The sequence below is a fragment of the Perognathus longimembris genome, chromosome 16 (assembly GCF_023159225.1).
Source record: "Perognathus longimembris pacificus isolate PPM17 chromosome 16, ASM2315922v1, whole genome shotgun sequence".
In the NCBI taxonomy this organism is placed as follows: Eukaryota; Metazoa; Chordata; class Mammalia; order Rodentia; family Heteromyidae; genus Perognathus; species Perognathus longimembris.
The window spans coordinates 18,627-140,522 of NC_063176.1; the positions used below are offsets into that span (position 1 = coordinate 18,627).

The 121,896-nt window shown below is 44.8% G+C and overlaps 1 protein-coding gene and 3 long non-coding RNA genes across 4 annotated transcripts in view; 1 reads left to right on the forward strand and 3 right to left on the reverse strand.

Annotated features, from left to right (window-relative positions):
• LOC125364647 overlaps positions 1–10,258 on the reverse strand; it is a 12,745-nt gene extending 2,487 nt beyond the window's left edge. The window contains exon 1 of the long non-coding RNA XR_007213549.1: positions 10,245–10,258. This is a non-coding gene — a long non-coding RNA (uncharacterized LOC125364647). The remainder of the gene's footprint in view (positions 1–10,244) is intronic.
• LOC125364648 overlaps positions 1–10,258 on the forward strand; it is a 12,404-nt gene extending 2,146 nt beyond the window's left edge. Inside the window, exon 3 of the long non-coding RNA XR_007213550.1 lies at positions 10,247–10,258. This is a non-coding gene — a long non-coding RNA (uncharacterized LOC125364648). The remainder of the gene's footprint in view (positions 1–10,246) is intronic.
• A 35,656-nt stretch (positions 10,259–45,914) lies between these two features.
• On the reverse strand, positions 45,915–75,807 carry LOC125364630. Its single transcript, XR_007213544.1, has 3 exons — positions 75,582–75,807; positions 61,841–61,843; positions 45,915–46,132 (listed from the first exon to the last, which is right to left on the reverse strand). It is a non-coding gene; the product is annotated as an uncharacterized LOC125364630 (long non-coding RNA).
• A 32,973-nt stretch (positions 75,808–108,780) lies between these two features.
• Ccng2 (cyclin G2) lies at positions 108,781–119,326 on the reverse strand. Its single transcript, XM_048364418.1, has 8 exons — positions 119,114–119,326; positions 118,097–118,234; positions 117,350–117,487; positions 115,641–115,891; positions 115,380–115,458; positions 115,199–115,297; positions 111,852–112,057; positions 108,781–110,204 (listed from the first exon to the last, which is right to left on the reverse strand). Exons 2-8 carry the CDS (start codon positions 118,232–118,234, stop codon positions 110,081–110,083), a joined length of 1,035 nt encoding a protein of 344 aa, XP_048220375.1. The 5' UTR covers positions 119,114–119,326; the 3' UTR covers positions 108,781–110,080.
• Between the last annotated feature and the right edge of the window lie 2,570 nt (positions 119,327–121,896).

Below are 121,896 nucleotides of genomic sequence, written 5' to 3' on the forward strand. Positions count from 1 at the left end.
TAAGTTTTTAGAAAGTTCAGATTAGGACTACATTGGTATTTGCATCTATTAATGTTTAGGGAAATGGGTGTTAACAAAGTGCTAATCTCCTAAGGGGGGAAGAATAAATATTATTTCTGTGTATGCATTAGAGTACTATTTTAGTATAAAATTTTTTCATGTCCTCGAGCATTAATATGTCAATGGCTTGATAATTATGGGGTTGGAGAATGTTAGTTAATAAATCCAGCTACAGATCAATTGACTGCGTCCATGCCTTGACGGCTTAGCTGAGTCACAGCATGCAGAAAATTAAAAAATACCAGGGGTATGACAGTTATGTTGGTCATGGGCTGATTAGTCACTAATCCATCAAGATGTCTTAAGGGGAACGTGTGGGTGATCTTAATTTTATGGCCCTGAGGTACAAACCAGATGTCAGGTATAGTTTCACAATAGCTACCCCCAAGTTTTATGGGCCCGGAGCAAGAAGGGTAGGCTGAGTAGGTGGGTTGATGGTTTCACGGAGGATGGTAGATTAAGAGACAAGTAGTAGGGGATATCCACGTGTTCAAGGACTAACGAAATTTAATGGACTAATGTGGGTATGGTATTATTGTTTACAAGCATTAACTGATTATACTGTACAATATTCATATTGTGGAGCATTTAATGTGGATAGAACAGGATGTAAATGTACTTTATGGGGGTTATTACTTGCTTATAGCATGTATGCATTAATTTAATGTGGCATAAGCATTTTACAGTTTATGAACAATTAATCATAATATGCACGGTAATTTTTTTTGGGGGGGAGAGTTTAAGATTAAGCCTGATGAAACAGTTTAAATTTATTAAGTCTCCCAAGTACAGGGAATACTTTAATTAAGAATTCCAGCTTTGGGGGTTGGAAGCAGGATTGTATTCTTTCCCTGAATGCTTTAAGAAGATAAAATCTTCATCTTACGTTTACAAGACCTATATAATCCTTATACTATTAAAGCAGTCTTCATTTAAGTATTTTATTATCAATTAATCCGACAATTGAGAGAAAGAGAAGGATAATAGAAAAATAGACAATGGATGCGATTTGTCCAATAATGATAAAGGGGGGTTCTACTGGTTGTCCTCCCATTCAGGTTAGAATAAATAAATCTGAGACTAAAATTCAAAATAGGATTTGGCTAATAGGTAGGAATATTAATCCACGTCGGTTAGATGTATGGAGGAGTGGGAATAGGGCAAGGACTAGGATTGATAGGATCAGGGCAATTACTCCTCCTAGATTATTTGGAATTGAGCATAGAATAGCATAGGCGAATAGTAAATATCATTCTGGTTTAATATGAGCTGTTGTATTGAGTGGGTTATCTGGTATATAATTATCTGGGTCTCCTAAGGCATCTGTGAAGAATAAAACGATCATAAAGAAGAAGGCTAGCAATGCTACACCTCCTAATAGATCTTTGAACGAGTAGTAAGGATGGAATGGAATTTTATCAAAATCAGACAGGATGCCTAGTGTATTATTAGATCCTGTTTCATGAAGAAATAAAAGATGAACTATGGACATTGCTGCAATAATAAATGGTAGAATGAAATGGAACGCGAAGAAACGAGTTAAAGTAGCTTTATCAACTGAAAAACCCCCTCAAATTCACTCTTACTAGGTCTGAGCCAATATAAGGGAATGCTGATAATACATTGGTAATTACAGTGGCTCCTCAAAATGACATCTGTCCTCATGGAAGTACATATCCTATACCTATAAAGGCTGTAGCAATTACTAGAAATAGAAGAATAATTCCGATATGTCAGGTTTCTTTGTAGAGGTATGAGCCGTAATAAATACCTCGTCCAATGTGCAGATAAAGACAAATGAAGAATAATGATGGTCCGTTGAGTGTATACATCGGATTAATCAACTATAGTTAACATCTCGGCAAATATGCGCGACTGAAGAAAATGCTGTGAGTGTATCAAATGTGTAGTGCATAGATAAGAATAGGCCAGTAGAAATTTGGGTAATTAAGCATACTCCAAAAAGGGATCCAAAGTTTCATCATCCTGAGAAGTTAGAGGGAGTTGGAAGGTCAATGAAAGCATGGTTTACTATTTTTATGAGAGGATGAGACTTTGATATGATTGTCATTATAAAGTGTTTTTATAGTTCAATTAACGATTTTTCATGTCATTGGTCATGGTTTAAGTAAATGTGAAAATCATGACAAATTTATTTAACTTTAATCTTAACAGTTTTAGGTTTTGTTGGGGTGGCTATTAAAGCTTCACCTATTTTCGCGGGTGTAGGATTGATTGCTAGTGGGGCTGTTGGGTGTGGTCTTAATAATTCCAAATGATAGCTCTTATATTGGTATGATTGTATTTTTTATTTATTTACGAGGGATGTTAGTAGTATTTGGTTATACAAGTGCTATATCAACTGATGAATATCCTGAAACTTGAGGCTCAAATTTATGACTCTGATTTTTACTATTATTAGGAATCTTACTAGAAGTCATTTTAGTAATTACTGTTCTGCATTTTGAGGGGTTAGAAGGTGTAGGTGGATTATATAATTGAGATAATATTTTAGCATTTGGTGAAGACGATGTATTACTAGTTCGGGAAGATTCACTTGGGGTGGCGGCTACTTACAGTTATGGGAGTTGAATTATAGTAGTTGGTGGTTGAACTCTATAGCTGTTTATCTTATTATTGAAATTACTCATGGCGTTTAGCTAATAATAACTAGTAGAAGTAGGGTTGCTAAGATGAATGATGAATACATTTTTAATAGGCCTTTATGATATGACACGGAGCTAGAAGCAGATGTATTAATGGTAGCTAGGGTTTTAGGTATAATTTTTTCATTTCATGTATAGTCTATAGCTGATGTTGCTAATTTTTGACTAAATCTGAGACCTGTATTAGGAAGGAGTCTATGTGTGATGGTTGGAAAAAATCCTAGCAGGTTAGGGAAGTTGAATGAATATGATTTTGGATTTAATTTTAAATAAGATGATACAATGTTTAGTTCTATTGCAGTAATAAACCCTATGATAGTTACTGTTAGAGCTGATAATTTGATTATAATAGGCATAGTTATAGTTTAGGTGTTGGTAGGATTAATAAGGTTGGAAAATAGGAAACCAGCGAAGATGCTTCCTATTAGAAGGCGTTTGATCCGATTAATTAGCTTGGATTATTTTAATTGATGGAATTAACTGGCAAAAATTGTGGATGTCCTTTTAAAACGAAGAAAATAATTTGTGAGCTGTAGATAGCTGTAAAAGATGTTGCAATTAGGGTGATGATTAGGGCCCAAGAATTAGTATATGACAGATTTATTGCTTCATTGATTAGGTCTTTTGAGTAAAATCCTGTAAGGAAGGGTGTGCCAGTTAAAGCTAGGCTACCTACAATTAGAGCAGATGTTGTAAATGGTAGACATGGGGCGATTCCTCCTATTTTTCGAATGCCTTGTTCATCATTTAAGTTGTGGATAATTGAGCCAGAACATATAAGTAACATAGCTTTGAAGAATGCATGTGTACAGATGTGAAGAAATGATAAATAAGGCTGATTAATGCCTAGAGTTACTATTATCAAACCGAGTTGGCCTAAGATAGAGAATGCAATAATTTTTCTAATATCGTTTTGGGTCAGGGCACAGATTGCTGTGAATAAGGTTGTAATGGCCCCAATACATAGAATTAGTGATGTAATATTTGGGAGATTAGCTATAAAGGGATAAAAATGAATTAGCAGAAAGATTCCTGCTACAACTATAGTACTAGAGTATAGTAGACCAGATACAGGTGTAGGACCTTCTATGGCAGATGGAAGCCATGGGTGTAAGCCAAATTGAGCGGATTTACCAGTAGCTGCTAGAATTAAACCCAGTAAGGGTAAGGCAGTTTCATTACTTATTAAAAAAAATTTGCTGAAGTTCTCATGAATTACAGGTATTATAAAATCATGCTATAGATAAAATAAAGCAAATGTGTCCAATGTGGTTATAGACAATAGTGTGTAGAGCTGCAGTGTTAGCATCTGCTCGACAATACCATCATCCGGTTAATAGAAAGGATATAATTCCTACACCCTCCCATCAATAAAGAGTTGGAACATATTATTAGCTGTGACTAGGATGATCATAGTGATGAGAAATATAAGGAGGTAAGCTGGGGATATAGCCTAGTGGCAAGAGTGCCTGCCTCGGATACACGAGGCCCTAGGTTCGATTCCCCAGCACCACATATACAGAAAACGGCCAGAAGCAGTGCTGTGGCTCAAGTGGCAGAGTGCTAGCCTTGAGCGGGAAGAAGCCAGGGACAGTGCTCAGGCCCTGAGTCCAAGGCCCAGGATTGGCAAAAAAAATAAATAAATAAAAATAAAAAAATAAAAAAATAAATAGAAATATAAGGAGGTAGGTCATAAATCGGTTTAGGTTTGGATCTGAATGTACATATCATGTAGAAAATTCTATGATGGACCAAGTAAGGAATAGGGCTATAGATTAAAAAAAAAATAACAGGGCTGGGGATATGGCCTAGTGGCAAGAGCGCTTGCCTCGTATACTTGAAGCCCTGGGTTCGATTCCCCAGCACCACATATACAGAAAATGGCCAGAAGTGGCGCTGTGACTCAAGTGGCAGAGTGCTAGCCTTGAGCAAAAAGAAGCCAGGGACAGTGCTCAGGCCCTGAGTCCAAGCCCCAGGACTGGCCAAAATAAAAAAATAAAAAAATAACAGCATAAAGATCTAACTTAAAGCTTATGTATAATTCTGTGGAGTGGATAGTTATTCAGTGATAATTAGAGATGACTGTCTCTTTTTTTATATTGATGAATAGGAATAGTGGAATCAGACTAATAATGAAGGCTCATTTTATAGATTTAGTCATTTGACCAGGATATGTTACTGTTGGTTGACCCATTAAAACTTTTGTTAGGGGTTTTAGAAGAATAGCTAATATGAATATAAATGATAGGGTAAGCATTATAGGTTACTTTATCTTGGATTTGCACCAAATTTTTGGCTCCGAAGGCCACTGGATTACCATTATCCTTAAAAAGATAATTAAAAAGCCATACTTTTATGTATGGGTGGAGGAGTTAGGAGCTCCTCTTTACTTTTTCGGGTAATTAAAAGAACTATAATTCTTTGTTTCTAGATTCACAGTCAATTGTTTTGTTTAAACTATAATGTAAACTAGAGTTTAAACTATAATTGTAGGGCCAAGAATAAGGCTTGGTGGAATTGTAAGAAGAATGATTGGCATTAATTGAAGAAAAATTAAGGTATGTTCTCATGTTATCAATGGAGAAGAGGAGAGGAGAAGGCGGAGGAGGAAAAGAAGGAGGCAGGGACACAGAGGAGATAAGGAGAAGAGAAGAGGGAGAATAATGTTTTCAAATGAAAAGGGGAACGAAAACCCATTCTATTTTATTCTACAGGTAAGTCTGTTATTAAAACAGAACTAAAGCAGTTCCGAGGGGGGCAGTCTTGGGGCTTGGACTCAGGGCCAGAGCACTGTCTCTGGGTTCTTTTTGCTCAAGGCTAACCCTATGCCACTTAAGCCACAGCACCACCTCTGACCCTTTCTATATATGTCGTGCTGAGGAATTGAACCCAGGGATTCATGTATAAGAGGCAATCACTCTTGCCACTAGGCCATATTCCCTGCCCCTAGAAGAGTCCTTTTTCAGGAAATTTTAGATCATAAAATTGAGCCAGGTAGGGTAGCAAAATCAGGTAAGCCCCACAGTTGGTAGGATGAGGAAGGAAGATTGAGAGTTCAAAATAAGCTTGGTCTAATGTAGAAATACAACATCTAGGGGACAAAGAAAAGACAGAAAAGAGGAGGGGAAGAAGAGGAGAGAGGATGGAGGGGGAGGAGGAAGGGAGGAGGGGGGGAAGGATAATATTGAGACTGGTAGGGTGGTAAATGCAGGTAACCACAATAGTTGGGAGGCTGAGGCAAGAAGAAAAATTTGAGACCCCCCTGGTCTAATGCAGCAATACAATGTCTGGAGAAAGAAAAAAGAGGAGGGGAGGGGAGGAGAAAAGAAAGGGAAACAGGAGAGGAGAGAGCCACTTAAAGGAGACACTAGGTGGCACAAGTGCAGTTTTCTTCAGTGTACTAATTCGTAAAAGCTGCTGGTCTAAAAGAATCCAACATCAACTGTATTTTGCATGTTAACAATCCAACACTTAGTCAAATAAAGCCAATCCTAGAAATAATGAAACACCAAAAATGTCCCTAAGAATCACCATCAACACAGGGGATTTGCACATATGAATCTGAAAAAGAATTAAGTCATTTGTGCCACTGTTGAACAATGACATACAATTTATGGAGATTCAACAGTTAGTTGCATCTCCTTCCCTGTTCACATGTCTGAACCATGTGTCTCTCAGGTTATTCAGTGGTCTGTTCTTTTGCTGTTGTCCGTCGGGGGGTGTACTTGAGCCAGTGCCACTTCTGGTTTTCTGGCATTTAATTGGAGATAAGGGTCTCAAGCACGTTCCTGCCTGGGCTGGCTTTGAGCCATGATCCTCAGATCTCAGCCTCCTGAGTAGCGAGGATCATTGGTGTGAGCCACTGGTGCCTGGCTCTCTTCTTGATTTATTGACACTCTGGACTTAGGAATTAATGGGTGCTTTGTCTGACGAGTTTTGCAGCTTACGTTTGGAATCTTAGGAGGTTTGTACTGATTTCCTTTAAAGGATTTCAACTTATCGAACTTTTCTTTTAATGGCTTGTAGATTTTCTGTCACCCATGATAGCACCTACTAATCTCCGGGCTTCAGCTTTATCCAGCCCAAGCATCATGGTGGCCTTTCCAGCCTGAGTCTACAATGCTCAGTGCATGCCTGGGACACCCCACTCTCTACCATCAAACAACCCTAGTGTTGATCAAGTGAGGCCCATGCTTCTGTTGCTTCAACGGCGACAATGTGTGTTCCTCAGATGTGCCTAAAGTGTCATCTCAAAACCCAAGACTGGGGCTGAGAATGTGGCTTAGTGGTAGAGTGCTTGCCTAGCATGCATAAAGCCTTGAGTTCGACTCCTCAGTACCACATAAACAGAAAAGGCCGGAAATGGTGCTGTCGTTAAAGTGGTAGAGTGCTAGTATTAAGCAAAAAGAAGCTCAGGGACAGCTCCCAGGCCCAGAGTTCAAGTACCAGGAGTAAACAGCCAGTCCTCATGGCATGCTTTATGGCTAAAATGTGTGTTTTGCCAAGTCTCATTCTGCATCCTGCCTCATAGCAGCAATTGAGGCCCCAAGTATCTGTGTGGCTACTTAGATGGAGTCCCTGTCTGGAACTGCGCACTAATGAGCATAAGGAATAGCTGTCAGGGTCTGAGAGGCCATTTGCCTGGTGACACCATGGCACTTTCAAGTCCCTCCATCGCCCAGTATTACCTTGGAGCAGGGCCAGCCAGGGTCTGGTTGCTTCAGTCCCAGCCACACTGGTTGCTCAGCTCCTAAACTAAACCCAGTGGCCATGTTTTCATACCAGATCCTTGTCACCTTCTCCCTGATGCCTCCTCATATGATTGTGATTCAATGATTAGAGGGTCTTAGAACTTTGACGGACAGTGATGCCAACTTCAGAATGTTTTTGAATGGGTGTCACTTCTTCAGGGGAGGGAGTGTCATTCAAGCCACTTTTCTACATTGGGCCATACTTCCAGATACTACACTCAAAATTCCAAGTGTATGTACTCCATGTTTTCTGCTGATACTAGACACATTTTGCCATCAAAGTACTTACAGGCAGAAGAAGTCAACAGGCAACAAAGGATGGGCATGCTGGAACTACTCCCCAGGGAAGCAGGATCCTATATAGGTGACAGGGGAAGAACAAAACAGAAAGTCACACAGGAGGTCCTTACTAGAAAACTTGAATAAAACCAGTCTAAAGGAACTGACTGGGTTATATTAAAGGGGTGAGGTTCAGTGGTGAGTTGATTGCCTAGGTTATGGGAGGCCCTGAAACAATAAATTTTACATTCACCAAAAAGAAACTTATATGCTTTCTATGCTGAACAAAATGTGTGTAAGACCTATGTAATAAAAATAAAATATTTTCCACACAGCCCCTCAGCCCCTAACTCACAATCACAGAGCAGGACATGACCAAAAGCAGAAATGAATACATAGCAAAGAGTCAGAAGCTTGGGCAGGGGCCTAGGGTCACTGAAATTGTTCTGAACAGCACCAACATATGAAGCAGTAAAAGATAAGCTGCCCTTCCTCACACATGCCTTCACCTCCTTCTCCAGGCCCCAGGATGGATATGAAAGTATAAATGAAAACTTGATGCAGACTTGAACATAGGCCAGGGGCCTGGGCAAGGCATGATTTTTCCAGAGCAGGTTCTAATGGGGTGCATCCACACTGTTCTACCTTGGCCTATAGAGCCAGAACCTCTATTCAGGATTCCAAGCTTCCAGGCTCTACACATTTTATTCTGACACCCTGTGCATTTTCTCTCCGAAATGCCTACAAAGGCAGCATAAAAAGAACCAGGGCTAAGAGCTGAGGTACTTGCCTAGCTTGTGCAAGGCCCTGGAACACAATACCACTGGAATCACTAAAAAGAAAGTGAAATAGTTTTGTATGCCTAATAAAATGTGGCTCATTCCTGTCATCCTAGCTACTCAGGAGGCTGAGACAAGAGGATCCAGGTTCAAAGCCAGCTCAGGCAGAAAAGTTCATAAGACTGTTATCTCCAACAACCCACTAGAAAACCACAAGTGGTGCTGTGGCTCAGGTGGTAGAGCACTACAACTGAAGACCTCAAGGACAGAACCCAGGCACAGAATTCATACCCCACATTCGGCAAAGAAAAAAATTTTAAATAAATTAAAGTTTAAAAATAAATGTGTAGGCGCCAGCGACCACACAGGAAGATAGCGGAACAGAGTCCAAAATCCGTAATATTTGTGTGTCTAGGTAACATTTGCCAGTCACCTATCGTAGAAGCAGTTTTCAGAAAACTTGTAGCAGACCAAAATGTTTCAGATAATTGGGCCATTGACAGCGGTGCTGTTTCCGACTGGAACGTGGGTCGTGCCCCAGATCCAAGAGCTATGAGCTGCCTAACAAATCATGACATTAGCACAGCCCATAAGGCAAGACAGGTCACCAAAGACAAAGTAATCAAGTTAAAAACTGCAAAGCTAAAACTGAACTACTTGGGAGCTATAATCCACAAAAACAACTCATGATTGAAGATCCCTATTATGGAAACGACTCCGACTTCGAGCCGGTCTATCAGCAGGGCCTCCAGTATTGCAAGGCCTTCCTAGAGAAGGCCCACTAGGTTAGCAATGCCCACAGCCAAGCCAACAACTCACCGACTAGTCCTGTGCCTAAGTGTAGAAGCTTTCCTTAGCCCCAGCCCCTGTTGTTTCTTCAGCTGACTTACTCTTAAACATAATTGTAGGTGACAAATTGGTTTTATTTACCCAAGAAGTTAATTGACTTCTCATTTTCTCCTGATTACCAAACAGTGGAACAAGGAAATAGGGAAGAACAAAATACAACCCTGTGAAGTAATAATGACCTGAGCTCAGGAAGACCTGGACAGTATGGCCTACCTGTCATGTTGAATGCCTAGCACTGCCCAGTGCTACTGCTTACCTTATACCTTGCTGACCTGGGCTCTTACAGAGTCACAATAGCTCTACTGATAGCAGCTCCTCTGCTCTCAGAAACGTTTTAACTCAGTTTACTCATGGAGCACACTTGTATGTTTGAGATAGAAGCAAGGAATGGTGGTGCCTGTAAATCCAGCACTAGGGAGGCTGAAGCAGAAGGCCAGCCTGGGCTATAACATGCCTCAAAATACAAAACAAAAACACAAAATAAGAGGAAGACGGGTGGACTAAATCTTTAGTATTCTTACTACTTGTTGCTCTGTATTTAGTTTATTTCATAGGAGTCAGCTTATTTGCTCCAATTTAAGCCACTTTACCTTTAAGAATAGAATTCTAGGGGCTGGATGAAAATGGCCATATTGCCCAAATTGTTATACAAATTCAATGCAATACCTATCAAAATCCCAGCCACATTCTTCACTGAAATAGAGAAACCAATCCATAAATTCATATGGAACAGCAAAAAACCTAGAATAGCCAAAGCAATTCTAGGCAAAAAACATAGTGCAGGAGGTATCACCATACCAGACTTCAAGCTCTACTACAAGGCCATCATAACAAAAACAGCATGGTATTGGTATAAAAACAGATCGGAAGACCAGTGGATTAGAATTGAAGACCCAGAAATAAAACCGCACTCTTACAGCCAACTGATATTCGACAAAGGAGCTAAAGACGTACAATGGAATAAAAATAGCCTCTTCAACTACTGGTGCTGGGAGAACTGGGCAGCCATATGCAGAAAACTCAAAGTAGACCCAAGCCTATCACCATGCACCAAGATCAACTCAAAATGGATCAAGGACCTCAATATCAGACCTGAATCCTTGAAACTACTGAAGGACAGAGTAGGAAAGACACTAGAACTTATAGGCACAGGAAGGAACTTCCTGAATAGAGTCCCAGGGGCACAACAAATAGGGGAAAGACTCAACAAATGGGACTACTACAAATTAAAAAGTTTCTGCACAGCTAAGGTCATAGCCACCAAAATAGAAAGACAGCCAACGATATGGGAAAGGATATTTACCAGCACAGCAACAGACAAAGGCCTGATATGTGTCATCTACAGAGAACTCAAAAAACTAAGCCCCTCCAAGCCCAATAAACCTATTAGGAAATGGGCAAAAGAGCTAAAGAGAGACTTCACAAGAGAAGATATAAAAATGGCAAAGAAACATATGAAGAAATGCTCAACATCCCTGCTAGTAAAGGAAATGCAAATAAAAACAACCCTGAGATACCACCTCACCCCAGTTAGAATGGCCTATACTCTGAACTCAGGAAACAACAAATGCTGGAGGGGCTGTGGGGAAAGAGGAACCCTTCTCCATTGTTGGTGGGACTGCAAATTAGTACAACCACTTTGGAGAACAGTATGGAGGTTTCTCAAAAAGCTCAATATAGTCCTACCCTATGACCCAGCCATACCACTCCTAGGCATCTATCCTAAACAGCAAAACCCAAGATATCAAAAGGACATATGTACTTCCATGTTTATCGCGGCACAATTCACAATAGCCAAAATTTGGAAACAACCCAGATGCCCCTCCACAGACGAATGGATCCAAAAAATATGGTACTTATACACAATGGAATACTACATAGCGATTAGGAATGGTGAAATATTGTTATTTGCAGGGAAATGGTCAGAACTCGAACAAATAATGTTGAGTGAGACAAGCCTAGAACACAGAAAACAAAGGGGCATGATCTCCCTGATATATGACTGTTAACAAAGGGAGATGGCGAGACAGTAGAGACCAAGTCTGTGAACACTGTATATGTGCTGGATACATTGTATATTGCATATGGGTCTACCTGACCTAGACAAGAGATGGAAAAACAGGTTGTAAGATATCACAAGAAATGTACACACCGCCCTACTATGTAACTACACCCTCTTTGCACAACACCTTGTAAAAAAAATTTTTTGTTCAATTAATAATAAAAAAAATAATAAAAAAATAAAAAAAAGAATTCTAGGGGCTGGGGATATAGCCTAGTGGCAAGAGAGCTTGCCTTGTATACATGAGGCCCGGGGTTCGATTCCCCAGCACCACATATACAGAAAACGGCCAGAAGTGGCGCTGTGGCTCAAGTGGCAGAGTGCTAGCCTTGAGCAAAAGGAAGCCAGGACAGTGCTCAGGCCCTGAGTCCAAGACCCAGGACTGGCCAAAAAAAAATTTTTAAAGAATTGAATTCTATATTGCAAGTACACTTGTATGCAGGTTACCTTCCATCAGTGGAGAGAATGTTTTCCATACACATCAACTCAATTGTCCAACCAAAATTGACCAGTCATGAATTTTTTAAAATTGCAGGGTGCAGTCACCAACCTCTGCCCCAGATTCAGGGAGCCTCTTCTAGCCCCTGGCTCTCTCAGCAGTCCCGCTTCCCTCTCCTACTAAACCTTCCCACTGTGCAGCACAACCTGCCCATGCAAGCACAGAGATCTTCTGCTGAAACCAGAGAGCTGAGGGAGGCCCTGCTAAAGATCTTCCCTGACTCCAGGCAGAGGCGGAAAATCGACCAGATCTTGGTGGCCTATCCATACATGAAAGATCTGAATGTCATCAATGACATGATGTTGGACTGAAGGCTGTGCTGAGAAGCTTGAGCTCAGGGCCCACTGATAACACTCGAGCTGACTGCCACCTGTGATGGGAAAAATAATGTGAAGAAACCTTTTCTCCGGTGTAAACATTGTTATATTGTACAGGGAAAAGAAAAAAAATGTTTTGTGTATACAAAAATCTGGGTTTTCAAAGACAGCTTTTATATAAAATGCTGCTATTACAGATTTAACATTTTCTATAAAAGGAAAGTATACATTTTCTGCCTGTTCAGAACTGTTTAATAGCAGTTACTCTTCAGCGTACTTACATTTTTATGTTTTTTAAACTATTTACCTTAAAGTTGAAGATATATTAGTAAATGGATATGGTAGCCTTTCTAAAATAATAATGAGTCATTTTCTTAAAAAAAAATTACAGGGTGCCATTAGGTCGGTGTGCTATAATAATATGTTAGTAACTATTCTTTCATCAGCATTTAGAAACTTCCAGACAAACAGGTAATTCTGGTGTACCATCAATCAGCTCACCTCAAATTATAAGGATATTTCAGAAAATACTATTTTCAAAATAAACAACTATGGAGTTATATAAGATAAAAAATAAATAAACGTGTGTAAGACCTATATGATAAAAATGAAAATCTTTTTTTTGCAAATCCTACAGCTTGAAATAAGGGTCTAGGCACTGTCCCTGAGCTTCTTTTGCTCAAGGGTAGTACTCTACCACTTAATCCACAGCACCACTTCCTGCTTTTTCTGTGTATGTAGTACTGAGGAATCAAACATAGGGTTTCATGAATGATAGGCGAGCACCCTACCACTAAGCCACATTCCCACCCCCAAAAATCTTTTTGCGCTGGTCCTGGGGCTTAAACTCAGGCATGAGCACTCTACCACTTGAGACACAGCTCTGCTTCTACTAGAGGTTTGTTGTTGTTGTTGTATCACCAATCAACAGATCTTGGCCTCCTGAGTACATAGGATTACAGGGATCTGGAAAAAACATTTTCCACACACCCCCTCCACCCTAACCTCTGTGCCCTATGCAAGACCTAGATTGAGGTATATATTCTCCTAACCAAGATTTGTTGGGGTCCACTGAGCCCATCCTACATTGGACTGGACACCTAGATCCAACACCTACCATTCCAATCCTCAACACTTAGGCCTCTCCTCTGTTCAGGGGGATTAGAGCATGGCTGATGGAAAGAAAAACAGGAAAAGGCCATTTAGACCACACTTTCTGCTCCTGTCTTCTACTACCTCCCTCCAGCTCCTAATGGGACAAGTCTCAGGCCAGGCCTGGGGGCAGTGATGGGACACGACTCAGTATAAAGGTGGTTGCCTGGCTGGTGAGGCATGCTCCAAAAACTAGACAAAATACCTTGGTATGCCAAGTAAAATGTGGAATAAACAAGAGAGGCAGGCTGACCTTCTCCACACACTTTCACAAATACCCCCACAACCATGTCCTGAGCCTGCCCAGACTTAAAACACCATCTAAAGTCTCTGCAGTGACTGGGAGCTGGATCTAGAAACCTGGTGTGGGCCTGTTATAATATAAATGATCAGAGAAACCACATTTTGAAGGATCCAATCTTGCAGTCTATTAAAATGCTAGCAGTCTATAGGCAGCCAATTGTTACAAAGGCCTGCTGCCCCCAAATATATTAATCACTGTTAGGAAACAGGCCAGAGAAGAAAGAAAAAACAAAAACTATACTAACAAACCAACTGAGCTCCAAGCGCTGATTTGGGACACCATATTGACCAGAGATAAGCCAGGAGACAACACAGGATGCAAACACGGAGATGTGTGGTATGGTGTAATGGCACCTGTGCTTGTCTGGGCCTAAATAAGGTAAAGTCAGGGGACAGGGTAATAGGAAGCTCCTATTCCCAAGCCCTGGACTGACAGGTTCAGTCACCTATAAGGGAAGTGCTCACCCGTCTCCAGGAATTCAGGCACAACCATCACCTGGAGGTTAGAAATCCCTCCCTCTACCATGAAGACAAGATGCCAGACTCTACAATTCAACATGTGTGTGACCAAGATGGCGCCGGCCAGACCTGACTTCCCTCCTGCAGGGCTTGGGCACCCTGAAGCCACCACAAGAAGAGTACAAGCAAGCAAGCAGGGAGACGGGCCATGCTCCTCCACACAGACTGTCACACCCACCCCATGCCCACGCCCCGGGCTGCACCTGACAGGATGCTCCGCTTAGTTGGCTGTGCTTGGATAGTCTCCCAGAGTCGCCTCAAGGTCGGCAGGAGGTGCTCCAGGCCGCTCTCCATGGGCCTTGGCTCTGCTGACTTCGGCTCTCCTCCCACCCACAGTTCGGCTGCCCGGCCTCCATTGTCCACAGGCCTGGAGCTCTGGCCTCCTCTGTACACAGGCCCCTGCTCTCCTCTTGTCCTCTGTCCTCAAGCCCGGCCCTGCTCTCCTCTAGGCCACAGGCCTGCGAGTCCAGCATGCAGCACTAGGATCTCGAGGCTGCAGCGTTCCCGAGCCTCAGGTCCCTTTCCCGGAAGTCCCGCTGTAGCAGGGTAGAGGCGGAGGTTCAGGTCCCCTCCACATGGGGCGGGGCCTCTCCCAAGCTCTGCATTGGGGCGGGGCGGAGCTGTGTGGGCACTGTGGGGCGGGGCACAGACACTGTCAGGGGTGAGGATCTCCACATTTGGGGCTAGGACTGTCGACCCTCGACCTGTGCAAATGCACTTGTCCTCACCATCCCCAAAACCACTGCCCTCAGGGCCGCGTGTTCAGGCCGGGCGCTTACCCCGCGGGGCCTTGCTACATTGGACTGGACACCTAGATCCAACACCTACCATTCCAATCCTCAGCACTTAGGCCTCTCCTCTGTTCAGTGGGATCAGAGCCATGGCTGATATAAGGAAAAACAGGAAAAGGCCATTTAGAGCACACTTTCTGCTCCTGTCTTCTACTACCTCCATCCAGCTTCTAATGGGACATCTCAGGCCAGGCCTGGGGGCAGTGATGGTCCACTGAGACCACCAGGGGACACGACTCAATATAAAGGTGGTTGCCTGGCTGGCAAGGCATGCTCCAAAAACTAGACAAAATACCTTGGTATGCCAAGTAAAATGTGGAATAAACAAGAGAGGCAGGCTGAACTTCTCCACACACTTTCACAAATACCCCCACAACCATGCCCTGTGCCTGCCAAGACTGAAAGCACCATCCAAAGTCTCTACAGTGACTGGGAGCTGGAGCCAGAAGCCTGGTTTGGGCCTGACAGGAGGCTCCTCTTCTTTGGCTGTGCTCAGATGGTCTCCCGGAGTCGCCGCAAGGTCGGCAGGCACAGTGCTCCCAGGCTGCTCTCCGCGGGCCTGGGCTCCGCAGACCTCGGCTCTCCTTCCGCCAACAGCTAGGCCGCCTGGCCTCCATTCTCCACAGGCCAGGGGCTCAGGCCTCCTCCGTCCGCAGGCCCCTACTCACTTCCTGTCCTCCTTCCTCAGGCCCGGGGCACCGCTCTCCTCCTGCCCTCGGGCCTGTGAATCGCGCCTGTGGCAGCTCACCTGCAGGAGTCACTCCTGGCTGCGGCTTTCCGGCACCTTGGCTCCCTTTCCAGGAAGTCCCGCCCTCCCAGGGTGGAGGCAGTGGTTCTGGTCCTCTCAACATGGGGCGGGGCCGTGTGGAAGGCATAGGGCGGGGCTGTGACGCCACCAGGGGCGGGGCCGTGGCAATGGCATGGGAAGGGGCCACAAAGCCACCAGGGGCAAGCTGTGTGGGCACTGTGGGGTGGGGCCCAGACACTGACAGGGGTGAGGATCTCCACATTTGAGGCTAGGACTGTCGACCCTTGACCGAGCAAATGCCATAGCCAAAGCCATTGCCCTCAGGGCCACCTGTTCGGGCCGAGCCCTCACCCCGTGGGACCTTGCCCTCACACCAGGCCTGGCGTTCAGACCAGGCCTTCACTGTCCCCACCCCGCCGCTGAGCTGCAGCTCTTCTCTGGCCTTACAGTGTGCATGCTTGTATGGGGACAGGAGGACGCGACTCAGGGCTCCAGCATGCAAGGCCCCAATCCACCTGGAGACAGTGCTCGCGCGTGATGGAAGGGGATGGTGACGCCATGGGTGGCATGTGCGGGGAGGCCTGTATATCAGCGACTTGCTAGCAGTGCCCTGACCCCTAACACAACCCCGCCACCCTCACCACAACCCAATCCAACCCTGACCCAGGTCCCAGGATGGCCATGAAACGAACAGAGGCCAGGGGCCTGGGTAAGGCATGAGTTCTCCAGAGAAGGTTCTAATGGGGTCCATCCACACTGTTCTACCTTGAGCTATAGAGCCGGAACCTCTATTCATGATTCCAAGCTTCCAGGCTCTACACATTTTACCAAGAAACTCTGTGCATTTTCTCTCCAAAATGCCTACAAAGGTTAGAAATCATGAAAACCAAAAGCAGCATAAAAACAACCAGGGCTAAGAGCTGTGGTACTTCCCTAGCTTGTGCAAGGCCCTGGAACACAATACCACTGGAAATCACTAAAAAGAAAGTGAAATAGTTTTGTATGCCTAATAAAATGTGGCTCATTCCCGTCATCCTAGCTACTCAGGAGGCTGAGACAAGAGGATCCAGGTTCAAAGCCAGCTCAGGCAGGAAAGTTCATAAGGCCGTTATCTCCAATGCCACACTAGAAAACCAGAATTGGCCCTGTGGCTCAGGTGGTAGAGCACTAGTCTTCAACTGAAGACCTCAAGGACAGAACCCAGGCACAAATTTCAGGCCCCACATCAGGCAAAGAAAAAAAATTTTAAATAAATAAAAGTTTAAAAATAAATGTGTCTAAGACCTATATGATAAAAATGAAAATCTTTTTCTTGCCAATCCTGGAGCTTGAAGTCAGGGTCTAGGCACTGTCCCAGAGCTTCTTTTGCTCAAGGGTAGTACTCTACCACTTGAGCCACAACACCACTTCCTGCTTTTTATGTGTATGTGGTGCTGAGGAATCAAACACAGGGTTTCATGAATGCTAGGGTAGCACCCTGCCACTAAACCACATTCCCACCCCCAAAAATCTTTTTGCGCTGGTCCTGGGGCTTGAACTCAGGCATGAGCACTCTACCACTTGAGAGACAGCTCTGCTTCTACTAGAGGTTTGTTGTTGTTATTGGTGATAAAGAACCTCATGGACTTTCCTACCAGGGCTGGTTTCGAACTGCAATCAACAGAGCTTGGCCTCCTGAGTACATAGGATTACAGGCATCTGGAAAAAACATTTTCCACACATCCCCTCCACCCTAACCTCCGTGCCCTATGCAAGACCTGGGGGTCTTGGGGTTGATTTTCTAATAACCAAGATTTGTTGGGGTCCACTGAGCCCATCCAACATTGGACTGGACACCTAGATCCAACACCTACCATTCCAATCCTCAGCACTTAGGCCTCTCCTCTGTTCAGTGGGATCAGAGCCATGGCTGATGGAAGGTAAAACAGGAAAAGGCCATTTAGACCACACTTTCTGCTCCTGCCTTCTGCTACCTCCATCCAGCTCCTAATGAGACAGATCTCACGCCAGGCCTGGGGGCAGTGATGGTCCACTGAGACCACCAGGGGACACGACTCAATATAAATGTGCTTGCCTGGCTGGCGAGGCATGCTCCAAAAACTAGACAAAATACCTTGGTATGCCAAGTAAAATGTGGAATAAACAAGAGAGGCAGGCTGACCTTCTCCACACACTTTCACAAATACTCCCACAACCATGCCCTGAGCCTGCTCAGACGGAAAGCACCATCTAAAGTCTCTGCAGTGACTGGGAGTTGGATCCAGAAGCCTGGTTTGGGCATGTTATAATGTAAATTATCAGAGAAACCACATTTTGAAGGATCCAATCTTGGAGTCTTTATAAGAATGCTAGCAGTCTATGGGCAGCCAATTGTTACAAAGGCCTGCTGCCCCCAAATATATTTATCACTGTTAGGAAACAGGCCAGAGAAGAAAGAAAAAACAAAAACTATACTAACAAACCAACTGAGCTCCAAGCGCTGATTTGGGACACCATATTGACCAGAGATAAGCCAGGAGACAACACAGGATGCAAACACGGAGATGTGTGGTATGGTGTAATGGCACCTGTGCTTGTCTGGGCCTAAATAAGGTAAAGTCAGGGGACAGGGTAATAGGAAGCTCCTATTCCCAAGCCCTGGACTGACAGGTTCAGTCACCTATAAGGGAAGTGCTCACCCCTGTCTCCAGGAATTCAGGCACAACCATCACCTGGGGGTCAGAATTCCCTCCCTCTAACATGAAGAAGAGATGCCAGACCCTACAATTCAACATGTGTGTGGCCAAGATGGCACCAGCCAGACCTGACCTCCTTAATTGAGGGCTTAGCCACCCTGAAGCCACTGTAGGAAGGGCACAAATGAACAAACAAGAGAGGAAGGCCACCCTTCTCCACACACAATCACACCACACACCCATGTTCTGGGCCTGAAAGTGCAAGCTAAAAGCTTGACAATGACTAGAGCCAGCTTCAGAGGCCTGATTTGGGGACTGGCCTCACCCAAACCACTTTAGGAGAAGCAAACTATATTTCTCCACACTGTCCCTCACCTGTATCCATGCCCTGGGCCTGCCTAGACTGAAAGTGCCAGCTAAAAGCCAGCTCCAGAAGCCTGGTTTGGGGACTGGCCTCACCAAAGCCACTTCAGGAAGGACACAAACCAACACAGAGAGGCAGGCAGGCAGGCAGGCAATAAAAATCAACACCCACGCCATGGGCCTGCCAGGACTGAAAGCACTGGCTAAAAGCTCTGCACTGACTGGGAGCAATATCCAGAAGACTGGTTTGAGGCATAGCCTCACCGAAGCCAACAGGGAGGCAGGCCGCGCTCCTCCACACACTTTCACAAGCACCCCACAACCATAGCCTGGGCCTGCCAAGACTGAAAGTCAGCTAAATGCTCGGCACTGACTGGAATCGGCTCTGGAGGCCTGGTTTGAGGCATAGCCTTACCAAAGCCATTTGAGGAAGGGCCCAAAGGAGCAAACAGGAGAGGCAGGCCATGCTTCTCCACACACATTCACAAGCACCCCATACCCATGCCGTGGGCCCCACCTGCCAGGAAGCTCAGCTTACTTAGCTCTGCTTGTCTTCTGGAGTTGCCTTGGTGGACCCGGGTCCAGCCTTTTCCACACACAAGCGGCATCTGCACACGCAGTCCTCCAGGCTTCCCCACACAGAAAAGCGGCTGATGCCTGATAGGACAGGTGTACGAAGGCCAACCCACCAGCAAACCACAGTGAGCCTGACCAGCTTTGTAGGCCTGACCCAACTAGAGGACCCTCAGAGAAAGGAGCTCTTCCTAGCCTCCTGGCATGTCTGTTTGTTCCAGGCAGAAGGGACCTAAACCAGTCCAGCGCCCAAGCCACACCCCTTGACCTCTCACTTCCTCCCCTTGCCCTTCCCCTCTCCTTCTGTGATGCCCCATAAGACCTGCCCCTTCACCTTTCACTTCCTGTCTCTTGCTCCACCTCTTCTCCACCTCTTTCATGCTGATGCCGCATAAGCCCTGCCTCTGCAGCTCTCACTCCCACCCCCTTGCCCCTCCCCTCTCATGCTGTGATGCTGCAAAAGCCCCACCCCTGCATCTCAGGCCCCACTCCTCCACACACTTTCACAGCCACCCTACAACTGTGGCCCAGCCCTGCCAAGACTAAAAGCACCAGATAAAAGCTCTGCACTGACTGGAAGCAAGCTCTGGAGGCCTGGTTTGAGACCTAGCCTCACCAAAGCCACTTCAGGAAGGTACAAATGAGCAAACAGGGGAGGCAGGCTGCGCTTCTCCACACACTTTCACAAGCACCCCACACCCATGGCCGTGGACCCTACCTGCCAGGAAGCTGGGCTTAGCTCTGCTGGTCTTCCGGAGTTGCTTCAAGGTAAGCTTGGTGCACCTGGGTCCGGCCTCCTCCACAAACAAGCTGCATCTGCGCATGATCCTCCAGGCTTCCCCACACAGAAAAGCGGCTGGTGTATGGAAGTACAGGCCCACCACCAAACCACAATGAATCTGACCAACTTTGCAGGCCCGAACAGAACTAGAGGACCATCAGAGAAAGAGCTCTTCCTAGCTACCTGACAGATCTACTTGTTCAAGGCAGAACTGACCTAAACCAGTCCAGCGCCCAAGCCACGCCCCTTGACCTCTCATTTCCCCTCCACTCTTGTTCTGTGTCACCCCACAAACCCCGCCCCTTCACCTCTCACATCCTAGACCTTGGCCCTCCCCTCTCATGTTGTGATGCCCCATAAGCCCTTCCCCTGCACCTCTAGCTTCCAGGCTCTTGCTCCACCTCTCCCCCCAACCCCCCCACCCCCCACTGCCCCCACACTCCGCTCTGATGCTCCATCCACCCCTGCACCTCTCACTTCCTCACCCTTACCCCTCCCCTCTCCGGCTTTGATGCCCCACAAGCCCCACCCCTGCACCTCAGGCCCCACTCCTCCACACACTTTCACAGCCAACCACAACCATTGCCTGGCTTTGCCAAGGCTGAAAGCACCAGCTAAAGGCTCCAAAGGCCTGGTTTGAGGCCCAGCCTCACCAAAGCCACTTCAGGAAGAGCACAAACAAGCAAACACAAGAGGCAGGCCGCGCTCCTCCACACATTCACACCCACCCCACAACCATGGCCTGGGCCTGCCAAGACTAAAAGCAGCAGCTAAAAGCTCTGCACTGACTTGAAGCCAGCTCCAGAGGCCTGGTTTGAGGCCTAGCCTCACCAAAGCCACATCAAGAGCACAAACAAGCAAACAAGAGAGGCAGGCCACACTCCTCCACACACTTTCAGCCACCCCACACCCAAGCCCTGGGCCCCACCTGCCAGGAAGCTCGGCTTAGCTCTGCTTGTCTTCCAGAGTTGCCTCAAAGTCAGCTTGGTGCACCTGGGTCCAGCCTTCTCCACACACAAGCCGCATCTGCGCATGGTCAGCATTCCTCCAGGCTTCCCCACACAGAAAAGGGGATGGTGCCTGATGGGATGGGTGTACGGGACCCCACACACACCACCAAACCACACTAAGCCTAACCAGCATTGTAGGCCCAAACCCAAAGATGGGGGCTACTGGCAGGACTGCCAGTCCCAGGAAGAACCTACCTAAACCAGTCCAGTGCCAGGGCCAGGCCCCTTGACTTCTCACTTCCTCCAGCTTTCCAAACCCCTATCCTGCTGTGATGCCCAATAGCCCCGCCCCTGCACACTAGCTTCCAGCCTCTTGGCCTTCCTGTCCTGGGCCACCCCATAAGCCCCACCCCTGAACCTCTCACTTCCTGGACCTTGCCTCCGCCCACTCCTGCAGTGAAGCCCAATGAGCAGCGCACCTTCACCTCTACTTTCCTTGCTTTTGCCCCACCTATCTCCTGCTGTGACGCCCCATTAGCTCAACACCATAAGCCACCCCAAAACCATGGCCTGGACCTGCCAAGACCTAACCTAACAGCTCTACACTGACTGGAAGCCGGCTTTGGAGGCGTGGTTTGAGGCCTAGCATCACCTAAGCCACTTCAGGAAGGACACAAACAAGCAAACAGGAGGGGCAGGCCCTGCTCTCCACACACTCTCACACCCACCCAACAACTGCGGCCTGGGCATGCCAAGACTAAAAGCACCAGCTAAAAGCTCTGCACTGACTCGAAGCCAGCTCCAGAGGCCTGGTTAGAGGCCTAGACTCACCAAAGCCACATCAGGAAGGGCACAAACAAGCAAACAAGAGAGGCAGGCCACACTCCTCCACACACTTTCACAAACATCCCACACCCATGCCCAGGGCCCCACCTGCCAGGAAGCTCCGCTTAGCTCTGCTTGTCTTCCAGAGTTGCCTCAAAGTCAGCTTGGTGCACCTGGGTCAGTCCTTCTCCACACACAAGCCGCATCTGTGCAGGGTCAGCATTCCTCCAGGTTTCGCCACACAAACAAGTGGATGGTGCTTCATGGGACGGGTGTACGGAAGCCCAGACCCACCACGAAACCACAGTGAGCCTGACCAGCTTTGTAGGCCAAACCCAAAGATGGGGGCTACTGGCAGGACTGCCAGTCCCAGGCAGAACCGACCTAAACCAGTCCAGTGCCAGGGCCACGCCCCTTGACTTCTCACTTCCTCCCACTCTCTCTGCCACTCTTGTGCTGTAAGACCCCATAAGTCCCGCACCTGCACCTCTAGATTCCTGGCCCTTGTCCCTCCTCTCTACAGCTGTGATACCCCATAAGCAGCGCCCCTGCACCTCTACCTTCCTGAAGCCCCACCTGCGGACCTGCCTGCCTAGCAGAAGGCCTTTGCTCCAACCCAGGGCCTGGTGCAGGACAGTCCACAAGCCTTCAGGGTCTCTCCTGCCCCTAGAACTATCGACCCTATGGCACAAGCAGGCTTAAGGGGACACCTGCTAGGGACAGCGGCTACAGACAAAACATGGCCACTTGCACACATCCCAGATTACTGACACAATCAGACTTGGCAGATTGAGGGGGCGAGGGGAGGAAGAACAGAGAGGAGGACAGACCAGACCAGAGTGCAAAACTAAACAAGAATAAGCAGGCTGGGTGTTTATTGATGTTTATTCATTACTCCATTTTCCAGGTAGAAGGGGGAAATAAATACCTTCGTTATCACATGGGTCTCTATTAGACCTTTACAGCAATCTACTTGGTGAAGGATAAATTTAAATTAAAACATTCAATCTTCTCCTGACTTCATCAACCAGTATTTCTTTCAAAGATTTAAAACAGGGAGAGAGGCAAACAGCCATGGAAAACAATGGCCAGGAATTCATAGGCAACAAGTGCTATCTTCACAAAAAGCTTCCATCCAAGGTTAGTTTATTTGGAGCTTTGTACTCCCTAATAAACTACAAAAACGAATGAAAAACCTGTACTCTCCCTCTCCCTCCCTGCCCTGTTTCCCTCACTCTGACCTCATCCCTGCTTGCCCAAATAATACTCTAGAAACAGAGTAAGGAGATCTTTAAAGATGAAATTCATGCTGGGAAACACGGAGACAAAATAAACATAAACACACACACACACACACACACACACACACACACACACACACACACACACACTTAGACAAAATGAAGCCAGAAGATGGGCTGTGGCTCAAGCACTGCAGCACAATCATAAGTAGAAAAGCTAAAGAACAGCACCCAAGTCCTAAATCCAAACCCTATTAACAGCACACACACACACAGAATTAAGGGGGGGGGGGGGGGGAAACCGCTGTTTCACACATTTACATGTCACACCTGTCATTTCCCAAGTAAGCAGCAGAGGGCACAGTGGCATACAGCCCCACTCTGACTCTGTATGGACAATTTCCACAGGTTCCTACTGATATTCTCTTGGGCTCCTTCTCATTGAAGCACTGAGGGAGTCACTGAGCACAGGGCAGAGTCCAACTATTGGGGAAATACCTAAAGGTAGAACAAATGGATCACAGCATATCTGTTTTAATTCTACAATGGCTTCCCAAATTTTAGACTGAGAATGTGGAAAGGAACTAAATGTAAAAGTCATTCAAGAAGACTTGGCTAGCACATGTGAGTGGCCAGGATTCAATAGCCAACCCTAAAATGTACTTTAGCATGTAGAAATGGTAGATGTAACTCAGAACTACTGTGCACTTTCCTTACTAATACCTAAAATACACTACGGAGATGCAACATTCAGTTACATTTCTTTCCTTGTTCACATCTTTAGATTCTGTGTCTCTCAGGTCATTCAGTGGTTTATTATAAATTTATTGAATCTCCATTCTTAGGATTTAAAGGTGCTTTGTCTCTGGAGAGTTTGGTAGCCTATCTTGGATGCTTTGGAAAATTTGGCAGCTTGTCTTGGAAATCTTAGGAGGTTTGTACTGATTTCCTTTGAAGCAGTTCAACTTATCGGACTTTTCTTTGATGGCTAGTGGATTTTCTGTCACCCACCATAGCACCTACTCATCTCCAGGCTTAAGCTTTGTCCAGCCCAAACATCACAGTGGCCTTTCCTGACCTCTTCTGTTTAGCCTCTGAAGCTTCAGTGCTCAGTGGGTACCGGTAGAGGCTAGACATGCATGGATGCCCTTGTGCAGGTGTGCTCCACATGGACAACACCTCCTTACAGCCAGATACTGTGAGCCTGCACCTACGTTGGACATGGCAAGCCTCTCTGCACAGATTCAGTCACCCTCCAACACCAGTGGCTTCACACATGCCTTCATGTACCCTAGCAACCCCAAAGGTGAGCAGGACTCCACAATCAAGTTGCCCTATGCTCTGTTGGTTGATTGCAGCTATCTGGTGTGCCTTGAAGATCATGAGTTCAAGGCCACACAGGGAAAACCTACCCCCCAAAAACCAAAAGAAAAAAACTTGTTCAACATCATTACCCATCAGGGAAATAAGACTCAAAACCACAAGACATCACTTCAGAAACAGAAAAAACATGTAAAAATGATCAAGGATTGGTGACAAAAAAATAAAGAAGTAGATATTGATCATAGAAATGTGAAATTGTGCAGCAGCTGCGTTAAACAGTTTGGCACATGTGAAACAAAAGCTAACACTTGAATTTCCATAGGATCCAAAATTTCTATTCCTACATATACTGACACAAGTGAAAACATTCACAGAGAAATGTGTGAATAGATAAATGTTTAGCAGCATTATGGACAACAGTAATTCGATGGAAACAAGCCAAGTACCTAGGACAAATAGACACACAACATGGGCAGTGTGCACCACTAAAGTGTTCAAGTCCTTCTGTATCATGTGAACTAATGGAGAGTTTATACTTCAGCCAGAAAATAAGGAAAATCTGTGGGAAAAACAGAGCCCCATTTCTCATCTAAGAGATGGAGTCCTTTTAAGATTAAGGTAAAAAGAGACATTTTAACTGAGTAGGATCATTCATAACCTTTTTTCAGGGAATGAGTAAACGGCCAGTCCACATGGCATCCTTTATGGCTAGAATGGGTGTTGACACATCTCCTTCTGCATCCTGCCTCATGGGAGCAAAGGAGGCCACAGGTGTTTGTGTGGCTGCTTAGGTGGGGATCTTGTCTGAAACAGAGCACTGGCTAACACATGATAACTCCTGGAAGTTAAGAAGTCATTTGCCTGGTGACACCGTGGTTCCTCCTCAGCATAGCTTAAAAGTCCCTCCACAGCCCAGTGCTACCTGGAACATGGCAAGCCAGAGTCTGCATTTTTGTGTCCCAGACACCTTGTTTACTCAACTCCTAACAAACCCAGTGACCATCTTTTCATACCCGGTCCTTGTCACCTTATCCCTGATGCCTCTTCAGATGACTGTGATTAGGGCTCAGTATCCCTGACCTACAGTGATGCCAACTTCAGAATGGTTTCTGATGGTTGTAATCTCTCAACAAATAGAAATCAGTGTTCTGTCAGCACAAACCATGGGCAAGTATCCTGCTCAAAAAAATAAAAACCTCACAACAACCTGCTATGTGTGTTTAATCCCACGTGTAGAAGGGAAGATGAAGTCCAAGTGAACTGACCCCTTGATCCTGCAATTGCACAGCCTCTTAAAAGGTGGAAACTGGGGCTAGGAGTATGGTCTAGTGGCAAGAGTGCTTGCCTCCTATACATGAAGCCCTGGGTTCGATTCCCCAGCAACACATATACAGAAAATGGCCAGAAGGTACACTGTGGCTCAAGTGGCAGAGTGCTGGCCTTGAGCAAAAAAAAAAAAGCCAGGGACAGTGCTCAGGCCCTCAGTCTAAGGCCCAGGACTGGCAAAAAAGGAAAGAAAAAAAAAAGGTGGAAACTGGGGCTGGTAGTATGGCCTAGTGGCAAGAAGGCTTGCCCTCATATACATGAAGCCCTGAGTTTGATTCCTCACCACCATATATATAGAAAACAGCTAAAAGTGGTGCTGTGGTTCAAGTGGCAGCATGCTAGCCTTGAGCAAAAAGAAGCCAGGGACAGTGCTCAGGCTCTGAGCTCAAGGCATAAAACTGGAAAAAAACAGGGGGAAACTCAGTCACATAAATACACACAGAGGAATTACTCTAGAAACTACACTATTCTCTCACAGGTTTAGAAACCAGGATAAGACCTGGAACACACCATGACCTTGCACCTATCAAGGGATTGTGGCCTATAATACAACCATGCTTCCACACTGGTGGACTTCAGAGCCGTGAAAGATCTCCCAGAGCTTCAGAGCTCCCAGTGTGCAGTGCCTTGTCATAGCAGCCTTAGGGAAATAACACAGAAATGTCCTGTTCTTTCTATACTCTCTCCAGACCATGGGTGCCTCCCTCTAGATCACCCAATATGGTTTTGTGGGAAGCAGGGCCCTTCACAGGCCATGGCTACCACCAGAGGGTCGTTTCAGTCTGTCTGCCATCCCTGGTCACAGCTCTCAATCTCAGAGGCAGTGGGAAAATTAAGACAAGTAAGAGGTATAACTTTCTGAATTTGGTGAGCCTCTACCCTGATGATGCTGCGTCAGCAGGACCCAGAGCTTGATAACCTATGGTTTGGAAGAGCCAAGACATCCCTTGTAAATTCAGTTGGGAATGTGACTCAGGAAGATGTATGACAAGGCTGTTCCACCTGGTCATGGCATCTCACCTGTTTTCACAGAGCCTGGGCTGGGCCTTTAAAGGGGGGAACATAAAACAGGATGTGTATCCACAGTCTTCTCAGAGAGGCCTGGGGTAAAATCAGAAGGGAGAAAGGGAGGAAAGAGGCTGGGTGTCAGGATGTTAGGAGTAGGGACCCGTCCCCACAGAACTGAGGATTGATGAGGGGCTCCTACTCCATCAACAAAAGGGCTTCTGTGCAGTGTGCAAGTGATCCTTCTCAGAAGGCCCAGGCCCACCAACACCTCAATGTGGACATGAAGCAGCTGGCCAGGTCAAAGTACTGGAACTTGCAGGAGAACCTGCTGCCTGCCCAGAATGGGAGAGAGAAAATGCCCTTTGAGTCCTCAAGCAGTCTGCACTTCTGACTGTGGCCAGCTTCCTCACAGTCGCCCTTTGATGGGTGTCTGGGCTATGCTGGATATAGGAAAGACCACAGGCCTGGAATGGGCCTGGAGTTCTCTATGTGGAACACAGCCAGATAGAACTCACTGCAGCAATCTAAAATGCAGTAGTCACTGCTGCATCCCTGACTCTGGAGCCAGCCTGGTGGGAAAAAGGGATCTAGTCCTACTGGGGCAGGCAGACAGAGATCTTCCCACCTCCCCTGCACCGCCCCCTCCACCCATACCTGCCCTCTGCTGCCAACACATCATCCTCGGAGCTCAGGAACCCCTGGGTGGGCAGGCCCAGTGCCTTCCTCCTCATCCAGGACCGAGGACTGCCAGGGGTGCAATGGATATAGGTAAGCAGTGTGATGGCTTCCCAGGTTCCTGGCCAGGTGTGCCTGGAAGGCTGTAGAGAGGCTCTATTAGCCGCTGCCTAGGCCTGAAGCAGATGACAGGGTGCAGGTAAGGATATGGGCAGCATGCTGGGACCCATTCTGACAACAGCAGCTTCTCTAGGAAGCTCTTTCATTGTCCAATTCCACTACTCAAGTGTCACCAATACCCACAAGACTCTCTATCCCTCACAAGATGTCAGCCTGGTCTCAGTCCAGGAACTGGAGTCCCTTCAAGTCCCTCTCTGCTACTCAGCCCTAGCTCAGTAGTCTATACCTGGGTGCAGACGTTTATAGGTGCCAAAGACAAGGAAGACACCAGATGGAGAGCTGCCCACAGCCTTGTAAAAGCAGCAACAGACAGTGGATACCTATGCCAGTATACACACAGGACAGGAAACAAAGTCGGGATCCTTCTGTGGGGGCACATAAGGCCCTGCCACAAAAAGGAAACTGGTCGCTCGGGGTACCAGCAACTCCACCAAATATTCTACACAGACCTAACCCTCCATCACTGTACTGCTCCTGAGAGGTGAACCATAGAGAACAAGACCACCCAAGGGTCTGGGTCACCCTAGCAGGTGCCATATTACCATAGGGAAGAGTACAGGGCCTTTAAACAGGATGACACAGTCCAGGGGAAACCACAACCTATCCTCACAGCTTCATCCACACTATCTAGGTTCTTCAAAGGTATTTATGAGAGTACAGATTGGCTTTACTCAAAGCTAGGACCCTTGTCTTAAACTTTAAATTGTATGTTTACACAAAAGTCCTCAAAAGTAGGCCTTACAGTGAGAGGAAATGGACTTTTTGCATAGTACGTGGGAGACACAAGATGAAGACAAATACAGGGGGGAGACAAACCCTGGGAAACCAGAAAGGAGTGCATGGGAAAGAGCAGGGCTAGTAAACCAAGACCCTGGGGAGGATCTTGAGGCCACTCACAGACTCTAACCCCTACCCTATCTCCTGCCCCATACCAAAACACATGTCCTAACCATAACCCTACACTTACATGTACCCTAACTGTAATACAGCTTCAACCCAACCATAATCCTACCCCTACCCCATACCCTAACATGGATCCCCATCATGCACACTAACTCTAGCCAGTACTCACACCCAAACCTTAAGCTACTCACTAACCCTATGCCTCACCCTAAGCCATTCACTAACCAAAATCCATACAATTGTGTACCTAACACATTCATACTGAACACATTGCCTAACTCTTCCCCTATCCCCTTCCTTAACACGTTCTTAATCATTACCTGTTCCATAACTTGTTTTGTAAACCACTCCATAACACATCTCATAACTCAAACTCATTCCACAAAGTTAATTCTCACCCACTCCCTAACCCTCAACCCTTCCTAAACCCTGATCCTAAAATCTTCCCTAACAGGCTCCCCAACCCCATCCTTTGTCTACCACATTCCCTACCCCCTTCCCTAACCCACTCCCTAAGCATGACCCATTCCTCAACTATCATTTACTATCTTTCTGTAATAGTGAGCCTAACCCTTAGTCCATAACACTAACCTGCTTTGTAAAGTTAATGGAAAACCCAACACCTGCCTAATCTATTTCCAAGCCATAACTACATCTTAATGCTAACCCCCACTCTGAGTAGCCCTACAACCACCAGTCCTTAGTGACATCAACAACCGACCCCTAACCCCAGTCATCCTGTTAGATATGTGTAAATTATCTGAGAAGCCACATATTGAAGGATCGATTCTTGGAGTGTTTATCAGAACATTAGCAGTTTGCAGGCAGCCATCTAGCTGTTACAAAGGCCTGCAGCCCACACAGACCCTCAACACTGTCCGGAAACAGGCCAGAGAGGGAGGAAAGAACAAAAAACATACCAGCAAACCAATTTTCTCTCCCAGCTTTGAGGACTGGGTTAGGGTTGCTGTGTTAGGCACAGTTACTGTGTGGGTTTAGTTATTGAAAAGTCTCAAGTAAGGCATAGGATTCCTGAGTGGCTTAGGGTACGTATTAGGGTTTGCTTACCCTAATCAAATTTTAATCCTACCATTAACACCGAGCCCTACGCCTGAAGCGTACCCCAAATATCGCCTATCTTGCCAAAGTTCATTTTCAACAGCATGTGGTTCTAGGCAGCGTGTTGACTCACACCAAAAGCAGACGTCCAGTTCGCCCCCTTTCCGTCTCATTCTCCGACTTCCGAGCACACTGAGGGCCGGGAGTCCTCCGGGCGCCTCTGCTCCTCCCCAGCGTGGGGCGTGGTTCAGCGGCACTGCCTTCCGGCCCCCCACCACCCCCACCCCCCCACACGCCTGGGCCACCTGCTATGCGGGCTGAAGGGAGAAGAGCTGGAGGCGGAGGAGCGGGGCTCGGCTCCGGGAGAGCCGGGCCCGGTGCCCAGAGGCCTCCAGTCCAGGGTCGGTGCGCCCTCGCTCCAGCGCGCCAGTCCCTGAGCGGCCGTTTCGGGTGGGCAGGGCCAGCACCCCGAGCCTGCGCCCCGGAACCGGGAGGACCCGGACTGGGTGCGGCGCGCGCCGTCCCACAGGTCCTGCTGGCGGCTCGGGGCCACGGGGCCGCTGGGAATGGGGGCTGGAAGGACAGCGAGGGGAGGGCAGATCTCCCCAGGTCGGGGTGGCGATGGGGGCGGGGGTCGCCCCTTCCAGACCCGGGTCCCCGCGCCCAGCCCGGCGGCGCCCGCAATGCAAATGCGGGTCATAAAGAAGAAACCAAGCCGGTGAGGCGGGGCGGGGGGGTAAACACCCGTGGACAACGCGGGAGAAGCCACGGCAGCTCCGTGTGGACTTCCCACCTGGAGTTCAGAGCCTCGGTTAAACTAAGTTCACTCCACCTCCCCCAGACACTATCCACCGAAAGTTCAAGAACCCTCTAAGGAGGATGAGAACCTCCACCTTCCATCCCGGCACATTCATTACCTGATGGCTGCTGGGTGTGAAGAGCAGGGAGCCGGGAAAGGAGGACGCCACGCGGTCTCAGGCAGGGGAGGAGAGCTCCTTCCGCTGGCCGGCGCCCACGCTCACGGCGCACCCAAGCGTCGGGACAGAGAGCAAGCCTCGCCCCTCGCAAGGCCTTCTGTAGGAGGGGGGAATGGAGAGGTGGGACCCGGATGTGACCTCGGGGGCGGGGAGGCAACCGTCCCCAGGTGTGCAGGTCACCTAGGTAACTGGGCAGAGACAGTCAGAAGGGGCTTCAATCAGCTCCTGGCCCTCAGGGAGAAGACCTTACAGCTGTGAACTGTGTATTGATTACCCCACAGTACCTTTGTCCTACCTTTTATGCAAAATAGGTGAAAACAAATATTAATACACGAGGTAAAGAAGATGAGTTTCTAACAGAGAAAGAAATAAGAATCCCCATGGAGAGCAAAGTCTCTTTCAATTTTCAGTGCGAGTGGAGAAAGCGTGCGAGTGGAGAAAGCAAAGTGTCAGGAAGGCATTGCTCTTCCAACTATAGGAAGGATTGGCCTTCAAACGACATTTCTAGTTCACAAACATATCCACAGCACCTCTCCATACTGTTCAGTATATTTGTGGTGGGAAATCTTAGGGGGAAGTGTGTTAGTTCACGAATCTGTTAATGGTTTCAAATGATCTTTTCGAGTCGTTCCCCAAAACCATCTGAGCTGTAGAAGTCCTTTTCATTGGTAATGTGTATAAAAAGGAAAGACAATTAGGTCACCTCTGTTTAAGAGCTGTCAGCTGAACCTTGCAATTTTCTAGTTTTTGTTTTGTTTTACAGTTGTTCACCAAACTACATACCCTTCAAGACAGCCGCTACCACATAAAATAACATATCACTAGGCACACAACTACATTCCCAAGGACAATCCCCTGCACTGAGAGATTCTGTTTCAGGAAATTTCCAAGAAGCAGTACTAGAAATTCATTCACAGAACAACTGTGGTAAAGCTGGGGAGACCCTGCTGCAACAATTTATTCATATTTTTCATGTTTTACCTGTCCAATGCCAAAAAAATTACAAGTTGATTAGCAATACAAAGTTTCAGAACCAAAACACAAGCCTATCTGAATAAACCAGAGTAAAAGAATGCTTACACTGAGAGGATATTTAGTATTACAATGAAAAGCTACAAATAACTGCTCCTGTATACTATACACACCAATGGAAACTATTTTTATTGTTATTATAAAAGTGATGTGTACAGGGGTTACATTTGCATAAGTCAGGTAAAGAGTACATTAACTGATTTCTTTTTAACAGTACACACAAATCTTTTTGTTTGGGCATTGCATTGTTTTGTGTTACTAACTGTATTGTTTAATATTTTCACAAACACTTCTTTAAAACTTGACTCGGCTATTAGGAGACTCTTATCTCCAATTAACTACTAGAAAACCAGAAGTAGTAATGTGGCTTTTGTAGTAGAACACTAGCATTGAGTGAAAAAGTTCAGGGACAGTGCCCAGGCCCTGAGTTCAAGACCCATGACCACCAACAACAATAAAAAGTGATGTTTGTCTCTCTGAACCTGACTTACTTCACTTACCATCATTTTTCTAGGTTTATATGTGTCACTGCAAATGATATAACATTTTTCTTTCTAGCAGATGAGTAAAATTTGTATCTATCTATCTGTATACTAATATCTTATTTTCTTGACTCATAGATCCATTGTAGGGCAGCTGGTCTAGTGTCATGCCTTGGCTTTCATGAATAGTGCCATAAGGAGTATGCTTGTTCAAGTGTCTTACTATATCCTGACTTGCAATGTTCTAGGTAGATGCCATAAAGTGCTAACCATAAGGTCATAGGGAAGTTTAGTGTTTTGAGGAATCTTCAAAGTGCCTTCCAGTGTGGTTGCACTAGTTTATGTCCCTTCCAACAATGTAACAGGGTTCCTTTTCCCCCCAGAATCCACACCAAGATTTTTTAGTGCTCGTTTTCTCTATGCTGCCCAATCTAAGTGGGGTAAGATGAACTCTAAATATTTTTTATTTAATTAAATTTTATTATAAAGGTGATGTACAGGGGCTGGGAATATGGCCTACTGGCAAGAGTGCTTGCCTCATGTACATGAAGCCCTGGGTTCAATTCCTCAGCACCACATATATAGAAAATGGCCAGAAGAGGCACTGTGGCACAAGTGGCAGAGTGCTAGCCTTGAGCAAAAAGAAGCCAGGGACAGTGCTCAGGTCCTAAGTCCAAGTCCCAGGACTGGCACCAATAAATAAATAAAAATTTTAAAAAACATGATGTACAGAGGGGTTACAGTTACATAAGGTAATGATTACATTTCTTTTCATACAGTGTTATTCCCTCTTCATTTTTTCCCAATAGATAGTTTTGATTTGCATTTTCTTTATGGATAGGGATGTTGAACATTTTCTTATGTATTTATTAAGAGGCCATTCTTACTTTTCCTTCTGATAAGTCTCTATTTAGCCCTTTTTCCCATTATTCTTGGGCAATTAATGGGGGGGCTAACTCCTTGTATATTCTCGATATTAGGCTCTTATCAAAAGGTAAAGACCTCCCATGCTGTAGGCTGCCTTTTTAGCTTAGTAACTATGTCTTTTGCTGCACAGAAACTTTTTAGTTTGATGCAATCTCATTTTCATGTTCCATTGCCAATTTGTTGGGCCCCAAAACTCTGCCAAGAAAGTTCCTGTCGTGTGTGTGTTGTGTGCCAGTCCTGAGGCTTATACTCAGGTCCTAGGCACTGTCTCTGAGCTTCTCTGCTCAAGGCTAGCACTCTACCACTTGAGCCACAGCTCCCTCCCCACCTTTTTGGTGATGAATTGGAGCTAAGATTCTCACTGGCTTTCCGGCTGTGGCTGGCTTTGAACCACAATCCTCAGATCCCAGTCTCCTGAGTAGCTAGGATTAAAGGCCCCTCCTCAGGGCACCAGCTCTGTCATGGCTTACCTTTAAAATTATTTTTCCAACACTTTCATGCTTTCCTGGTAAAACATGCCTTGTAAGTTATCCATAAATTTTTAGCAATTGCATTAAAGAGACCGATGGCCTTGGACTATAGAAAATTAACATTAAAAAATGAGAATTCTATTTTGTTTTGACGTTTTTAAAGGGTAACTTTTCTGGATATCCATTCTTAATTACTTATATATTCTTTGTTGCAAATATGTTTTTTAACTTTGTAAAGCATTAAATTTCTGTACTTTTGAAAGAGATCATTCAGTCAAATGAAGTTGATGTACAGTTACAAATATTTCTGTACACACATTTTAACTTTAAAATGTTAATACTAAAATGAAACTTTATCAGCAAAGGCAAAAAATAGACAAAAATTTGCTGAGGTCTCTTTCAGTCCATAATTTCCATATTGTACATCTAAGTTACTTGTTCTTAAAAATAAGTCCAGGTGAAGTGACCCCCTGATCCTATAATTGCATAACCTCTTAGTGTTTAACACTCAGATTCCCACCCAGGGTAAGAACCCCAAGAACTACTCAGGGCATCTAACAGTCCAGTGAACATAAGCCCAGGCCACATGGGGTGGGTGGGGGCACTCCAGAACTTGGGGGGGGGGGCGGGGTCACAGGTGTCTGGCACTGAAGTGGCACAGATTCTATGTGAAGCATCGGGAGCATCACTAGCCAGAGGCTACCAGAGGCTGAGCCCAGGAAGTGGATCCACACTGGTGTTTTACACTTGGTTACACATGAGGATGCCTGCTCCTCTCTTCTGCCCTTACCTCTCCCACTCCAGATGCTAAAGACGTATTCATACCTTGCTCCCACTGACCAGGATCTGGCCACCAAGGTTCACCAGGAAACTCTGTCATCTCTGCAGATCACAAGAGCAATGCATACCTTATCTAGGAAAGGCTTTGGCCTTAGGGAGCCTGTAGCTGCAACTACTTTCTGCCCAGGTCACAGGTAAATTTCAAGCCCCAAGGAAATATCCCAATGTCTCAGTGCCCAGAGACAGACTAGGCTCTGTCTGATCCTGCTCCAAACCTTAGTGCCCCTTAAAAAGTGGAAACTGGGGCTGGGAGTATTTCCTAGTGGCAAGAGTGCTTGCCTCACATACATGAAACCCTGAGTTCGATTCCTCAGCAATACATATATAGAAAACGGCCAGAAGTGACACTGTGGATCAAGTGGCAGAGTGCTAGCCTTGAGCAAAAAGAAGCCAAGGACAGTGCTCAGGCTCTGAGTTCAAGGCAGAAGACTGGAAAAAAACAAAAACGGTGGAAACTCAGTCACAGAAATGCACAAAGGGGTGTTACTCTACAAACTACGCTATTCCCTCACAGGTTTAGAAACCAGGACAAGACCTGGAACACACCATGCCCTTGCACCTATCAAGGGAATGTGGCCTATAATACACCTTGCTTTCACTGTTGGACCTTGTTCCACCTGTTGGACTTCAGAGCTGTGAAAGAAGATCTCCATAGCTCCCAGTGTGCAGTGCCTTGTCATAGCAACCCTAGGGAAATAACACAAAAATCTTCTGTTCTGTCTACACTCTCTCCAGACCATGGGTGCCTCCCTCAAGGTCACCCAATATGGTATTATAGGAGGCAGGCCCTTCACAGGCCATGGCTACTGCCAGGGGGTCGTTTCAGTCTGTCTGCCATGCCTGGCCTCAGCTCTCAATCTCAGGGGCAGTGGGAAAATTAAGACAAGTAAGAGGTATAACTTTCTGAATTTGGTGGGCCTCTATCCTGATGATGCTGCATCAGCAGGACCCAGAGCTTGGTCATCTACACTTTGGAAGAGACAAGACATCCCTTGTAAACTCAGTTGGGAATGTGACTCAGGAAGATGCATGAAGAGGCTGTTCCACCTGGTCATAGCATCTCACCTGTGTCCACAGAGCCCGGGATGGGCCTTTAAAGGGGGGAGCATAGAACAGGATGTGTATCCACAGTCTTCTCAGAGTGGTCTGGGGCAAAACCAGAAAGGGAAAAGGGAGGAAAGAGGCTGGGTGTCAGGATATTAAGGGTAGGGACCTTTCCCCACAGAACTGAGGATTGATGAAAGGCTTCTATACAGTGTGCAAGTGACCTTCTCAGGAGGCCAAGGCACACCAACACTCAGCAACAGGGACATTAATTCACTTTCCTCAATGTGGACATGAAGCAGCTGCCTGCCCAGAATGGGAGAGAGCAAAATGTGCTTTGAGTCCTCAAGCAGTCTGCACCTTGACTGTGGCCAGCTTCCTCACAAGTAGTCCTTTTCTGGGTATCTGGGCTCTGCTGTATATAGGAAAGGCCACAGGCCTGGAATGGGCCTGGGGTTCTCCATGTGTAACACAGACAGATGAAACTCACCACAGCAGCCTAAAATGCAGTAGTCACTGCTGCCTCCCCCTGACTCTGGATGAGCCACCCTGGTGGGAGAAAGGATCCAGTCCTCCTGGGGCAAGCAGACAGAGAGCTTCCCACTTCCCCTGCCCCCCCCCCATACCTGCCCTCCACTGCCAACACATCATCCTCGGAGCTCAGGAACCCCTGGGTGGGCAGGCCCAGTGCCTTCCTCCTCATCCAGGCTGGAGGACTGTCAGGGGTGCACTGGCTATAGGTAAGCAGTGTGATGGCCTCCCAAGTTCCTGGCCAGGAGTTCCTGGCAGGCTGTAGAGGCTCTATCAGCCCCTTCTCAGGCTTGAAGCAGATGACAGGGTGCAGGTAAGGATTCAGGCAGCATGCTGGGACCCACTCTGACAACAGCAGCCTGCTCTTCTCTAGGAAGCTCTTTTCATGTCCAAATCCACTGCTCAAGTGTCACCAATACCCACAAGACTCTATATCCCTCAGAAGATGTCAGCCTGGTCTCAGTCAAAGAATTGGAGTCCCTTCAAGTCCCTCTCTGCTCCCCCAGCTCTAGCTCAGTAGTCTGTACCTGGGTGCAAACGCTTACAGGTACCAAAGACAAGGAAGACCTCGGATGAAGAACTGCCCTGGGCCTTCTAGAAGCAGCAACAGAAAGTGGATACCTATCCCAATATACACACAGGACAGGAAACAAAGTCAGGATACTTCTGTGGAGGCACATGAGGTCCTGCCACTGTAAGGGCTAATCTGAGAACCTGAATGACCAAATATAAGTTTTAGTGTTAAAATTATAACAGCTTCTAAACCCTGGTGATGACTCCATGCTAGAGGGCTGGACCCCCACCCGTGAGACTAGTTTTTTGTAGTTGACATTTAAAAATATAGGGAGCCCTTGTTCCCCTCTGTACCTAGGTAGCAACCATGGTAAAAGACAGTAAAAAATGATCATAGGGTATGTATTAGGATTTGGTTACCATAATCAAATTTTAATCCTACCGTTAACACCGAGCCCTAAATATCGCCTATCTTTACAAAGGTCATTTTCAACAGTATGTGGTTTAGACAGCGTGTTGACTCACCAAAAGCAGACGTCCAGTTCACCCCCTTTCCGTCTCATTCTCCGTCTTCCGAGCACACTGAGGGGCCGGGAGTCCTTCGGGCGCCTCCGCTCCTCCCCGGCGCGGCGTGAGGTTCAGCGGTGCTCTCCTGGGGGGAGGGGGGGGCCGCCGGGACCCCCGCGCCAGGCCAGGGCCGCCGGCTGTGCGGGAAGAAGGGAGAAGAGCTACAGCCGGAGCTCAAGACGGAGAAGCGCGGCTCCGGGCTGCGCCGACCCGGGACTCGGCTCTGGGAGAGCCGGGCGGATAGAAGAGGCGCGCGCTGCCCCTGCGGGGCCCAGGGCGGGGAGGGGCGGCGCCCGGCGCCCAGAGGCCTCCAGTCCCGGGGCGGTGCGCCCTCGCCCGGCGCCGCCCGTCCCCGAGCGGGGTCCGCACCGTCCGCTCCCGCGTCTGCCCGACTCTCAGGCGGGCGTTTCGGGTGGGCAGGGCCAGCACCCCCGAGCCTGCGCCCCGGAACCGGGAGGACCCGGACTCGGTGTGGCTCCCGCCGTCCCACAGGTCCGTTCCGGCGGCCGGGAGCGGGGCTGGAAGCTCGGCGAGGGGAGGGCAGATCTCCCCAGGTCGGGGTGGCGATGGGGGCGGGGGTCGCCCCCTCCAGACCCGGGTCCCCCCCGCCCCGCCCAGCAGCACCCGCAGTGCAAATGCGGGTCATAAAGAAGACACCGGGCCGGGGAGGCGGCGGGTAAACACCTGTGGACGCTGCCGGGAGAAGCCGCGGCGACTCCGTGTGGACTTCCCACCTGGAGTTCAGAGCCTCGGTGAAACTAAGTTCACTCCACTCCAGCGCCCCAGACACCAACCGCCCGAAAGTTCCAGAACCTTCTAAGGAGGATGAGGCCCTTCCATCCCGGCGCATTCGTTACCTGATGGCTGCTGGGTGTGTGGAGCAGGAGCGGAAAAGGAGGACGCCACGCGGTCTCAGGCGAGCTCGTTCTGCTGACCGGCGCCCAAGGTCACGGGGCGCACGCGGCGGGACTGAGAGCGAGCGAGCCGCCCCCGGGCGAGGCCTCCTGTAGGGCCCGGATGGGGAGGTGGGGCCCGGATGTGACCTCGGGGGCGGGGAGGCCACCGCCCCCAGGTGTGTGGGTCACCTAGGTAACCGGGCGGAGACAGTCAGGAGGGGCTTCTATCAACATGTAGCCCTCCTGGGGAGGACCTTACAGCTGTGAACTGTGTATTGATTACCCCATAGTACTTTGTCCTACCTTTTATGCAAAACAGGTGAAAACAAATATTCATACCCGTGGTAAAGAAGATGGGTTTGTAACCAAGAAAGAAATAAGAATCCCCATGGAGAGCAAAGTCTCTTTCCATGTTCAGTGCGAGCTGAGAAAGTGTGGGGCAGGCATTGCTCTTCCAACTACAGGAAGGCTTGGCCTTCAAACGACATTTCTAGTTCACGAACATATCCACAGCTTCTCTCCATACTGTTCAGTACATTTGTGGTGGAAAATCTTAGGGGGAGGTGTGCGTGTTCTCAAACCGTTAATGTTTTCAAATGATCTTTTCAAGTCTTTCCACAAAACCATCTGAGTTGTAGAAATCCTTTTTCATTGGTACAGTTGTTTTTGTTTTGTTTTGCTTTGTTTTACAGTTGTTTACCCAACTCCAGACCCTTCAAGACAGCTGCTACCACATAAAATAACATACAACCAGGCACACAACTACATTCCCAAGGACAATCCCCTGCACTGAGAGATTCTGTTTCAGGAAAATTCCAAGAAACAGTACTAGAAATTCATTCACAGATCAACAGTGGTAAAGCTGGGAAGGATCTTTCCTTTAAATTATCAAGACCCTGCTGAAACAATTTATTCATATTTTTCATGTTTTAAATGTCTAATGTCAAAAATATTCCAACTTGGGCTAGGGATATGGCCTAGTGGCAAGAGTGCTTGCCTCGTATACACGAGGCCCTGGGTTCGATTCCCCAGCACCACATATACAGAAAACGGCCAGAAGTGGCACTGTGGCTCAAGTAGTAGAGTGCTAGCCTTGAGCAAAAAGAAGCCAGGGACAGTGCTCAGGCCCTGAGTCCAAGCCCAGGACTGGCCTAAAAAAAAAAAAAAATATTCCAACTTGATGAGCAGTACAAGGTTTCGAAACCAAAACACAAACCTATCTGAATAAACCAGAACAAAGGAAAGCTTACACCGAGAGGATACTTAGTATTACAATGAAAAACTACAAATAACTGCTCCTGTATGGGCACCAGTGGAAACTGTATATTTATTGTTATTATAAAAGTGATGTGTAGGGCTGGGGATATGGCCTAGTGGCAAGAGCGCTTGCCTCTTATACTTGAAGCCCGGGATTCGATTCCCCAGCACCACATATATAGAAAATGGCCAGAACTGGCGCTGTGACTCAAGTGGCAGAGTGCCAGCCTTGAGCAAAGAGAAGCCAGGGACAGTGCTCAGGCCCTGAGTCCAAGGCCCAGGACTGGCAAAAAAAAATAAAAAGTGATGTATAGAGGGGTTCCATTTGCATAAGTCAGGTAAAGAGTACATTAACTGATTTCTTTTTAACAGTACACAAGTCTTTTTGTTTAGGCATTGCATAGTTTTGCATTACTGACTTAATTGTTTAATATTTTCACAAACGCTTCTTTAAAACTTGACTGGACTTTTATGAGACTCTTATCTCCAATTAACTACTAGAAAACAGGAAGTAGTGATGTGGCTCATGTGGTAGAACACTAGCCTTGAGTGAAAAAGCTCAGGGACAGTGCCCAGGCCCTGAGTTCAAGACCCATGACCACCAACAACAACAATAAAAAGTGATATTTATCTCTCTGAACCTGACTTACTTCACTTACCATAATTTTTCTAGGTCTATCTGTTTCCCTGGAAATTATATAACATTTTTCTTTCTAGCAGGTGTGTAAAATTTGTATCTATGTATCTATCTATATCCAAATATCTTATTTTCTTGACTCATTGATCCATTGTAGGGCATCTGGTCTAGTTTCATGCCTTGGCTGTCATGATTAGTGCCATAAGGAGTATGCATGTTCAAGTGTCTTTAACATACCCTGACTCTAATGTTCTAGATAGATACCCCAAAGTGCTATCATTAGGTCATAGGGAAGTTCTATATTTAGTGTTTTGAGGAATCTTCAAAGTGCCTTCCAGTGTGATTTCACTAGTTTATATCCTCTCCAACAGTGCAACAGGGTTCCTTTTCCCCCCAGAAACCCCACCAGGATTTTTTAGTGATTGCTTTCTCTATGCTGCCCAAACTAAGTGGGATGAGATGAAATCTAAACATAGTTTGTTTATTTAATTAAATTTTATTGTAAAGCCAATGTACAGAGGGGTTACAGTTACTTAAGGTATTGGTTACATTTCTTGTCGAACAGTGTTACTCCCTCTTCATTTGTTCCCACTAAATACAGTTTTGATTTGCATTTTCTTTATGGATAGGGATGTTGAACATTTTCTCATGTGTTAACAGGCCATTCTTACTTTTTCTTCTAATAAGTCTCTATTTAGCACTTTTTCCCATTATTCTTGGGTAATTAATGGGGAGGCTACCTCCTTGTATATTCTGGATATTAGGCTCTTATCAAAATGTAAAGATCTCCCATGGTGTAGGCTGCCTTTTTAGCTTTGTAACTATGTCTTTTGCTGCACAGAAACTTTTTAGTTTGATGCAATCTCATTTTCATGTTTCACTGCCAATTGGTTGAGTGCCAAAACTCTGCCCAGAAAGTTCCTGTCGTGTGTGTGTGTATGTGTGTGTGTGTGTGTGTGTGTGTGTGTGTTGTGTGCCAGTCCTGAGGCTTAGACTCAGGTCCTAGGCACTGTCTCTGAGCTTCTCTGCTCAAGGCTAGCACTCTACCACTTGAGCCACAGCTCTCTCCCCACCTTTTAGGTGATTAATTGGAGCTAAGATTCTCTTTGGTTTTCCTGCTGGTGCTGGCTTTGAACCACAATCCTCAGATCCCAGTCTCCTGAGTAGCTAGGATTAAAGGCCCCTCCTCAGGGCACCAGCTCTGTCCCGGCTTACTTTTAAAATTATTTTCCAAAACTTTCATGCTTTCCTTGTAAAACATGCTTTGTAAGTTATCCACAAATTTTTGGCAATTGCATTAAAGAGACCAGTAACCTTGGACTATAGGAAATTAATAGAAAAAATGAGAATTCTATTTTATTTTTATGTTTTTAAAGGGTAACTTTTCTGGATAATCATTCTTAATTATTTATATATATTCTTTGTTGCAAATATGTTTTTAACTTGCACAGCATTAAATTTCTGTACCTTTGAAAGAGATCATTCAGTCAAAATGAAGTTAATGTACAGTTAGAAATATTTCTGTACATACATTTTAACTTTAAAATGTTAATACTAAAATGACACTTTATCAGCAAAAGCAAAAAATGGGCAAAGATTTGCTGAGGTCTGTTTCAGGCCAAAATTTCCATATTGCATTTCTAATTTACTTTTTCTTGAATAAATTAATACTTCTGTGTCATTTTAATTATAAAAAGTAATCATTATAGCAAAACTATCTTAAAACCTGATGCACACAGTTACTGCAATGTCACCCTTCCCTCTGAATCTTGTAGTACATGACTCTTATGACTCAGAAACATTTTTAACTTCTGTACATTTTCCTGTTCTTTTTTTATATGATAATACATATCTCATATAGTAGGAGTTCCAGAAGTGTTTTTATAAGACTACAATTTTGGGGGATGGGAATATGGCCTAGTGGCAAGAGTGCTTGCCTCATATACAAGAAGCCCTGGGTTCAATTCCTCAGCACCACACATATAGAAAATGGCCAGAAGCGGCGCTGTGGCTCAAGTGGCAGAGTGCTAGCCTTTTGCAAAAAGAAGCCAGAGACAGTGCTCAGGCCCTGAGTTCAAGCCCCAGGACTGGCAAAAAAAAAAAAAAAAAACTGCAATTTTGCTAACTACAAGTGATTATGTTAACTATCCTGTACTAAAACTACATACACTCTGATAGTGAGCCCAGTTGAGTGACTTTGTTGAAGGCCTGCTGGCTAATAAAAAGCCCTGGTCTGAGACAAAGTGGTAATTATTTTTTGACACCTACATTTATTTCCAGTTTGTTAGAAGTAATTCCCTGAAAATTTTTGAGGATATAAATTTCATACTCTTCACCACAGTAAAATTTAACATATTCCAGTACTTCAAGATTATCTAGAACTTTCAGTAGCAAAAGTAGACCTGATTAAGTAACAATATGATTAATGAAAGTATAAAATAGCTCTTTAAACTCTAAAAGTAAAAATAAATAACAACAAAACAAAAACATTTTGATAATATAGCATGAAGTGTACACTGGTCTGCCTCGCCCCCCACCTGCATCCAGGTCCTTGGGCTTTGTTTTTTGTTGGTTGTGGGGATCAAACTCAGGGCCTGAGCCTCTTTGTGCTCAAAGCTAGCCTTCTACACTTGAGCCACAGCACCAATTCTGGAATTTTCCGAGTAGTTTATCAGAGATAAGAATATCAGGGGGCTGGGGATATGGCCTAGTGGCAAGAGTGCCTGCCTCGGATACATGAGGCCCTAGGTTCGATTCCCCAGCACCACATATACAGAAAACGGCCAGAAGTGGCGCTGTGGCTCAAGTGGCAGAGTGCTAGCCTTGAGCAAAAGGAAGCCAGGGACAGTGCTCAGGCCCTGAGTCCAAGGCCCAGGACTGGCCAAAAAAAAAAAAAAAAGAAGAATATCAGGGGCTGGGCTGGGGATATGGCCTAGTGGCAAGAGAGCTTGCCTTGTATACATGAGGCCCTGGGTTCAATTCCTAGCACCACATATACAGAAAACGGCCAGAAGTGGCGCTGTGGCTCAAGTGGCAGAGTGCTAGCCTTGAGCAAAAGGAAGCCAGGGACAGTGCTCAGGCCCTGAGTTCAAGGCCCAGGACTGGCCAAAAAAAAAAAAAGAATATCAGGGGCTATTCTTCACCAAGCTGGCTTTTAACCAGATCCTCAGATCTCAGCCTATTGAGTAACTAAGATTACAGGCGTGAGCCACCAGAACTAAACTTACAATGTAAGTGCAGTGTAAGGCACTACATACAAGAGTAATTGCATTTGAATTTTAGCAACCCTGTACAGTGAGCGGAGAGATTATTTCTGTTTACAGCTGAGGAAACTAGCTCAATGTTTAATTTGACATTAGTCACTCTGATCCTCTTTCTGGGGAATTCATTGCTCTTATGTATTATCAAGGACTGTGACTATTATTTGATTTGACACTGATTCCAATTTTTCTTTTTCTTGGTCATTGGCACTTAAACTCTGGCCTTGGGTGCTGTCCCTAAACTCTTCAGCTCAAGGCTAGTGTTCTACCACTTATGCCACAGTGACACTTCCGGCTTTCTGGTGGTTAATTGGAGATGAGGGTCTTCAGGACTTTCCAGCCAGAGCTGGCTTTGAACTGTGGTCTTCAGATCTCAGTTTCCTGATTAGCTAGGATTATGGGCAGGACTCAGCAGGACAACTCCAGTTTTTCTTAATTCTTGTGTTTGCACTTTGTTCCCCACTCTTCCTCCTCCTCCTCCTCCAAGCCTGTCCTTTGGCTTAAACTCAAGGCTTGAGTTCTGTCGCTGAGCTTCTTATGCTCAAGGCTAGCAACCACTTGAGAGTCTCATGGGCTTTCCTGCCCTGGCTGGCTTCAAACCACAATCCTCAGATCTCATTTTCCTGAGTAGCTAGGATTGCAGATGAGTCACCAGCCCCCCAACTGCGACTTGCCTCTTTATCAGCAGAGTATGAGCCATCAACAACAGTCTGAGGTTGTGATTGTTATGGGGTTGGAGGGAGGAGATTCCACGTCTCTCCAAGAGTTTCCCTAACCAAGATGGAGTCAGCTGCTCCCTACAACAGTTATCTCTTGCTTTAAGGGAATATCTTTCCTCCTAACAACTAATGTCAGTAGAAGGAGTCATTGAATTTGTTATAATATGAAAATGAAGGACTACAATGAAAACTTTGGGCAATCTACTTTACGTACTTGTGTACCCATTTCTGGATCTTCATCTGAAGTTCACTACTATTCAAATGTAGATTTCATGGTGTTATAATAGTTAAGTCCCCTACATTTTAACAAGCAATTCAATATTTGTACACAAAAATTAGAATTTTAGGGCACAATTTAGCTATATAAATTTATGACTATCTTAAATTACAAAAACATCTACATTATAAAGTTGTAGGTTTTTGGCCTAGGAATATAGCCTACTGGAAAGAGTGCTTGCCTCCTATACATGAAGCCCTGAGCTCGATTCCTCAGCACCATATATATAGAAAACCACCAGAAGTGGTGCTGTGGATCAAGAGGCAGAGAGCTAGCCTTGAGCAAAAAGAAGCGGGGACAGTGCTCAGGCCCTGAGTCCACGGCCCAGGACTGGCAATAAATAAATAAAGTGCACGTTGTGTGTGTGTGTGTGTGTGTGTGTGTGTGTGTGTGTGTGTGTGTTACCAGTTATGGGACTTGATCCCAGGCCCTGATCACCTATCCTTGACCTTTTGTGCTCAAGGCTAGCACTCTATCACCTGAATCACAGCTCTATATCCAGCTTTTTGGTAGTTTATTGGAGATAAGTCTCACAGACTTTCCTGTTCTGGCTGACTTTGAACCAGGATACTCAGATCTCAGCATCCTAGGAAACTAGGATCACAGGCATGAGGCACTGGCACCTGGTCCAAAATTGTAGTTTTAAAATGATACTTTGCTGTTTTACAAAGTCATTTATTCACAATTAAAAAAAAATTGTCATACTACATCGTTCATAAAGAACTAGTTCTGTGCTTATAGTTTTTTTTTTAATCTACTTATCTGTGCTTATAAAGGACTATTACGTAGAATCTAATGGAACTGCATTTTATGAATTTTTTGCCATGTGGTTTAAGCTTTAAATGAATGCAACCTCCTGTGGCACAGTTTATTGCTCATCCCAGGCTTCTGTTGCTACTAAAGAGCTCTTGAATCTGCTGCAGATGGTTAATATTTATGTCTTATCTATGATATATTTTATTTCTGAATTCTATTGTTTCCCTGAGATTATATTATAATCTATGGAAATGAGGACCTTATGTCTCTTTTAAGCTAAGTGAAACATATGGACTTCAAAACATGGTGGCTTGTTTGTGTAGTGAAAAATAGAAAATAAGACTATATCCCAGTGTAAACATTTAAGTCTTATTGTAATTACCAGTTAAGAAATGAAGTATTTTATGCAGGCTCTAAGGGTCTCTGCTGCCCCAAGAACTGTGGAACCCACTGGCACAGCAGGCCTGGAGCTTTGGCAGACACCTGTTAGGGACAGGGGCTAGGGGCATCACATGGCCACTTCCATGCATCCTGGATTACTGTCACCCTCAGGCTTGGCAGATGAGGGGGCGAGGGGAGGGAAAACAGGGAGGAGGAAAGTCCAGAACAGGGAGCAAATCAAAACAAGGATAAACACGATGGGTTTTTATTAATGTTTATTGAATATTCCGTTTCCCAGGTAGAAGAGGGAAATACCTTTTTTTATCACATGGGTCTATGTTAGACCTTTACAGCAATGTACTTGGTGAAGGATGAATTTAAATTAAAACAATCTTCTCCTAACTTCATCAACCAATATTTCTTTCAAAAATTTAAAACAGGTAAGCAGCCAAACAGCCATGGAATACAACAGCCATGAATTCATAGAAAACAAGCGTTATCATCACAAAAAGTTTCCATCAAAGATTAGTTGATTTGGAGCTTCATACTCCCTCATAAACTGCAAAAAAGAATGAAAAATTTGAACTCTCCCTCTACCTCCCTGCCTTCTTCCTTCCCTCACTCTGACCTCATCCCTGCTTGTCCAAATAATACTCCAGAAACAGAGTAAGTAGATCTTAAAAGATGAAATTCGTGCTGGAAAACACAAAGACAAAATACACACACACACACACACACACACACACACACACACACACACACACACACACACAAAATGAAGCCAGAAGACGGGTAGTAGCTCACGCAGTGCAGCACAATCGTAAGTAGAAAAGCTAAAAAATAGCACCCAAGTCCCAAATTCAATACCTATCAACAGCACCCACACACAGAATTAAGAGAAAAACAAACCTCACGGTTGCACACATGTTCACATGTCACACCTGTCATTTCCCAAGTAAACAGCAGAGGGTGACCTAGCACTAGGGACAGCGCCATAGAGCCCCACTAGGACTGTATGGACAATTTCCACAGGTTCCTACTGATATTTTCTTGGGTGCCTTCTCATTGAAGTAATGAGGGAGTCACTGAGCATAGGGCAGAGTCGAACTACTGGGGAAATACCAAAACATAGAATGAATGGGTCACAGCATAAGACAGGTTTTAATTCTACAATAGTTTCCCAAAGTTTGGACTGAGAGTGTGGAAAGGAACTAAATGTAAAAGTCATTCAAGAAGACTTGACTAGCACATGAGAGTGGCCAGGATTCAATAGCCAACCCTAAAATGTAGTTTAGAAGGTAGAAATGGTAGATGAACTCAGAACTACTTTGCACTTTCCTTACTAAAACCTAAAATACACTATGAACTCAGAACTACTGTACAGTTTCCATAGTAATGCCTAAAATACACTATGGAGATTCAACAATCAGTTACATTTCTTTCCTTGTTCACATCTTTGGATTCTGTGTCTCTGAGGTCATTCAGCGGTTTATAATAAATTTATTGAATATCCGTTCTTAGGAATTAACGGGTGCTTTGTCTTTGGAGAGTTTGGCAGCCTATCTTGGGTGCTTTGGAGATTTTGGCAGCTTGTCTTGGAAATCTTAGGACGTTTGTACTGATTTCCTTTGACACAGATCAACTTACTGGACTTATCTTTGATGGCTAGTGGATTTTCTGTCACCCACCATAGCACCTACTAATCTCCAGGCTTCAGCTTTGTCCAGCCCAAACAACAGTGGCCTTTCCTGACCTCTTCTGTTTAGCCTCTGAAGCTTTAGTACTCAGTGGGTACCAGTAGAGGCTACACGCTTATGGACGCCCTAGTGCAGCTGTGCTCCAGATGGACAGCATCTCCTTAGAGCCAGATAATGTGAGCCTGCACCTCCATGTCTCCTGCGATGGACACGGCAAGCCTCTCGGCACAGATTCAGTCGCCCTTCAACACCAGTGGCTTCACACATAACTTCATATACCCTAGCATCCCCCACAGGTGAGCAGGACTCTACAATCAAGTTGCCCAATGCTCTGTTGGTTGATTGCAGCCATCTGGTGTGCCTTGAAGATCATGAGTTCAAGGCCACACAGGGAAACCCTCCCCCGAAAAACCAGAAGAAAAAACTTGTTCAACATCATTACCCATGAGGGAAATAAGAATCAACACCACAAGACATCACTTCAGAAACAGAGAAAACATATAAAAAGATGGAGTTCCCAGAATACTCTTAGGATTAATTCACCTCCCATTGTTACTCATATCTGACACAAGTGAAATACTTTCTTCGCTCTACAAATTATGGAACCAATACCAAAACCAAGAGCTGGTTATGCAGTGATGGAGAGTTTATACTTCAGCCAGAAAACAAGGAATGGGCTTGGGGTTCTCCATGTGGAACAAAGACAGATGGAACTCACCACAGCAGCCTGAAATGCAGGAGTCACTGCAGCCTCCCTCTGACTCTGGAAGAGTTGGCCTGATGGGAGAAATGATCCAATCCTCATGTGGAAGGCAAAAAGCGAGCTTCCCACCTAACCCACTCTCACACATACCTGACCTCTGATGACAACACATCATACTGTCCTCGGAAAGCGCTGGAAGGGAAAACTTAGTGCCTTCCTCTTCATCCAGGACCGAGGACCGCCAAGAGTGCAATGGCTATAGGCAAGCCATGTGGTGGCCTCCCAGGATCCTGGCCAGGTGTTCCTGGCAGGCTGTAGAGGCTCTATTGGCCCCTGCCCAGGCCTGAAGCAGATGACAGCGTGCAAGTAAGGATTCGGGCAGCATTCTAAGACCACAACCCTAGCCCTAAGAGCCCCAACCCTAAACCCTAACCCTAAGACACACAATCTTAACCCTAACACCCCCAACCCTACCTAATTGCAACCCTAAACCATAAGAACCCAATAGCAAACCCTAAGACCCACAACCCTAACCCTAAGAGCCCCAACCCTAACCATAAGACACCTTAACTCTGTGACCCCAAACCAAAAACCCAACCTGAACTCCAATCCAAACCCAAAACCAAACCCCCTTATGGGTTGGAGTTGGGGTTATTGTTCGGGTTCAAGTTGGGGTTGGGGTTTAGGGATGGGGTTTAGCTTTAGGGCTTAGGGTTGGGTTTGAGGTTAGGGTCACATCAGGATGTGCCATGATGTGGTGATGTGATGTTTTTCTGCATCATAACAAAAAAACTTAATTGTAATTCACACCCTGAGTATCCTTAACAACACCCAACATTAAGCCTATCCTTAACATCGACAACCCTATACCAGGACCTAATCTCAATCATACCAACCTGAAAACAGTAGCCCTAAGACCTGAAAACCCTATCACTGACCTCAGACACCTAACAACCCAAATCCTTATAGCCAAACTCAACCCACTCCATGAATTACCAGACATTGCTCTGCATCCTTGGAGGTAGGTGGCCTTCTTTGGACAAGCATGCTTAAGGAGTATCCACATTTACACAGAGATATCCAGCCCTCCGTCTCCACCCCCCACTCATACCCTCACATGTGTATGTAGAGCAGGTGCATGAAAAGTGAAAGCACAGCTGACCATTTACTCAAGTCTCCATTGTCACCCAGTTAGGCACAGTGGGAGTACACCATCAAACATGGTAGGGCAAGGACTCTGATCAAGCAACCCCACAACAGCTGAAGGCCATCGGAGTGGCCTGACACACATTCTAAACCACACAGGTTTGAATCATGAATACTAACATGTGTCTCAAACATAAAATGTCTGGAGAAAACAGAAGAGAAAAACAGAGGAGAGAAGGAGAGGAGAGGCAGATAGGAGGGGAGGGGAGAAGACAAAAGACCAGGAGGGAAGGACAAGAAGACAGAATCAAGTTTACAAATGAAAAGGGGAATGAAATGCCATTGTAGTTTATTCTTCAGGTTAAGTATCTTGCTACTAAAACAGAACTAGAAAAGTATCTTTTCAAGAACTTCTCTATCATATAATCCATCCAGGTAGGGTGCCATATTCAGGTAACATTGGCCTGATGTGATGTGATCCTGTGTCATGAAGTGATGTGACGCAATGAGGATGTGATGTGGTTTGAGGATGTGCCATGATGTGGTGATGTGATGATGTGATCTGTTTTTCTGCAGCATAACTACAAACTTAATTGTAATTCACACAGAGTATCCTTAACAATACTGAACCTTAACCCTATCCTTAACATCGACAACCCTATACCTCAACCCTAATCTCAATCATACCAACCCTGAAAACTGTAGCCCTAAGAACTCTAACCCTTACCTCTAACCCCAGACACCGAAGAACAACCCCAATTCTTAAACTAAAACCCAACCCACTCCATTGCTTACCAGTGTTCTGCATCCTTGGAGGTAGGTAGCCTTGTTTTGTCAAACATGCTTAAGGAGTGCCCAAGTTTACACACAGAAATACATAGAACTCGATCCCCCACCCATACCTTCATATGTGTGTGCAGAGCAGGTGCATGAACACAGCAAAAGCACAGCTGTTTATTCAAGTCTCCATTATCACCCAAAGTTAGGCACTGGGGGAGCACACAATCAAGCATGGCAGAGCAAGGACTCTGATCAAACAACCCCACAACAGCTGAAGGCCATTGGAGGGGCCTGACACACACTCTAAACCACATGGGTTTGGAATCATGAATAGTAACATGTACTGCAAACATAAAATGTCTGGATAAAAGAGAGAAGAGAGAAAAAAGAGAAGGACAGGAGGAGGGGAGAAGGCAGAGGCGGCGGGGACACAGAGGAGATAAGAAGGCTAGCACTCTACCACTTGAGTCACAGCACCACCTGACCCTTTCTATATATGTGGTGATGAGGAATCAAACACAGGGCTTCATGTATAAGAGGCAAGCACTCTTGCCACTAGGCCATATTCCCAGCCCCTAAAAAAGTCCCTTTTCAGGAATTTTTAGATCATAAATTTGAGCCAGGTAGGCCCCGCCAGTTTGTGTGGCTATTATGCAGGAACCCATAAAGGTGTTTCTAGCTGGCCCGGCCTCCCAGCCTTGGGACTACGTGTGGCCAAGATGGCGCCTGGTGATGAACCTGGAGGAGGGCCTGTGGGCTGTGACATAAAACTAGGCCGCCTCTTAGGATTGGTCCCTCGCCCTCCACCCTTGATGGACAGCTCAGGCCTCCTCAGTCCCTAGATAGGTGCACGTATACCCCTCCCCTTCCTACCGAACTCTGACCTAATTGGCTCCTGTGCCAATAGAAGGATCTACCTCAATAAATGAGACTTTACAATGTCTGGAGAAAGAAAAAAGAGGAGAGGAGGGGAGGAGAGATGGAGAGAAGATAGGGAAATGGTATAGGGGTCTTTAGCCCTAGTGCTCTCCTGACATGCGGGAGAGATGGGGAAGCACACACTGACCAGGGAGGGCCAAGAAAGGAGAAGGGCCAACGGACCACCCACACCCAGCCCCCACCTCACCAGTGGACAATCAAGAGTCCGGGAGAGGGGCTGGGGATATAGCCTAGTGGCAAGAGTGCCTGCCTCGGATACACGAGGCCCTAGGTTCGATTCCCCAGCACCACATATACAGAAAACGGCCAGAAGCGGCGCTGTGGCTCAAGTGGCAGAGTGCTAGCCTTGAGCGGGAAGAAGCCAGGGACAGTGCTCAGGCCCTGAGTCCAAGGCCCAGGACTGGCCAAAAAAAAAAGAGTCCGGGAGAAATGTCTTGAGCACGTCTTGCTTTATTGAAATAAGCTCCACTCTTAAATAGGTCTGAGAATGGCAGGAAGGGGAGAGGTGTAATTGCACTCATCTAGGGACTGTGAAGGGAGGCCTGAGCTGTCCGTCAAGGGTGGAGGGCCAAGGGATCAATCCTAAGAGGTGGCCTAATTCTACGTCACAGCCCACAAGACCGCCTCCAGGTTGCGTGTAATAGCCACATGTGACCCAGGGGCGGGAAGACAGGCGGGGCCAACTAGGACTGCCTTTCCAGGTTGGGGAGTAACAGCCACACGGCCCGAGGGCTGGGAAACAGGCAGGGACAGCTAATTGCCTCTTTCTGATATGACATGCCCAAGCATGTCCCACATCTCCCCTTTTTTTGTTTTATCAGCAGGTAGCCACCCTACTCGAGAGTGTGCCTGTCTTAGGTTGTCCCCCTCTGAGGATCTTACCCGTCATTGACTACCACTCTAGCTCTTCAGGCAATCCTACCTGCAGGGCCTGCCAGCCCAGTAGAAAGACTGGGGGGGGGGGGGGGAGAGGAACTGACATTTAAGAGGAGGCCCTGTTATTTTTGCCTCACGCCTGTACACCCTGGTATGGGTCATGGCCAACCTCCTAGGGTTCCCAATTGGCTAAAGGCAGCATATTGCTGTCGGACCACCATTAATTGGACAGCTCTGGCTCACTGCTTAAGAAATAGGGGAAGCCTATTAACCACGCAAGGGTCAAGTGTAAACACAGAGGCAAATGTAAACACAAGGATCATGTGGGATCTCTCCCACAAGGGGGAGAAGGTATGGGAGCCACCCATTTAGCTCAGTCTAGGGAAAATTGTAGTTCAGTCCATTTCGGTGCTGCTCAGGATAAAGCAGGCAGAGTACCCCTTCTCTGGCAGTGAGGTAGAAGCAAGAAGAGTCCCCCTTCTCTGGCGGTGAGCAGGTCCAAGCCCTGGAGATTCTGGAGGTCCACGGCAGCCAAGATGCTAGCAGCTTAATGCATATCATTAATAGAAAGTTTATCATAAACATGAAGCAAGGTGCCAAGACCATCAACGCCTATTCCACCTCCCCCCAATGGGAACACCTAAGCTCAGAAAGGCAAAAGGGAAACAGTACAAAGTCCATTCCAGTTCTTTGGCAAAGCTGTAGGCAGTATCGCCACAGAGAAACATTGTGCCATAAAGGACGGCAAGGTAGTGTCCAACAAGGAAAGTGGTGCTGGGTAACTGGAAGGAAGGGAGGCTGGCTGCCTCCATTGTTGTCCACAGTTGCTGATACACACAGGCAGGTTTCCATATTTCCAGGAAGGAGCCGGAAGAAATCCACCATGGTCTTTTTCATTCCTAGAGAGAATAAACAAGGAAGCATACCTCAAGAGGGGATGCTCTTGGGTAATTATTCTGGTGAACAGTATTTTAGATCTCTAGCAGATATCCAAATTGGGCTTGATTCCCCAATCGGGAAAACTCATCCAAAGCCCCTTCCAACGCTAGTAAGCCGGTCAGGACCTCGCCATGATCCAGTAAGGGAGTCCTTCCATCGGACTTCTACCTTTAAATAAGGTGTCTGATTTGACCAATGCCTCTGAAAAGCTGTCAGAGGTTGGTCTTTGGAGAAATTTAAAATATTTAATGTAAGCACAGCTGTCCTTAACTGGTCATGGGGGTTGCCTCCCCCTTTGTTGTTTTATTAATTGGTCCTTTAGGGTCTTATTATGCCTCTCAATTATGGCTTGACCCCTTGGAGTGTATGGTATTTCAGTGGTGTGTTTAATATTCCATATTTGAAAAAAATCTTTGCAATGGTTTGCTTATAAAGCAAGGCCCATTGTCTGTCTTTACCTGTAGGGGCAGCCCCAGGATGGCAAAACATTGTGGGAAATGGCTTTCAGCATGCCAGGCCCTTTCACCTCAATGGGCAGTTGCCCAACAAGCATGTGAGTGGATGTCTATGGACATAAATATTTTAATTTTCCAAAGGGAGCATAGTGGGTCACATCAATTTGCCAGATAACATTAGGCTTAAGGCCTCTGGGGTTAACTCCAGGAGACTGCAGAGGCAGGACCTGCAAAAATGGCATACATAAATTGCATGTCCTTATGATCTTTTTTAAGTCCTTTATAGGAACCAGGGGGAATCTTTGATGTAACCCTCTCCAATTTAAATGCATAAGCTCATGAAGTCCCTGAGCCATTTGAAATTTTTGAGGCTGTGCAGTGGCTATGGCTATAATAGTCCCATTAGTAGCCAATTGATCAGCCATTTGGTTTCCTTGTGCCAAATTTCCAGGCAGCTCCTGGTGTCCCCTGAGATGCTGTAAAAAGATGGGCTCAGCCCGTTCATTCCTTTAGCAAAGACCGGACGTGGATCATTAAGGGAGCAATTGGATTTTTATCTAGTTTAATGTATGAGGAGACTAGGGTTGTTAACAAATTAACTACATACAAACTATCAGAAAACAGGTTCATCTGCTGCTGGACATGGGTTAGTGCCAGGGCAACTGCATACAGCTCCTTAAACTGTGCAGACCCTGTAACTGGCTCAAAGTAGCGGGTGCCCTCTTCTCTATTGGCAGGGGAGGAGGTGGAATGTATCACTGCAGCAGATCCCACTTTTCCTCCATCAGTAAAAAACATTTACAGCTTTAATAAGAGGTTTGGTAGAGAGAAGTATGGGGGGAGTCCACTGTAACCTTGAAAATGAGGTTACCCATCTCGAAGTGCCATAATGGCAGTCCAACTTCCCCATGAAACCCTCTAAGGCACTAGACACCCGGTTATGGTTTCTTTTAACCCATTCAAATCTGACAGCAGGTAGGGAATAACTAGCACATCAGGATCCTGCCCATGTCTCAGGGAAATATCCCTGCCCTTAATTACCAGGTCAGCTAACTGGTCTAGCTGGGAGTAAACCCTGGGAGCCCCTCCTACTGATGCATGTACCCATTGGAGAGGCTCGCCCGCCTGAGTAATGGCAGCTGAGGAAAGCTGAGCTGGGAAGGATACAAAGACAAAGGGGGCATTCGGGCCTATTACGAGCAAATTGTGCCATATTGAGGGCTGTCTGAATTTTTTGAAATATTACTTGATGTGATGGAGTTATTGAAATAACATCAGTGGGGGCTTTATCCTTTAAAGAGTCAAGAAGTGGAAGCAGATCTTCTGTAGGCAGGTGAAGCCAAGGCCTTAACCAGTTAATCTCATCGAACAGTTTTTATAACTCCACCAATGTATAGGATGACTGGAAGGATAATTGAGGCTTATGGGGGCAAACAGTCTAGCCTAAGCTCAGCCCCCAAAATCTTAAAGGGAGGTAAGGTCTGAACCTAGTCATTGGATGTGTGCAATCCTCCCCTTTCTTGGAGTGTCTGAAGCTTCCTATAGGTGGCGCCCAACACTTGGGCGTCCACCGCCCCAATAATGTCATCCATATAGACATATAAAATAATATCTGATTGGCTCTGAAGAGGTTGTAGGACCTGTGTCACATAATGTTGACAGAAGGCTGGACTGTTAGCCATGCCCTGAGGTAATACTACCCACTCATATCATTGGTCTGGCCCCTGGTAGTTAACCAAGGGGACGGAGAATGCAAACTTACCACAGTCCTGTGGGTCAAGAGGAATGGAAAAGAAGCAGTCCTTGATGTCTATTACAATAAGAATCAAGTCCCAAGGAATGGAGGGGATCCACGGCAGCCCTCGTAAAGGGGTGACTATGGGAATCATCCACTCATTAATTTTTTTTAGGTCCTGTAACATTCTCCATTTACCCGAAGCCTTTTGTATAATGAATACAGGACTGTTCCAAGGACCTAACGAGGACCTAATATGTCCTAGGGCTAGTTGTTCTGACATTATTTCCTTTAATCTTTCTAGTTTGTTTAGGGAGAGTGGACACTGTTCCACCCATAGGGTGGGGTGGGGGGGCACCCCGGGAGCCACTGAATGGCAGGGAGGGTAGGAAGTGGCCCCTAGGGTGAGGCCCCGAAGGAGGAACGGGAGCCCCCTGCCCTGAGGCCTCAGAAGGAGGCACTCCCTGATGGTTACTAGGGTTACCTGACAGGCCATGACCTGTAGTGATTAAGGCCTCAGTTTACCTCCAAATATCCTGTCCTAGCAGATTAGTTGTTAGGCAAGATGCCACCAGGGGGCGTACTTCCCCTGGCTACCATCTACATCCCTCCAGGCAAGCCAGTCCCTGGTTTCTTCAGACCTAGCATCACCCGCCACCCCCAACACGGAGGCCCAGGGATCAGCTTCCATTGTGGGGGAACCTCCTCGTTTCTTAGTATAGTGTGGTCTGCTCCGGTGTCAATTAAACATCAGAACCTTTCTCTGCTATAACGATGTCCATTTTTGGCCTAACTCCCGGGACTATTGGGGCTGTCCAGTGGGCCCTAGGCTGGTCACTAGACTGGTCACCTCCTTTGGGTGACAGGGCTGGAGGGCGCCCCACTACCAGTTTAAAGGCTTTCCCTCAACATCAAATCTGGACTTACAATCCCTTCCCCAGTGAAATCCCTTACTGCATCGGGGGCAGGGTGTCCTAGGTAGCCCCTTAGCCTGGCCTGAGGGTTGTCCTTGTGAGTCAACAGGCCTTACGTGGCCTGTAGGACACTCCCTCTTAAAGTGGCTCTGGTGGCCACACCCATAAGAGACCCCTTCGTTTGCCCCACTGGTAGAGGCAAGGGCGGACGCCTCAGTAAGCAAAGCTGTCCGGCGGACCTCAGCATGGGCATCCATGCTGGCAATTATCCAACTTTCCATAGACCTATCCTTCATTCCTGCACAGGCTAGTTTGTAGTCTGTGGTCATTCCCTCCCACACTAGGATCTTAACAAGCTGCTCCCGCAGGGGCCCAGGAGGGATCTTCACCTGGAGGCTCCTTTCCACCCTGACCATAAAGGTGCTAAGGTGCTCCGTAGCCCTTTGAGTAATTCCTAATACCGGGGGCTCCGAGCAGTCCTCCCCTAACCTTTCCCATGCCGCCAATCCCAGGACCCGCACCTGCTCTTGATAGGGGGCAGGAAGAGCAGCCTGTTGGAGGCTTGTAGAGTACTGATTACTGGACCCTGACAACATTTCAAAAGTTATGGGAACTGGGGGATCGGCAGCTTGATTTCTGTCAGCCTGAGCATAGCACCCGTCGCTAAAAAAAGCACACCACTGTAGGAGCAGTGGCGTAGGAAGTACGGTCTCAACTAAACTCCTCCAATATTCGGTGGTGCGAAGTCGATAAGACAGGCGACGGAGAAGGATCTCAGCCGAGGGAGAATGAGGTCCATCCTTGAAAACTACCTTTCTAAGTTCTGAAAGATCCTCGGCTTCCCAGGGGTGCCACTGGACCCGCCTAATGCATCCCAGGATAACATCTACTGGGGAGCACGTGCATGGTGAGTGTGAGCTGCGGCTATGAACGGGCTGTTCGGAGGGCTTTCTCAGGTCCACACAAGATGGAGGGGAGCATCTACTGGGGGAGGGTTGATGAGACCGTGGAGGCCGCCCCCCACCTTGCTGGTCCGCCACGTGTCTTGGGGCCGAGGCGCTTGGCTCAATACCTGGGGGATCAGGCCAAGGCTCGTCTGTGGGCTCATGGGAGTGAGGCCTTGAGCCCCTCTCCTCCTGGGCGGCGGGAGGGCTGTCTCCCTCCCATCCAAGACGTTTCCCTGCAGACCCTTCCCAGGCCCAGATGCTGTCCGTTACTGGGCCTGGGGAAAAGCAGGCCTTAAGGGCCCGGAGGATTGGGAAGACTACGAGAGGGAGCTCCTCTCCCAAGTCGAATTCCATCCTCTTCACCTCCTGCTCTACGCGGTCCCAAGTAACCCAGCTAAAGAGATTAGTGTACACCAGCCAAGGCGCGGCGCGCGTCAAGGTCTCCCAGACCCTTTTGGCCTGGGAGTCTGAAATGTCTAAACCTATGCCTTGAAGCATGAACCTCAGTAACCTAAGCGCCGGATCATCATGCTGCGTTTGAGATTGCCCCATCTTTTCCGGGGATACCCTTACCTCTCGTAACTCACTTGACTTGGCTTGCCGATAGCTCTAACCCTATGCTTCCTTGGACTCCACGTTGGCCCCCAGTGCTCTTCCGACCTGCGGGAAAGATGGGGAAGGACGCCCTGACCAGGGCGGGCCAAGAAAGGAGAAGGGTCAACGGACCGCCGGCACCCAGCGCCCCCCTCACCGGAGGACAATCAGAGTGCAGGAGAATGTCTGGGCAGGTCTTGCTTTATTGAAGTAAGCTCCACTCTTAAATAGGTCAGAGAGCGGCAGGAAGGGGAGGGGTGTACATGCACCCATCTAGGACTGTGAAGGGAGGCCTGAGCTGTCCGTCAAGGGTGGAGGGCCGAGGAGCAATCCTAAGAGGCAGCCTAATTCTACATCACAGCCCACAAGAACGCCTCCAGGTTCTGTGTAATAGCCACACGTGACCCCGGGGGCGGAAGGCAGGCGGGCCAACTAGGACTGCCTTTCTGGGTTAGGGAGTAACAGCCACGGGGCCCCAGGGCTGGGAAAGTGGCAGGGCCAGCTAATTGCGTGTTTCTGATGTAACATGCCCAGGCATGTCCCACAAAATGGGAGAGGAGAGAGCCACTTAAATGAACCACTAGGTGGAACAAGTGCAGCTTTCTTCAGTGTACTAATTGGTAACACCTGCTGGTGTAGAAGAATCCACATCAACTGTATATTGCATGTTAACAATCCAACACTTACTCAAATAAAGCCAATCCTGGAAATAATAAACCACCAAAAATGTCCCTAAGAATCACCATCAACACAAGGGATTTGCACATAGGAATCACAAAAAGAATGAACAGTCACGTGTGACACTGTTGAAAAATCAATGATAGAGCTGGGGATATGGCCTAGTGGCAAGAGAGCTGGCCTCGTATACATGAGGCCCTGGGTTCGATTACCCAGCACCACATATACAGAAAACGGCCAGAAGTGACGCTGTGGCTCAAGTGGCAGAGTGATATCCTTGAGCAAAAAGGAAGCCAGGGACAGTGCTGAGGCCCTGAGTCCAAGGCCCAGACTGGCCAAAAAAAAAAAAAGAAAAATCAATGATATACAATTTATGGAGATTCAAGATTTACTTGCATCTCCTTCCATGTTCACATGTTTGGACCATGTGTCTCTCAGGTCATTCAGTAGTCTGTTCTTTTGTTGTTGTCAGCCATGGGCTGTGCTTAAGCCAGTGCCACTTCTGGTTTTCTGGCATTTAATTGGAGATCGGGGTGTCAAGCACGTTCCTGCCTGGGCGGGCTTTGAGACATGATCCTCAGATCTCAGCCTCCTGAGTAGCGAGGATTACTGGTGTGAGCCACTGGTGCCTGGCTCTGTTCTTGATTTATTGACACTCTGTACTTAGGAAGCACTGTCCCTGGCTTCTTTTTGCTCAAGGCTAGCACTCTGCCACTTGAGCCATAGTGCCACTTCTGGCCGTTTTCTATATATGTGGTGCTGGGGAATCGAACCCTGGGCTTCATGTACATGAGGCAAGCACTCTTGCCACTAGGCCATATTCCCAGCCCCTGATTTCCTTTAAACGATTTCAATTTATCAGACTTTCTTTTAAAGGCTTGTGGATTTTCTGTCACCCCTGATAACAGCTACTAATCTCCAGGGTTCAGTCTTATCCAGCCCAAACATCATGGTGGCCTTTCCAGCCTGAGTCTACATTGCTCAGTGCATGCCTGGGACATCCCACTCTACCACCAGACAACCTCATGTCGATCAAGTGAGGCCCCTGCTTCTGTTGCTTCAAAGGCAACAGTGTCTGATCCTCAGATGTGCCTAAAGTGACATCTCAAAACATCGGACTCGGGCTGAGAATGTGGCTTAGTGGTAGAGTGCTTGCTTAGCATGCATGAAGCCCTGAGTTTGACACCTCAGTACCACATAAACAGAAAAGGCCGGAAATGGTGCTATGGTTAAAGTGGTAGAATGCTAGCATTAACCAAAAAGAAGCTCAGGGACAGCTCCCAGGCCAAGTTCAAGAACCAGGAGTAAACAGCCAGTCCACATGGCACCCTTTATGGCTGAAATGTTGTGTTTTGCCAAGTCTCATTATGCATCCTGCCTCATAGCAGAAAATGAGGCCCCAAGTATCTGTGTGGCTACTTGGGTGGAGTGCCTGTCCGAAACAGAGCACTAATGAGCATAACGGATAGCTCCCAGGGTTTGAGAGGCCATTTGCCTGGTGACACCATTGCACTACTTCAGCACTGTTTTCAAGTCCCTCCATCGCCCAGTACTACCTTGGAGCATGGCCAGCCAGGGTCTGGGTGCTTCAGTCCCAGCCACACTGGTTGCTCAGTTCCTAAACTAAACCCAGTGGCCAGCTTTTCATACCAGGTCTTTGTCACCTTCTCCCTGATGCCTCCTCATACAATAGTGATCCAATGATTAGAGGGCCTTAGAACCTTGACCTACAGTGATGCCAACTTCAGAATGTTTTTGAATGGGTGTCAACTCAGGGGAGGGGGTGTCATCCAAGCCACTTTTCTACATTGGGCCATACTTCTAGATACTACACTCAATATTCCAAGTGTATGTACTCCATGTTTTCTTCTGATACTAGATACATTTTGTCCTCAAAGTACTTACAATCAGAAGAAATCAACAGGCAACCAAGGATGGGTATGCTGGAACTACTCCACAGGGAAGCAAGATCCTATATAGGTGACAGGGGAAGAACAAAACAGAAAGTCACACAGAAGCTCCTTACTAGAAAACTTGAATCAAACCAGTCTAAAGGAACTGACTGGGTTATATTAAAGGGGTGAGGGTCAGTGTTAAGTAGCTTGCCTAGGTTGTGGGAGGCTCTGAAACACAATAAATCTTAAATTCACCAAAAAGAAATTTAAATGCCTTGGTATGACAAACAAAATGTGTGTAAGACCTATGTAATAAAAATAAAATATTTTCCACACGGCCCCTCAACCCCTAACCCACAATCACAAATCACAGAGCAGGACATGACCAAAAGCAGAACTGAATGCATAGCAAAAACTCAGAGGCTTGGGCAGGGGACTAGGGTCACTGAAGTTGTTCTGATCAGCACCAACTTACGAAGCAGTAAAAGATAAGCTGCCCTTACTCACACATGCCTTCACCTCCTTCTCCAGGTGCCAGGATGGATATGAAAGTATAAGTGAAAACTTGCCGCAGACTTGAACAGAGGCCAGGGGCCTGGGTGAGGCATGCGTTCACCAGAGCAGGTTCTAATGGGGGCCATCCACAATGTTATACCTTGGGCTATAGAGCCAGAATCTCTATTCATGATTCCAAGCTTCCAGGCTCTACACAGTTTATTCAGACACTCTGTGCATTTTCTCTTCAAAATGCCAACAAAGGCTGGAAATCATGAAATCCAAAGGCGGCATAAAAAGAACCAGGGCTGGGCTGGGAATATGGCCTAGTGGCAAGAGTGCTTGCCTCCTATACAAGAAGCCCTGGGTTCGATTCCCGAGCACCACATATACAGAAAATGGCCAGAAGTGGCCCTGTGGCTCAAGTGGCAGAGTGCTAGCCTTGAGCAAAAAGCAGCCAGGGACAGTGCTCCGGTCCACAGCCCAAGGTCCAGGAGTGGCCAAAAAAAAGAACCAGGGCTAAGACCTGAGGTATTTGCCCAGCTTATGGAAGGCCCTGGAACACAATACCACCTGAACTCACAAAAAAGAAACTGAAATACTTTTGAGTGCCTAATACAATGTGGCTCACTCCTGTCATCCTAGCTACTCAGGAGGCTGAGACAAGAGGATCCAGGTTCAAAGCCAGCTCAGGCAAGAAAGTTCATAAGACTGTTATCTCCAATGACCCACTAAAAACCAGAACTGGCGCTGTGGATCAGGTGGTAGAGCACTAGTCTTCAGCTGAAGACCTCAAGGACAGAACCCAGGCACAGAGTTCACACCCCACATCTGGCAATTTTTTTTTAAATAAATAAAATTTTAAAATGTGTGTAAAACCTATATGATAAAAATGAAAATCTTTTTTTATTGCCAATCCTGGAGCTTGAAGTCAGGGTCTAGGCACTGTCCCTGAGCTTGTTTTGCTCAAGGGTAGTAGTACTCTAGCACTTGAGCCACAGCACCACTTCCTGCTTTTTCTGTGTATGTGGTGCTGAAGAATTGAACACAGGGCCCTATGAATGTTAGGAGAGCACCCTGCCACTTAGCCACATTCCCACTCCCACAAATCTTTTTGTGCTGGTCCTGGGGCTTGAACTCAGGCATGAGCACTTCACCAATTGAGACACAGCTTTGCTTCTACTAGAGGTTTTGTTGTTGTTGTTGATTGGTGATAAAGAGCCTCATGGACTTTCCTACCAGGGCTAAATTCAAACTGCAATCAACAGATCTTGGCCTCCAGAGTAGATAGGATTACAGGCATCTGGGAAAAACATTTTCCACACATCCCCTCCACCCTAACCTCTGTGCCCTATCCAAGACCTGGATTAGGGTCTATGTTCTCCTAACCAAGGTTTGTTGGAGTCCACTGAGCTCATCCAACATTAGACTGGACACCAAGATCCAACACCTACCATTCCTATCCTCAGCACTTAGGCCTCTCCTCTCTTGAGTGGGATCAGAGCCATGGCTGATGGAAGGTAAAACAGGAAAAGGCCATTTAGACCACACTTTCTGCTCCTGCCTTCTGCTACCTCCATGCAGCTCCTAATGAGACAGATCTCAGGCCAGGCCTGGAGGCTGTGATGGTCCAGAGACCACCAGGGGACACAACTCAGTATAAAGGTGCTTGCCTGGCTGGCAAAGCATGATCCAAAACTAGACAAAATACCTTGGTATGCCAAGTAAAATGTGGAATAAATAAGAGAGGCAGGCTGACCTTCTCCACACACTTTCACAAATAACCCCACACCCATGCCCTGTGCCTGCCTAGACTGAAAGCACCATCTATTGTCTTTGCAGTGACTGAGAGCTGGATCCAGAAGCCTGATTTGGGCCAGTTATAATGTAAATTATCAGAGAAACCACATTTTGAAGGATCAAATCTTGGAGTCTTTATTAGAATGCTAGCAGTATATAGGTAGCCAATTGTTACAAAGGCCTGCTGCACCCAAATATATTTATCACTGTTAGGAAACAGGCCAGAGAGGAAAGAAAAAACAAAAACTATACTAATAAACCAATTCTGCTCCAAGAGCTGATTTGGGACACCATGTTGACCAGAGATAAGCCAGGAGACAGGATACCAGATGCAAACAGAGAGATGTGTGGTAAGGTACAATGGCACCAGTGCTTGTCTGGGCCTAAATAAGGTAAAGTCAGGGGACAGGGTAATAGGAAGCTCCTATTCCCAAGCCCTGGACTGACAGCCCCGCCCCTGCACCTCTAGCTTCCTGAGGCCCCACCTGAGAACCTGCTGCCTGCCTGCCTAGCAGAAGGCCTTTGCTCCAACCCAGGGCCCGGTGCAGGACAGTCCACAAGCCTTCAGGGTCTCCCCTGCCCCTAAACTATCGAACCCACTGGCACAAGCAGGCTTAAGGGGACACCTGCTAGGGACGGCGGCTAGGGTCATCAAATGGCCACTTCCATTCATCACACATTACTGTCACAATCAGACTTGGCAGATGAGGGGGTGACGGGAGGGAGAACAGAGAGGAGGACAAATCAGAACAGAGAGCAAATTAAAACAAGAATAAGCAGGCTGGGTTTTTATTGATGTTTACTCATTATTCTGCTTCCAGGTAGAAGGGGGAAATACCTTTTTTATCACATGGGTCTCTGTTAGACCTTTACAGCAATGTAGTTGGTGAAGGATGAATTTAAATTAAAACATTCAATCTTCTCCTGACTTCATCAACCAGTATTTCTTTCAAAAATTTAAAACAGGGAGACAGGCAAACAGCCATAGAAAACAATGGCCAGGAATTCATAAGCAACAAGCACTATCTTCACAAAAAGCTTCCATCCAAGATTAGTTGATTTGGAGCTTCATGCTCCCTCATAAACTACAAAAACAAATGAGAAACCTGTACTCTCCCTCCCTGCCTTCTTCCTTCCCTCACTCTGACCTCATCCCTGCTTGCCCAAATAACTCTAGAAACAGAGTAAGGAGATCTTTAAATATGAAATTCATGCTGGAAAACACAGAGACAAAATAACAAATACACACACACACACACACGCACACACACACACACACACACACACACTTAGACAAAATGAAGCCAGAAGTGAGGCTGTGGCTCAAGCAGTGCAGCACAATATTAAGTAGAAAAACTAAAGAACAGAACCCAAGTCCTAAATTCAATACCTATTAACAGCACACACACACACACACACACACACACACACACACACACACAGAATTCAGGGGAAAAAACCCACTGTTTCACACGTTTACATGTCACACCTGTCATTTCCCAAGTAAACTGCAGAGGGTGTTCTAGCCCTTGGGACAGTGCCATAGAGTCCCACTGACTCTGTATGGACAATAACCAAAGGTTCCTACTGATATCTTCTCTTGGGTGCCTTCTCATTAGCTCAAGCAGTGCAGCACAATCTAATGTAGAAAAGCTAAAGAATGGCACCCAAGTCATAATTCAATCCCTAGCACACACACATAGAATTAAGAGAAAAACAAACCCCACAGTTGCACACATGCTCACATGTCACACCTGTCATTTCCCAAGTAAGCAGCAGAGAGCGCCCTACCACTTGGGACAGCGCCATAGAGCCCACTCTGACTCTGTATAGACAATTTCCACAGGTTCCTACTCATATTCTCTTGGGTGCCTTCTCATTGAAGCACTGAGGGAGTCACTGAGTGTAGGGCAGAGTCCAACTACTGGGGAAATACCTAAAGGTAGAACGAATAGTTCACAGCATAAGATATGTTTTAATTCTACAATGGTTTCCCAAATTTTGCACTGAGAATGTGGAAAGGAACTAAATGTAAAAGTCATTCAAGAAGACTTGACTAGCACATGTGAGTGGCCAGGATTCAATAGCCAACCCTAAAATGTAGTTGAGAATGTAGAAATGGTAGATGAACCCAGAACTACTGTGTGCTTTCCTTGCTAATACCTAAAATACACTATGGAGATTCAAAATTCAGTTACATTTCTTTCCTTGTTCACATCTTTGGATTCTGTGTCTCTCAGGTCATTCAGTGGCTTATTATAAATTTATTGAATCTCTGTTCTTAGCAATTAATGGGTGCTTTGTGTCTGGAGAGTTTAGCAGCCTATCTTGGGTGCTTGTCTTGGAAATCTTAGGACGTTTGTACTGATTTCCTTTGAAGCAGTTCAACTTACCGGACTTATCTTTGAGGGCTAGTGGATTTTCTGTCACCCACCATAGCACCTACTCATCTCCAGGCTTCAGCTTTGTCCAGCCCAAACATCACAGGGGCCTTTCCTGACCTCTTCTGTTTAGCCTCTGAAGCTTTAGTACTCAGTGGGTACCAGTAGACGCTACACGCTTATGGACGCCCTAGTGCAGCTGTGCTCCAGATGGACAGCATCTCCTTAGAGCCAGATAATGTGAGCCTGCACCTCCATGTCTCCTGCGATGGACACGGCAAGCCTCTTGGCACAGATTCAGTCGCCCTTCAACACCAGTGGCTTCATACATGCCTTCATATACCCTAGCATCCCCCACAGGTGAGCAGGACTCTACAATCAAGTTGCCCAATGCTCTGTTGGTTGATTGCAGCCATCTGGTGTGCCTTGAAGATCATGAGTTCAAGGCCACACAGGGAAACCCTCCCCCGAAAAACCAAAAGAAAAAACTTGTTCAACATCATTACCTATGTGGGAAATAAGAATCAAAACCACAAGACATCACTTCAAAAACAGAAAAGACATGTAAAGATGATCAAGTATTGGTGACAAAAAATACAGAAGTCGATATTGTTCATAGAAATGTAAAAATGTGCGGCAGCTGCGGAAAACAGTTTGGCACATGTGAAACAAAAGCTAACACTTGAATTTTCTTAGGATCCAGCAATTCTATCCCTACATATACTGACACAAGTCAAAACATTCACACAGAAATGTGTGAATAGATAAATGTTTAGCAGCATTATGCACAACATTGTTCACAACAGCAATTCAATGGAAACAAGCCAAGTATCTAGGACAAATAGAAACACAACATGGGAAGTGTGCATCACTAAAGTGTTCAAGTCCTTCGGTATCATGTGAACTTTACTTCAATCTTTGAAAAGATTGAGTTCCCAGAATACTCTTAGGATGAATTCACTTCCTATTGATACTCATGATACTCATATCTGACACAAATGGGATTCTTTCTCCCTCTATAAATTATGGAACCAATAACGAAACCAAGAGATAATGCAGTGATGGAAAATTTGTGGGAGAAAGAGAGCCCCGTTTCTCATCTAAGACATGGGGTCCTTTTAAGACTAAGGTCAAAACAGACGTTTTAACTGAATAGGATCATTCATAACCTTTTTTCAGGAAATGAGTAAACAGCCAGTCCACGTGGCATCCTTTATGGCTAAAATGTGTGTTGTCACATCTTCTTCTGCATCCTGCCTCATGGGAGCAAAGGAGGCCACAGGTGTCTGTGTGGCTGCCTAGGTGTGGATCTTGTCTGAAACAGAGCACTGGCTAACACAGGATAACTCCTGGAGGTTAAGAAGTCATTCTCCTGGTGACACCCCAGCATAGCTTCCAAGTCCCTCCACAGCCAAGTGCTACCTGGAGCATGGCCAGCCAGAGTCTGCTTTTTGTGTCACAGATAACTTGTTTACTCAGCTCCTAACATAAACCCAGTGACTATCTTTTCATACCAGGTCCATGCCACCTTCTCCCTGATGCCTCCTCAGATGACTGTGATTACAGTGCTCAGTGTCCCTGACCTACAGTGGTGCCAAATTCAGAATGGTTTCTGATAGTTGTCATCTTCAACAAATAGAAATCAGTGTTCTCTCAGCACCAACCATGGGCAAGTGTCCTGCTCAAAAAAATTAAAACCTAACAACCTGCTATGCGTGTTTAATCCCACGTGTAGAAGGGAAGATGAAGTCCAGGTGAAGTGACCTCTGATCCTGTAATTGCATAGCCTCTTAAAAGGTGGAAACTGGGTCTGGGAGTATGGCCTGGTGGCAAGAGTGCATGCCTTATATACATGAAGACCTGAGTCCAATTCCTCACCAACACATATATAGAAAACGGCCAGAAGTGACACTGTAGATCAAGTGGCAGAGTGCTAGCCTTGAGCAAAAAGAAGCCAGGGACAGTGCTCAGGCTCTGAGTTCAAGGCCTTGGACTGGAAAAAAAAAAAAAGAGGTGGAAACTCAGTCACAGAAATACACACAGAGGAATTACTCTAGCAACTACACTATTCCCTCACAGGTTTAGAAACCATGACAAGACCTGTAACACACCATGGCCTTGCACCTCACAAGGGAATGTGGCCTATAATACACCTTGCTTCCACACTGCTGGACTTCAGAGCTGTGAAAGATCTCCAGAGCTCCCAGTGGGCAGTGCCTTGTCAGAGCAACACTAGGGAAATAACACACACAGAAATGTCCTGTCCTTTCTACACTCTCTCCAGACCATGGGTGCCTCCCTCTAGATCACCCAATATGGTATTGTGGGAAGCAGAGCCCTTCACAAGCCATGGCTACTGCCGGGGGGTCGTTTCAGTCTGTCTGCCATCCCTGGCTTCAGCTCTCAATCTCAGGGGCAGTGGGAAAATTAAGACAACTAATAGGTATAATTTCTGAATCTGGTGAGCCTCTACCCTGATGATGCTGCATCACCAGGACCCAGAGCTTGATCATCTATACTTTGGAAGAGCCAAGGCATCTCTTGTAAACTCAGTTGAGAATATGACTCAGGAAGATGCACGAAGAGGCTGTTCCACCTGGTCATGGCATCTCACCTGTGTCCACCAAGCCTGGGCTGGGCCTTTTAAAGGGGGGAAACATAAAACAGGATGTGTATCCACAGTCTTCTCAGAGAGGCCTGGGGCAAAATCAGAAGGGAGAAAGGGAGGAAAGAGGCTGGGCGTCAGGATGTTGGGGGTAGGGACCCATTCCACAAACTGAGGATTGATGAGGGGCTCCTACTCCATCAACAAAAGAGCTACTATACAGTGTGCAAGTGATCCTTCTCAGGAGGCCCAGGCCCACCAACAGCTCAATGTGGACATGAAGCAGCTGGCCAGGTCAGAGTTCTGGAACTTTCAGGAGAGCCTGCTGTCTTCCCAGAATGGGAGAGAGCAAAATGCACTTTGAGTCCTCAAGCAGTCTGCACCTCTGACTGTGGTCAGATTCCTCACAAGTAGCCCTTTGCTGGGTATCTGGGCTCTGCTGGATATAGGAAAGACCATAGGCCTGGAATGGCCTGGGGTTCTCTATGTGGAACACAGACAGATGGAACTCACCACCGCAGCAACCTAAAATGCAGTACTCACTGCTGCCTCCCTCTGACTCTGGAGGAGCCAGCCTGGTGGGAGAAAGGGATCCAGTCCTCTTGGGGCAGGCAGACATAGAGCTTCCCATCTCCCCTGCCCCCCCATACCTGCCCTCTGCTGCCAACACTTCTTCCCTGGAGCTCAGGAACCCCTGGGTAGGCAGGCCCAGTGCCTTCCTCCTCATCCAGGCCTGAGGAATGCCAGGGGTGCACTGGCTATAGGTAAGCAGTGTGATGGCCTGCCAGGTTCCTGGCCAGGTGTTTCTGCCAGGCTGTAGAGAGGCTCTATTGGCCCCTGCCCAGGCCTGAAGCAGATGACAGGGTGCAAGTAAGGATTGGGGCAGCATGCTGGGACCCACTCTAACAACAGCACCTTCCGCTTCTCTAGGAAGCTCTGCTCATGTCCAAATCCACTGCTCAAGTGTCACCAATACTCACAAGTTGTCAGCCTGGTCTCAGACCAGGAACTGAAGTCCCTTCAAAAGTCCCTCTATGCTCCCCAGCCCTAGCTCAGTAGTCTGTACCTGGGTGCAGGCATTTACAGGTGCCAAAGACAAGGAAGACACCAGATGGAGAGCTGCCTTGTAGAAGCAGCAACAGACAGTGGATACCTATGCCAGTATACACACAGGACAGGAAACAAAGTCGGGATCCTCCTGTGGGGGCACATAAGGCCCAGCCACAAAAAGGAAACTGGTCCTTCGGGTTACCAGCAACTCCACCAAATATTCTCCAAAGACCAAACCCTCCATCACTGTACTGCTCCTGAGAGGTGAACCACAGAGAACCACACCACCCAAAGGTCTAGGTCACCCTAGCAGGTGCCCTATTACCATAGGGAAGAGTACAGGGCCTTTAAACATGATGACACAGTCCAGGGGAAAACACAACCTATCCTCACAGCTTCATCCTCACCTATCTAGGTTCTTCCTAAGTATTTCTGAGAGTACAGATGGATTTTGTTCAAAGCTCGGACTCTTGCCTCAAGTTTTAAATTGTATGCTTACACAAAAGTCTTCAAAATTAGGCCTTCCAGGGAGAGGAAATGGACTTTTTTTGCATAAGTGGGAGACACAAGATGAAGACAAATACAGGGGGAAGACAAACCCTGGGACACCAGAAAGGAGGGCATGGGAAAGAGCAGGACTAGTAAACCAAGACCCTGGGGAGGATCTTGATACCACTCAGACTCTAACCCCTACCCTATCTCCTACCCCATACCAAAGACATGCCCTAACCATAACCATAACCCTACACTCACATGTACCCTAACTGTAATACAGCTTCAACCCAACCCTAACCCCACCCCTACCCCATCGTGCACACAAGTAACTCTAGCCAGTACTCACACTTTAACGTGCTCCAACTGAAACCCACACCTTAAGCTACTCACTAACCCTATGCCTCACCCTAAGCCATTCACTAACCAAAATCCATACAATTGTGTACCTAACACATTCATACTGAACACATTGCCTCTTACCCTAGCCCCTTCCTTAACACGTTCTTAATCCTTACCTGTTCCAGAACTTGTTTTGTAAACCACTCCATAACACATCTCATAACTCAAACTCATGCCACAAAGTAAATTCTCACCCACTCCCTAACCCTCAACCCTTCCTAAACCCTGATCCTAAAATCTTCCCTAACAGGCTCCCTAACCTCATCCTTTGTCTACCACATTCCCTACCCCCTTCCCTAACCCACTCCCTAAGCATGACCCATTCCTCAACCATCATTTACTATCTTTCTGTAATAGTGAACATAACCCTAACTTAGTCCCTAACTCTAACCTGCTCTGTAAGGTTAATGGAAAACCCAACACCTGCCTAATCTATTTCCAAACCATAACTAAATCTTCATGCTAACACCCACTCTGAGTAGCCCTACAACCACCAGTCCTTATTGACATCAACAACCGACCCCTAATCCCAGTCACACTGTTAGATATGTGCAAATTATCTGAGAAGCCACATACTGAAGGAGGGAATCTTGGAGTGTTTATCAGCATTAGCAGTCTGCAGGCAGCCATCTAGCTGTTACAAAGGCCTGCAGCCCACACAGACCCTCAACCCTGTCGGGAAACAGGCCAGAGAGGGAGGAAAGAACAAAAACCAGACCAGCAAACCAGTTCTCTCTCCCAGCTTTGAGGACTGGGTCAGGGTTGCTGTGTTAGGCACAGTTATTGTGTGAGTTTAGTTAATGAAGTTTCCAGTAAGGCATAGGATTCCTGAGTGGCTTAGGGTATGGATTAGGGTATGGTTAACCTAATCAAATTTTAATCCCACCATTAACGCCAAGCCTGAAGCGTACCCCAAATATCGCCTATCTTGCCAAAGTTCATTTTCCACCGCATATGGTTCTAATCATCTCCATCTCCCCGGCGTGCCAGGCCAGGGCCGCCCGCTCTGTGGGCAGAAGGGAGAAGAGCTGCGGCCGGCGCTGGAGGCGGAGGAGCGCGGCTCCGGGCTGCGGGCTGCGGGCTGCGGGCTGCGGGCTCCGGCCCTGGGCTCGGCTCCGGCCCTGGGCTCGGCTCCGGGCGAGCCCGGTGGGGTGGAGGAGGCGCGCGCACACCTGCCGGGCCCAGGGCGGGGAGGGGCGGCGCCCGGCGCCCAGAGGCCCCCAGTCCCGGGGCGGTGCGCCCTCCGCCCGGCGCCGCCCGTCCCGGAGCGGGGTCTGCACCTTCCCCTCCCGCGTCCGCCCGGCGGGCGTTCCGGGTGGGCAGGGCCAGCACCCCCGAGCCTGCGCCCCGGAACCGGGAGGACCCGGACCCGGACTCGGTGCGGCGCGCGCGGTCCCACAGGTCCGTGCCGGCGGCTCGGGGCCCTGCGGCTGCCGGGAGCCGGGAGCGGGGCTGGAAGCGCGGCGAGGGGAGGGCGGATCTCCCCGGGTCCAGGTGGGGATGGGGGCGGGGGTCGCCCCCTCCAGACCCGGGTCCCCGCGCCCCGCCCGGCGGCGCCCGCAGTGCAAATGCGAGTCACAAAGAAGACACCAGGCCGGCGAGGCGGCGGGTGAACACCGGGGACGCCGCGGCGGCCCGCGTGGACTTCCCACCGGGAGTTGAGAGCCTCGGTTAAACGGCTCCAAGTCCACTCCAGCGCCCCGACACGAACCGCCCGAAAGTTCCAGACCCCTCTAAGGAGGATGAGACCCTCCGCCTCCCGTCACGGCGCATTCCTCACCTGATGGGTGTGAAGAGCAGGGAGCCGGGAAAGGAGCACGCCACGCGGTCTCAGGCCGAAGAGGAGAGCTCGTTCCCTGACCAGCGGCCACGCTCACGCCGCGCGGGACTGAGAGCGAGCCGACCCCGGGCGAGGCCTTCTGTAGGGCCCGGATGGGGAGGTGGGGCCCGGATGTGACCTCAGGGGAGGGGAGGCCACCGCCCCCAGGTGTGCGGGTCACCTAGGTAACCGGGCAGAGACGGTCAGGTGGGGAATCCGCGCGTCGCCCTCTGGGAGAAGACCTTAGAACAGTGAACTGTGCATTGATTACCCCATAGTACTTTGTCCTACCTTTTATGCAAAACAGGTGAAAACAAATATTCATACCCGTGGTAAAGAAGATGGGTTTGTAACAGAGAAAGAAATAAGAATCCCCAGGGAGAGCAAAGTCTCTTTCCATGTTCAGTGCGAGCTGAGAAAGCAAAGCCTCAGGCAGGCATTGCTCTTCCAACTCTAGGAAGGCTTGGCCTTCAGAAGACATTTCTAGTTCACGAACATATCCACAGCGTCTCTCCATACTGCTCAGTACATTTGTGGTGGAAAATCTTAGGGGGAGGTGTGCGTGTTGGTTCTCCAGCTGTTAATGGTTTCAAATGATCTTTTCAAGTCTTTCCACAAAACCAGCTGAGCTGTAGAAATCCTTTTTCATTGGTAATGTGTATAAAAAGGAAAGACAATTAGATCACTTCTGTTTAAGAGCTGTCAGCTGAACCTTGCCGTTTTCTACAGTTGTTTTTGTTTTGTTTTGCTTTGTTTTACAGTTGTTTACCCAACTCCAGACCCTTCAAGACAGCTGCTACCACATAAAATAACATACAACCAGGCACACAACTACATTCCCAAGGACAATCCCCTGCACTGAGAGATTCTGTTTCAGGAAAATTCCAAGAAACAGTACTAGAAATTCATTCACAGATCAACAGTGGTAAAGCTGGGAAGGATCTTTCCTTTAAATTATCAAGACCCTGCTGAAACAATTTATTCATATTTTTCATGTGTTAAATGTTTAATGTCAAAAATATTCCAACTTGATGAGCAGTACAAGGTTTCAGAACCAAAACACAAACCTATCTGAATAAACCAGAGAAAAAGAATGCTTACACTGAGAGGATACTTAGTATTACAATGAAAAGCTACAAATAACTGCTCCCATATACTATATGCACCAATGGAAACTGTATTTTATTGTTATTATAAAAGTGATGTGTAGAGGGGTTACATTTGCATAAGTCAGGTAAAGAGCACATTAACTGATTTCTTTCAATAGTATACACAATTTTTTTGTTTGGCATTGCATTGTTTTGCATTACTGACTTTATTGTTTAATATTTCACAAAGACTTCTTTAAAACTTGACTTGGCTTTTATGAGACTCTTATCTCCAATTAACTATTAGAAAACCGGAAGTAGTGATGTGGCTCATGTGGTAGAACACTAGCCTTGAGTGAAAAAGCTCAGGGACAGTGCCCAGGCCCTGAGTTCAAGACCCATGACCACCACCAACAACAATAAAATGTGATGTCTGTCTCTCTGAACTTGACTTACTTTACTTACCATAATTTTTCTAGGTCTGTTTCCCTGAAAATGATATAACATTTTTTCTTTCTAGCAGATGAGTAAAATTTGTATCTATCTGTATCCAAATATCTTCTTTTCTTGACTCATTGATCCATTGTAGGACATCTAGTCTAGTTTCATGCCTTGGCTGTCATGAATAGTGCCATAAGGAGTATGCATGTTCAAGTGTCTTTACCATATCTTGACTTGCAATGTTCTAGGTAGATTCCCCAAAGTGCTTTCATTAGGTCATAGGGAAGTTCTGTATTTAGTGTTTTGAGGAATCTTCAAAGTGCCTTCCAGTGTGATTTCACTAGTTTAGATCCCCTCCAACAGTGTAACAGGGTTCCTATTCCCCCCAGAATCCCCACCAAGATTTTTTAGTGCTCGTTTTCTCTATGCTGCCCAATCTAAGTGGAGTGAGATGAAATCTAAATATAGTTTTTTTTTAATTTAATTGAAGTTTAGTGTAAAAAATTTTTATTGTAAAGATGATGTACAGAGGGGTTACAGTTACATAAGGTAATGATTACATTTCTTGTCGAACAGTGTTACTCCCTCTTCATTTGTTCCCACTAAATAAAGTTTTGATTTGCATTTTCTTTATGGATAGGGATGTTGAACATTTTCTCATGTGTTAACAGGCCATTCTTACTTTTTCTTTTTCTTTCTTTCTTTCTTTTTTTTTTGGGGGGGGGGTCACTGCACTTGAACTCTGGCCTTGGGTGCTGTCCCTAAACTCTTCAGCTCAAGGCTAGTGCTCTACCACTTCAGCCACAGTGACATTTCTGGCTTTCTGGTGGTTAATTGTAGATAACATCTCCAGAACTTTCCTACCAGAACTGGCTTTGAACTGTGGTCCTCAGATCTCAGCTTCCTGAGTAGCTAGCACTACTGGCTTGAGCCACCAGCCACAGCTCCAGTTTTTCCTAATTCATTTGTTTGACTTTGTCCCCACTCTTCCTCCTCCTCCTCCTCCTCCTCCTCCTCCTCCTCCTCCTCCTCCTCCTCCTCCTCACCTGTCCTTTGGCTTGAACTCAAGGCTTGGGTTCTGCTCAAGGCTACCAACCACTTGAGCCACAACTCCACATCTGGCTTTTTTGTGAGTAGTTTATTGCAGAAGAGTCTCATAGGCTTTCCTGCACTGGCTGGCTTCAAACCACAATCCTCAGATCTCATTTTCCTGAGTAGCTAGGATTGCAGATGAGTCACCAGCCCCCCCCCCCAGTCCCTACTTGCCTCTTTATCAGCAGAGTATGAGCCATCAACAACAGTCTGAGGTTGTTATTGTTATGGGGTTGGAGGGAGGAGATTCCACATCTCTCCAAGAGTTTCCTTAATCAACATGGAGTCAGCTGCTCCCTACAACAGTTATCTCTTGCTTTAAGGGAATATCTTTCCTCCCAACAACTAATGTCAGTAGAAGGAGTCACTGAATTTGTTATAATATGAAAATGAAGAACTACAATGAAAACTTTGGGAAATCTACTTTACTTACATGTGTGCCCGTTTCTGGATCTTCATCTGAAGTCCACTACTATTCAAATGTGGATTTCATGGTGTTATAATAATTAAGTCCCCTACATTTTAACAGGTGATTCAATATTTGTACACAAAAATTAGAATTTTAGGGCACAATTTAGCTATATAAATTTATGACTATCTTAAATTAGAAAAAAAAAAATCTACAATATGAAGTTGTAGGTTTGGGGCTGGGAATATGGCCTAGTGGCAAGAGTGCTTGCCTCATATACATGAAGCCCTGGGCTCAATTCCTCAGCACCACATATATAGAAAACGGCCAGAAGTGGTGCTGTGGATCAAGAGGCAGAGAGCTAGCCTTGAGCAAAAAGAAGCCGGGGACAGTGCCAGACCCTGAGTTGAAGGCCCAGGACTGGCAATAAATAAATAAATAAACATAAAGTTGCAGGTGTGTGTGTGTGTGTGTGTGTGTGTGTGTGTGTGTGTGTTACCAGTTATGGGACTTGATCCCAGGCCCTGATCACCTATCCTTGACCTTTTGTGCTCAAGGCTAGCACTCTATCACCTGAATCACAGCTCTACATCCAACTTTTTGGTAGCTTATTGGAGATAAAATTCTCATAGGATTTCCTATTCTGGCTGACTTTGAACCAGGATACTCAGATCTCAGCTTCCTAGAAAGCTAGGATCACAGGCATGAGGCACTGGCACCTGGCTTAAAATTGTAGTTTTAAAATGATATTTTGCTGTTTTACATAGTCATTTATTCATAATTTTTTTTAAAAATTGTAGTTGTCATACTACATAGTTCATAAAGTACTAGTTCTGTGTTTATAGTTAAAGCACTATTAACTAGAGTCTAATGGAACTGCATTTTATGAAGTTTTTGCCATGTGGGTTAAAGCTTTAAATGAATGCAACCTCCTGTGGCACAGTTTATTGCTCATCCCAGGCTTCTGTTGCTACTAAAGAGCTCTTGAATCTGCTACAGATGGTTAATATTTATGTCTTATCTATGGTACATTTTATTTCTGAATTCTATTGTTTCCCTTTGATTATAATCTATGGAAATTAGGACCTTATGTCTCTTGAGCTAAGTGAAAGATATGGACTTCAGAAGGTGGTGGCTCATGTGTGTAGTGAAAAATAGAAAATAAGTCTATATCCCAGTCTAAACATTTTAAGTCTTATTGTAATTACCAGTTAAGAAATGAAATATTTTATAAATATTTTATAAGAGTCTCTGCTTCCCCAAGAACTGTTGAACCCACTGGCACAGCAGGCCTGGAGCTTTGGCAGACACCTGTTAGGGACAGGGGCTAGGGGCATCACATGGCCACTTCCATGCATCCTGGATTACTGTCACCCTCAGGCTTGGCAGATGAGGGGGTGAGGGGAGGGAGAACAGAGAGGAAGACAGACCAGACCAGAGAGCAAATCAAAACAAGAATAAGCAGGCTGGATATTTATTGATGTTTATTGATTATTCCGTTTTCCAGGTAGAAGGGGGAAATACCTTTGTTATCACATGGGTCTCTGTTAGACCTTTACAGCAATCCGGCCATGAATTCATAGACAACAAGCGCTATGTACACAAAAGGCTTCCATCAAAGATTAGTTGATTTGTAGCTTCATGCTCCCTCATAAACTGCAAAAACGAGTGAAAAACCTGTACTCTCCCTCTCCCTCCCTGCCTCCTTCCTTCCCTCACTCTGACCTCATCCCTGATTGCCCAAATAATACTCTAGAAACAGAGTAAGGAGATCTTAAAAGATGAAATTCGTGCTGGAAAACACAGAGACAAAATACACACACACACATACACTTAAACAAAATGAAGCCAGAAGACGGGCTGTGGCTCAAGCAGTGCAGCACAATCTTAAGTAGAAAAGCTAAAGAACAGCACCCAAGTCCTAAATTAAATCCCTATCAACAGCACCCAGACACAGAGAATTAAGGAAAAAACAAACAAAAAAACTGTTCCACACATGTTCACATGTTACACATGTCATTTCCCAAGTAAACATAAGAAGGCGCCCTAGCACTTGGACAGCGCCATAGAGCCACACTCTGACTCTGTATGGATAATTTGCACAGGTTCCTACTGATATTCTCTTGGGTGCCTTCTCGTTAGCTCAAGTAGTGCCACACAATCTTAGCTGGAAAAGCTAAGGAACGGCACCAAAGTCCTAAATTCAATCCCTATTAACAGTACCCACACAGAGAATTAAGAAACAAAAAACAAAAAACAAAACAACCCACCGTTCCACACGTTCACATGTCACACCTGTCATTTCCCAAGTAAACAGCAGAGGGCGCCCTAGCACCTGGGACAGCGCCAAAGAGCACCCACTGACTCTGAATGGACAATTTCCTAACCCTAATCCTAGTCCCTGGCCCTGGGCCTGCCCCTATCCCCTGGCCCTAACCTTAGTCCTTGGCCATGGCCCTGCCCCTAGCCCCTGCCCCTGCCTCTAGCCCCTGGACCTAACCCTAACCCCCTGGCCCTGCCCCTAGCCCCTGGCCCTGGTCCTGGCCCTGCCCCTAGACCCTGGCCCTAACACTAGACCCTAGCCCTTGTCCTGCCCCTAGTCCCTGGCCCTGGCCCTGGCCCTGCCCCTAGACCCTGGCCCTAATCCCAGCTGAACAAACTTCTCTCTTCTGCCCAAATACCGAGTGGTGTTCTCCATCATAGGTTGTCTACTTGAAAATCTCTTACAATGACCTAATGGGGTCTAATCTCATGACCTCACATTTATAGAGCCTTGTCCTCCGCAGGAATTAGGCAGGACTATATTCTGTTATATTCATCTGCTAGAGCTTTAAAATGATCTACCAACAGGGGCACTTGGTAACCATGGGGTGGGGAAGCCTTCACTGAACTATATTTTGTCACTGCAAACTCACTGTGAATGGTTTCTCAATGGGAAAGATGGGGGTGGGAGTGGCATACACAGTGCAAGGCTGAGTCAGAGGGTAAGACATTTGTTCAATTTCACAGTCTTTGAGAGCACACGTGAGCCACAGCTAACCACCAAGCTGGTTAGAAAGGCAGGGGTTCAAGTTTTCATTTTATAGAACTTTCATAACTCTTGAATTAGTTTAAAGAGTGGATCCCATGGATCAGAAAGGAACAAGAAGGAGCCAGTAGCTGGAACAAATTTTAAAACATGGCAGCTATTTAATGGAAGAGATTGGTGAAGATATGTAAGCCCATAATAAGTGTCCCAATTCTCCTGTTTTGGTTTTACTCACTAGTTTATAATCTGAAAGCAAAGGGACACTTTTGTTGCAAGAAAATGGCTAAAGTTAGCAACCTAGAGTAGTCTGTTCATAAAGACAACCTTGGTTTTCAGCCTTTTCTTTCTCCTCTTCTCTTCAATAGCTGGCAGCTAGGGGAATGCTCTGGAAGTTGGTGGTTGAAGTTAGAGGCATAAATCTATCAGAATCTAATTGAGCCACACTCTATCTTTCAAATTCGATTCGTGTAGGGCTGTTGTCAGAAAGGCACAACAAACTGTGCTTTAAGATGGTTACTTGAAGGGGATTAACAAGAAAATAAAGGTAACCGCTGGTACCTGGAGATAAACCAAGGCAGTCAACAGATTGCAGGTGTGTGATAAAGGACAGTGTAACAAAAGGGGGAAGAAATGAAAAAAAAAAAGGTGGAAAGGAACACAAAGAGTACAAAGTACCAGGTGTCAGCTATCTATTCAGGAGGGAGAGCTGATGGTAAGGATTGCTAGGGAAAGAGGGAGGTTTCTCCAGTAATTCTATCACCACTTCTCATAATAGAGTCAGTATCCAGCTTTGGAAGCTGACCTGGGAATCAAAGCCCACTGCCTTTAATAGGATTAATTTTCAAGGCCTTAATATCCATGCATGTACTATGGACTGGATAGTTACCTAGCACTAGAAGTACTAGGACTGAATAGTTGAGAAATGTATCCGGCATTTAAATACTCACCAATTAAGTCAGTTTAAGTAGAAACTGGGGGTGGCAATACTACGATTTCTCGCTTATCAGGTGGTGCATACTTATTGCCTCACTAATCAGGCAAGTATTCTGTTAAAAGTGAACCTAGATCTTACTACTCAGAAGTTACACACAGCATGTGTCATGGATGACAAGCAGCAACCTTTAACTGGCTTCAAAAGCCAGCTCAGAGCAATCAGGTACAGTTATATCCCAAATCAAAACACAGGTACAGAGCACAGAGCTACTCCACCCTGGGTCTCTATTTGGTTACTGAGTCTGATGCAAACAAGTACGTGACTAAGCTCATGACCAGTAACCCATCATCTTGCCACACCAAGCTTCTAGTCACATATTACAGGCTTCATATTTCCTACTGACATGTGAGTCAGCACACACAAGAGCCAGGCAAACACAGGACTTTGTGACACAGGAAGTGAGTTCTCCAGACATGCTGCTTCCTGCTGCCCAAGGTAGGACTGACATCCACCTGACTGTGGTTCTGTTTAGCTTCTTACTGTTTAAATGATACTTGACTATTAATCATACAAAGCATTAGACAAAATATTTGTTCTGGGGGCAAGTTGTCGCCAATTACTTCAAGTGCAGTTTAATGGTCTTTGCAGGGACAATAAACCAAGTGAACCATGTCCTAGGATAAGAGATTTAGCAGAGTGACAACTTCTGGCCCCAAATTTTCCTCTATTAAGTTAAAGAGCAATAAAAGGAATAACTCTGATAGACCAGATGTGTCAGTACATGGAATAATGTCCTAAAGGCATAGCAACTGCTAGGTATTTTTATTTATTGCCTGGCTTCACACAAGCTCTCTACCATAAAGCAATAACCCAAACCTACTTGAGTAGGGAGCCCAAAGTTATCTTGGATAAAAAAAATAAAGTTTTATGACAGTTGAGAATATTGCCAGTTCATATCCTGAGATCTGAACTGTTCCACATAATCCAAGAAAACATAGAGGCTAAATTAAAAGAGATTGCATGTACTGCCCTAGGTTGGAACATTAAAAGGACCAAGTTTCTAGTGGTGAATTTATACTTTGAGCAGATCCTTCTCTCACCTTCATCAAATTGGATATCCTCTGGTCACCACAGTTGGTGGCCACTTTGAAACAACCACAGGTGTTTAAAGCCTCCCTGGACCAAATGCCAGCCATTCAAGGTAACTTGGAGGCAAGAAACAATTATGTAAACTGTAATTTCTTCATAGATCCAGAGATGATAAATAAGTCAAAGTTTCCTAAGTGGACTTTGACAGCAGACAACTGAAATGTGAAAGGCTGAAGACACAACATGGTCAGCAACAAACAAGATCACACCCATAAATGGTATTACCCACAGATGGGCAGCCTAAGAATTTGAAGCAAATTTATGACCACAAAAGGTAGTGCTTCAACCAAGTTCACTTTTTAAGAGAAATATGGTAGATAAAAAGCATGGTGAGAAAGAAAATCCTGTCCTGTGGTATTGAGCACTACTTCAAGGTAGATGCTCTACGCTCAAGCAGAAACTCAAAGAATGAGTAGGACCCAAATCAACCTTAGCACAACTAGGACAGGATTTGTTGGTAAGAGTTGAGTCACAGACTGAAGTCATAAGCAGAGGGGGAGGATAGATGGAGTTCAATCACAACACAAGTGCACACCAGGCTGAAGCACATTCAGGATCCACACAAATGAAGCAGGCTCCAGCATAGTCATTTGAGTCTTGAGTCTCCAACATGGCCTTGAGTCTTGCCCTACTCCTAAAAGAATGGTGACTTGAGAAGCTTGTTGTTTTTGCAGTCCCTTCTCCCCACTTACCAACATGGCTTCTCCAAAGCCATAGCCCATGCTTAACTACAAGAGCCCTGTGGCATTCTAAATCCTACAGCAACACTAGCTACACATGGCAGTGTCTGTGAACTCATGTGAAGTTTAGCCTGTGGTTGATTGGTTAATAGATGGCAGCTGTTTTTCCCTGCATTGGGTGGCAAAGGAACTACCTGTTCTCAGGTGAGAAGCCACATCTTTGCAAAACAATCCACTGGTTTACCTGTACATTGAGTTGTAGACACGTGATCTTGCCCATTTTCATTGGCCTCTATAGTAGTTTACAGAAATGAAGGAGCTCATAACATTCCTATTATGTACTTAATACCTTAGAATTTGCACTAAATCCAACCAAATTACGTCACCAATATACCAACTTTTGGAATTTGTAAAAGGAAAGTTTTGCTGTTGAAGACAAAGTACACATGTGAATGCTGCAATATAATCAGAGCTAGTTTTCAGTGAGAGGCTGTGGAGAAACTATTGGCTACACCTGACCTTTTCCTGCCCCACTCCCCAGTTGTCATTTTAACAAGTAACTAGCTGTGTCCCAGATAAAAGCTTCACAATCCCAGAACTTCAAGATCCCAGATCTAGTTTGTTGAGCAATTCAATTTCAAGAGCATTGCCTAGTCAGAGCACCTTGTCTTTTGAGCAGAGTAGCTACATGAAGACAACTTTTCAAGCTCTTCCTTTTATAAAGACATAAAATAGCTCCCCCATTGGTTGGAAGATGAGAAAGGGCTGTAGATCCCTCCCCTTGTATAATTAAAGACAGGCCTGTCTCCAATTAGCAATCTTGCCTTAAAACTTCTTAGTGCTAGAGTTACAGGCATGTGCCACCACACCCAACTTACAATTTTCAGATTTTAAAGCTGATAGCCAGTAGCATCTAGATAGTATGACCTTTCATATGCTGGGAATAGAGGCTTGAACTCAGGGCTTTGTTCTCAGCTTTTTCATTCATGGATGGCACTCTATGGCTTCCAGGTTAGCATATTCTTTTTTTTTTTTCTTTCTTTTTTTTTTTTTTTGGCCAGTCCTGGGCCTTGGACTCAGGGCCTGAGCACTGTCCCTGGCTTTTTTTTTTGCTCAAGGCTAGCACTCTGTCACCTGAGCCACAGCGCCCCTTCTGGCCGTTTTCCATATATGTGGTGCTGGGGAATCGAACTGAGAGCTTCATGTGTAGGAGGCAAGCACTCTTGCCACTAGGCCATATTCCCAGCCCCCAGTTTAGCATATTCTAACTGGAAATAATCTCTCAGACTTTTCTACCTAGGCTAGCATCCAATCTTGATCCTTATTTATTAGATCTAGGAATATAGGCCTGAGCCACCAGCAACCAGCTTTGGTTGTTTTTCTTAAAGTGGTGGTGGTGGTGGTGGTGAACCTTTTAGGGTGTCAAAAGGGGCACAGAAAGGGAGACTGGGGATGAAAAAATATAATCATGCTCTTCATTATATGTGGAAAATTAACCATGTAACTCATGGGCCAGGATGGGAGGGGGAAAAGTGAGGGGAAACAAGGGAAAGGATGACATAGCCCCCCCCCCAAAAAGTACTTAAAAAATACTTCTGAAATGGTAACCATGCTGCATCTTAATAAAATTTTACTTTTAATGTGAATAATTTCAATTGCAATCTGCTATGCTGCCATAGTCAGTGTGAACATGCTCATTATGTGAACCATGTTCTTAATGAACCTGTCAACTAAGATGCCACTTCATTCCTTTTCCTGAGACAGGGGACATTCTCTTCTTTCTCAGCCAACTAAGAGTCCTTTTACTTTGCATGATGCTCCAGGTGATCCCATCTATATAACCATTTCCTCTTTATCGTAGACATATAAAAGCTCCTGTCCTTTCACCTATCCCTAAAGTGCTTTTAGGTCTGGCGAGTGCTACAGGCCTAAGTAACTTATTTCCTTCCAGGTGAAGAGTGTCACACCATGGGCTGACAATGCCTTCTAAACTGTAAAACCTTTACTCCATGGGATTGTAGGTGGAAGAGCTTCAATGCTAGGTGATGCTTCAAGTAGTTCTGTTCAAGAAGACACTGCTTTCCTCCAAGAATCAAAAATAAAAGCTTACCACCTATGGTATTCATCTAAACAAATCCAGTCCTTAGGATCTTTAGCAGCTAGCTTTCAGATATTTTGTGCCACTGATCCAGATAGGTCTTGTTCTAGAGTATTGGGAGTACAGTTCTTTGTATTTAGGCTCTTAGGTAAGCATTTTGCCAGTTGACCCAAGACCCCCAGACTTTTTTGCTTCATACAAAATCTGGAGGTTTATTTACCACAGCTGTCCACAAAGAGTAAGTCTAACAGCATTGCCTCCCAGGGAGCCAGGATTGATTACAGGTGCTTAGTAAGAAGCCTTTCGACTAAGTCTAGAAGTTACTTAGAAACAGAAAATAAAGATTGCCCAGATTTCTTTGAACATACAACCATTAAGCTTGTTTAAGGAAAAGCCAGCTAGAAAAGTGATTTTGATAAAGTATATTAGAGCTCAAATGGGGAAAAATAGGCAAACAGGTAATGGTTAGGCCTTCAATAAGAAATCCCAACCTAAAAAGAGCTCAGGGACAGGGCCCAGACTGAATTTAAACCACAGGACCAGCACCAAATAAATAAATAATGCTTAAAGATGAAATCCTACAACCTATACTATTTTTAATCATTTGAAAAGATTTTCTGTGCTTAAGGTTACACTAATAAATATTAGTCCTTATGATTATACAATAGACATGCAGATGTAGAAAATTATTTTTCCTCTAGTAAACTGTTATGAATGTTTTTATTCAAAAGTTTATCTTCAAGGGGCTGGGAATATGGCCTAGTGGCAAGAGTGCTTGCCTCATATACATGAGGCCCTGGGTTCGATTCCCCAGCACCACATATATAGAAAATGGCCAGAAGTGGTACTGTAGCTCAAGTGGTAGAGTGCTAACCTTGAGCAAAAAGAAGCCAGGGAACTAGCCAAAAAAAAAAAAAAAGTTATCTTGACAATCCTCAGTCTAACTCCTTTCAGAACCCCAGTAACTGGAGAAGTTTCTCTGCACTTGGAGGAAGAGAAGGTTTGCCTGATAGAGATCTCAGGAAATTGCTATGACCTCCTCAGAGGTATCTTCTGTCTACACCCAGTGACTGCTTCCCTTTCAGTCCCTTCATGCTTATGCTTATATTCCCTTGCCTATTTCATTGCTCTCACTTTTGAATTAAGCTAGCCAAATTAGTTCCACTCACTTCCCAACTTCCCAGCCATCAGATGTGTGTGTGTGTGTGTGTGTGTGTGTGTGTGTGTGTGTGTGTGTGTGTTCAGGTCTTGAAGCCTAAACCCAGGATCTGGAAACTGCCCTAAGCACTGTCCCATTTGATCAAAAGCTCTACTTTCTCCTTTTCGTTGGGTCATTGCAGATAAAACGTTCCAAGGGTTTTCCTGCCCAGACTGGCTTTGAATGGTAATCCCCAGATTTCATCTTCCTGAGTTGCAATAATTATGAGAGTGAGCCATCAGCACCAGGCCCTTCAGAGAACCTTTTAGAATGTAGCACTTCTAAACTTTGCCCTTTGCACAATTATTACAAACAAAACAAAAACAGCCTGCTCTGAGCCCCATTCCCTCCAGCACCAGCAAAGCAGCCAACAGCTGGCCCAGGGGCCCCTTTTATATACTCAGAGCCCCTCCTTCTTCTTGAATATAGACCAATGAGAATGCATAAGAGCTACTTCTGCTCTGCAATTGGTCTCTGACTGCCTACAGTGAAACTAATGCCCCAAAACTTTCTCTTCAGGTTTGCTGACTTTAAAAGGTATTGCTCTCCTGGTTGCCACTTTTTTGCTATATTGTTAGACTTCTGAGATATTTAAGACACATTTTAAGGTAACAATTTAGTCATCCTCTAAAGATGGCTGAATCAAGTTTCCCTCTAAGCATTTAGAAGAGGTTTAGCATGCCCTAAGGAGCCCTAGGAGGATCATAAGTAACAATGTGATCAGACTCTGATTAGATTTAAATGTGTGGCCCCAGGCAAAACTCTGATGAACATGTGGCTCACCTGTCTATCATCCATTTTCATTAACTCAAACATATTATTAAGGCTTATGATTCAACAGGAGCAAGGAGGAATGGAGCAAGTCTGCTTTTCACACTACATGCTAGCAAGTATGAGATTCTCAGCCTGCAGATGGTTCTAGAAAGTCAATTTGTACATTTGGGGGTACAAAGCATTATTGTATTAAGACAACAGTAATCTAAACCAATAAAAATAAATTATTTACTAAATGGAGAGAAGGAATAAGCCTCCTATAACAGTGAGTTTCCAATAATATATATGGGTACTCCTTCAAGTTGTAGGGAAATGAAATTTTAACTTTACAACAAAGAAACCTATCAGTTGCTATGATGTTGACTCCAGGTAACCAGGGGTAAGCCATGTTCTTACACACTCCCTGGTGTGACATGGGGAGAGGAGCCCTTCACCTTTGTGGTATGCTTCAAAACCCATCAGTACAATTGAATCATGAGGCAAACATCAGACATGACCAAACTCAGGGACATGGGACAAGATCCTAACCACAACTCCCAAAAACCTCCATCAAGAGGATGAAAAATAGGAAGGACTGAGAAAATGTCACATATAGGACAGACTACGGAGACGTGAGAACTAAACACAATGTGGTGTCATGGATGGGAGTCTGAAACACAAAAGGATATTGAAACTTGTCTCTCCGGGTGAAACATTTAAAAGAAAGAACATTCTGTAAACTATTTATAAAAGATTAACACATAAATGTTTATTAAAATAAAAATGAAAGACAAACCATGAAACTGCAAAAAAAAAATCTTACGTTTATAAGACACTCCCTAAAACTGCTTCATCTTCCTAGAGGTGAATTTCTGTTATTAGACACAATTTAGAACAAAAGTTTGTAAAGCTAGAAGCTTATCTAGATGAGTTGCACAGTTGCTGGAAGGACAGATTCAAGGGTGAATAAGCCAAAGCTGAGACAGCTGGAATTGACCCCTGAACTAACCATAGTGTTGATAGGTCAGTAGATAACTAGGAACACATCAACATAGTCTACTGACTGCTACCTGAGCTTTCTCTGAGATTTCTAGCTTTACCACTCACTTTCATCCTGAGTTTGCACACATCTGTGGTCAAGAGAAAGAGAATCCTCTCCTTGGAAAGTAAGGAATATTCACAAGGTTGACTTTAAACTTCTTAATAAAAAAAGTTTTTAAACACATACTGGAGACTGGGTAATCAGTGGTTTAGAACATGGGTGTTAAACAGAAAAAAGGCAAGTTTAATTCCCAACACTCCTGGTGATGTGAGCTTATATTACCTATCAGCTCTTAAATTTCATTTTCTTAATCTGTAACCTGGTGGGAAAAATAGGGCTTACTCATCAGATCCCTGTGAAGGGTGGCCAAGATTATATTTGAAAAACATCTAGAACAGCTCATAACACAAGCAAATTTAACTCTTGCTATTAACCAGCTGTGTTACACATAACATGCACATTGACTCAATGAAAACACTATTAGTCTTCTGCTATTAGTCTTCCTGTTCCATGTAAATATAAAAAATCTTTACCATGGAAGGATGTGTAATTGGCCCTAGGTACCATGGCTTAAGTAATGGGACTGGATTCAAGCCCAAACAGATGGTTCTAGGATCCTTGCCTTCACCACCCTGCATGTCACTGCCTTTTCTGTTAGCAGAAGAAAAATAAAGATCTCTTTTAAAAAGCAAAGGTCAACTCTACAGTGCAGATGGAAATGTATAAATACTTGAGGGACCGTTTGGAATAATACCATATTCATGACCAAGAGTCAACAATGATAGCATTAGCTTCTGCCACTGCCAAAGTCAATGAGAATTTTCATCTAAAATACGTAATACATCTGTACAAATAAAATTCATCAAATTTATAAATTTATAAAATTCATCAAATTTATAAATTGTCTTTACCAGTTGAGCTCAGGGTGTCTGAAACTAACCAGTACTTGTATGCTTGGGCTGGGAATATGGCCTAGTGGAAAGAGTGCTTGCCTCGTATACATGAAGCCCTGGGCTCGATTCCCCAGTACCACATATATAGAAAATGGCCAGAAGTGGTGCTGTGGTTCAAGTAACAGAGTGCTAGCCTTGAGCAAAAAGAAGCCAGGTACAGTGCTCAGTCCAAGTCCCAGGACTGGCAAAATAAATAAATAATAATATAAATAAATAAATAAATAATACTGCCAGTACTTGTATGCCAATTATGTTTGTGCTTCCCTTTAAGGAAAGAATGGATTCTTCCATATATTTAAAAATTGGTGTTTATCCTTGAGATAAAACGCATCCTACCACAAATGTTTATACTTTGAGATAAGCACTTTGTGCCAACAGGAGCCATTTTCCAAGTATTTACTTCTCTAGCATACATGGCTTTTCATGATGTCCTTTCTCAGTTTTTAAAGCACACTAATTGTTTGGGGCCAGCAGGCTCATGAAGGAGCACAAGGATTAAAACAAAGAAGATAGTGCTTTGATGTTTCCAAATACTCTGTGTCTAAATTCCTGGTTGCCATTCAACATGCCACATTTTCCCCTAGCCTATCCTGCCTCAGGATGACACACTGAAAACCCCGAGGTAATGTTCTCAAAGGTTTCCTTGCCACTCCAGCAGAGGGAGATGGCAACCACAAAAGCAGAAGCCTATTTTGGGCTTCAACCAATTTCCTGCTCAAGTATTCACAGCTGCCACCCTTTGAGTGCATACTCTGAGCCCTTGATTGTACCTATTTTGGCTCCCTTAATCCCTCTCTTCACACCTGAAACAGGTGATGATAGTCTCACATTGTGAATAGGAAAGCTGTACTTCAAAGTGAACTAGATAAGGTCTCCCATTTATACAGCTGACAAGAGGCAGAGTGAGAACTGAACAACAGGTGATTTGAATTCCAAGGCCCTGATTACTCTTGGGCACTCTATGCTCCACTTGGGGCTGTCAACAAAGTGGATTTAGCCAGTTAGGGTGACTTAATCCTGCAATATTAACTACTTGGAAGGTGAGGATCACTAGAGCATCACAGGTCAAGGCTAGATGGAACAAAAAGGTTTTGAGTCACCCCCTCATTCTCAAACAGTGCAACACTGGGCATGGTGATGTGTGTCTGTCATCCTAGCTATATAAAAAGAATAAATAGGAGGCTTTCCATTCAGGCTGACCCAAACATAAATGGGCAATCTTATTCAAAACTAACTGAATCAAAAAAAGAAGAAGGGTCAGGAGCACGGATCAAGTAGTTGAGAACCTATCAAGCATACATTCCTGAGTTCAAACCCCAGTATCACCCAAAAGAAAAGGAGTTTAGATGGACATATTGGGTTAGCAGAGCCTACAACAGCTTGTCATGGCCCCAAGATCCAGATAGCTCTGAAACTGAAAAAGTAGGAAAGACAAAGTGTTCTTTCTTGTTGTCACAGAGACTATCTTTAGGGGTGAAGGTACAGAGATTTTTTATTTCTAGAGTCTTATTTTTAATTCTATTACTTCTGAGCCAAAGCAAACTCCATCCACTGCCCTCCCCCCCAAACCTAGGTCAGTAGAGGAAGAAACAGGAAAGGGTAATGGGCTTTGTGCCAGGAACAATTTTAGTCCTGGTTTTCCCAACTCAGTCTGAGTCATTCTGAGAGCTGATGATGGCTCTGGATCCTGGGTCTCCGGCAGAACAAGGCAACCAGAGGAACAGGTGGCTGGTGGCCCCTGCGCACCTCTCCCCTGCACAGAAGGAAGATCTCTGTGTCTGCTCATTGGAAACTGTTACTGTCTACATCAATATTTGGATGCTACTGTGCTCCACATTTCAATTTCTTTCACTACCTGTGGGTCATATTTTCTAAACTATTGTCTTTGCTACATCTGGAGACAACATGATGATGACCGTGTGGGTGCGCGCGTATGTGTGTGTGCGCATGTGTGAGCGTGCACGTGCGCTCCATGTGTGCTAATCCTGGGGCCTGAACTCAGACCTGGTATGGTTCCTGAGGTTGTTTTTAGTTCAAGGCTTGTCATCTGCCACTTGAGTCTCTTTGAGAAGAGTTATTGTCTGCAATCTATAGGCTAGAGAGTTCAAGAATATTACCACAAGAAAAAATCATCTTAGCAGCTGGTAAGAGAATTAATTCTAGAAAGAAAGACTTTGATTGACCAGTTGTGATAAAGAAAAGAGACATAGCTGGCACCTAGGTTCATGCATAAATGCATTTCTTATGGTAGTAAAGGTGAGTAAGAAAAGAGAAAAAGACGGAAGGCTTTCCTAATGAAAGTTTAAGAGCAAGAGTAAGTCAATGGTAGAAAGGCCAGGAAGAAAGGATTGGGGGGGGTGTCAGGGTAATGGGGTGAAGTTCTGAGAATTCCCTATGATGAGGTATCTCTTTACCATCTCACCAACAGTAAGCATGAAAGAAAGAGTCATATGCTCAGTTTGGTGCATTTCCTACAGAAGCTAATGACAGGATTGAGTTTGGTTATTGGGGCTGCCAGTGGGAAGGATCCAAGAAGAAAGATATGCTTCTTTAACAAGAACAACAACAAAGAAAAACCCCAACAACAACTGGGGATCAAAGAGGTAAAGTTAGTCAGGTACCAGTGGTTCACACCTGTAATCCTAGCTGCTTGGGAGGTAGTGATCTGAGATCTGAGGGTCATCCTGTGAAGCTAGCCCGGACAGGAAAGTCCGTGAGACTCCTATCTTCAGTTAACCACTAAAAAAGCCAGAAGTGAAACTGTAGATCAAGTGGGGAGAGCACCAACCTTGAGCAAAAAAGCTAAGGGACAAAGCCCTGGCACTGATTTCAAGTCCTCGTACAATAGGCATATACACACAACAAAAAGAGATAAAGTGTCTGACCAAGTGACACATGTTATAAAAACTCAGAGCAGGACCAAAACCTGAATTGATTCCAACTTTGGGTATTCCCAGCTGTCTACTGTATCTTTCCATTTTATCACTAACACAGAAGCAGGAAATGAGCATGTGCAAAGATTTAGATTTCTCTAATTGTAGAAACTACACAGGACAACTACAGTTTGACCCAGGTTTTGTTGTTATTGTCGTCATTATTGCTGTTGTTTTGCTGTCACTCACCTACTTTGAGTTACGACCACTTTCAGTTTTCTGCAAGTAAATTGGAGTACAAGTCTAAAGGACTTTCCTACAGTGGCTGATTTTAAACTACGATTCTTAGATCTCATCTTTCTGAGTAGCTAGGAATACAAAAAGGAGCCACCAGCACCCAGCCTCTATAATTCTCCTAGATGATAGATGCAGAGAAATCTATAAACTATAGATACACACTAATAAGTTTGTGGAATATATACCATTTGCCATAAGCTTTACAGGAGTTGTCTTTTTGAATTAAAAAAATAACTGCTACTATGTTCCATTTTACAGATGGGTAACTAGATTGGAAAAAAAGGCAACTTTCCCACAGTTGCCCAGCTACTAAATTTGAATTCAAAATTAAATTATATTCTGCATTTCTAGATGATCTTAACAGCCAACCTGAATACATTTACTTATTTTCAAGATGTAAGAAGTGAGGAGTAAATTTAAACCCTTTACAAGGTCTGTAATTTGAGATGTTTTTGAAGTTGGATTAGTTCCAGTTCTAAAACACCATTCACTGTCATCTAGAGACTCCCTTGGTTTTCTGTCCAGATCTCTGCTCCCTATTGTCCAGCATACCACAATATCTGCTATAGCTGTGGTGTTCACATTTTTTTTTGCAATGAGTGGCAGCCTTGGATTCCCACAGAGGCTCCTTCAAACGGCATATGTAAGCAAAGACTACCCACCATGGTGCCAACAGCTCTCATCCCACACTTGATTCAGTCTACAGGTCAGCTCCAGGCCCAGGAGCTCCAGAGGGGAGGGAGCACTCTTCTGAAAAGGAAAATGAGGAGGAAGCATCATGATTCTTGGCGGTTCATGTTTATCATGTAAATTTCTTAGTATGTAATCCTATTATTGCTGCATTTAGTAGGATCTGGAATGTTCTTGATGAACACTGTACTCTAAATGCTGGTTTGACATCTTAGACTTTTCCCTAAAACACATAATCCATGAGAATCAAAGCATCCATTAACATTGTTACTACATTTCATATCCTCTGTGAGTTTTGAGATTGTACAATGATTCCCTCCTATAAATAGTAACAAAATGTCACCCAGCAAAGTAATTAATAGTCTCAGTCCCTGGCAAAACTGGTGAAACTAATCTCCCCACCACCACCACCATCCCCTGCCACCTGAAATACTGTGTTTTTCCTTTTCCACATGTCCAAAGCCATCCTTACTGAAAGATAAACTACCAGTATTTTAGGAAGAGGAGCACAGTACCGACCGGGGTTTCAACTTACAGTCTTACAATAAGTAGTTCAGCTACCACTCTACCACTAAGCCACACCTCCAGGTCAATGTTTTGTTGGTTTTTCTAGAGATAGTTTCTCAGACTTTTCTGCTCAGGTTGACTTCAAGACATGATTGTCTTGATCTCAGCCTCCTGAGGCATGAACCTAAACTAAACTGCCAGTCTTTTGTGTTTCATGTTGCGGCAAGAAGCCAGCACCATTCTGTCATCACAGCCCTATAACCCAGGAGACAAAAACATTTGCTTCGGAGTTCAAATGAGCCAACTTTGAATTCCAGCTTTATCACCTTACTAGCTGTGAATATGTGGGTGAATTCCTTTACAACTCTGGTTTTCCTTTCCAGTAAGATGGTAGACATGCTAATTGCCTACTAGTATTAACACTGCCTAGGTTCAGAGCATCAACACACCCAGGAAGAAATGCCTATTTGTGCTACACAAACAGCCAGGGGTGCTTTTCTCTTAGTTCATAATGCTCTGGCCAATGAGATGTAACATGAGGTCGCTAGAGAGCTTTATTTCCCTCTGCAGGTGTCTGCCCACGTCTACTTCTGCTTCCTGCTTGGTCTTCCTTCCCTTTTTTCATTCACGACTTGAATACTCATTTCCCTCCACATTTCCATTACATTATTTCTTGACCAAAATACCTTGTCAAGCAGTTGAAAAGAGTGTTCTTCTTCCTTTAATACCAACCAAAGTTACATTTCCAACCCCACTCAGCAGCACCTCTTCTAGAGTCATTTCCGCCTCTAATTTGTAAGCCTGGAGTTTAGATTGTGTCCAAATCTCACCACTTTTTAAGAGCAAGTTCTGCCCTCAGCAGATGATGCAGAACAGGTTCCTTATTCTCTTCCTTCTCTGAGTCCTAAAGATGTTTAGCGCCATCTCTACAGAATGATAAACAAAAGCTCAGGAGTGGCTACTCCTCGCTTTATCCCCACTCTCTGCTCATCTCATTGGACTTTTGTATCTAGGAAATCAATGCACTCTACCTATAAGGTTCTTATACTCTTTAACTTCTAGTGGCGCCAATGGAGAACCCTGGCTGAATTGGAGGGGGGAGATATAGGTTGTCATATTTGTTCCCCTAGCAACTTCTCTCAGGCAAGCTGTGTCCTCTCAACTGAGCCCACATCCTTCTGAGTGACACAAGTCTATTTTTAGATTCTAGCAACCCTATCCTCTTGTCTTCTGTTTGGGCCTAATTTGCTCACAGTTTCACTGTTTCTAGTTCTGGCTTACTACTCAGTCCCTTTGGACTTCCCTGTGCCCCCGCCTTGGCCTTTGTAAAGAATCCTTTTATTGAAGCATCTAAAATTCCCTACTTTGAGTGTGTTATGTTTCTCTGGGAACACTGACTGATCTGTATGCAAATCAAAATGGACTTTTTGTACTTCTAACTAGTGCTTCTCAGATATCCCTGAGTTCCGACTCCTCGCATGGGAGGGACAGGTAGCCAGAATTCCTTCTAAAACAGCCCAGCAATGCAGAATCTCCCACTCTGCCTTTTTCGCTCTCGCCCCATACTTGCCCCATAGACAAGTATCTCTTCTAAAAAAGATGTTCACTGGTTCTCTTGGTCTAAATATTTTGATGCTGCTCCTTAGATTGTAATCACTCAAATGGATTAGATTTGCCTAAGGAAAAATATACGCTGTATTGATTGTTCTATTGCAAGGTTCAGGCTCTTGATATTTAAATATTATTGCTGTCTGGGTCATCTTACCTTAGTCTGCTTTGGGGCTTGAATAAATGCAACACTTCTTGCTAAAATTGGAAAGTAGGACTCTGAGTGAATACGCATGTTCACCCTTTCCCAGGCGAAGTCTTAGCTTTTAGCTTTTCAGGCCTTAAAACTAATTTCTAGGGCTAGGGATATAGCCTAGTGGCAAGAGTGCCTGCCTCGGACACACGAGGCCCTAGGTTCGATTCCCCAGCACCACATATACAGAAAATGGCCAGAGGGGGCGCTGTGGCTCAAGTGGCAGAGTGCTAGCCTTGAGCGGGAAGAAGCCAGGACAGTACTCAGGCCCTGAGTCCAAGGCCCAGGACTGGCAAAAAAAAAAAATAATAAATTAAAAAAAAAAACAACTAATTCCTAAGTAAATACAGATTTGATGAAGACTGATTTATTCTAACCAACGTATTAAGAAGTAAGTATGCAAAAGCAGAATGTCAACATACTAATAATAAGACCTGTGAGCTGGGAATTTATATATAAATTATGGGTTCAAGAATTAAATGTAGTATTATCTAGTTGCAAATTTTAAAAAATCAATGGATGAAACAATAAGAATGTCACTTATCTATTTAATGAGACAGTAGTCACATCAGTGTAATGAGGGATTACATGTTCTAATACTTATGTGTATGTGCCAGTACTGGCCTGATCTCAGGCCCTGGGCTTTTTCACTTACCTTTTTAGTTCAAGGATGTTGCTCTAACACTTGAGTCACACCTCCACTTCTGGAATTTTGATGGTTAATTGAAGATAAAAGTCTCATGGACTTTCCTGCTTAGGCATAATCCTCAGCTCTCAGCCTTCTGAGTAGTTAGGATTGCAAGTGTAAGCCACCAATGCTTGGTGACAATTTTTTAATGGGTTCATGGCCTAAGCTTCACAGAAGCTCCATTAGCCAGAACTGGACTATATGCTCAGATAGTACGAATTGGATCATATTGTCATGTCAATTGTAAGGGAGCCTGGAAAGCAAATATCTCACTCCCCAGCCACAATTCTGCAGCATAAAATGTTTAGACATAGCATTGGCATCTGTGGGGTTGTGCTACACAGACCTGCCTTCATAAAAAGACTCAATGCTGAGGTGTAAGGAATGATGTTGGCTGACTGCCATTAGCTGAGCTCCTTGAGGCTGTGCCACACCCGACTGTGTGTCCCAGGCAACACTGCTAAAGCTGGGAACACCAAGGTCTGGGCATATCTGCTAATATGGGGCTCCTCTGCAGGGCTACCTTCATGTCTTCAAGCTTCATCTACATAGGCAGATCAACATGTGGGCTGCAGCACCCCCTGTCCAATTCTGCTTTTGTCTCCTTTCCTTTTACAGGTAACTGATCTATATTGTGGTGTGAAGAGTTTTCTGTCCATTCTAATTTCCTGTCCCTTTATTGCTCATAACCATTCTACTTAATAAGCCCCTTAATAAATATCCCAATTTCATTTCAGCATCTGCTTGGGAGAGGAACTTAGCTGACAGCAAAGGGCAACATCAATGCATTTCTTTCCTACCAGGAAATCTCTGTGGAAATCCAGAAGGACTCATGCTAAGAGAATACAGGAGGGAAGCAAGCCCAGGGAGTGTGATCAGATCAGAATCACTTTTCTCTGCAAGGATATTCCCAATTTAAACTATCACTTTTTATTTCAGAACATTGATGCCTGGTCTCTCTCCACTGGTCAGCACTATCAGAGTTGGACTCAAGATTCTGATTCCTGACTTTCAGTTTCCATTTAAATTATGTCTCTTCTGTTTGGTCAGTGCTGCTTTAGTCACATTGACTCCACAGAGTATGCTATAGTCACACCTTTTTTCCCCACCTCTGGACCTAGAAGATATTGTGTGTGTTTTTTTTCTTTTTTGTCAAGTTGTTTCTTTTGTGTTGCTTTAAGAGACCATTTCCAAATAATTTTTTCTTTCCTCTATACGTAATAATTTTCAACCTGCAGAAGTAATGCCTTAGGAGTGGCATCAGTTCCTGAGCAGTATTCTCCAAAGAACTCTAAATATCTACTCTGTGACAGGCATTTAGGTAGAAGTTGAGTGTCTAACAATGGAGGCACAGGTACTCTCCCAAAAAGCTCACAGAAGCTGTTTGTACTACTACGTTTTTGTGTGTATGCTAATACAGGAATTGGAACTCAGAGCCTCTTGCTCTCATTCAGCTTTCTTGCTCATAGCTCTCTACAACTTCAGTCATACCTCCAACCCAGCAATTTGCTGGTTAATTGGAGATGGAATCTCACAGATTTTTTTCTGCCTGGGTTGGCTTTGAAACACAATCCTCTAGGTCTCAGCCTACTAAATAGCTAGGACTATAGGTGTGAGGCACCAACATTCAGCAGGAAGCTGTTCTTGTTTTTGTTTTGGGATTTTTGTTGTTTGTTTATTTAAACCAAACCCATGTCAAAAGAGTGTAGATTTACACTAATAGAGAAGTCACATACACCTACAATCTGTATCTTTTAATACTTCCATTCTCCATGAAACACATCCTCAGAGATTTTTTTTCAGATCAGCACAGTATTGTCTGCCCACCTGTGTGCTTCTCATTGACTGGCTCCATCCTAAGATCCCCTAGGCTGATAGCTGCCTGCTTGAGATAATGTATTTCTCATCATATTTCTGTACCGGGCACACTGGTGGAATATTTGGAAGCTTGTCTGTGTTCGAGGGTTTATCCTTGTCTTCATTTAGGAAAGAATGCATTTCTGCTGAATGAGCTCCTCCTTTATAAAGGCCTGCTGTTCCACGTTCCAACCATGGTTATTTATGCCATAATTTATTGGTTCTCACCTTCTAAGTAAAAATTAACAAAGCTCAAGACAGACATGTTTAGATCACAGACTGGATTGTAATATTGAAAAGAAAAGATTACAGCTAGAAATAATGACAGGCCTCTAGCTGGCATTTAAGAAAGAATTTCCTAGAAGATATGAGTCTTGAGTACCTTAGAAGAAGTCTCTCTCTCTCTCTCTCTCTCTCACACACACACACACACACACACACACACACACACACCCTCCTTCCCCCCTCTCTCTTTGTCCTTCTAAATTTAGGAATGAGAATGGCAAGGCTACAATAATCTTCAGACCTAATCCAAACCCTTCATTTTATAAAGAGCAAAATTAACTCCCAAGCAATGAAATAATTTTCTTATATCAGACAGCTATTGACAGATCTGGGAATAAATCCCAAGATTCTCCCTCCCAGCTCAGACTTTTTTCAACAGCTGCCCTATCCAGCTTCTGCCTTGTCTCACTGGCTCCCACAGATAATTCTGCCTTCCATATTTTAATCCCCATCATGTTCCATCTCTTTTATCCACTGTCACCCCACAGCTTCCTTTCCTTCCATCTCCCTTCTGCAGGATAGTTTACATTCCCATTGGTCTGGGTTGCTACCCCTTTGAACATATCCTCCCCTTTTTTTCTGTCATTGCAATCAGCAAAGCAAACAACAAAAAAATATATATGCCTACTTTTCTATCATCTACATTCAGTTCTACATGCATGCTTTTTTTTTTTTTTTTTGCCAGTCCTGGGCCTTGGACTCAGGGCCTGAGCACTGTCCCTGGCTTCTTTGCTCAAGGCTATCGCTCTACCACTTGAGCCACAGCGCCACTTCTGGCTTTTTCTAAATGTGTGGTGCTGAGGAATCGAACTCAGGGCTTCATGCATGCTAGGCAAGCACTCTACCACTAAGGCACATTCCCAGCCCCTACATGCATGCTTTTTAAGCAATGATGTATGTGGAAATTCTGAACTATTGCTAAAATTGCAATTCTACAAATATACTACAGGTTGAGTATCCCTTAATTGAAATGCTTAGATTTGTAATTGTTAATAAATATATGTATATACATGCAAATAGCTTGGGGATAGAATCCCAGTCTAAACAGTAAATTCATTTATTTTTCACATCAACTAAAAGTATTTTTACATATTGACAATTTTATGCATATCTCAAAGTGTAAATTTTTTACTTATGTTGTCACATCAGCACTTTGTTTAACTTTAAAATGTGGGACATTTCAGATTTGGGGTTTTGAATTAGGGATGTTTGAGATGTATGAAGTCTACTGGGAACCACTTCTGGATTGGCAGAGTATGACCTCGTGGAGAGTTCTGGACTTTGAGCCATCTCTAGTTTCTGCAAGTTGTGAGACTAAATTTACTCTCTGGGCGCAGACAATATCATTGGCTTCAGCCCTCCAGGAGGGCTGAATGAATGGAGGAAGTAGATAAGGCTGCTTCCCAAAGCACCATCTTTTTCTGTGTGTGTGTGTGTGTGTGTGTGTGTGTGTGTGTGTGTGTGTGTGTGTTTTCCTAGCAGCATCATGAAAGCAAAGGAAAACAGCCTTGAGAGCCAGCTGGGCTGGCCCTGGTTGAGCAAACTGTACCCATTCTTGGAAGTCCTAGTCCAGGAAACTGCATAAGGGAGCCATGTCATTTGACCCTAGAGGAGGCTCCTGCCTTAAGCCTGGCCAACAGCTGTTAGGCAGCTGCACCATTGTGCTCTAAAGCTGCACAGGATAACATGCACAGGAAAGAGAGAGAAGCCTTCTGAGGCTATGTGAACAATACAAGCCCCTGTGACAACATGTTGGGCACTGGCTTTTAGCTTTCAGAGGCGGTCCTAGGCCTGCCTCTTCTCCTGGCCTGGGGCCACGTGGCCGCTAGCCCCGCTTCCCACCTCAGACCTCAAGCGCCCAAGATGGCCACAGTTGGAACCCAGGGGGCGGTCCTATGGGATTTGACAACCACCTATAGAGGAAGTCCCGTGATGTCACTGTGATGGACAGCTCATACAGCCTATCGCCGTGTCTAGCTAGCCACTCCAAATCCCTCCCCTTTCTGCCACCATTACTGCTATATAAACCCCATCCTAAAAATAAAACCTCGCGCGACTTTTCCCAAAAGGCCTGGTATCCTGAGTCCTTATTTAAACGCAAGGGGGCTGGGTGGGCGTTTTTCGCGACTTACACACGTCCTCGGCTTTTCACACGAGGGCACGCTCCAGCCTTTCCCCCGCGGGTCTGGAGAGAGCGAGGGAGGGCGGAGAGCCCTACAATAGCAGATGGCAGGTAACAAATATCATGACAATTATGAGTTTGAGTGGATACACAAGGTATAGTCATGATGGTGCATGCTTGTAATCTCAGATACTCAGAAGGTAACTGAGGAGGATCAAGAGTTCAAGGCCAGCCCTGTCAAAAGTTGGTAAAGCCCTATGTCAAGTTATAGAACACTTGTGAAGGGTCAGCCCTGGATTTAAACCTCAGTACATAATTTAAAAAAAATTAAATGCATCGTGGGTGGTATTTGAAAGTCATTTAAAGATTCCTCATGAAAATCATATGTGCAACCCTTTTTCAATTTAAGAAAAAATAAATTTTAAGCAGCAGCTCACATCTGTAATCCCAGATAAGCAGGAGGCATAGGAAGGAGGATCACAGGCTGTGGTATTTCTGGGCAAAAGCACAAGACTTTATCTAAAAAAATAAAAAGGGCTGGGGTTATGGCTCAAGTGGCAGAGCACCTGCCTACCACACACAAGACTCTTGAGTTTAATATCTAATACTGACAAAAAACGTTTTAAGGGAAAAGGAAGACTGATGGCAGCTGATACAATAGGGTCTACAGGCAAATGAAATGTCATCCATATTTTCTTCCTTGCCTTGGTGCCCTACCTACAAATAGCATGAATGGTTACTCTAGAGCAACCAAGATGAATATCTGCTACTGAGCCAGGCCCAAGTTTAGGCACAAAGCACTTCTTAGAGTTGGCAGCTTGACTAGCCTTTGATCTGCTTTCCTCGAGTCAAACATGTTTCTAGAATGTGCAAGATGGGACAAGAGTCCAGGTCAGGCAGGTATGGCTACAGGCAGGGCTTCTGCAGTGCTACACAGAAAGACTTTGTCCTGCCCAGGCCGGAGGGTGGCCTCTATGATTGCTTGCCTGCTGTCTCTATGGGAAGCCCCTGGCTGTTCTGGGGGCTTAGAATGGGTGTTGCACAATAGTAGGCAAGCTGGAACATGGAAGTAAATGAAAGGTATAGCCTAGCTTTAGAAATCTGACGAGCCCCATTACTTTTTTGAGCTCTACTCTCCCATCTCCATCAAAATTATTTGGCATAAAAGTAAGGAAACTATCACTGACAGGTATTATTGATGCAATGCAAATCCATATTCCTCATCAGGAGAGCAGCCAAACAATATATACATTTTAAAAGTGTGTGCCCTTAAGCCAATAAACTTCACTCTTAATAATGTATCCTAAAGTATATGGATAAGCAGAAATGTACATACAAGAAATGTACAGAAAAGTATGTACAAGATTGTTTTCCACCAGACTCCAGAGGCTCACACTTGTAATCCTAGCTACTCAGGAAGTTGACATCTGAGAATCAAGGCTTGAAGCCAGCCCAGGCTGAAAAAAACCTTGACTCTTATCTCCAATTAACCAGCCAAAGCCAGAAGTGGAAATAGGGATCAAGTGGTAGAGTACCAGCCTTGAGTGAAAGAGCCAAGGCCTTTAGTTCAATCCCTAGTACTACTCCACACATACAAAACTTTTGCCACTTTGATTTAAAATGCTGAACACAGAGCCAGGCACTGATGATGAGTTCACTCTTGTAATCACAACTACTCAAGAGCCTGGGATACAGAAGGTGGAGGTTCAAAGACAGCCTGGGCAGAAAAACCTTTGAAACTTTGCTCCTATAGCAAAAGACCAGTCTGGAGTTATGGCTGAAGTGACAGAGTGCCAGCCTGGCAAGCTTGAGACCCTGAGTTCAAACCCCAATACTACAAAAAATAAAAATACAAACTAGTATAAAAAAGATGATGATGAAGGAGTAAGGAAGAATGAGCAAAATCTCAGGAAACAATTTCCAAAAAACCTATCAGTATAAATTTGATTAATCAGAAGTTAAGATTTTTATTCCCCCATAAAGATGCCTATCCTTTCTGATGATTTCATTAAAAAAAATAGCTTTCAGGTTCTCCTGAAAAACATTCCTTTGTAGGAGAGCCATATATGTCTTAAGAAGACAGAGAAAGAATTCACCATTTTAAACCCTTCTTAGGCAAGGGCGCTCAGAGGCCTGTCATCAAGGATGAGCTAGAACAAGCAGCAGTATTTTTCTTCAACCCTGAGCTTTCCCAAACAGAAACTTAGAAGCAGGACTGAATTGTCCCAGGGACATAACCTGAGGCTTCATCAAGGCGTGCTAAGGTCTGGTCATGTGTCTTCACATAGAGATCTGAATGGAGTGTTTGTGCTGTACTCCATATCCCTTTTTCATATATACGTTCTTAGAGAAAGCTTGTAGTGTGGCATGTTGGAGGTATGCCACAGGATCTGTCTTCCAGTAAAAACTTGCTCCCATACTGGCAAGCAGGGCAGGAGCTCACAACCTCCAGCTACAGAACCCTCCCATGCCACTTCAGCACTTAAGGCTCAGACAAGCTTCTCCTGGTAATCCTCTACCAACCACTGAGTGCTTGTGAGCACTAAGCTTTGCAAGTTCTGCTCCTAATAGGCAACTTGGGGTGCAGAATCCTATCGTACTTGACTCTGTCATATATTCATCACAGAGGCTTCCTGCCCAACCCTCTTGTCTCCCTCGTACAGTGCACAAGCATCACTCCACCCCCCCCCCCCGCCAAAAATGTGTAGTTCTGACTGCAACTCCCTCATGGAGCACTCTGAACTAACAAATCAGGCTGTCCAAAACCACCTTCGTAGAGAACAGAGGCTCAAACGCCACCCCCTGCCTTAAATCAAAGTTCCTGAATCCTCTGCAAGTGTAAATCCTATTGGATATAGTTCTACTTTGACAAGACAAAGGAACCAGGCACCAGCGACTCACATCCATAAATCTACTCAGGTGGCTGAGATCTGAGGATCAAAGTCAGTCAGGGCAAGAAAGCCTCTGAGATTCTTATTTCCAATTAATCACCAAAAAGCTGGAAGTGGGGGTAGAGCTCAAGTGGCTGGCTGAACACCATCCTGGAGCAAAAAAGCTAAATTCAAGCCCCAGAAGTGTGCATGCACACACACGTGCGCACACGCACGCGCACACACACACACACACACACACGTGGGACCAATGATCTGAAATGGGAAGACAGAATGAGCTAGAGCTAAGGGACTCCATCAAGGAAACAAACCAACATTGCCTCCCTGGAGAGGCTGGAATCACCACATGCCCTTTTTTTTTTTTTTTCAAGTTTCTTCAATTACATTTTTAATGTTTGTGGAATAGGATGAATCATATGATAACTGTTTGCATTTTCATTATATTGTAAAAGTGATATAAGGAAGAGTTGCAATTATGTAAGTGGGATAAAGATTACATTTCTTTTGAACAATGTTACCCCTTCCTTTGCTGACTCCCAATTGTTCTCTCCTGTGTCCACCCACAAGTTGTATAGTTCACATACAACATAGTGTCTAGTGAGTATCACTGCTGCATTTGTTTACCCTTTGTCCTGCCATTTCTGTTTCCTTACTCTCCCAAAGACTGATGAACAATACAAAAGGGGAAGACAACAAAGACAGCAACAAAAAATAGTCTTGTTTCCATTTCCTGTAGTTCATTTTGATAAATATTATTACATATGATAAGATGCACATAGCTATTGTACCTTTGTTTTCCTTTCCATCCCATGCAGAAGCAAGTCCAGAGTGCTAATAGCACTTGTACATATTACTATTCTTTTCATCATACTTTACAACTGACTCTCCTTTTAGAGAGAAGTTCAAGGGTAAGAATTGCATTGAATTCCTTTTTAATTTCCTGTGTCTAGGATAACACTCTACCTCATAGTGATGGTTTAACAAAAATTTTAAAAAAAATTGAGTTCTTTTTAGCAGGAAGACAAAGTAGGGACACTGTAGGGTAATAATTGTTAAAGTGAATATTTACTGTGGGTTTAATAATTGTTGTACCATCTTGTTTAATAACATATTAATTCTGGTGGTGCCCATGAAGCAGATCCTAGACAAAGTCTAGGATGCATAATATTTATTAGGAAAGCCCTTAAACTCCCTTGGATCCCATTGGCACCAATGGAAGGGAGGGAGAAGCGGCAAGACTGGATAGAGGGAAATAAACTACAGTGGGAATTCAGCCACAGAAACAGTCTCAGTGGGAACAGTCTCAGCCACAGAAAGCTTTGGAAAACAGACCCATCTGGGTTGTTCTGAGTGCCCTTGGGTGGGCCATCTCTCTGCTGGTGAGGTACACCCACCATCTCCACAGCTGGGGCATTTAGTAGCAGTCTTCTGTGTAGACACTGTTATTAATCCTTTTATAGAGGAAGAAACTGAGATACATGCAACTTGATTTACCACCCTGCCTAGTGAGAGAGTTAGCAGCCCTTCCCAGATTCAAATATTAATGGACTAGTGCCAGAACCTGTGTTTTTCATTACTATACCTTGTACTTAGATAAGGCATGAATACTTGTGACAATGGGCTGTGACCTCTCACTTACCCTTGGAATGATCTGCAATCCTAGCTTTGGGGAGACCGAATTTGTCCTGCATGCACCAAAGTTTACCTTTGACATAAAGGAAGTGGAACACATCATCTCCCTCTCAAGAAAAGAAGCTTACAGTTTAGACAAAAGGATAAACCACAGATGCATGAATACTATTGGAAAGATCTCAAGCCTAAAGGACTAAGTGGAATTTACTATGTTAGATAATAAATAGTAAAACAGGTAAAGGGCAAACAAGCAAAACAGTGAGCAAGCTTCACCAAAACAGTGTTCTGTTGTGGCAAAGTTATACACATGAACACCTGTGCATGCGCACACACACACACACACACACACACACACACACATGCACAAGTGACTGTTCCCTAGGGACCCAGAGCAATGATAAAGAATAAACAACATATAAAAAGAAGGCCCAGAGCCCAGAGTGCAAAGAGGTTTCTAGGGCAAATTCAAAGTCTCTTCTTGGAGATGAAGCTATGGCCAGTGGTTATGTGTATATGTACATACATGTGCACTTGCATGCATGCACACACCCCTACACACCAATGCTCTTTATGATTTCTTGTCAGCCTTGAGTTTTCATATCAATATACTAATCAAGTTTTCTGAGTAACCAAAGAAATTCCAAGCCTAAATCTTCCACAATTTTCCATCATGAGTGAAAGAAGCAATTCAAGTTAGAACAGGAGAATCATGGGATAGAGTTTACTGCTATTTTGAGTAGTATTCTCCTATGAATTTCTGTCATTCATTCAGCAATAGTTTGGCTTTTATCTGCTTTTAAATTACTTAGCCTTATGTTAGAATTTGGTCCAGAAATGACCCCACAGACCTATGACCACCTAATCTTTGATAAGGGAGCTAAAAACAACAGATGGGAGAAAGACAGCCTCTTCAACAAATGGTGCTGGTAGCCAGGCACCAGTGGCTCATGCCTATAATCCTAGCTACTCAAGAGGCTGAGATCTGAGGATCATGGTTCAAAGCCAGCCCAGGCAGGAAAGGACTCTTACCTCCAACAGAAAACTGGAAGTGGCACTGTGGCTCAAGTGGTAGAGTGCTTGCCAGCTCAGGAATAGTGCCCAGGCCCAGAGTTCAAGCCCAACGACTGACAAAAGCAACAACAACAACAAAAGACAACACACACACACACACACACACACACACAACACACACAAATGGTGCTGGGAGAATTGGCTATATACATGCAGAAAACTGAAGTTAGATCTTTATATATCACCCCACATCAGAATCAATTCTAAGTGAATCAATGACCTCGAGGTAAGAGCAGATACCTTGAAAATATTAAAGGAAGGGATAGGGGATACACTAGGGCTCCTTGGCACAGGTGGAAACTTCCTAAATAAACATCCAGAAATAAAACAAATCACAGAAAGTCTTGATAAATAGGATTGCATTAAACTGCAGAGCTTATGCATAGCAAAGGACATAGCTTGCAAGATAAATAGAAAGCCCACTGATAGAGCGAAGATCTTCACTAGCCATACAACAGACAAGGGCCTCATATCAAAACTATACTTAGCGCCCAAAAAACTAAATCCCCCCAAAACAAATCCTCAAAGAAACAACCACCCCATTAATAAGTGATACTTAAAAAGATACTTCTCTGGAGAGGAAATAAGAATGGCCGACAGACACATGAAGAAATGTTCAACATATCTGGCCAAAAAGGAAATGCAAGTCAAAACTACATTGAGATTCCACCTCACCCCAGTCAGAATGGCCATTATCAAGAAAACAATAACAGATGCTGGTAGGGATGTGGCCAAAAGGGAATGCTACTACACAGTCTGTGGGAATATAAACTTGTCCAACCACTCAGAAAATTAGAATAGAGGTTCCTCAACAAGACTAAACATGGAGAGCACCTATGACCCAGCAATCTCACTCCTGGGCATTTACCCAAAGGATCACAAACAAGACCACACTAAAGCCACCAGCACAACTATATTCATTGCAGCATTATTTACCATAGCTAAAAGATGGAATCAATACAGATGCTTCTCAGTAGATAAATGGATCAAAACAAGTAGTATATATGCATAATGGAATTCTATGCTTCAATAAGAAAGAATGACATTGCCCCATTTGTAAGGAAATGGAAAGACTTGGAAAAAATAATTTTAAGCAAGTCAAGTCAGACCCAAAGAAACATAGGCTCCATGATTTCCCTCATTTGTAATGATTACTATATGTCTAGTTCTAGCAGAGGATCACAAAAGCTATGTGTCCTATGTACATAGGACCATATAGAATGATGCTAATCCAAATGATCTCCATGATTTGGAAACAAGAGGGTTTTTTGTTGTTGTTTTCTTTTGTTTTTCTTTAGTATACTGTTTTCAGACATTTCTTTTGTCTTTCACTTTTTTCTTCTCTGGTTTATTCAGAGTGATCAATGTTTCTGATTTAGGTACACTTTGTCTTGTATATAAATTTTTCTGATTTGGGAAAGGATAGGGGAATCTCAGAAACCACCTTGGGACAAAGGGTGAACCAATGCAACAGTGATACTCACTAGATATTATGTTAGAAATGAACTTTACAACTTGGGGGGAGGGAAGTCAGGAGGGAAGAAAGGCAGGAGAAAATGAGGGAGAGGGTAACACTGTTTGAAAAGAAACTTACTCATACCTTACTTACATAACTGTAACCCCTCTGTACATCATCTTTACAATTTAAAAAAAAAGAATGTAGGGTTTGGCAGGAAGAGTTGGTTTGAATTATAGCCCCACCACTTACTAAATGTGTGTCAAGGTACTTACCTTCTGTAATCTTTATTCTCTCTTTTTTTGCCCATCCTGGCACTTGAACTCAGGGCCTGAGCACTGTCCCTGGCTTCTTTTATCTCAAGGCTAGCACTCTGCCAACTTGAGCCACAGCACCACTTCTGGCCTTTTCTATATATGTGGTGCTGAGGAATTGAACCTAGGGCTTCATGTATATGAGGCAAGCACTCTTGCCACTAGGCCATATTCCCAGCCCCATCTTTATTCTCTTTATATGTAAAAGGTTTATCTGACTTTGGGAAGGGAAGAGAATCACAGAAACAGTGGGACAATGGGTGAAACAACACAACAATGATACTCACCAGACATTATGTTGGAAATGAACTTTACATGGGGGAAAGGGGACTTGTGGGGGGAAGGGTATAAAATGGGTAAAAATGAGGGAAGAGATAATACTGTTCAAAAAGAATTGTACGCATGACCTTTCCTATGTAACTGTAACCCCTTTGTACATGACCTTTATAAAAAAATTTTTAAAGTTTTGTTATTTAGCTGGGTGTGGTGGCTCAAGCCTGTAATCCTAGCTCCTTGGAAGTCAGAGATCAGGAGATCAGTCATGGTTTAAAGGCCAACCAGGGCATTAAAGTTTATAAGACAGCACCCTAACCAGTGGCTAGGCAAAGTGGTACAGGCCACTCATCCTCGATGTCAAGGGGAAACACAAGTATAAGGGAATAAAAAGCAAGATTCTAGCTGGGAAATACCCAATGCAAAAATGGGGCTAGAGGGCTTGATTCTGTGACAGAGCATGTGCCTTACAAATGTGAGGCCTTGAGTTCAGTTCCTAGTACAGGTTTTTAAAAAAAAAAATCTGTTTGTTTTCTAGGCAGGTCCTAACACTAGACAGTAAGCTCCCTTGGGGCAGGGATGTGTGTCATGTTTGGTGTTATATAACAAGCACTTACGAAGACACACTCACATATTCAGTGGGTGAGTGAACAAGTGAATGAATGCACTCATTTGGAGGGAAAGCCTCCAAAGGTAGGTAAGGTAGGTAGGAGTTTGCCATTTAATGAGGGTAACTGAGAGCCAAGAAAGGCAGCAGGGACTCACCAAGAAGGGTCTGGTAAGTCACCAAAGGTACTGGAACTTCATGCAAAGCCAAGAGTGAGAAGCCATGAAGGCTTTTCATCAAAGGAGGAATATCACTGGTGCAATGTTTTTTGTGGTTCATTCTTGCTTCTGTTAAACTAGCAATTGTTTGGCTCGAGTGCATTGGCTCACACCCATGGTCTCACCTACTTGGGAGGCATACTGAAGAGGACTGCATTCTGATGCCAGCCCTAGGCAAAAATGTGAGGTCCTACCTAAAATAAGAAAAACTAAAGGAAAAAATAAAAAGGCTAGGGGCATGGCTCTAGTGATAGAGTGGCTACCTAGCAAACACAAGGCCCTGAGTCCAAACCTTAGTACCATGATAAAAACAACAACAAAACAGAAATAATTCAAATCCATTTTACGGAACAAAAAAGAAAAAAAAAAGTCATCATTTTTTAAAAAAAAAGATTCACCTGAAATCTCACCATTCAGATCATACCTGACCATAAATACACAAGCAATCTCTCTCCATTTTATTCTGTGTAACAAACCATCAAACACCTCATGATATAAAACAATGATTTATTTCTCACAAGACTGTTGATTGAGATCATTGGGTGGCACCTCTACTCTCCATGGGGTAACTGAAGAAACAGCCACAAGTTTATCTTTACCAACTATGAATCACCAGCAAGAATGGATAAGACATGTTGGACAGGATTATCAACATAGAAAAATGTTAACGAATTTCAGTATACATTTGTTGACACAATGAGGTCACAACACAGAAAAATGTCTGGGAGCTCAGACTATCCAAGATGGCCCATGTTTCTCAAAAGCCTCTCTCTATGGGCCTCTCATTGTCTCTACAGCCTGGCCTTACCTTCCAAGAGGGCTGAAAAGGTGGCTGCCAACCAGCCCTCTTAAGCCAAGGTTTAAGCTATACACTAGTGTCTTCTGCTTCATTTAAGTAGGCAAAGCCAATCACAAGGCCAGCCAAAACACAAGGGAAAGATTCCATTCATTGATGAGAATTGTCACATATGTGCCAAAAATGAGGAGTCACCATATTGAGAAACTGTCTACCCTACAAGCTGACCTGCTAAATACTAAGAAGTTATTTACTATTTCTGGTGATCAATAATTATCAAAGCAGAGTTCAGAAACAACAAATCCAAAGTAGAATGCCTTATTTCATATAAAAATTTAAGTGGCTATCCCAGGTAGACTTTTATCTCAACCAACAAGAAGCCAAAAGTAGAGATGTGGTTCAAGTGATAGACTGCCAGCCTTGAGGGACAAAGCTAAGGGACAGCACCTAGGCCCTGAGTTCAAAAGCTACTACTGGCACAAAAAAATTATATGGGGACTGGGAATGTGGCTTAGTGGTAGAGTGCTTGCCTTGCATGCATGAAGCCCTGGGTTCGATTCCTCAGCATCACATAAACAGAAAAAGCTAGAAGTAATGCTGTGGCTCAAGTGGTAGAGTGCTAGCCTTGAGCAAAAAGAAGCCAGCAACAGTGCTCAGGACCTGTGTTCAAGCCCCAGGACTGGCAAAAAAAAAAAAAAAAAAAACCCTCTGGGCCAAAAAAATTTTTTTATATGGATTATTTAGATAAGGTGACAGTTTGTAAGTGTTGTGAGAGATGTAGAGTGGGAACACCGTATTGGCACGTAAAGTTAAAATGAAGGCAGTGAGGGGGAAAAGGCAGGTGCTAAATCAGGAAAATGGTTCAAATTGCCATAAGCATGTGTCCCGCTGAGGTCTCTACCCTTAGCCTGAGTATTAACTGAGTGTGAGAGGTGATTGAAACACATCTTTTGTCCAATCTCACATCCTGGGGCCAGAATAGAAGCATGTCAAATGTGCAGACCCAGGGACCTAGCACAATACCTCATCATACACTACAAAAGAAGCAGCAGATACAAACTACACCCAAAGTAATGCCACCAAAACCAGCAACAACCAATCGATTGACAAATCAAGGGGAGCAAATATGAAACCAAAAGAATAGTTTTCCCTCACCCTTTGATTTGTAGAGGGATGCTTAAGTCTTCGTTTTGTTTATCATAAAGCTACTTGACTGAATGGCACATGAACGTACAACTACTTCCTGGACTTGTCTGTGCATCTCTAAATAATCCTCAAGAGAAAGGACCAGGCATACCAATGTCTTCCTCTCTCATTCCTGCTGCCCTTGTTCAGTTCACCAGCAGTCCTGCATTTGAGTAGGACTCCTCATCTCTACCTCTACCAGTCCATCTTCCACGTAGCTGCTGGACATATCTTTTATTACTTTTGTTGTTGTTGTTGTTGTTGTTGGATAGTCAAATTTGCCTGAACCAGCCTGGTCCTGGATTCTAATTACTGCCTCCTGCATAGTGGGGGGCCACAGCCACATCTGGCTTATTTAGATGTAGTCTTGCTAACTCTGCAACGTAAACCTGGAGGGCTGAAGAGGATCATAAAATTTAGAAAATAGGTAACTTTTACACTTAAATATGGCCTAGTGGCAAGAGTGCTTGCCTCCTACAAATGAAGCTCTCAGTTCGATTCCCCAGCACCACATATATGGAAAATGGCCAGAAGGGGCGCTGTGGCTCAGGAGGCAGAGTTGCTAGCCTTGAGCGGGAAGAAGCCAGGGATGGTGCTCAGGCCCTGAGTCCAAGGTCCAGGACTGGCCCCCCCCCCCCAAAAAATCACAATGTGAAAGCAGAATATTTGTCCACTAGTTACCAGAATTACTCAGTAAGACAGGTCATCCTCAGTCTCCCTGGAGAAGGCAGGAAACCATACCCATGTCTCTAGGGGGAAAAGGAATTACATAAAAATAATGTTCAGTAAATCTGACTTTTCTAGCCAACTAGAGGAAACAGTTACATAATCAATCCAGGTCGGGGAGGGCAAAAAGCATGGCTTGAGTGGCAAAACATCTGCCTAGCAAGCCCAAGGCCCTGAGTTCAATGGCCAGTACTGAAGAAGAAGAAGAAGAAAAAAACAGAATGACAGATGAGGAATTTATACATTAAAAAATATTTTTAAGACCTGAAACTTATGAAGACAGCTCCACAGCCAGAGGCTGGCATGGCTTCAATAATAAACCACAAACAATAACCCATGCTTATTGTTTATTTCTCAAGCCATGATCTGATTAGGACCTGGTTTCTATGAAGAGATGGTACTCCTTGCCAATCTGGGCACTCAGGCCTACTTGATTCCTGTTGCACTTCACTGTAAATTGTCATTCAAGTTAATATACCAGCTTCTGAAATCTTGTTGAGTATGAATATACCCTAGAGAGAAGTCAATTCTTATGAGATTTACTTTTGGTATTTCCAAGGTTACGACTCAAGCTTTGGTGAGAAATGATTACCTATAACAATGTTTATAACTAGTCACAAGGCACTTCCCCAGCCTCACTCTAAGGCTTCTCTGCAAGCACTTTTAGCAAAATATTCACAGATTAAAAACTGACTACTGGGATGGAATGCAAACTCAGTGGCAAAGTACTTGCCTAGTAAGTGCAACATCCTGGGCTCAATTTCCAGTACCAAAAAGACCAAAAACAAAAACAAAAAACGGAATCAGAAACCAGTGGCTTGCACCTATTTGCTACTCAGGAGGCTGAGATCCAAAAGACTGAGTTTCAAAGCCAACCAGGGCAGAAAAAGTCTGTAACATCCTAGTTCCCATTAACCAGCAAAAAGTCAGACTTGAGATGTGGCTCAAATGATATAACACCAGCCCAGCAAGTAAGCAAGCTGAGCAAGCAAGCTGAGTAAGCAAACACAAGGCCAAATTCCACACCACCCCCAACCACAAAAAGGTTTAAAAATACAACATAATGGCAAACAAGGAAAATTCGCTTTTATTTGGAATTATAATCTATTCTCACTTCCAAAAGACCCACCTCAGAAAACATCCATGGATGTTGACTTACCAATACAAAAGTAAGCCATCAATGTCTGATTATAATACAGAGTACACAATAAATTATATTTACATGCAATGCCTAGATTATCACACACAGAGTAAAAAAAATACAGCATTTTATATACATTTAAAAAGATTTACATTTTCATACACAATTTAAAAAGTTAAAAGTTCTCTGTACAAAATCTTATATGTACAGAGTTAATATATCCCCATTTTCATGGCTGTATAACCACAGCAATTGGCATAAAAGTATAGTACTACAAACACTTGGGCTCTTTTTACTTCATATTCAGATCTTGGCACCCATACAATAATACATTATTTCTGAAATGAGAGTTAAAGGAAGGAAATGTAACCATGCATACATTTTTCTAATGTAAGAAAAGGAGATAAAATTTGCTACTAAATCAATAGTTATTAATTCCCTTGTGTCCTTCTCAATTCCTGTCTACTCTTATATAGGTGCATGCAAAACCAGCAAAGTAGGGATTTTTAGTAATGTTAAGTTATAATACTATAGTCAGACAGTACTTAAGCTTTAAGAATGCAGCTACCTAACAGTGCTAGCCTAACATTTATTTCTGCTTTGGCAGAACCTTTATGAAGACATTACAAAGTAAAGTTCACAGAAATGTCAATACTTTTCTTAATTTGTAGAATCTGAATCAGACAGTAGGCTGACCACTTGAAAAACAAACTGACAACATAGCATTTGACATCTAAGATACTGTGCAGTCTCTGTTCCGAGGACTCAGGGAGAAGAAATCTATGACAAACCACCCAAGGATTATCTACTGTCCCTAAAACGAAGCACTTGCAAGCTTCCAATCTGTTAACTAGACACCTGATGGCTTTATAAAAAGTTCAAAGTAAGCTACACTATTCATCTTTAAAAATCTTGTTGAAAAGTAGCAAAGGTATCAGTACCTTCCCTCCTCCCCGAAGTAGCTAAAGATCTCAACAAGAAAAATAAAGTGCCAATGTCTAAAGTATTGTTAATTGTTTAAGAGGCACTAACCCATTTGATGGCTTAGGATTAAATATGAAAATAGGCCAGATCTGATCTGAATAATAAATAGAAGGTAGGTATTCTAGTCTTAAGTAATCCCTGCCTAGATGGGGGCTGAACCAGAAAACTACCTACTCCCCCATTTATTGCTTTGAAACCAGTACACATACTTCCAATTCAAACACACAAGCAGAGTTCTAAGACGGAAAGCACAGGGTCTGCGCCACTTTGAAGTCAAAAAAGAAGGTGCACTCTTTATTGCAGGGTGGAGAGATGCTGAGACTCTCTTCTCCACAGCTCATGTCTTCACAAGAGTCCTCACTGACAAGAAAGGGAAACAAAAATGGGCAAAATAAAATAGCTGCTGTTAGTCTATACATGGGTATCTCTAGTGTTAGGACTTTGGTTTAATACTTCTAGAAATAACTAACTGCAGAATGCTAAGTATTTTAAATCCAAAATGCAAACAGCCTATCTCCCATCCTATGATCTGGTAAATGTCTTTTATCAAAAACTGCATCGCTGATTGCTCAAATACTAAAGCAAGAAACTAATAAGCTATGAAGGTGGAACTTCTGGTCTTCTCTCTACAGAATAAAATGATCAAATTTAGTAGAAGTAACTTAGTAACTTTGGGGGCTGGGGATATGGCCTAGTGGCAAGAGTGCTTGCCCTGTATACATGAGGCCCTGGGTTCAATTCCCCAGCACCACATATATAGAAAATGGCCAGAAGTGGCGCTGTGACTCAAGTGGCAGAGTGCTAGCCTTGAGCAAAAAGAAGCCAGGGACAGTGCTCAGGCCCTGAGTCCAAGCCCCAGGACTGGCCACAAAAATAAATAAATAAATAAAAATAAAAGTTGAAGGTTAAATTGCTCATTTAAAAAATAAATAAATAAAAATAAACTTTGGACCAGACAATGACATCTGACAAAATTGTTGGAACACCTACGGTGGCCCTAGTTTTCATCACCTAACTCCCTATCAATCCCTTTTCCTTAGAAACATTAATTTTATATTAATACCAACAGCAAAAAGCCTAAAATGCCATTCCACTGTTGTTTCTCTTTGGATTTTTTGGTGGTAATGGGCTTTGAACTCAGGGCTTGTCTTTGCTAAGTAGGTACTCTGCTGGTTGAACCACAGCTTCCCAACCTTTTTGCTCCAGTTGTTTCTGAGATAGGGCCTTGCTCTTTGCTGAACAGCCAGCAACCAGGACTGTGGTTCTACTTTATGCTTTCTACCATAGCTGGGATGAAAGGTATACAACACCACATCCAGCTCTTTTCTACTGGGATAGCATCTTGTGAAATGGTATGGAACAATGATCCATTCAATCTCTGCTTCTCACATACCTACATCACCACATCCTAGTAACTACTAGCTAAGATCGGTTCTTGAAAACTTTTTTCTTGGGCTGACCTCAAACTACCATCGTCCCAATCTCAAATCTCAGTCTTTTTTTTTTTTTGGGGGGGGGGGGGTTGGCTGTGGGGCTTTAACTCAAGGCCTGGGCACTTGTCCCTGAGCTAGCATTCTACCATTTGAGCCACAGCACCACTTCTGGCTTTTGAACTGTTAATTGGAGATAAGGGTCTCACAGAGACTTTTCCGCCAGCCTGGCTTCAAACTGCAATCCTCATATCTCAGCCTCCTGAGTAGCTACGATTATAGGCGTGAGCCAATGGCGCCCGGCAATCTTAGTCTTTTAAGTAGCTAGGTATAACAGTCACCAGCACCTGGCACCTGGCTGGTTTTTTGTTGTTGTTTTTTTAAATAGTTGAGCTGTAATTCAAAGAGTTAACATAAATGAGGTGAGAAAAAAATAGGAATTTTTGAAGGTAAGATTTACACATCACTCTTTTAATTGAAACTATTGGCTGATGGCAGTAGAGTTGGGGATGTCTCTGATTTTTCTAGTATTATACTATTACTTGGAGTCTGCAGATAAGCCAGGATACTTGCTTACCTTTCACTTGCATCCAGGCAACCCCCCTCTGGGATTGTTGGCAGCTCAGGAACGCTATAGTAGCTGTTGTGAAGGTTCTGGGCTGTGCGCCTTGAAACAATCCAAACTAACTTCTTAAGGTCAGGTTTGCAACATTCAGGAGAAGAATATTCTGCGAGGCATTTGGAAACTAACTCTCTCCAGTAAAAAAACTCAGTGTCATTAATCTGAGAAAAAAAAAGATGAAGAAAAAGAAGTTACAGAAATCAAAAGGTTTCCAAACCTTGCCACACGTTGGAATCACCAGGTGATCTGTAAAAAATGCTGGCAACTGCTCTCATACCAAACAGTCTGATTTGATCCATATGGAATATGACCTGGGAGTCAGGAGTTTTCCAAGTCACCCAAGTGGCTGAAATGAACAACCAAAACTAAATATAATTTACATAGGAACACACACACACACACACACACACACACACACACACACACGTTTGACTACTCTAAGAAAACACATTGGCCTAAAATCACCAAGTCTGTCAAAGCAACTACCAATACATTCTTTTTTCTTTTCTTTTTGCCAGTCCTGGGGCTTGAACTCAGGACCTGAGCACTGTCCCTGGCTTCTTTTTGTTCAAGGCTAGCAATCTACCACTTGAGCCACAGCACCACTTCCAGGCCTTTTCTGTTTATGTGGGGCTGAGGAATCGAACCCAGGGCTTCGTGCATGTTAGGCAAGCACTCTACCACTAAGCCACATTCCAGCCCCCAATACATTCTTTAACAATCCACAGTGCAAAGGAATTCAACATTCCTTTTGTTACATGTTACTGTAACAAAGCACTGTTTGGTTTGCACAGTTATACACAGTTGGCATATTATCACACTACCTACAAAGGGAAGAAGTCAGTAATCTGAACAGAGTTTCTCCCATTCTTCCAGCCCTGGAAGCCCTGCTTCAGTTTGACTTAATTATTGATGGTTCCTAAATCACTATCACTGTAAAGTGCAGATGAAAAGAACACTGTGGCTGAAACAATAACTAAATGTCCCCTACAAGATGTTTCATACCCTATAAATTTCCACAAGCAAAGACTTTTGTTTTTTGAGATAGTGTTTTACTTGGCACAAGCTGGCCTCAAATTCACATTGTAGGCCAAGCTGGCATTGAACTCTTTTTTTTTTTTTTGGTTTATTAATTGAACACAAATTTTTTTACAAGGTGTTGTGCAAAAAGGGTACAGTTACATAGTAGGGCAGTGTGTACATTTCTTGTGATATCTTACGTCCTGTTTTTCTATCCCTTCTCTAGGTCAGGTAGACATATATACAATATACAATGTATCAAGAACATATACAGTATTCACAGACTTGGTCTCTACTGTCTCTCCGTCTCCCTTTGTTAACAGTCATATATCAGGGAGATCATGCCCTTTTGTTTTCTGTGTTCTAGGCTTGTCTCGCTCAACATTATTTGTTCGAGTTCTGACCATTTCCCTGCGAATAACAATATTTCACCATTCCTAACCGCTATGTAGTATTCCATTGTGTATAGGTACCATATTTTTTGGATCCATTCGTCTGTGGAGGGGTATCTGGGTTGTTTCCATATTTTGGCTATTGTGAATTGTGGCATTGAACTCTTGATCTCCTGCCTCTCTACCTCCAAAGTGCTGGGATTAAAGGCCTATGCCACCGCAGAATTATTTTCTAACAACTAGATTTCCATTTTCCCCACCCCTACAACCTGGTTTCTACCACTCTTTTCTCCCCACTCTTCTGATATCACCTCTGAGGTATCAGTGACCTGTTTCAGTTTTCATTATACTGGACCTTTCATCAAAATTTAGTACTCTTACAAGAGAAGGGGTAGCACTGTCCAGAAAGAAAGAAGTCTTTACTGGACTTATGTAACTGCAATTCCTCTGTTCACCTTTATAGTAAAAAAAAAAAAAAATCAGCACTCTTGGCCACCTCTTTCTTCAAAACCTCTTTTCAACCCACCAGCGCTCTAGTCTGTACATATGTTCCTCCACTTGGTCCCTAAGCAGAGGAAAGCCAACAATGAAAACCAGAGCTTCAACTGACCTCTAAGCAAGGGCTCACAAGTTCTTTATGGTTTCAACTACCCCTCTGCATGAGAAATTCCAAATCTCAACTGTGGCTGAGATCTTACCATGTCTTACATAGTTTATCTTTTGAGTATAGAAGACCCTAAAATCACACTTCTCTCATAACAGATTAACTTTTTCCCAAGTTTCTTTCAATGATGCCAACATTATCTCAATCATTAGGGCCAAATTTTGATTACTTATGATTCCTCACCTCATTTGCATGCTCAGCTTCCCAAATGAATCTGAGTATCCTTATTCCTGTTTAAGACAATCACCTAGGCATGCTAACAGCAAGCCTACCTGAGATTTTTTTTCAAACCAATCCCATCCCACCAGCTTCTTAGCCATAAGCCTCTGCTGTCCAAACCTTCAATCTCAAAGATTCTAAACTCCCGAGAGACAAAGAACAAAAAGACAAACCATTCAAAAAGCAACACTTAGAAACCATTTGGTGTAAACCAACTGCACAACTCTTGGGGGGGAGAGGGGAGGGGGGAGGGGAGAAATGAGGGAGGAGGTAACAAGTAGAACAAGGAATGTACTTACTGCCTTTCATATGAACCTGTAACCCCTCTGTATCACACTTAGACAATAAAGAAAAAAAAGATTCTAAGCTCCCTGTCACAATGCTCTGCTGATCTGCTCTGATTCTTTACTAACAACCCCCTCGTACTTTTAGCTTCACTATTATGTGGCACTGAGACACACAATAATAAATACAACATAACACCTTAAATTAAGCCTCAGAGTTCCCCAACTACACTATTAGTGTTATGAAAGAGAAAGTACTGTGCTTTTGTTTTGCACTTCTCTAAAATTGCAGATAATGACTGAACTGGCCTTCCTCAGAGGAAACATGACTGATGTTTTTTAAGTCATACCACTAATGAAACAATGACAGCCCTACAAGTGATAGGGACACCATCCTACTACTCTCATCCCATTAGTGTCTGCATTGTCTGTTTCCTAGTATACAGTCCAGAACAATATTCAGACAGCAGTGTGGACAACTATTACTATCTGACTGAAGTATTACAGAAGTGACACCTGCCTGCAAAAAGAGTCTAGACTAAGCAACAGAGTAACCTTCTAGCTAATACTGTCTACCCCATGGGAACTATAACACTTAAGATACAAGAAAACAGTGAATACATTAGTGTAGAACCCCATAATATTTAAGGCACCACAAGGAAAAAGTGAAACTTCAGGAAAGAAATTTGCTTTAAAGAAAAATTAAGGACTGGAGATATTTACCTTGGAATGTTTTTTAACATGCAGGAGAGTTTCCAGTAATTCAACGGATTTTAAAGTTTCTACTTCCAAATTGAGAAGGCACAGAGCTAATATAGATGGCTACAAAAAATAAATAATATTTTGTAAAATTCAAAACAAAAGACAAAACTGAAAGACACATGTAAGCAAGACTTAAACTTACTTTTGCTTTTGAAAAGGTGAGTCGGCAGTGGCAAGCTTTTAGCTGGGCTTCGAGTTTATCAAGGCTCAGTATTTCTTTCCTATGCAATGCAAAGAAAGGACAAGGATTCATTAAACTTTCAAAACCTTAAATGACTTCAAGGACTTGTTGTTAATAGTCCAAGTTGCAAGTGTAGAAGGAATAAAAATACCTTCTTACTGGTATTTTAAACTTTTAGTTAGAGCAGTATTCAAAGCATTTAATACTGTTAATCCCACTCACCGTTCTGAAGTATGACAAAGTACAATCGTATGGTATAAGTGCAAAAAGTTTAAGGCAGTAGTAGCTTCCAATTCATAGTGCAACTTTTCTGAAATTATTTTTTCCATCCGCTTAATGTCAGAAGCAGTGCATTTACACTGACTAATCCGGATCACATCATGAACACAGGGGATATTACACTCTTTTTCCACTATCCCAGCAGCCAGCAGAAAACAACAGACACCAATGCAGGACAGATGTTTAGGTTTCACCTAAAAAAGATTGGAAGGGATTTTTTTAAACCACTGTCATTGTGATACTTAAAAGAATATTGTAATGAGAGCTGGGAATATAGCCTAGTGATAAGAGTGCTCGCCTCGCATACATGAAGCCTTGGTTTTGATTCCTCAGCACCATATAGAAAAAAGCCAGAAGTGGCGCCGTGGCATGGTAAAGTGCTAGCCTTAAGCAAAAAAGAAGCCAGGGACAGTGCTCAGGCCCCGAGTTCAAGCCCCAGGACTGGCAAAAAAAAAAAAAATATATATATATATAGTAATGATACTTTTTTTTTTTTTTTTTTTTTTTTTTTTTGCCAGTCCTGGGCTTGGATTCAGGGCCTGAGTGCTGTCCCTGGCTTCTTTTTGCTCAAGGCTAGCACTCTGCCACTTGAGCCACAGAGCCACTTCTGGCCGTTTTCTGTATATGTGGTGCTGGGGAATTGAACCCAGGGCTTCGTGTATAGGAGGCAAGCATTCTTGCCACTAGGCCATATCCCCAGTCCCGTAATGATACTTCTTAATCAAACTAATTCTCTTCTGTGTACCTTCTCTTACCTACAATTATAGTCATTTTTACATTTAGACCTTCTTAACCTATTTCTTAAGGCTACTTAAATAATTTAAATGTAAGCAAAGGGTTTTTCAATGCAGGGTCAAAGTCTGTATTTCTAGATTAGAATTTCACTGTCTGAAATACAAATAACACATTCCTCCTCAAAATAAGCCAACATACACAAAAAATTGTTTGTATGTGTTTATATACATAAGTATACTTTCTACATTTTATCTCATGCAAAACATCTGTAGGAATCATTCCATTCTCTGGTGTCATTTTGCCTGGAAAGTAGCCATTAGTCTGTGCATTGTCGGACATATGGACAGGCTGCCATGGGCAGATGGCTGTCCTTTACAGTGCCCTGAAAACTGACCCAGCAGCTGATAGTGATCCTACAGGCAGAATAATTACATTTCTCTAACAGTTGTTGCTGATTTTAGTAACACTGTGGATCTCTGCTTTAAAGACTGATGGGAAGGCAGTGGGTCATCTTTACTATGTTTTCCTTATTTGTCAAGCTTCAGTATTAAATCATCTCAACACCAACAAAAACATAAAGAGAAATGAAAACTTTATTTTAAAGAACATATAACATATACACACAGACATACTACCTAGGAAAGTAATTTTTATTTTGGCATATTTTCCAAGAGAAAAGAATTGAATGGGTACAGAAAATCCTAACAAAAGATGTAAGGACAATCTACTCTTTGTAGTCTCTTTAGCACTAATGTTCACAACTTTTGATTATTGTAAATGTTTATGTACAAAAGACTTTATTGCATTCTTTTGATAAATGTTCATTGAACTGTTGTGTGCTAGGCATTGGAGTAGGAACAAGGGCATGTAGAGATTAAAAAATGAAAAAAAAATGGACCATAAAAACCATTAAATACCTTCATAAGAGCCAAAAATCTGTCCAAAATATTGACAGCCAGGACAAAAGTTTCAGTGCAAGATCCAAAAAAGTTGGCTAAACTCCTTAAATCTTCTACTTTGGCATTTCTCAATCTTGAACACAAGGTATTGTCATTCTGCAATGAAAACCAAGAGTCAAAAAGTTAATTATTTTATTAGAATTAGAGAAATACAAAGATTCAAAAAAGACTGTCATTTCATCTTGGTATCAGCTACCTAAAGCTATACATGCCACAGAGGTAAGATGTAAATATACAACAGGGCTGGAGGTATGGCTCAGCATAGAGCACCTGTCTAGCAAGGTCAATACCGAGTTAAACCCCTATACTGCCAAAATGAAATAAAATAATAAAAATGAACACAGAGAGCTTTTAGTAATTAAATATAAGGTGAAGTGTTGCCATATTCCAGAAGATTACAGCAAAAACAGTGTAATTTGGCAATTTGATTCCCTTGATACAATTTGTTTTATTCCTTGTAAAATAGTAAGAGTCTACTATAAATACACTGAGGCTTAAGACACGAATTAAAGGCCAGTATTTGAAGAACATTTCAATACTTCACATTACTTCCAGTTTTGCTAAGAAACCAAAGCATAATCCCGGTACAGTATTTAGCTGGAAGACTCACTCTGCAGGCTTTGATCTTGATTCAACGCGGGGCGGGGAGTATTTCCTCTAACCGCTATCAGCTGCTTCAGTGCATGACGTTTTCTGCAAACTTACCTCTGGGGTAGCCTCGATCAAGCTCAGCCCTTTTTCTCGAGGTTGGAATCTCTGTTCTTGTTCCAGGTAGAATCTCAACAATCCCAGGAGCTGGACTCCCTCACCACCTGCCAGGTGCTCGCCCCCCAGATCCTTCATCTGCGGCAAAGACCCCAGGAAAGGTTGAGAATCACCTGGGGGCGACCCCAGGGAAGGCCGGTGGCTGTGCCTGGGGCCCGCGGCGGCCCCGGGTGTGGGGAGCCGGAGCCCCGCGGGAATCTGCCCCCACCGCTGAGGAGGTGTGGCGGGGGAGGGGCCGTGGTCACGTCCGCCGGCCGGCGCTGGATCAAACTGGCCGGCGGAGCCCTCCACAAACAGGAAACTCCACGGGCGGCGGCGGCCCCTCCGTCCACCCGACCTGCATCTGCGGGGGAGGGGGAATTCTGCCCGGAGACAGCAAAGTGTGTGTGTTAGGGGGGTACTGAAGCTTGACACAATGGGGGGGGGGTCTCCCGACAGAACAAAGAACCGGAGGGAGGAGACTCGGAAGCCCCGCCCCTCCGGGGAAACCCAGCTCAGGACCCCATGGCTGGAGCCGGGACCCCAGCCTTTCCCGGTCCACTCCCAGGAACCCAAACGACAAGCACCCCGGGGGGGCGTGGCCCTCCCAGCTGGGGTCGGGAAACGGAAAAGCCGCCGGCCCCTCGCCGGAACGTGCCCAGCTCATCCACCCAGGTACCCCGGCTCCGCACCCAAGACGAGCCCGGCGGCTGTCAACCCCCCAAAGCACCCGCCGAGTCGAGTCGGCCGCCAAGACAAAGAGGCGAGAGCTCGGAGGAGAAGGGCCTTTCGCCTCGTCACCCGCCCCGTCCGCCTCGCCAGCCCCGGCCGCCCTCCCCCGCAGGACTCCCCCGGAGAGCCGCCCGGGGGCTGAGGGCGGGCAGCGCTCGGGCCGCCCGGGGGCCGCCCCTCCTCACCTCCACCACGTCCCGACCGCGAACAAAGAAACCCAGAGTCAGCCCGGACGGCCCCACTCACCGTGCCTGAGATGCACCCCTACCGGCCCGGCGACTCGGTCCGGGGCGGTCCGGCGAGCCGAACCCGTCTCGGAGGTCGGGGGCCCGCCGCCTCAGCGATGCCCGGGGGTGAGCATCCGACCCTTCTCCTGCCCCCGCCGCCCCGGCCTCACAACTTCGGCCTCATCCCGCTCCCGGCGCGCGCACCCTCAGCGCACCCCGGGCGCAACACCGGCCCCCCAGGCCCCCCACGTCCGCCGGCCCCGCCGCAGCCTCGGCGCGGCCCCAGCAAACCCCTTGTTTTCGTTTTGAGTTTGCGACGCCCCTCAGGGGGCGGGGCACGTGACTCCCCGCGGAGGGATCCTCCACCGCTGAACAGACCTCGAAAAAGAGTCCCTCCTTCGAGCCACTGTGTCCAGCCTCTCTTTGGGCCGCCCCAGCTCTCCTCGGCTTTACCGAGCCCAGTTCCAGGTCACAGAATGTAATCTGGACGGCACGCTTATCCCACGATTGATCCGGAGCAGGAGGAAAGAAGTGTAGGTGGGCCGCGTGCGGAAGGAGATCCTTCCTGGTCGAATTGCACCTTTTAAAGGTCCCCGATTTGTTTTGTTTTCGCTGTTTTGAAAAGTCCGCCCAAAGTAGCGGGCTCTCTGATTGGATACGGGTGGGGCCTGCAGATTGCTGGGGGACCAAATTTAATCCCGAATCTGGATTGGCTGATGATTGGACATGGAGTCCTCTGATTGGCTCTCACCTTATCCGGAACCCCTATCTTCCTCCCAGGCCTTAGCAACTCCGCGGTCCAGATTGCGTTTGCTGGGTTCGGTCGATTAGAAGCCCTGCAGTTACCCGCACTGGGTTTCTGCGCTCTTCCTCCCCTAGCTACCCCCACCTGCGCAGGAAAAATGCAATGCACCGGGTGGCGACTTGAAAGTGGCAACCGCTTCCAATCAAGTTAGAACATTATCAAGGTGCATAGTGAAAGTCTCCAGAAAAATGCTATTGTGCCCTATTGTGTGTGTTAAAACCTTGGTGGCAGAGAAAACAAACAATTCCCCCCCCTCCCCTTTGGCCAGTTCCTGGGCCTTGGACTCACCGTCCCTGGCTTCTTCCAGCTCAAGGCTAGCAACTCTGCCACCAGAGCCACACCGCCCCTTCTGGCCGTTTTCCATATATGTGGTGCTGGGGAATCGAACTGAGAGCTTCCTGTGTAGGAGGCAAGCACCCTTGCCACTAGGCCATATTCCCAGCCCCCAATTTTTTTTTTTAAAGGACTAAAAGCAACCAGATGGGCAAAAAGCTGAGCGGTTCAAGCTGAGCGATGGCTGCACGGTCCCCTATGCCAGTTTCTACCGTTGTGTGCAAGTTTTCCATTTTAGAAAAAGTTCAAAGAAGAGACTTTTCAATAAAAACTGCATTGATGAGCATATATAAACATCTAATCTAATCATTATAATTTCATTCCTCCAGAAGTTGTAGTTGTGTTGTTTTAATGAAGACTCCCACAGCCTCTTGGTCCTCCCTTCGCAGACATTATCGTTTATTGCCCATTATAATTAGCGTTTTTGACACCTCTCTCAAGGTGGGGCAAAAAGCCAACCAACAAGGTGCCTAAGGCTGGAGAAACTTTCACACGGAATGAGACTGACTTCCCTGGAACATTTATAATGAATTTCCTTTCTGCCTCAATCCCTGCCTCCCACGAAATAAATATGCAGCTTGGTAAAGAGTACATTTGTGAGTTCTAATCTGCACAACCATCCCCAAGAAATGACTTTTCTGTGTTCTTGTATATATTTTCTGTGAGTTGATTGGCTACATGGGAAATATGGGAAAGCACATGGTACAGCTTTAACAGCAGCTCTCGTCTTTCTAGAAGAAATACAGGATTTTAGGAGTAGATGCCTTTACATATTAGCTAGAACTAGACCATGGCATCTATCTGAGCATAGGAGCAACGAGGGGAGAAGGGAACCCAAAGTTAAAGTTCTTATTTCAGAGAAGTATGGCCTTCTTAAGGGTTTGGAAAGTAAAATAAAATTAGTACTTTTAAATGATCTATAAGTCATATAATGTGATTCAGTGTATCCTTGATCTTCTAAGTATTACTTAAACTGTCACCTTGATTGACAGACTCGTCTCAGTGGAATCCCATTCCAATAAACATTAACAAGCACATGCAACTTATTTAGAGAGTAAAGCTAAGATCAGAATTTAGATGACAGTTGTCATCTTGACAGAGGCTAAAGAGGCTCAGTGAGCAGACTCCACAGAAACAGAAGCAGCTGGCAGAGACACACACCATGACCAGAAGAGGAAGACATCTGGGGACTTTTTCTAAGATGGCAAGGTAGTAAAGGAACACAAGATAAAATTAGATGTGAAAGAGGAAATGTAATGTGAGATGTAAGAAATAACAAAACATGGGCTGGGAATATGGCCTAGTGGCAAGAGTGCTTGACTCCTATACATGAATCCCTGGGTTCGATTCCCCAGTACCACATATATAGGAAATGGCCACACGTGGCGCTGTGGCTCAAGTGGCAGACTGGCCTTGAGCAAAAAGAAGCCGGGGACAGTGCTCAGGCCCTGAGTCCAAGGCCCAGGACTGGCAGAAAGAAAGAAAGAAAGAAAGAAAGAAAGAAAGAAAGAAAGAAAGAAAGAAAGAAAGAAAGAAAGAAAGAACAATACATGAATACATGACAATAAGAGAAAGATCTAGAAATTGTCCTTTGCTTAAACCATAACTAGGTAACATTATATAAAATACTGTTTTGTAACTGGCATTTTACACATCTTTGTAGG

Excerpts from the sequence above, each read along its gene's own strand:
- Ccng2 (XM_048364418.1), bottom strand. The coding sequence starts at position 118,234 with ATGAAGGATCTGGGGGGCGAGCACCTGGCAGGTGGTGAGGGAGTCCAG. Across the intron at positions 115,892-117,349 it reads GATTTTTGGCTCTTATGAAG|GTGAAACCTAAACATCTGTC; the intron begins GTATTTAATGGT and ends AATCTTTTTTAG. Across the intron at positions 110,205-111,851 it reads TGCCTGGATGCAAGTGAAAG|TGAGGACTCTTGTGAAGACA; the intron begins GTAAGCAAGTAT and ends CTTTCTTGTCAG.